General features: G+C 52.6%; 2 protein-coding genes across 4 annotated transcripts; one reads left to right on the top strand and one right to left on the bottom strand.

The window, feature by feature from the left end:
• The first annotated feature begins 10,627 nt into the window (after positions 1-10,627).
• Positions 10,628-15,170, top strand: PRF1 (perforin 1). Of its 3 annotated transcripts, none has more exons than XM_036265417.1 (4): positions 10,628-10,734; positions 11,621-11,779; positions 11,943-12,485; positions 13,556-15,170. In XM_036265417.1, exons 3-4 carry the CDS (start codon positions 11,947-11,949, stop codon positions 14,682-14,684), a joined length of 1,668 nt encoding a protein of 555 aa, XP_036121310.1. In that variant the 5' UTR covers positions 10,628-10,734; positions 11,621-11,779; positions 11,943-11,946; the 3' UTR covers positions 14,685-15,170. The 3 variants fall into 3 exon arrangements, with proteins under 3 accessions (XP_036121310.1, XP_036121308.1, XP_036121309.1); XM_036265415.1 differs by having other exon boundaries at positions 10,676-10,846; XM_036265416.1 differs by having other exon boundaries at positions 10,719-10,734; positions 11,095-11,779.
• Positions 15,171-34,663: 19,493 nt separating this feature from the next.
• PALD1 (phosphatase domain containing paladin 1) lies at positions 34,664-113,251 on the bottom strand. Its single transcript, XM_036265326.1, has 20 exons — positions 113,203-113,251; positions 72,562-72,774; positions 69,912-70,014; positions 68,608-68,787; positions 67,404-67,568; positions 66,475-66,635; positions 66,279-66,354; positions 65,257-65,408; positions 64,876-64,975; positions 64,575-64,679; positions 62,560-62,655; positions 62,019-62,147; positions 61,456-61,572; positions 61,216-61,371; positions 60,704-60,877; positions 59,436-59,576; positions 59,161-59,232; positions 56,587-56,727; positions 37,225-37,380; positions 34,664-35,324 (listed from the first exon to the last, which is right to left on the bottom strand). The coding sequence occupies exons 2-20, from the start codon at positions 72,744-72,746 to the stop codon at positions 35,172-35,174; spliced, it is 2,562 nt and encodes an 853-aa protein (XP_036121219.1). The 5' UTR covers positions 72,747-72,774; positions 113,203-113,251; the 3' UTR covers positions 34,664-35,171.
• Between the last annotated feature and the right edge of the window lie 29,555 nt (positions 113,252-142,806).

Here is a 142,806-nt window from a genome sequence, read left to right as displayed (position 1 = left end):
GGGGCTTCAAGAGGTTAGATACTCAGCCACGGCTGATTGTTAGTTGTGACAGAGCTGCATTTCGGTCTGGCTTCCAAGACTGTAAACTTAGTCATGGTGCTAAAACGGCTCTGGGTCATAATCCCTTCAAGGATAGAACCCTGTCTTGAATGCTTTTGTAACTCTATAATGCGCAATACCTAGCAGCACCCGGCACATAATAGGTGTTCAGTAGAGATTTCAGCTGTGTTACACAATGGGTGAATGTCCAGTGCATTGTAATGGTCACATCCACGGGGCTGTGGGCTTTTAGGAAGAAACTTTTCCAGCTGAAAGGCAGTGTTAGAGTCTCAGACACTGTTCAATTTCTTCCAAAGAGTCATCAGTCAGACTCTTACTCAGAACTTCTTTTTTTTCTTTCCATTCAGGTTTGAGCTCAGTGAGACACGTATGTTTTCACAAGCCCTAATAACCCATCAAAAACCCCCGGACATGACCAAGCATGGCCCTCAGGACATTCATAAAATCCACAACAATTTTTTAAACTCTATAATCTGAGGCCACCACTGTCACAGAGAACTCTCAGACCTCCTGTTCTTTAATAGAAATATCAGAAAGTTGGGAGCTCACTGATAAGTTAGAAATACAGATTTTCCAGATGTTGGGATTTTGCTTGGCTGTGAATTCACTAGATCTGGCCTCGAGCCAGAAAACCTGGGATTGGTCCTGCTCTGCCACTTGTTAGTTGTGTAATATTGGGCAAATACTTCTTGACAGGTCTCATGTTCTTCATTTAAAAAATAATTCTTTTTAAAAAATCTGTTTTTGCCCTGGCCAGTTGTGCTCAGTGGTTAGAGCGTCACTCACGGACCAAAGAGTCCAGGGTTCGATTCTGGTCAAGGGCATGTACCTCAGTTGCAGTTCAGTCCTCGGCCCTGGTCAGGGTCATGTGGGAGGCAACCAGTTGATGTATCTCTCTCACGTCGATGTTTCTCTCTCTCTCCCTGTCCTTCTCCCTCCCACTCTATCTGAAGATAAATGGAAAAGCATCTTGGGTGAGGACTTTTTTTAAATCTGTTTTTGTCACAACGTTGTTAGGCGTAGGTGAAATGATGCACGTGACGGTCTTTGTAAACAGTAAAGTCTGGCTATGATATGAAGCGGGTGAGCCATGGGAGTCGGCTGGGAAGGGGGGCTCCCAGCCGTGACGGGACCACCGAAACGGGTGAGTGAGCCAGGAAGGCAGCCTGGTCAAGTGAAGACGGAGCGGAGAACGAGGAGGAGGTGAGAGACTGCGAAGGTGAAAAGAGAAATGCAGAAAGGACAGGAGCGGAGTGGGGAGCCCAGTGTCCTTCTAGCTCCTATTAAGTACCAGCATTCTTGGAGAATCCCACAGTAAGCTCTTCTTGCAGCAACCCTCATTATCTTAAATGATAATTTAAAAAGAAAAGCAAGAGATTCTACTCATTTCCATGGTATCCACATTAGCAATCTAAATTTTTGTTTTATTACTCAATAGAGATTACTGTGGGGGGTAAACTTCAAATCAAGAGTCTTATAAATGCCTTCTTAATGCTACTTTAGTTGGGTGGATCTCATAAAAAAAATATTATCAGTGTGGATTTGTAACCACCATAAACCCGTTCATCACCATTATCCACCATGGACTTAAATCTCTTTGTTAAAACTGGAAAAAAATTGCCCCTTCATCTGAGAGTGTGTGAATTAATTGGTAGTCACTATACTAATCAGAGTCTTTTGAATCTTATGGAATAAAATAGAAAGAATAGGATAGACTAGTCTGGTAGACAATCAATAAATATTTCATCCAGTATTTATTGAATAAAATGTTTATTGAATAAATATGTGTTGAATGAATAATATTTGTGAGGTCAAATACTATAAAATAATTATCCTTAAAATCTCCCCTGCTGCAAAATATCTGGACAGCCTGCATTCAATATAATAGCATGTATCAGGAAGCATAGAAGAAATTGAAAATAAGTAAGGGAACCCCAAGGATCCAAACACCAAATAACTAAGGAGAAAAGCAGGCAGACCAGCCTTGGAGGCCCTGAGGGCATGTGCCTCTAGAGCCTAGGTTATAATAATCACAGGGGTAAAAGCAATGATGTCTTGGGGTGAGGGGCGGGTGGTGAGGTAGAAGAATTGAAGCTGAGATCATCCCACATAAAACCTAAATAAATTCTCAGAGGGCTAATAATATCAATGAAAGGGTAGACTAGAAAAAGGAACTATTTACTGAGAAAGGGAATCAAGTAAGACACTTGTTTGTCTCAGTCTCAAATCTGACTGGAAAGACAGAGTGTCTTCTAAAACATCATAACCACACGCCGACCTTCCCGACATTTGAGGTTCAAATTTACAGTACTGGTATGGGTCAGAATATGCCAAGCCAAAATATAAACATAAATAGATGGGTGGGTAACACTGGGAGGTGTCTCACAAAAGCAAACGCAGACCTACTTCGGAGGAAGGCTCGCAACCCAGGCTTTGCTGTATTCCCATAGAAAAAGAGCAGCCAAGCATGAGCTCACAATCTGAACTTATAAGCAAAACACACAAGGATACAAGCCACCAAGAGGGAAGATTCAGCTGATGTAACAAGATAAAAAATTAGATGCACCAAAGGTTTCAGATATTGGCTAGATGTAAAATTTTAAATGAGTATGTTTTAATGTTTTTCTAACATTTTTTGAAGAATCAAAAACATAATTATGAAATGTGAAACAGAATGAAACAGAGAGTATATAAGTAAAAAAATAAATCATTATTAAATGTAAAAATTAACTTAACAAAAATCTGTAAGTAAGCCTGAGGGAAAATAGGCCCACTCATGCACTCATGGTAAAAGTGAAAACTGATGCCAACCCTATGGGTGGCACATATATACATATATATGTAATTTATGTATTTATGTATATATGTGTATGTGTGGATGTTTGTATATATGTTATTTATAACAAAAGTGAGCAAGCATAAAGTTCTGATCTAACAAATGAGATATGTACAAGGTTATTCAATTACAACATTGTTTATGGAACAAAAGACTTTAAATAACTCAATGGTCCATCAATAAGAGGCTGGTCAAGTACATTATATTTCACCCATATAATGAAATACTATGCAACCATTTAAAAATAAAAGAATGAGAAAACTTTCTATGTGCTAATATGGAAAGAATTTCGAATTATACTACTTAATAACAAAACCAAAATACAAAGCAAGATGTATAATATGCTTACTTTTTTGTGAGAAAGGGGGAAAATAAGCAAACATTTATACTAGAGTGTGCTTATATTTGTGCAAAATATCTTTGAGAGGACACCAAAGAAACCAAAAAGGAAAAATGTGGCAAACTGTGGAGGTAAGTCCGACGGGACAGATGGGACAGGGGCAGGAGCAAGTTGATTCACTATATACCTTTATATATTGTTTTGATTTTTGTATCTTGGTAAATATTCTGTCTAATTTAAAACCTCAGTGAGTGGATTACATAGCAGACTAGACACAACTAAAGCAAGAATTAGTGAATTACAACAAAGAACTGGAAAAAATAACGGGAGCACAGTACCGAGAGACAAAAAGGAGAAAACATTTCTCATTGGCGTTCCAAAGGGCCAACAGAGAGAGTGAGGGAGACAGAATATATGAAGGGACCAGGGCCAAGCTGTTTTCCAGAATGATGAAAGATGTGAATCCCCAGGTTCAGGAAGAACAAATCCCAAAAAGGATAAATTAAAAGGAACACCTCCAGAGAGATCTGGAGACACCCAGGGGAGTCACAAACCTCAGATGAGAAGCCACTGCTCTGAACAAAGACATCTTAGAGGCACTCGGAAACGCTTACCCTTCAACTCCAATACAAGCCCAAGCTGGCCCGTCCACATCCAAATCTCAAATAAACCTTTCTTTCTCTGACTTTTATAAGTATGCAAATAATTTTTGCTATCTGCATATTGAAATATGTTTTTGCCATAAGTTATGATATAAAGTTATATAAAGTTTTTAAGACAAACCATAGCCAAAAATTCATCGTTGCCGCAGAGTCAGGTCACGGAATCTGGGAATGATCTCTGGGAAAACATACCACTGGCAATTCAGAAGGTAGCTGGTTGCAGTGGGAATGCAGGAAACCATCATGGATTGTACCAACAGCTGCGAGCTCGGAAGGGGGTAGCTTCAAACAGTGCTATCAAGATGAGTAAGTGTTGAGTGCGTGGGAAAATGTTGATTCGATGGAACAGTTGACACTGAAGTACTTTATTGAGGTCCTTCATTTCAGTTGTAGTTGACTCTATCATAGTTTTTAGCAAATAAATAAATAAAAGGTTAGCCCTAGCCAGTTTGGCTCGGCAGTTAGAGTGTCAGCTCACGAACTGATGACTTGCAGGTTCGATTCCGGTCAAGGTCACATACCTTGGTTTCGGTTCATCCCTGGCCCTGGCCTGGGTCATGCGGGAGGCAACCAGTCAATGTATCTCTCTCACATTGATGTTTCTCTCTCTCCCTCCCACTCTATCTGAACAAAAATGGAAAAATGTCCTCGTGTGAGGATTTAAAAATAATAATAAAAAAAAATAAGCCCTGGCCGGTTTGGCTCAGCGGTTAGAGCATCGGCCTGCGGTCCGGAGGGACCCCGGTTCGGTTCCCACTAAGGGCACGTACCTCGGTGGCAGTTTGTCCCCGGCCCTGGTTGGTTGTGCGGGTGGCGACCACTCGATGTGTCCCTTTCACATCGATGTTTCTCTCTCTCTTCCTTTCTCTCCCTCCCGCTCTATCTGAACAAAAAATGGAAAAATGTCCTCGGGTGAGGATGATAAAAAATAAATAAATAAAATAAATAAAAAAAATAAAAGGTTAGCCCGGCCAGTGTGGCTCAGTGGTTGAGCATCGACCCGATCACCAAGAGGTCGCCAGTTCCATTCCTGGTCAGGGCACATGCCCAGGTTGTGGGCCCGATTACCAGTGTGGGGCATGTAGGAGGCGGCCAATCGATGTTCTCTCTCATGGATGTTTCTATCTCTCTCTCCCTTTCCCTTCCTTTCTCTCTAAAATCAATAAAGAGAAAAAATTTTTAAATAAAATAAAAGGTTAAAACAGCAATTCATTTCTAGATTCATCATTTGTAGTAAATTTTCAGAAAATCAAAAATGAAAAGATCTTGACAGTCCCTCCCCTCGAAAGAAGACAAATTCTCTATAAAGGAATGAAAATTAAACAACAATGAGAGCTAGAAACAGTGACCTAAGTTCAGTGTTATTTTAAGAGGTGTCAACCAGCAATAACTCCAGAGCATCTACCAGCTAAAATTATGATTCAAAAACAAGAGTGAAATAATGACATTTCAGGTAAACAGAAACTGAGTGTATGCTGCTACCAGAATACCATTGAAAGTACTTCTAATGAGCATACTTTAAGAAAAAAAGAAAATTATCCCCAAAAGGAACTCAGAGATGCAAGATTCAATGAGCAAAGAAATTGGGAAACACGTAGGTAAATATAAATGAATGTTGACTGCATTAGGTTATAGTAGCAATAACTGATTTAGCAGAGGAAAAGTAAGACAGAACTAAAATACTGCACAAAAAGAACCCTCACCATGAGAAAGGGTGATATTAGTTAATAGCATTCTAAGTATCCCTGGAAAGGAGAACAATAGTAAACAGCTTTAGACCTCGCAGAGAAGGAATGCTAGCATTTTTATGGGTAATCACTAAAGAATCAGAAAGATTTTAAGATCTAAACCATTAGAGAGAGAAAAATGTAATTTTTAAAAGTCCAGTAGAAATAAACTCTACCTGAACAGTAATCACAATAAATGTGAATGGACTTAATGCACAGATATGTAGATAGTTAGATCGGATGACAAAACGAAATCTAGCTGTGTTTGACAGAGGCCCACCTAAAACATTAAAACACGGAGTTTGAAAGTAAGATAGAAGATCTCCAAGGAGTGAAATTCTCAAAAGAAACTTGGTACACTTAAGTATTATTAAGATGGTAAATTTTGCCCGGTTGGTGTGGCTCAGTGGTTGAGCATCAACCCATGCTCCAAGAGATCGCTGGTTCAATTCCTGGTCAGGGCACATACCCAGGTTGTGGGCCTGATTCCCAGTGGGGGGCATCCAGGAGGTTGCTAATCGCTGTTCTCGCTCATTGATGTTTCTATCTCTCTCTCCCTCTCCCTTCTTCTTTCTCTAAAATCAATAAAGAAAAAATAATAATAAAAATAAATTAAAAACCCTGGCCTTTTTGGCTCAGCGGTTGAAGCGTCAGTCTGCGGACCAGTGAGTCCTGGGTTCGGTTCCTGCTAGGGGCACGTACCAAAATAAATAAATAAATAAATAAATAAATAAATAAATAAATAAATAAATAAGATGGTAAATTTTATGTTATGTGTATTTTACCACATTTAAAAATAATAATAATAATAATAAAGAGAAAGTTGGAAAAACTCTATTAATATGAGACAAAATTGCATTATTTAGGATTAAATGGTTACTACATAAAGAGTTCAATTCACCAGGAAATCAAACAGACTCAAAACATAAAGCAAAAGTTGACAGAACTCTAGCTGTAGGGAAAATGTATAGATCTTGAACAATCTATCTTCACAGTGTGAGATTGTAACATGATTCTCTCAATAATTCATATATCAAAAGGCCATAGATTTGAACATAGAACCCTATACCCAAAACTTAGCAAATTATAAATAAAAAATATTTAAGTTATAGAATAAAATTTTTCTTCTCAGGTACAAAGGAACATTTACAAAATGGACAGTTAGTAGACCATAGAGAAAATTTCAACATACATCTAAGAATGGTTGTCATATAGACAACATGTTCTGACTACAATGTAACTATGTTAGAAATCAATAACCAACAGTATTTAAAAATCCATTTTTTTAGAAATGTAAAAGGCATACTTAAAAAAACTCACCAGTCAAAGAAAAATTATAAGGAAATTTAGAAAATATTAAGAAACAGCACTAATAAAAATACTTCATACCAAAACTTTAGAGATTCAGTTTAAAAGATTTATAGAGAAATGTAGAGCCTTAAATACTTACATTTAAAAAGAAGAAGAATAAAGACTGATGCAGAAATTTCACTTCTGGGTATTTATCCAAAGAAAACAAAAACACAAACTTGAAAAGATATATGCACCCCCATGTTAACTGCAAAATTATTTATAATAATCAAGATATGAAAACAACCTAAGTGTCCCTCAATGGATGAATGGATACAGAAAATGTGATATATACATATGTACACATATATAGAAATATATACACAATGGAGTATTACTCAGCCATTTTTTTTAAAAATCTTGCCATTTGTGAAAAGATGAATGACCTTGAGGGCATTATGCTAAGTGAAATAAGTCAGACAAAGTCAAATACTCACTTATATGTGGAATCTTACAAAGAAAACAAACAAGCTCATAGATGTAATAAACAGATTAGGGTAGGGATTGTGGGTGGGTGAAATGGGTGAAGAGGGTCAAATGGTACAAATTTTCAGCTATAAAATAAGTAAGTCATGGGGGTGTAATGTGTCTATAGTTAATAATATCATATTGTATATTGAAAAATTCTAAGAGATCTTAAAAATTCTCATAACAAGAACAAAAATTTTTGTAACTATGTATGGTGATGGATGTTAACTAGGCTTTTTAGGGTGATCATTTCACAATACAAACAAATATCAAATTATTATGTTGTACACAAACTATGTTCTATGTCAATCATACATCAATTTTTTGAAAAAGAAGACTGAAAATTAATGAGCTAAAGATTCAACTCAAGAAGTCACACAAAGAACAATAGAGGAAGCTCAAAGGTATAGGAAAAAGAAGGAAATAAAAAACTAAGAATGAAATTAATAAAATGAGAAATAGAATAACTGCATGGTTCCTGGTGGGTACTAGACTTATCGAGGGATCACTTCGTAAGTCCTTTAAATGTCTGAACTCTATGCTGTACACCTGAAACTAATAAATATTGAATGTCAACTGTAATTGAAAATCATTTTTAATAATTTAAAAAATAAATATGTAAAAAGGAAAAATGATACAACAGAGAGGATCAGTAAAGCCAAGAGCAAATTAATAAAATATGCAAAAATCTTGAGTAAGACTGATCTAGACAAAAGAGAAAGAACACAATTTTAAATATCTGTAATAAAAAAGGGTACATTACTACAACCTCAGGAAGATATTTTTATAAGAGAGAGAGACTGTTGTAAATAACTTCACACCCACACGTGTGAAATTTTAGAAAAACTGGAAGAGTTTCTAGAAAAATGTAACTTGCCAAACACTGATATTAGAAGAAAAACAAAACTTGCGTAGAGCTGTAACCGTTGAAGACATGAACTCAGTAGTTCAAAATCTACTCAGCTACAAAAACTGAGCGCCAACTTTCTAAAAACTGCCACAAAAAGGAAAAAGAGGAAAATCCCTTCCACTCATTTTATGAGACCAAAGGAGAAAACTCGAGCATAACTCTGGGTGAGACAGCTGAAGGGTGAGGAAGAACCCCAAAGCTCCACAGGCCTGTGAAGGAAAGGGGACAATGACCGAAGAATGAAAGGCCACCACCTGTGACTGCATTTGGACCCTAAAATATGCACAGTAATGACGATGTAAACCCGTTTTGTCGGAGGACACGGAAAGGAATAAAGTACTGATATATGCTACAAGGATGAACCTTGAAAATATTGTCAAATGAGCCAGACACCAAAGTTCACATCTTATGCGATTCAATTAACATCAAACGCATGGAGACAGACGGTAGGTAAGTGTTTGGCATAATGAGCAGTGCTTGATCATGGGGGAGGGGTTTCTTCAGCGAGTGAAGAAAATGTTCTAAAATTGATTGTGGTGATGGGTGCACAAGTCTGTGAATATACAAAAAAAACTACCAAATTGTACAATATAATTGTGAATCATATTTCAACGAAGTTGTCAATAATAAACCATATAGATGGTATCTGGCAAATCGAAACTTATGCCTCTAAGGAAAAACTGCTCACAGCACATTCCAAGTGCTAAGTTTCAACGGTGACAGAGGCCCAAACCAGCGGCTGTAAACCTCGAAGTCACCCCTGCTGTCTCCTGGACCTGCCCCCCCACCTTCATCCTGGACACGAGCGGCCTCATGCGCTCAAAATCCACTAAATGCACTTCTCAGCGCTTAGAATCTGAGGATTCTTAGAAATCCCAAACTTTTCCCTCTGATTTCATAGACGAGGAAACTCGCTTAGAAAGGGTTAGCACTCTACTGCCACAGCGAGTCACAGCGAGTTCTCAGCAAGCCGAGGGCAGGACGGGTCTGGCTACGGCACCTCTCTCTGCCTACAGGGCTCCCAGCCCCCCAAGCGGGTCCGCGCACAGTCAGAACTACACCTCTCACAGCCAGACACTGTGAGTCAGACACTGGGCAGGAGCTGGAAGGGCATCAGGAGGCGGCAATTTCCGGGAGAGGGAGGAGGAGATGGGTCAGGTCTGAGAAGGCAGCATAAGCCCCTCTTCCCATAAGAGCGGGGGACGCAAGAGAGGACACGAACTCGAGATGTGAGCCACCTCGTGGTGTCACACGTGGTCTGGGGTCTGTGGTTCTCTGTTCCCATCACCTATGCAACTGGAGGGCAAAGTTGAGAGAACAGTTCCCACTTACGCAGCCCTCCCCACCTAAGATCAGTGTGATTTTGCCCCCCAGAAGTTGCCCTGTGAGTCAATCAACCCATGGAAACTTTACCCACCATGACCTCAGGGAAGACAAAAAATGAAGAAGACCCTGGGCCACTGGTCCCACCCAAACATCTTCCCCAGCGGTGTCCCACAGCTATCTGCCCACCCACCCTGTGGCTGCAACCACAGGCCAAAGCCGATGAGGGGGCTGGGGGCCAGTATCGCAAAGAAAGGGGCAAGAGACCCTGTGGTGGCACACGAGTTTGGGGCTCAGAGCCTGGGCTGGGTGGGATGCAGGTGCGGGCAGGAAGTGGGCAAGAGGGTTTGAAGGATGTTTATCCCCCCGTGCACACTGCTCAGGGAGGCTGGAACAGTCACATGTATTAACACGGTTGCGGGCCAGGCACTGTTCTAAGCACTGCACACGGAGTAACTCCCCAAATCTTCACAACCTCTGGGGTGTACACTACTGTTATTCTCGCTTGTAGTTGAGGAAACTGAGGCACAGAAAGGCTAAAGGAACTTGCCAGGCCACACAGCTAGCACGCCACGGAGCTGGCCCCCACCCGAGCCCACGCTGGGACTTCCCACCCCGCGCGGCCTCCTAGGCATCACACCTGCAAAGCTGTGGGTCAGAGGAGGGAATTCCCCCCCCTGGCCTGCTCACTCACACCCGCGTTGGGCATGGAAGCCCTGCCCCCGTGTCCATGCCATGCTAAGCCTCGCTGTTTGCCCCGAGCCCCCGCACCCCAGGGTGCTTGGCTTGGCAGATGCGCCTCTGGCCTTCGCCGTTTGCTTCCTGAGGGCTGTCAGCCGGGCCGGATGAAGAGGTGAGGACAGGGTGGGTGCTGAGGGAGGAGGGAGGACGAGGGGACGTGTGACCACAGTTGGGGGGCAGGGCAGGAAACAGAAGTGACGAGAACGGTGGCCTGGTGATGAGCTGTGTGGTGAGCCTCGCTGGAGAGCAGACGCCACTGCGGGAGCCTCCCTGGCAGGACGGGGTGTCCGCCAGAGCCCCTCGCCGTGGGACTCCAGGTGCGGAGGAAGCGGGGGCAGGGCCGGGGGTCCCGGGCTGTGGACAGAGGAGCGTGGAGTGGGGCTGCTCCTTCGGAAGAAGAGCCTGACAGAGCAGGAAGTGCTGTGACCTGTAAGACGGGAGACGGGTCCCAGGCTGCGCTCCGCACTGACTCCCTGGGCAGCCTCATGCTGCCCCTGGAGTGAGTTTCCTCACGGGTGAAGTTAAGGTTAGAGTACACAGCTCTGAGACCCTTAGAATGTTGACACTGAAGCTTCTGGAAAAGCTGGAAGCAGGCCTCCTGGGAGATAATAGGATGAGGGCCAAGATGAGACTGAGTTCCTCGGAGGAAGAATATGAATTGTGCTGGCCTCCTACAGGGGACAACCGAGGGGCTCTGAAAGACCCCCGAGTCTCGTACCTCTGGGGACTGCCGCGTTGCCTGGGAGACAGCACCGCGAGCTCGTCTGGTTAGAGGTGGAGAGGAGGTTCCAGACCATACGTAAGCCCAGATGAGACTCCAGGGCCACCTCGAAATGAGGAAGAACCTTCTGACGAATCACTGTCCGGAAGGGGCAAAGGCAGCTCCAAGTCCTGCCAGAACTCCGGCTGAGTGTCAGGAGACCGGGAGGGCAAACGGAGCGGCCTCGCCCCACACGGGACCTCAGGCACACGCCCAGAGTTCAGGCTGACCTTCAGGAGGCTCGGAGGGCGGGCCCCGAGGGAGAATGGAGAGTGAGGCGCAGCCTCCTCCGGTAGGCGCAGTGGGAGGGAGAGCAGGAGGGCGCAGTGGGGGAAGCATGGCCTGTTCCAGGGCCCAAATGGCACTTCTTCAGAATCCTGAAGTCCCCAGGTCCCTTCCCAAATCTGCTACAGCTACTCTCTGTTCCCCTCCTGTGCCCACAGAGCCCCCTCCCCACCAGCAGCCGGCGGGTACAGAACCATCCATGTGGATCCCCAACAGGCCTTAAATAGTGGAAATACTAGCAAGGGACTCCTGGCTGGGTGCCCTTGAACAAATCGCTTCCTCTCTAGGCCCATCTGTACAACGCGGGAGGTGGCCAGGTATGTAAGGGCCGTTCCAGCTCTGACGTTCAGTGACTTAAGAGGTACCTCATTCCCTCCTCGTTCTATGTGCCCTGATCGCCCACAGGTGATGGGAGGGGTCAGCCGTTCTCCTTGCTTGTGCCCCCAGCTTCCCGGAATCCAAACGCCCCTGTCTCCGCAGCTCCATGGCCACCCGCGTGCTCCTCTTGGGCGTCCTGCTCCTGCTGCTGCCCACACCCGCCCCTGCCCCCTGCTTCACCGCTGCGCGGTCCGAGTGCCGGAAGGTTCGGAAGTTCGTGCCTGGCTCGTGGCTGGCCGGGGAGGGTGTGGATGTGACCAATCTCCGGCACTCGGGCTCCTTCCCTGTGGATACACGGCACTTCCTACGGCCCGATGGTACCTGCACCCTCTGCCGAAACACCCTACAAAAGGGAGCCCTGCAGCGCCTTCCCCTGGCACTCACCGACTGGCGTCCCCAGGGCTCGGGCTGCAAGCGCCGTCTGGTCAGGGCCCAGGCCAGCTCCACAGAGGCTGTGGCCAAAAGTGCAGCTTCCAGCATCCACGATAGCTGGCGGGTGGGGCTGGAATTAAATCCCAAACCCAGCACCAGCGCTCAGGTAGCATTTGCTGGCTCGCACTCCAGGGAGGCCAATTTTGCGGCCGAGAAGACCCACCGGGACCAGTACCGCTTCAGCACTGACACCGTGGAGTGCCACTTCTATAGGTGAGCGCTGAGGGTGGGGGCAGGGGAGGCTCAAAAAGTTCTGGGGAACTGTGGGTGGTCTGGGAGCCCTGGGGTGGCTGCTTCCAGCCCAGGTTCCCACACACCAGGTCCTGTGGCCCTGATCTGAGTCCAGGGAGGAAACAGGTGAACAGGAAGCAGGCAAGGCTGTGCGAGAGCCCCACGTAGTGCCTCCAGGCCTACTGAGTGCCCAACCCCCTCTTTCCTGGGCATTGCCAATCTTCTATGGGCAGGAGACCTGGCGGGTCCCTCCCATCCCTGGCCTGCTTCCTCCATGCAGACACTATTCATGCCTACTTTATCAAGCTCTGTGCGGGGAATTGGGGCTACAGTGCCCAGCAAGAGTGGTCACGGCACCAGCCCTCAGGGACGTAGGACCCGCACCTGAGAAATGCATGGTCTCAGTGGGCAACCCCAAGTCACCTACCCTGATTTCTCACACTGGGAGGCCACACCGAGACAGGGGCCAGAGCTGTCAGGAGCTTAGGCATAGGAGGCCCATCCAGGAGACAGACAGACGAAGGCCACAGGACTAGGGTTCAGAGCTAGAGGAATATCATTGGTGCAGTATCATCGCTCTTATAATTAGAAAATAAAAAGGAAAGAAAAACTATTTTGTTTTGTTGTTGTTGTTGTTGTTGTTGTTTTCTTTATTGATTTGAGAGAAAGAGGAAGGGAGAGGGAGAGAGAGAGAGAAACATCGATGAGAAAGAACATCGATTGGCCACCTCCTGCATGGTCCCCACTGGGATTTGGCCCACAACCTGGGCATGTGCCCTGACTGGGATCGAACTGGTGACCTTTGGTACATGGGTTGATGCTCAACTACTGGGCCACACTGGCCAGGCAAGAAAACTATTTTGAAAAGGAAAAGCGAAAATGCCTCGACAAAGTAACTAGGTCACTGAAGAGCTGTAGACAGAGTGGGTTTCCTGGGTTCAGGTCCGATTTCTGCCGCTTACATGTAACCTTGGACGATCTTGAGGGAGTTACAGAATCGGGGACAGGTGGCCCACTGCCGGGCCCTGCTGATGCTTTGTTCTCCCCCACAGTTTCCACCTGGTGCACTCTCCACCACTCCACCCCAACTTCAAGAAGGCCCTTAGGATACTGCCCCCCCACTTCAATGCCTCCACCGAGCCCGACTACAACAGGCTCATCTCCAACTATGGCACCCACTTTATCCGCTCCCTGGAGCTGGGGGGCAGGGCCTCTGCCCTCACCGCCCTGCGCACCTGCGAGCTGGCCCTGGAGGGTCTCACGGCCGACGAGGTGGGGGACTGCCTGGCCGTCGAGGCCGCGGTCAGCATAGGTGGCCAGGCCAGCTCCTCATCAGAATTCAAGGCCTGTGAGGAGAAGAAGAAGCAGCACAAGATGACAAACTCCTTCCACCAATCCTACCAGGAACGCTACTCCACGGTGGTAGGCGGCCACCACACCTCCATACCTGACCTGCTCTTTGGGAACCACGCTGGGCCCGAGCAATTCTCAGCCTGGGTGGCCTCGCTGCTGGACAGCCCTGGCCTGGTGGACTACACCCTGGAGCCCCTGCACTTCCTTTTGAAGAAGCAGGACCCACGGCGGGAGGCCCTGAGGCAGGCCGTGAGCAAGTATGTGTCGCACAAGGCGCGCTGGGAAAACTGCAGCCGGCCCTGCCCCCCGGGGCAGAAGAAGAGTCCCGATAACCCCTGCCAGTGTGTGTGCCACGGCTCAAATGTCATCAACCAGGACTGCTGTCCCCGGCAGAGGGGCCTGGCCCGGCTGGAGGTTATGAACTTTCAGGCAACGGGTCTGTGGGGAGATGTGATAACTGCCACAGACGCCTACTTAAAGGTCTTTTTCGGAGGCCAGGAGCTGAGGACCAGCACGGTGTGGAACAACAACAACCCCCGGTGGAAAACCCAGCTGGACTTCGGGGACGTGGTCCTAGCCACAGGGGGGCCCCTGAGGGTGCAGGTCTGGGACCAAGACAACGGCCGGGACGATGATCTCCTCGGCACCTGTGACCGATCTCCACAGTCGGGCCTTCACCCTGTGGAGTGTCACCTGAGTCACGGCCGCCTGAAATTTTCCTACCACGCCAAATGCTTGCCTCACCTGACCGGGGGGACCTGCCTGGACTACGCCCCCCACGGGCTCCTGGGGGAGCCCCCCGGAAACCGGAGTGGAGCAGTGTGGTGACAGCAGGGCCGCAGGGCCGCGAGGGGCCACGTGCCGGACTGCAGGCGTTCCCACAGAGAGCGCCAGGGCCTGTCTTCGTGTCCCCGTTGGACAGAGGGAGAGCCGGCTTTTTTTCAGTGAGGTGGCTGAAGTTAGAGACCAGCCCTGAGGCTCCCTGTGCAAACGGCCTGGCTCCCGGGTGTTCTCCAGCGGGGAAATGAGCTGTTGCGGGCAGGCCCTGCCGGCGCGGCGCAGGCCATAGCTTAGGTCGGGAGCTGGCAGGAGGCTGCAGGCCGTTCCCGCCAGGCAGCTGTCATTTAAGAGCTTCCCTTGCAGCCCTCTGTGACATGGTGAGTGTGTCATCGTGTTAGAGCTGACCCCTGGGCTCCCAGCTGCTCTGTGCGCTGTCTCCTTTGCCCACTAAACTTGTCCTCTCCGACAGACCAAGGGCCACCTTGACCTGTCTCGTTGTGTATGCAACCTGCCAGAAAACTAATAAATGTGATGAATGACAACTGTGACGGTGGTCGTTGTGACGGAGGAGAGGATGGGGGCCAAACACACCCCAGGAGATCAACTTCTCCTCTAGTAACCCCGCACAACGGGGCAGGCGGCTCACCCCAGCGGCGGGCAGGTCATATAAATTAACCTATTTCCCACTTTCGTAGGAAATGCGGGGACCCAAAATATTTCACTTTCCTCAGAACTGTCGGATTTGGGAAGCAGCAGCGTAAACGTGGGGAGAAGGGGGAATGCACACTCAGTTCCCAGCTGGGAGGCAGTGGGGATGGTAAGGGCTGAAGGCACGTGTCTCATCCAGAGGGCCGTGGCTCCGCACCAGCCCGACATTCCCAGGCAGGAACGTGAGCCCGAACCGTTGACAGTGTGTTCCACCTTACAGAAATAAAGTGATGTGGGAACACATGGTACAAGCCAAAGAGAACATGTATGTGGGCCACAGTCGAACTGGAGCAGTCGGTTTGGAAACCCTGACTTCCACAGAACCGACGGGACAGGCCGGACCAGCTCCCCCTGCCCCAGTTGGAGCGGAGAGGACTGTGCTTCCAAGACGTGGGCTGGAGGTCTCCCCACCTTGGCGCACAGGGAACGCCAGAGCCTGGGGCTCTAACATAAAACGAGACGGTTTTTGTTTCATGTGCTGGGATTCAGGCCTAAGAACAGGCTCACAGGCCGTGCGGGGCCGTGGTCAGAGGGGCTCAGAGTTGCTGGCATAGGCCTCCTGACCCCCTTTGAAACGCTCTATACATTAAGCCCCGTGACGTTTGTGTGAATTCCTAGGTTCAAAGGTCCCAAAATGGACTCATCTATAGTATTCTTTTCAGACTCCTTATCTACGTTGCTCTTCATACTAACAATATGACTCTTACCATTAATAATTATCGCCAGCCAATTCCACCTTACTAAATAACCTATAACATGTAAAAAACTAGATATTACTATATTAATACTATTATAAGTATTTCTGATTATAACATTTTCAGCAACAGAACTAATCTTCTTCTATATCTTATTTGAAGCTACTCTTGTCTGCATACTAATTATTAATTACCCACTGAGGAGGCCAAACAGAACACCTCAATGCAGAAATTTATTTTCCTTTTTATACATTAGTAGGATCATTACCTTTTCTAGTAGCCCTTACCTATATTCAAAATGACATAGGCTCTCTTAACTTCCTACTCATGCAATATTGAATTAAACCATTACCAAATAACTGAGCTAACTCCTTACTAAATAAAAAAAAATGTATAAAAAAAAAAAATGTCCCAAAATGCTATGACACTGACCCTGAATCCTCAAGTGGGGCCGGAGGGGCCGTGGGCTCGAAGGGAGCCTACAACACCGTGCTGACACGTTTCTGTTCACGGCCACGCACACAAACGAGAGCAGAGCGCTCTGGAACCGTCGCGCCGGCTGCTGCGCCAATCGAGAATGAGCACGGGTGGGAGGGAGGGCAGGGGCTCGGGCACAGCTCCGACCAGCAGTGGGAGTCTTGGTCAGGTACTGCATGGTCAGTGACCTCCAGCAAGCTCCTCCACTCCCCGGCCGTGGCTTCCCTAAAAGGGCAATCTTTGTTTTGCCCCCTTCTTGGGGTACCAGGAGCCTTTCTGGAAGATCAGGGCTATGCAAGGGGTCCTGAGAGGTCACCTGGTCAACCCTTCTGGTCCTACCTGGAAGGGAAGCGGGGCCCACAAGGAGAAGGGGTTTACTGTGGCTGCAGACAGCAGTGGCAGGGCCAGGTCTCCCCGGGTCCTGGGCACTACACCCCAAGCAAGGCTTCGGAGAGGACAGAGCAGGACTCAGACACCGGCTCTTGGGGAAACGGTGGGATCTGACCAAAGAGGAGAAGCCCACTCTCATTGAGGGGCTGCTATGGGGCCCTCAGCCCTAACTCAAAACCCAACATTTTTGTTTCCACCCCACATGGACCTGGAGACACTTTGGCACACGTGAGGCCCCTCATTTATTCAGGAAATTGCCCACTTTGCCAGATATCTTCCACTTGCTCTCCAGGTCTTGTCTGCACCCTGCCCCACCCTGCTCCGTGCTGCTCTGGCCCGGGGGGCTGCCCTGTCTGAACTGTCTGTCAGTGGGCAAAAGACTGGGGGGAGGGGAGAGCGCAGAGTTCAGGCATTTACTCCCCAGCGTCCCTCAGTGAAGTGGCCTTGGGTTGGCTGCGTCCCTCTTCCTCTCTGGGGGACCTCTGCATGGCTCTCTCTTTCTTACTGGGTTCCAGCAACCGCCCCTCCCCTCACCCCTCCAGACCTAGGGGTAGCATCCTGAGTTACTGCACTGTCGCTAGCAACAGAATCCAAGTCTGGATGAAATAGGTAGAGAAAGAAAGCAGTGACTGATGGAGGTGGCGTGTGGATGCCGGCCCCCTTCCACCCCAGCCGCAATCACCCTGAGGTCTGAGCTCTTCATCAGCTCCGGTTGCTCACAGCAGTGACTCGTTGGGTGATGCACCTTTTACGGGCCACCTTCCCTTCTCTGGCTCCCTTCCTCTCTCCCCTCCTGCAGCTTCCTGGGACTGCCTCCCACATAACTGCCTGCACGCAGATCCTGATCCCTTTGAAGAGACCCCATGCTTGTGCCTCCCACAGCCTTACACCTCTAGAAACAGGCCCTTTATAAGCTAACTCCCTGAAAGCATTACTATTCGAATACGCCACTGGCTTCTGAATGTTTGTGACCTCCCAAAATTCACATGATGAAACTGTAATCCCCAAGGTGATGGTGTTAGGAGGCGGCCTTTGGGGGGTGATTATCTGGGGTTCCTGCCCTTATAAAATTGGCCCGAGGAGGCCCCTTGTCCTTTCCACCATGTGAGGCCACGGCGAGAAGGCACCGTCTATGAACCGAACCGTGGGCCCTGTGAGTCTGCGGCACCTGGATCTTGGACTGCCAGCCTCCAGGACTGTGGGAAATGGATGTGTTGTTTATAAACCACCCACTCTGTGGTGTTCTGCTCCAGCAGCCCAAACGCACGGAGACAGCTCCCCACTGGGAGCCTGAGGACACTCCAGCTGCGGGTCCTGGTGGGGAACAGAGCCTCCTCCCCCACCCAGAGGCTGAAAACGCCCGGTGTTTGCTTCCCGAGCTCTTGCAAGCAGGAAAGGACATATGACTGGGTCTGCTGGTTGGACGCACTTGTCCCAAGCATGGGGTCTCTTCAAGGGGATCAGGATCTGCGTGCAGGCAGTTATGTGGGAGGCAGTCCCAGGAAGCTGCAGGAGGGGAGAGAGGAAGGGAGCCAGAGAAGGGAAGGTGGCCCGTAAAAGGTGCATCACCCAACGAGTCACTGCTGTGAGCAACCGGAGCTGATGAAGAGCTCAGACCTCAGGGTGATTGCGACTGGGGTGGAAGGGGGCCGGCATCCACACGCCACCTCCATCAGTCACTGCTTTCTTTCTCTACCTATTTCATCCAGACTTGGATTCTGTTGCTAGCGACTATAATGGGTTGATGACACCATTCCATCTTCTCTTTCTCTGCTTCAACACCCCCACCCCCTTTCCACCATCCTCCCACCCACCTTTGTGGGCCCAGGTCCTCAGAACCACCACTCACCTGTCCCCAGCACTTCCCCCTCCTCCCTCTCAAGGACATGAAGCCCAGAAAGGCAGGGACCATTCACAGTTCCATCATTCAACAGACTGGTCACCTGCTGTGAGGCAGCACTGGGCGGCCAGTGAAGAAGCTGTGCACATCATCTGTCCTGTGAAGCCAGATGGGAGACAGATGTGGACATAATGGAAGAGACAGGGAGCAGGGTGACATTCTCTCGTTTTCCTGCGCGCGTGCACACACACACGGTCCAAGGGACCTCTTCTAAGACTTAGTGCTGGTGCTGATGATGGCCCAGTTTGTGGTTTGTTTTTTTTTCATCCTCACCCGAGGACATTTTTTGATATTTCGTTCAAATAGAGTGTGGGGGGGGACATCAACGTGAAAGGGACACATCGAGTGGTTGCCACCCACACGACGCAACCAGGGCCGGGGACAAACTGCAACCGAGGTACGTGCCCTTAGCGGGAACCAGACCCGGGTCTCTCCGGACCGCAGGTCGACGCTGAGCCAAACCGGCCAGGGCCCAGTTTGTGTTTTTAAGCAGCTGCTACAGCACCTTCATCTCCCTTCAAACCTGCTTCCTGGTCTCTGGGACATGACCCCGGCTGCCTGGGGACTGTGCCAGTGTCTTGGATGTGTGCGAACAGGCGGGCCTGCGGGAGGAGCAGCGGTGTGGAGATGAGGGACAGCCTTGGGAGGTGCAGGAGTCCCTATGGCTTGAGCGGCTGTGAGTCCTCTACAGTGTTTGCGTTCCCCACATCTGTCACCAAGGCCAGTCATCTCTGCATCCTGACATTGTCCCCTTCTGCCCACAACCACAGCTTCTCCAGGCCAGGCTACCGACATCCACTGCCTGGATAAGTCTTCCTGTTCCCTCCTCACTGATCTTTAGAGTCCTGTCTGCCCCTCCCTGTCCCTCTACCCCACAGCCACAGTGGTGCCAACACCCCGCCCATGTCTCCTGGGCTCCAGCCTAACCAGCCAGCATCTCTGGCTGAAGGCCCACACAGCCCACTCTGCTGCTCCATTGGAAGACCACAGTGCTGGGGATGTGCCCATGCCCCTCCCAGCCCAGGACGCCTTCAGTGGCCCCTGGAGGTGGTTTATAAATACCCCAGCTCCCTCCCCTTGAGGGGAATAACTCTGAAGGAAGATTTTATGCTGGCTCCCAGAGTTCCCCAGCAGGTTACGCTCCAGTACCCGCAGAGGTGACTTGCTTGGCCACACACGCGCTCCTGGCTGACTCCCTTCCCTGTCTCAATGCCCCACTCCCCTACTGGTATTTTCTGGAACCACCTCCCACATAAACTACCCACCCACAAATCCCTGTCTCAAGGCCTGCCTCTGGGGAAACCAGCTAAGAAGCACATCTTACACATCAGTGCCTTGCCAACCTCTTCATTGGTTCCTTGTGGCTCTTGGGATCAAGTCCAGCCTCCTAATGTGCCACACATGCTGACCCCACTTTCAACTCTGTTCTCCCCTCGCGCGCCCTGCCGAGCGTCTCTGTTCCGCTGTTGGCCGTGCTCCCTCTAGCCCTTCATAATGCTGCCTCCTCTTCCTGGAACTTTCTCCTCTGTCCTAAGTCAGCCTCAGCCTCAGGCTTCAGCTTCCATTGTGGCTTCTTCCAGGAAGCCTTCTCTGATTGCCAGGTCTAGGTCATGGCCCCCACTGCTCTGCTCCCACAGTTCCTATGATTTCCCAAGGGCCAAAGGCCATTTCTACCTTATTCATAGTTTAATTAGTTCAGCACCTGGCATAAGTTTGATGCTTGAAAAATACTGGATGGATGATTAGATGGAAGGAAGGGAGGAAGGAAGGAAGGAAGGGAAGGGAGGAAGGAAGGGAAGGGAGGAAGGGAAGGGAGGAAGGAAGGGAAGGGAGGAAGGAAGGAAGGAAGGAAGGAAGGAAGGAAGGAAGGAAGGAAGGAAGGAAGGAAGGAAGGAAGGAATCAAGGAATCTCCCAGTCTCTGCTCAAACTCTCCCTGAGTCAGAAAACTCATAACCTCTGGAGGCAGCTGTTCTATAGGTGGCAGGACATGAAACACCATGTTCCACTGCCTCCTTATAATGCCCAGCCCCGGTCATGGTTAAGGATTCTGTATATCTACATCTCTGGCCCCATCTCAGACTTGGTTACGCAGAAGAACCTCTAGGCTGGTTCCAGCCCAGGCAGCCACTTCCGATCACTTCTCCTGTGAAGGAGGCAGAGGGGGACACACACCGCCCGGGTAGAGGTGAACGTGGACTGGGCCGGCCCCCTCCTCTCCATTACTGACCACAGAAACAAGAACCTCTCGGGGAGGTGAGGGAAGCCTCTTGACTCTTGCCCGCCCAGACCGCTCACTTCTCAGTGGACTCAGTCACCAACTGAGTCAGGTCCAGCTGAGGCAGCTCTTCCTCTGGGCACAGCTGGTGCTCACTAGGCCTAGGAAGGCTGTGACCCCAGAAGGGCCAGGCCCACCACCTTAACCTGCGCGTGGGCTTCTCCCTCTCCCCTCCCCTGCCACCTGATGAGGTCCTTTCCAGCCCAGACTGCCACAGCCCAGGTGACCACACACCCTGGCAGGGGCAGGCTTTCTGCCTGGCTTTCCGCTGTTCAGGATCAGCGGTAGGTCTGGTGCAGCTGAGAGCAAGGGCACAGGTGAGATTCTCATGGGTGGTTAAGGTCAATGTTGCACAGAAAGGGATCGACCCCTTCACAGACATGACCCTCAACAGGTGCCAGACTGAAACCCAACCCACAAATAAAATGGCCCAGCTACACATTCACCCCAGATTAGCCAGGGAGACCTAGCATGTGAACCTTGATTTTGATCTGAGACTGAGCCCCGACCTCCATCAGTTCTCTTAGAACATTGTAATCACAGACAACTCCCCTGCAGGCCCCAGGGTCCCAGCTGGAGAACAAGGAGCTAGAACAGTGACTTCCGCACTGCTGTCCAGCTTGGGGGCTAGGCCCCGGTTCTGTAAGCACCTGATGCGCGACCCTCAGCAGGCGCGGCTGAATGGACCCAGCAGCCCGATCACCGTGAGTCAGATCAGCAGGCGGACCCTGGAGCACCGCCTCCTGCGGCCCGAAGAAGTCCTGCTCCATTTGCCTTTCTCTTCTCTGCCGGCCGCCAGAACCAGAGCAGCTGTTGTTTTGCAGGGAACCACCAGAATTTGTTTACTGCGGGGCTCTGAGTGCACGTCTGGGCTCACAGTTAATCTCCGCAACAGCTGGTTCCTGGTCTCATCTCGGAAAGGCAGTGACATCAGTTCGCTGGCAGGACACTGACTTCTCCCCTGGAAGACCTGAGTTCCCTGGGATGCTCACCGTGCAATGAGCAGGCCTCCAGGAGACCATGTCTGCCTCCCTTCCTCTTAACTCACAGGAAGCAGCACCTTCGGCCTGGCCTCGCCCAAGATCCTCCACCGTCGGGAGGTGGTCACCAAACATCGTTACCGCCCATGCCTCTCCCTCCCCGCGGTAAGTGGGACTTGGCGTAATTTTACTTTGTAAGGCATTTTTCCAAGCGGGGGGGACTGAGACAGACTCCACTCCCTTTCCTCGCCACTTCGCTTCCATTCTTTTTCTCTAACATCACAAATAAAATACTGAGAAATACCTTTCTTGCGTGGTTAATGTAGTGTTTTAAGGACTGCACGTGTATCGGGGCATTGAATCTTCCCGATGAGCCTGTGAGTGGAGGTGTCATGCCCACTGCAGACACGAGATGTCACGGAAAGCAGGGGTCTTCCCCTCACCTTGGCCGCGAGCCTTCCCCACCAGACCGCAGCCGGACTCGGGACGTCGTCGGGAGTGCACCATGCACACTCCCCGGTCGCCCTCACAAGGTCAACACGATGCCTTAACGTGGCTGCCAAGGGCCCACTGTAGGGGGAGGTGCACTCTCAGGAGGTGCACTCTCCCCATGCCACCCTGCCTCTCCCTTTTAAAAAATGTGATCAAACATACATAGCGTAGTATTCATTATTGTAACCATCTGTGAGTTTACAGTTCATGAAATACATTCACAGTGTTGGGTATCACCCTACCTATACCTGACACTTTTTCATCATCTCCAACAAAAGCTCTGTATCCGTCAAACAATAACTAACCCCCACCACCAGCCTCTGGGAAGCTCTATTCTAGTTTCCATCCTTATAAACTGTGCCTACTACAGGTACCTCGTATATGTGGTCAGACAATACAGGGGTAGGCAAAAGTAGGTGTACAGTTGTAAGTACATGAAATGCAGAGTCTATTCTTGTATTGTTATTAATTATTGTATTGTTTTCCATGAGAGCAGCTGTAAGCCTACTTTTGCCCCACCCGTAGTTGTCTTCTGGGTCTGGCTTCTTTCTCGTAGCATAATGTGCCCAAGTCCTTCCATGTTGCAGCATGTGTCAGGACTTCATTCCTTTCATGGGTGCATAATATTCCATTGTATGGATACATCAGTTTGCTTATCCAGTCATCTGTTGTTGGACCTTTGGGTTGTTTGCACACTTTGGCTATGAACACTGGGGTACAGTAAACGTCTGCGTCCCTGCTGTCACTCCTTTTAGACGTACACCTGGGAGTGGGGGCGCTGGGTCATAGGGTAGTTCTGTTCGACCTTTTGAGAAACCACCGAACTGTTTCCACAGCCTGCTCCTACCTTCTCAGCTCGCCTCTCTGCCTTGACCTGCCTGTGCCTATCTTTCCACCTGTCAGGTCAGGACTTGAACCTGGATCCAATGGTCACCAGCCAGTGGGGATCGAGTGCAGGAAGAAAGCTGAATGGGTGGGCTCCTGTGACCGGGCCTCGGGTCCTCTTGCCTGGTAGACTATCTCATTCTGTCTTATTCATCACTGACTCCATAGGCCTTAGCATAGGCCAGGCCTGGCACAGAGTAAGTGCACAATAAACATTGTTGAATAAATGACTGTTTACATGTATTTTCCCAACTCACACACAGCACTGTGAGCTCATTGAGGGCAGGGCCATGACCTTTTTATCTCAATATTCCCACCAAGTGTGGTCCGAAAGAGAAACCACAAACAAGAGAACATTTGTTGGGCCCAAACTAATGAACATGACTGAGAACTAAGAAGAGACTGGCTGGCCTGGGATGGGGGTGGGAGGACAATGAGCCTGGGCAGGGAGGGGGAGGGGGGAGCAAGCGGGCTGGAGCCCTGGCTGGGCTCCTCCCTCCGCACCCTCTCCTTGCCCAGGGTCACCCCCCACTACCTGTCCCCCATCCAGAAAGGCCGGCTGCACCCCAACTCTTTCCCCCTTTATTCTTGAAACATTTTAAGACTCAGCACAGGCAGCCCATGTGTTTGGAGGAAGGGGCTAGATCGGAGCCAGCCCAGGGGCCCCTGCCCTCGGCACTTGTGCACAAAAGGCACAAACTCATAATAAATGTCAAAGTGAGGGTGGGACCTCGGGGTTTCTGGCTTGTGTTTACCTCCACCTGCCATTCCTCGAGTGCCCACTGCGGGACAGGCCCTGTGTGAAAATGCACTACTTCGGTTCATTTTCCTCAGAGCCCTACTTTACAGATAAGGAAACCGAAGTGGAAAAGGTTTGCTAATTTACCCTAAGTCCCCAGCTGCATAGCGCTGGGAAAACTGAGATTCAAACCAGGGTTCTGCTGCCAGCAGCCCCCGCTCTGTGTCCTGCTCCCGCTCCCAGGCCGCACCCCAATCTGTCTTCCCTTGGCGGCCCCTCAGCTGCAGACCCGGGTGGGGACCAGGCATCAGTCACTCCTCCTCAGCCCGGCACAGGGTTCTCATTAAGGCCCTCCCTTCCCTCTGGCTTCCCACTGCCCCCACTCTGGCCCGTCTGTTCTCCTCAGCATGTGGAAATGACTCCCACAAATTGCAAATAGCTCTCCAATGCTAGAATGAGGGGCACACTTGGTTCCCCGCCCTGGGCGCTCTCTGAGCCACTCCCCAGGGCCCATGTGCACCCTCTGGACGGCGGGGGGGAGGGGAGGATGATGCATTGGGAACCCCCAGGAGCTCAAAGGGAAAGTGGGGAGCAGGAGTTCACGGAGTAGCACCGTGCCAGACACGGCGCTGGCACACTGACCCTCCCGGTCCCTCTGGTTAGGCCTGAGGGCACCTGCCATAGGAGTGAGTGCTTCTAGATCCCCTAGGAGTGAGTGCTTCTAGAGCCCATAGGAGTGAGTGCTTCTAGATCCCATAGGAGTGAGTGCTTGTAGAGCCCATAGGAGTGAGTGCTTCTAGAGCCCATAGGAGTGAGTGCTTCTAGATCCCATAGGAGTGCTTCTAGATCCCATAGGAGTGAGTGCTTCTAGATCCCATAGGAGTGCTTCTAGAGCCCATAGGAGTGAGTGCTTCTAGATCCCATAGGAGTGAGTGCTTCTAGAGCCCATAGGAGTGAGTGCTTCTAGAGCCCATAGGAGTGAGTGCTTCTAGATCCCATAGGATTGCTTCTAGATCCCATAGGAGTGAGTGCTTCTAGAGCCCATAGGAGTGAGTGCTTCTAGATCCCATAGGAGTGAGTGCTTCTAGATCCCATAGGAGTGAGTGCTTCTAGAGCCCATAGGAGTGAGTGCTTCTAGATCCCATAGGAGTGAGTGCTTCTAGATCCCATAGGAGTGAGTGCTTCTAGAGCCCATAGGAGTGAGTGCTTCTAGATTCCATAGGAGTGAGTGCTTCTAGATTCCATAGGAGTGAGTGCTTATAGATCCCATAGGAGCGAGTGCTTCTAGATCCCATAGGAGTGAGTGCTTCTACATCCCATAGGAGTGAGTGCTTCTAGATCCCACAGGAGCGAGTGCTTCTACATCCCATAGGAGTGAGTGCTTCTACATCCCATAGGAGTGAGTGCTTCTACATCCCATAGGAGTGAGTGCTTCTAGATCCGGCCTGTCGCTGCTCACCGCCCATCCCCCACTGGTACAGGAGCCTGATCCAAGGCAGTTTCGGTTGAACAACTGCCAACTTGCGTGCCTGGTTTTTTTCCTGCACATACCCGAAGTTCCCACCAAAAGCAAACCCGCCCAAAGCTCCTTATAAGCAGCAAGGCCCAGCCAGTTTGGGGCTGATGCCACTTTGGACCCAGCCCGCCTGCTGTGCAGATGTCCTGAATAAAATTCTGTTCCTGCATCACTTCGGCCTCGTGCGTTCCTCCCTCGGCGATCTAGCGCCTCGGACACCCTCAGCTGGCCTGTGAGGGCCCCACAGGGGGGCTTTCTCAAGGTCAGCAGACTGGCCCGGAAGGCCCCCCTCCTCAGCAGCCACCCCTCGGTCCCAAGGGCCTCCCTGCCCCGAGGCCCTCTGCCGAGGGACCAGCCAGCTGCTGGAGGCAGCGCAGGGAGGGCCCCCGCACCCCTTAACCAGCAAGCTGGGCAGAGGAGAAATAGGGAAGCTGTGTTTAAACCGGAGCCACAGTCTAAACACAAACATCTGTTTATGTTCAAAACCAAAACAAAAATACGGTCCGCTGAGCCGGTTCACAGGGCAAGTGAGACGGCAGGGAGTTCTGTAACTGTGTTAAGAGCCGACGGCTCTGAGTTCTTTGGAAATCATTTCACCCGCAAATGAGCTGGTCACCATAAGTAATCCCTCGTGATTCTTATCTGTTACTTTCAGCAGGTGCCTCAGGGGCCCCAGGTGGGCCCTACAGTACCTTGCTCCTGGCTATCATCTGTAGTGCATATGAAAACAATACCAGGGCTTTCCTTAAAAAGGTTCAGTGATTTAGACATTCTGGTCATTTCTTCCCTAATTATGTCCCCCAATTATTTGCCAAAACCATTTGTTTATTTATTGTCTTTGTTACATCAACAAAACTGGGCAAAAGAGCCCTAACTGGTACCATCTGGAGTACACAGCTATCCAAGGCCTTCCCAGACCAGATGCGTGTGGTGGCTACGCCCTTACTTGCTAAGTGACCTTGAGCAAGTGTCTTCCCCGAGCCTCCAGTCCGCTAACGGCGACGGCAGGGGTTCAGAGCACACGTGCACCCATGTGCGGGAGAGGGTCTGATGGGGACACGCCGACAAGCAGCCAGGCACAGCAGCACTGGAAAGGAGCCCTGCCCCCGGGTGGCCACCTGTCCTGCCTCGGCTCCCGGAGACAGCTGGGGAGGCCTGCTCGTGCTCAGAGGGTGTCCAGGGCAGGGGAGCATTATAACCTCCATTTTAAGAAGAACCTGAGGCTGGGAGGGTTGAACAATCTGTCAGGCACATATTAGATGCTCAGTAGTATCTATTCATTCAAGAAACACCCCCAGGGATGGTGCTGCGCGCAGCCGCAGGGACGAAGAGCCCCCGCCACAGCCGGCTGCGCTGGCCTTCCGGGCTCACCTCCCCACCAAGGTCCTGTGCAACCGACTTTTCTCCGCAGCAAACCTTCCCCGGCAAATGTCTGTGTGAAGCCACAACCCTGCTGTCCTCAGCCAAGGAGAGTGGCCCAGAGGAGGGTGCCAGCCAGTCCGCGGCAGGAGGACAGGGGCCTGTTGGAATGGACCAGCCTAGCGTAGAAGGGAGCGACAGAGGGACCCAGGCAACCCGAGGGAGTGGGGTCACCTCACATGGCCACCCAGTGCTCTTATAGACCCCATGGCCCACCCTCCACTAGGGCTTCCATTGAACCACCCTTGGCGTTCCAAGCTGGTCCCTTGACCCTGCCACACCTCCGTAGACGGTCCTTTCGTTGAATTTCTTTAGTCTGAGCTGAAGGTGCGTCCATTCATTGTCTGGACTCCAATTGCTACAGTACCTGGCACATAGTGTGAGCTATTCTTATTTTTAAATTAGGATTAAACCTATGGTCTAGTTCCCCCGTCCCAATTTAATGGGCATTAAATGTCATAAAAAGTCTATATTTTTAAAATCCTATGCCCACCCTGGCCCGTTTGGCTCAGCAGTTGGAGCACTGGCCTGTGGACCAGAGAGTCCCAGGTTCGGTTCCCGCTAGGGGCATGTACAAAAAATAAATTAATTAATTAATAAAATAAAATTCTATGCCAATGCTGAAATAAGAAGAGGTCAGAAATTGTGAGGAATCCCTGAAAGATAGAGCCAGGGGGATCAGAGGGGCAGGGAGACGACAGACCACAAGCCACGAAGGTCAATGTCCTGTGAGAAGAGGCACCAGTTCGAGAAGCTTCCAGCTCAGAGAGGCCGAGCCAGGGAGCAGGAGGAAGGCGGGGCCACCACCAGGGCACAGGTCGGGGCATTCGACCAGAGGCAGCTGGGGAGTGTGGCTTGGCCTCTGCACCCCTCAGTAGCCCGGCTGTCAGGGAGGCAGTGGGTCCACCCAGGTAGTGGCAGTGAGTGGGGAACTCAGGGCAGCATCCGGGGCTGATATACACCAGCAGCAAGGGGCACCCTTGTCCAGTCGGGCAGCCACGGCAGACACTGTCGTCAGCATGACTCATCCCTCCCGGCATGAAGTGGTGCAGAAACTCAACGTCACCTTCACCGCTCAGCTCAGTCCCGTCGGCCTTCATGTGTTGCTGTCATTCCCAGATTTGTTTCTCCTCATGGCTGCGTGACAGCTGCAGCCACGTCCAGCCTCTCCCTTTAAGTTCAACAAGAGTGGGTGACAGCTCTGGTCACTCAGGCAAGTGCTCGGGGTAAGCTCTGACCGGGCTTAACCGGCCAGTGCAGTGAAGCCTTTGTCCCTGTTCCTCCCGGTGAGTGCAGGTCAGACATGCGAGGGCAGGTCAGACATGCGAGGGCAGGTCAGACATGCGAGGGCAGGTCAGACATGCGAGGGCAGGTCAGACATGCGAGGGCAGGTCAGACATGCGAGGGCAGGTCAGACATGCGAGGGCAGCTCAGACATGCGAGGGCAGCTCAGACATGTGAGGGCAGGTCAGACATGCGAGGGCAGGTCAGACGTGCGAGGGCAGGTCAGACGTGCGAGGGCAGGTCAGATATGTGAGGGCAGGTCAGACATATGAGGGCAGGTCAGACATGCGAGGGCAGGTCAGACATGCGAGGGCAGGTCAGACATGGCTACTGGAAGGCGAACGGATGCCAGGGGCCGGGACAACCACGTGTCTGCTCTATGACCCACGTGTGCACGGGGATCTCATGCACGATGAAGGCTGTAGTTCAAGGAGTTCAATAAATAATGTGGGGCCAGCTGGATACCCATTTAAAAAAAATTATATTCGCTACCTCATGTCATTCAGAAAAAATGTATTCCAGATGAATTAAAGCACAAAACATAAAAGACAACACTGTACAAGGAGCCAAAGAGAACATCAGAAATAGACATACGACCATAGGGAGACAAGATCTGCTCACACGAGACACAAAATACAAAATGCACAGATTTGACTACACAAAGACTTGTAGCTTCTCGATGACAAAGTACACTCTAAAAAGGTTACAAGGCACATGGGAGAAAGAATTGGTTGTATATCTACCTGTGTCTATAAATGAAGCAAACTGTATTGGAAGTTTATGCCTATTAATTCAAAAGACAACCCAGTAGAAAAATAGGCAAATACATAAGAGAGAAAATCCAAGTGGGCAATAAAAATATGAAGAGATGTTCCATCTCGTTAATAATGGGGAAAGTCATATTGAGATCAAAAGAAAAGACGATTTCTCTTCTTTATCAGATTGGCAAAAATTGAAAAGACTGGCGACCTCAAACGCTGGGGCGGGCATGGGAAATGGGTATTTTCGTGAATTGCTGGTGTTTAATTCAGCCCAGAAGATGGCCTCGTTTGGTTCAAAGAAAGGACGAAGGCTGCTTGGGACAGCGTAGGACTATCACGCAGGGTTTGCTGGTGGGTGTGGTGGGCGGACAGTGGAAAAAGAAAGAATAAGCGAAGAAGTGCAAAATGAAACTTAAAAGGCCCGTGTTCTACATTACCTATCAGTGTGACTCAGAGGAAACAAGCATTTTTTGTGGGTGTTGAGGGGAACCTCTTGAAAGTACAGAGGGCTTGAACAGCATCAAGAACCACAAGACCTTGAGGGAGGGTTTTCACAGCGGACAAGCTTTCATCTCTCCCTTCCCCAGCCCACCGCAGCGAGGACACCTTTCCAGAAACACTGACGTTTGTCTCCCACGTCGTGGAAAACGTCAGAAACGATTCCAGCACCAGAGCGGACTCCAACGTCCACCTCTGAAACGAGCTACGACTTGAAATCAGACACTCGCTGGACCTCAGAATCCCCATCTTTAAATGGATATCATAATATTTACCCTGCAGTACTGTTGGAACGTTGAATGGGAAGATGACTCTAACTATAGCATCTAACAAAGAACTCTAACAAAAAACATAATAAAATAAGCAAAGGTTGCTGGTCTGGCAGCGGGTCAGCCGCAAGGCAAACTGAGGGCACAGAGAGAGAATGGAGAGGACAGGCTCTGAGGGAGCACGTGTGTCTGATGATGTTTTGTAGCTGACAATGAGTCCAGCCGGTGTGCTCAGGGGTTGAGCGTCGACCCGTGCATCAAGAGGTTGCCGGTTCGATTCCCGGTCAGAACACATGCCCAGGTTGTGGGCCTGATCCCCAGTGGGGGGCATGCAGGAGGGAGCCAATTGATGTTCTCTCTCATCGATGTTTCTCTCGCTCTCCCTCTCCCTTCCTCTCTCTCTCAAATCAATAAAGGAAAAATAAATAAAGCTGACAGTGATGCAGCGTATATGAGAAATAACGTGCTCCCACCTTTACAAATCAGTGAAAACAGACAAACACCCCAAAGGAAAAGTCAGCAGAGGACACAATCTGTAAAAGAGAACAATGTACATGGCCACTAAACGTGAAAACAGTTCAGCCTCGTTATTAATTTAAAAGAAATATAAAATTAAATAAGTATGAGATTCCATTTTGAACCACAAAACCGGCCAGAACCTTTTTAGAATGCAGCAGTCTGTGCCGGCAGGAGTCCAGAGCTGCGGGCCCGGTGACCGTGCCTGATGGCGAAATCGGACGTTTCCGGAGGACTCAACAGGTGCATCTCAAAAACCTTCAAGGGCATTGTCTTTATTTAGGAAATACCAGGTTTACACTGCCACACGCAGATTGGGGGGTATTAACCCAGCTCTCTTCCTCACCCCTCCATCCACAGGGAAGGTTGAGCAGCAATTTCTTGCCCTTCTGGTCACAGTCCACAGGATCAGTGGCCCTGCACTTGAGATGGGCGACAGGGCGAGAGGGAGGAGGACAACTTCGTCTGGGTAGACCTGTAGCATGTGACGTTGGAAACCAGGAGGTCATTTCCCCAAGTAGTGACAGAGAAAGTTGACCTTCCCCAGAAGGGACACAGCAGCGGCCCAGAGAGGCTGAAGCAAGAGTGATGGTGTGCTGTCCAGGTCCTCGAGCAGCAGACAAGAGGGGATGAGATGTGCAGGAGGGTTATGTGGGGGGCCTTCCGTGAGGGCACAGGAGGAAGCAGAAGGCAGGAAGGGCCTCAGGTCATGACGCGGCTGATACCGTGGAAGGAAGGGAGAGCCCCACACTGCCCGAGGCCCTCAAGAGCTCCGGGCAGACCACCTGCAGGCCTCACGGGAGGTGCCGGGCGGAGGAGCACAGGGATGGCAGAAGTCACGGACTCTCCCTTCTGGAGCAAGGTCGGAGGGGAGGGGCCTGGAGGGCAGCACGGCCTCGGCACGCGTTAGATCCCAGGGTGCAGTAGCTGGAGGTGTGTCACCTGCTCACGTAGCAGGTTCTCCTGAGCGGGCAGAGTGGTGCACGCGCGTGGATGCCGAGAGGGCGTCCCGGCCAGTTCCCAGTTCTGGTCGTCCCCTGGGCTCCATGAGCTCCATCCACTGACCATTTCTACAATCCCTGTATCTGCTTAAGGTAAAGGGGCTGTTTTCAGTGATATGCAATTCCAGAAGTTCTAACCATTACCTACACAAAGATTTGTGTTTATAAAATTTACCATTAAGCCCTGGATGGTTTGGCTCAGTGCGGGTGGCGACCACTCATGTGTCCCTTTCACGTCGATGTTTCTCTCTCTCTCTCTCCCTCTCCCTCTCCCTCTCCCTCTCCCTCTCCCTCTCCCTCTCTCTCTCTCTCCTCCCCACTGTATCTGAACAAAAAATGGAAAAATGTCCTCGGGTGAGGATAAAAAAAAAAATTACCATTAGAAATAACCCACACGCCCAGCTGGTGAGGCTCAGTGGTTGAGCGTCCACCCATGCACCAAGAGGTCACTGGTTCTATTCCCGGGTAGGGCACATGCCCAGGCTGCGGGCCCAATCCCCAGTAGGGGGCATGCAGGTCAATCAATGTTCTCTCTCATTGATGTTTCTATCTCTTTCTCCCTCTCCCTTCCTCTCTCTCTAAAAATCAATAAAGAAAAAAAGAATTTAAAACAAAACAAAATAAAAAATAACCCACATGGCCCTGGACGGTTTTGCTCAGTAGTTAGAGCGTCGACCTGTGGACCAGAGTCGTGGGTTCAATTCTGGTCAAGGGCATATACCTCGGCTGCGGTTCAGTCCTGGCCCTAATTGGGACAGTGTGAGAGGCAACCAATCGGTGTGTCTCTCTCACATCGGTGTTTCTAGTGCTCTCTGTCTCTCTCTCTCTCCCTCCCTCCCTCCCACTCTATTGAAGATCAACAGAAAATTGTCTTTGGGTAAGGATTTAAAAATCATAATAATAACCCACATGTAAGGTTGCATATCTTTTATTTATTTTTCTTTATTGATTTGAGAGAGAGAGGTAGAGAGATTGAAACATCAATGAGAGAGAACATCGACTGGCTGCCCCCTGTATGCCCCCCACTAGGGATCAGGCCCACAACCTGGCATGTACCCTGACCAGGAATGGAACCAGTGACCTCTTGGTGCATGGGTCGACGCTCAACCACTGAGCCACACCGGCCCGGCAGGTTGCATATCTTGACAGGGTTTGGGTTACACAGGTATACACATTTGTCAAGGTTTGTGTGGCTTTGGACAAGTCATGAGCAGACGGGGGACTGCTGCTGAGCAAGGGCTTGGAGAGACCTTTCCAAGGCGGTTAAAACTGACTACGTGCTTACCATGTGTCAGCGCTGCTCCCAAGTATCAGAGGCTTCAGGTGCCAATGACCAGAGGAGCTACTGAAACGTCACCCAGCACTGCCCCTGGCACTGCTAGATGCCCTCCAAGGCTGGAGCAGGCTGGGGAGCTTGGGGGACACGCCCATGAACACGCTGCCCACTCCTGTGTATCCCCACCCAGACCCCCTCATCCGAGGCAGAGAAGTGAGAACTGCCACACCCACACACACCTGAGTGCACACACCTCTACATTGGCACTCAAAAACCACACAGCGCATTCTAGGAAATAATGTTTCCTGCTGTACTAAGATATAACCCCAGGAGACCTTCCCTGCCAGCCTGGAAAGATGACCAACTCTAGCTCAATGAGGGCTCTGAGTTCCAGTCTCACCACCCCTCAGCTGACCTCGGAACTACATCCTACAGGGCCTTGCTCCCCTGATCCTAGAAGTGTTTGGGTGGAAGCCAGGATCAGTGCTCTCTCTGCCTCGCTCTCCCCACTGCCTCAACAATCTCTCAATCCCAATGTGTTCAAGCCTCCGGGGGCCTGAAGGGGCCAAGCAGAACCTGGCAGGGGGAAAAAATGGAGGTCGAGGTCCACCCTCCTTCATAGCTCCTGAAACTTCGCCTTGTTTAATTTCCCTAGATACAGCAGTCCTTCACACTTTAGTATGAATTAGCCTGTTATGATTCTTTCCTCAAGGAGGGGCTCAGCACGATAGCCCTGGGCATCCTGAGTGAAATGGTAAGGCGCAATTGGAAATGTGAAAGAAGGAGAGGCATGTCTGGGGGAAAAACACCTTTTCTGAGACTGGGGAGCACTAGGGATAGATGCTCTCTTCCCACCCTGCCCACTTACTCTTACTCAGAAGGAGCAGAGACCCCAAATTGTATCAGTTCTATAACACCTGCTTCACACTAAAGACAAATCAGCAGCCAGGTGCAAATCACATTTAGCTGTTTTTAATGCTCAAAAGCTCTGTACAAAAAGAATCACAAATGAATCCTCACAACACCCCTGTGAGGTAGGTAGGCAAGTATTATTCTCCCATTTACACATGGAGATACTGAGGCAGAGCAGTGACGGGACTGGCCAGTGGTCCCAGCACAGCTGAAAGTCAGGGCCAACCATGAGAACACAAAGGCTCCCTCCCAGTTCAGCCCCGATCTCTGACCCCTCACCTAGACCTTGTCTGCAAACAAATTAATATTTTTAATACATGCAAAAATAATAAAAACAAAAACAACAAATCTGGAAAGGTAGTGACAGACATACAGTAGTTCTGCAAAAAGAAATCAGCCAAGGTGGTCAAATGTTTTCCAATACTAGGTAGATATGAACAACTTCAGCCTCTTCTCCCCTTTTCAAATATCTAGACCAGGAACACAACCACCTGTTTTTCCACAGAAGCGCATGTACTCAACCAAGAGAGGCCCCCTGGCCCCAACGAGCCAGGCCGGGCGGACGGCCTCCCCACAGGTCAGCCCTGGGTTTCGGCAGACACCAGGCCCCGGAGAAGAGCTGCAACCCAGCACCGCCTGCCTCTCCTGCCTGAGCAGCTTTCACACTGTTCCCACTGTTCCCTCATTCGCCCAGCACCCCCGTAAGCTCCTGCTGCAGAGGTGGGGGCCCGGGGCCGCCTGGGCTGGTGGGGCAGGGAGGTGTGGGGTGACCCCAGTGCTCCGGCCTCCTCAGCACCTCCCACCTGGGCTCCCAGGAAATGGAGCTGGCTTCTTCCACGGGGCCACATCCGCCACATCCGCCTTCTGGAGACCCCTTCCCCTGAGGGGCTCCCTGATAGTTCCAGCTCCTTCGAAAACTCCACGGCCCTGCCAGCCCCAGGGGAGGGGGGGGGGAAGGGAGGGGGAAGGGAGGAGAGGCAGAGGCCATGTGGAGACTTCGGGAAGTCTCCAGGATGGAGACAAGGCATGAGAAGCAAGGAAACTAGGTAAAGCTGCCTTTGAAGTCACCCAGAGTGCGGTCTGCTCCCCAGGGCCGGGGGGCGCTCAGGCGCTGCAGGGGAGAAGCCACGGAGGAGAGCAGGGAAGGACGGAAAGAGGAGGAAACGGAAAGCGACGCTGGCCGGATGCTTTGTGCCAGGGTGGTCAGACCTGCTCTGACAGGGAGGAGAGGTGGCAGTGGAGGTGACAAGTAGCTTTGATTGGCAACCTGAGGAGCGAGCTCCTTGGAGGGCTGACGCCACCCGTCTGCAAGGCGTCCACACCGGGCCCTCCCCGCGGCTGTTCCCACGCCTGTCATTTACAAGGTATGACTGGGTGCTAACTGTCCTATAAAAAGCTCTTTCAAAAAAGAGGTCCCAACCCAGTCCCAGTCTCTCTGGGAAGCTGGGGAACTATCAGCTCGGGGCCCCTTCGGCGAAGAGCACCTCAGACCCCCCAGCCCCCGTGGGGCCGTGCGGGAGGGGACGCGCAGGGGAAGCCTCCTACAGGAAGTCCCCGGCAGCGAGGGGCTCCAGGCTGTGGCTCTGCTCCTGCCACCGGCTGCGCAGCCTTGAGAAGGGCTGGTCCTCCACACTCTCGAGCTCGGGGAAGCCCAGCCGGTTGAGGATCTCGTAGACTCCGGCCTTCGACGCCACCTGGAGAGGATGGCAGAGGAGATGGGGCGGCCTCCAGGGGGGGAGGGTGTCCTTCGGGTCCCGCTGCCCCCTCCGTGCCTTCCTTCTCTCTGGGCTTCGAAGCACACAACTGAGTCTGGGGCCCAGGGCTGCCTCCTACCAGCTCAGCGAACTGAACAAGTTTGCGTTTTGACCGCTATTGACCACTCCGAGCTTCCACTTCCTCGTACTGGGGGCAACGGCCTCTGCCTGCAGGACCACCGGGGCCACACAAGCAGGGAAGCACTCCGCAGTGGACGGCAGGGCGTCCCCCAGGCCCCGGCGCTGCGCTGGGCGCGGGGAGGGCTGAGGAGGGCAGCGCGAACTCGGAGCCAGCAGGAGCCTCTGGCCGTGGGTTCCGGGCGGGCCTCCCCGCGGGTCGGTTCCCTGGGGCCTCCCTGGACACTACACAGCTCTGGTGCCCAGTGGCCCAGGCCCTGACACTAGACCCAATCCATCCGACAAAGAACCCCCTTCTCACCCCACCATCCTGGGGGTGGGGAAGAGCAGGATCCACTCAGAATAAAGGTCCCCAAGTAACCCTCACCCCCACTGCCATTCATCCCCAGGAGAGAGGGGCCCTGAGGCTAGAACCCCACACTCCTAACTGGACCCCCCAGTTCTCTGCTTCCTTGACTTTCCCCAACATCCGCCACCCAGGTTCAGCTGGGGAGGGGATTAAGCTCCTCCCCAGCCCTTGGCTCCCCTGATTTCCTCTCTCCAAGCAGAAGTGCCCTGTGTCCCCCAACACCTCCATCCTTCCCAGGGGCTCAAGGAGGAAGATGAGCCCAGGCCTGCTCATGAGGGTGAACCCAGCATGGCCTTGGTGTGACCCACACCCCAGCAGGTGTCCTGACTCAACACTCATCCACCCGAGGGCCACGCGCAAGGCTTTTCCTTCAGCACACGGCCCAGCAGCCACTATCCCTGCCACTGCGGTGGCCTCCCCGCCGGTGCCTCACAGCTGCCCCCACACAGCCCCGCGTCAGCCCGTGCCCTTCCGACACCCTCTCCGGCTGGGGTCCCAGCTTCCTGTTTCCCCGCCCGCCCGCCCGTGGGGGCACATGCAGACTCCAGATTAGAGCCGCCAGGCCAGGCGCTAAGGTCAGGGGGGGCCAGCGACCTGGTGGGGGGTGAGTACAGGCCGCTTTGCCGAAGAGGGGGTAACGGGGTGGCAGCTCTGTCTCTAAACCAGCTGAGCCCAAGGAAGAATGAGGAAGAGCTGGGAGGCCAAGCAGAGAGGTGGGACTCGAGGGTGTCCTAGGCCAGACACGGGGGGCTCTGGAGCCCACCAGCTGGCTCTAATGCTGACTGTGAACAAGGAACTTAACCCGTCTATGCTCAGTCTGCTCCTCTGTAAAATGGGAGAGCAACAGCCGCCATGTGAGGCAGACCTGCTTAGCACAGGGTCTGGCGATTGAACTGCGTAGCTCATGGAACCCTCGCCACCTTCTGAGGTGGTGCCAACAGTATCAACATTATGTCCAATGTAATTGAGGGCAGTGGGGCTAACTAACTTGTCCAAGGTCGCAATGGAAGGTGGCAGGGGCTGGGCATGCCACCTCGCCCTTTGCAGAGTAGGTGACATGATGGGAATGAAGAGGCCAGGCAACACTGGCCTTGGGGACACACAGGGCAGGGGCCCAGCCTGGCACACGGCCTGTCTGTTCCCCACATCCTGTCTCCGCCCTCCTCATGCTTGCATGCACTCGCTCCCGCACCCCACTTACTGCCTGCCCAGCGCAGACACTGTGCGGGGGACCCAAGGCCAACCAAGACAAGGCTCAGCCAAACAGAAGAGTGAGAGATGAGGCGGCTTCCCGCTCAACAGGGGCCCGGCCAGGCAGCCCGGCCTCCCGCCTGCCGGGCCTCCCGCCCTCACCTCCCGCATCCAGGTGCTGAAAGGCCTCTGCCAGGAGTCGGCCTTCTCCAGGTGGAGGTAAGCGTTGAAGAGCACCAGGTACACGTAGCGTTCCAGGTACTGCAGGCTCCGCAGCTGCAGCCTCCGGGCCTCCTGCTCCGATTTGGCTGCTTTTACCTGCAGGATGGCGGGAGTCAGCGCAGGCTTCAACATGGACACCCCACACACTCACACCACACACATACACCCCACACGCACCACACACACTCACACCACACACATACACCCCACACGCACCACACACACTCACACCATACACCCCACACGCACCACACACACTCACACCACATACATACACCCCACACACTCACACCACACACATACACCCCACACGCACCACACACACTCACACCACACACATACACCCCACACACTCACACCACACACATACACCCCACACGCACCACACACACTCACACCACATACATACACCCCACACACTCACCCCACACACATACACCCCACACGCACCACACACACATGTACCACATACACTCACACACCACACACACACCCATACACACATATCCCACACACTCATACACACCACACATACATATACCCCACCATATGTACCACACTCTCACACTACACACACATACACCCCACACACCCCCACACACATACCACATACACTCACACACATACACCCCACACATACCACACACACACCACATACACTCACGCATCACACACATACACCCCACACACATACCACATACACTCACACCCCACACACACACATACAACCTACACACACGTACCACATACACCCACACACCACACATACATATACTCCACCATATGTACCACACTCTCACACTACACACACATACACCCCACACACCCCCACACACATACCACATACTCACACACATACACCCCACACATACCACACACACACCACATACACTCACGCATCACACACATACACCCCACACACATACCACATACACTCACACCCCACACACACACATACACCCTACACACACGTACCACATACACCCACACACCACACATACACATACCCCACATGTACCATAACACACTCACTCACACACATCACACATATACACACCACACACCTTTATTCACAGACATACACCCCACATGTACCACAGGCACATGCATCCCACAGCACACACAGCACACTCACACACAGCACATACACTCACGCCATACACACTCACACACCCTACACACCACACAAACCCCAGCACACACACTCACACGCACCCTCTGCCACCCTCAGCACCAGGGAGGCAGGGGCGTCGGAAACCCACTTCCTACTGGGACGGTGTGGACAGGTCATCTGCCTCCCTCCACCCCCAGCTCCTCACTGTGAAATTATAACCACCGTCCCGTTCTGAAGGCGACCAGACGAGGACGGGCTGCCGTGAGAAAGGTCCGTTCAAGCCTCCATCATGACTGAGCTGTGGAGAGGCCCGGGGCAGGCCCCATGGGCTCGACACTGGACACGCAGCTCTAACCACTAGGAAGGACCCTTTCTGCCAACTCCTGTGAGTGGAGACGTCTTCTCCTCCGGCCCCACCCTCCCAGGACTAGAGGGAAGACTCGTGGCTCCTCTCTCCCAAGCCCTTGGGCCTCCCTCGGGGAGGGGTGCATCTGAGGTCTCTGATCAGTGGCCTGGGAAGGGGGCCAGCTCTCAGGGCCATGACCTGTGGACACAACCTGGACCCTCTCCCTCAGCCGGGGCTCCCCGGCCTGCGGCTGCTGGGGTGAGCTCCTCTCTGCCTGGGAAGGGGGAAACCTCGGGGTGAGCTCCTCTCTGCTGGGGAGGGGGAAACCTCGGGGTGAGCCCCTGTCTGCCTGGGGAGGAGGAACCTCGGGGTGAGCTCCTCTCTGCTGGGGAGGGGGAAACCTCGGGGTGAGCCCATCTGCCTGGGGAGGAGGAACCTCGGGGTGAGCTCCTGTCTGTCTGGGGAGGGGGAACCTCGGGGTGAGCTCCTCTCTGCCTGGGGAGGGGGAAACCTCGGGGTGAGCTCCTCTCTGCCAGGGGAGGGGGAAACCTCGGGGTGAGCTCCTGTCTGTCTGGGGAGGGGGAACCTCGGGGTGAGCTCCTCTCTGCCTGGGGAGGGGGAAACCCCAGCACTGTCTCTAACTGACTTCTTGCCTGTTTCTCAAATGGTTCAGGATCAGAGGCGGACCAGTGTGCAGACAGCCTCAGATCCCAGCCGTCACCCGCTCCAAGGCTGGCGACAGAGCACCGCAGGCCACGGGGCGAGGCTCCGCAAGACGAAGACGCGCCGCCGCAGAGGGAAGGGGCAGGGCCAGCGGGCAGTGAAAAGTGGCCCCAGGGAGCGCGGACTCGGCGGGCTGTGAGGGCCAGGCTGGATTTGGAAGGGGACAGCGAGCCCCAGATGGGGTGGCCCAGAGGTAAGGATGGGGCCCAGCAAGGAGCCACCAGAAAGGGGCCGGCCTGGTTGGAACGAGGATGTGAGGGGACAAGAAGGGGAACTGGGCCAGCACCCAGTGATGGAAGCCGACCCTGTAGGCTGGCTTCCCAACCCAGACGTGCAGAAGCCTGGACCCCACCCAGATCAATCTCACGAGTTTCCAAGGGGTGGCCCTGGGCATCAGGACTAGGGAATGCTCCGGGGTGAGCCTCTATAGCCAGGGTTGAGCACCACGGCCCTACCTCTGGGAGCCACTGAACTTTGGGGGTAGGAGTGACCTGTTAACAGAAGACTAATGGGAGATGGATGCTCAGGAGACAGGGGATCCTCTTGAGGTTCTTCTCAATGTCGGGGTCAGGGGCGGCCAGGGGACAAGGCCCAGCTCCCCCGACAGGTCTCTGCCCCATACCTGACTGTGCTCCTCCACCCACCGCACGCGTGCTGCCCGCCCTGAGGGGAACACAGCTCACCCTGCACCCATACCCCCAGGTCTGCTCCAGGAAGAGGGTGTGGCGCGGGGCGGTTCCCTGGGGCTGCTGGAACTCGGAGGGAGGGCACAGCCAGCCCAGGCCTCCTGAACCAGGAGCCAGGAAGGGCATCTCCACCAACTGAGCCACAGCTGGAAGCCTTGCGGGCACACCGCTGGGGCTCAGCACCCTCCCCAGACGTGACGGCCACAGTCCTACAATCCAGCAGCTACAGGGGGCCTGCGGTTCTCCACGCCCCTTCCGCCTCGGGCAACTCAGCCTTCCGTCCTCTGCCATCTTTGCTCCCGGGCCTGCGTGAGTGGACACACCATCCAGGGAGCTCTGGGGCTCTGGGGACGGGCAAGGTGGAAGGGGGACAGGGCCCAGGAGGGGACAGGGCCCACAGCCAGTGCTCGGACTCCCTAGGAGACGCGCTGGGTTCTGGGCCTGGTTTTGCCATTTACACGCTCAGCCCCCACCCTCGTTTCTGGAGATGGGGTTCTCAGGCTCGTGAGGTATGAGGAAGCACCTGGGAACAAGGAGAGCCACGCCAGTCCATCCATCCGGGGAACAGGAGGGGGACTGTGGCGCACAGGCACAGGCCCTGCCCACAGGGGGCTGCAGGTGGTGGTGGCTGGGGTCGGGGAGCAGAAGACAAAGCACCCAGAGGGCCAGATCATGGGATCGAGGTAGGGCAGGTAGCTGGACTGGGGAGGGCATCAAAAAGGAGGTGCTGTTTGAGGTGGGTCAGGAGAAAGGGGGCAGAAAGGTGCCCTGAGAGGGGGAGAAAAGGGGTTAGAGAGAGAGATGTCTCCAGGTAGACGGGGGAGGGACTCATGGCAGCAGCAGGGGAGGGGTGGTGATGGAGGCAACACCCAGAGGCCATGCCAAGCCTTGGCCTCAGACAAAGGGGCCAATGAGCTTCCGGTGGGTTTGAGTTGGGGATGGCCCCATGGCTGCTGCTGGGGAAGGGGGGCAGATCAGGATGCCTGTTGTGTTGATGATCAATCGGTTTTGCTTAGAATTAGGCAGTGAACCTAAGAAGTTTGTTTTTGCCTAAATACAAATGGTGGCCAGCACAGGGCTGTGCTGCTCCGGCTTCAGCCCCCGGCCCCCATGCGGCTTCCTCCTCCGTTCCGAGGCCTGAGCCCACTCAAAGCCTTCTCGTAGGAAGAAGGAGAGGAAATCCAGTGGTCCCACCGGGCAACAGCCATTTTGTTTTGCTTTATTTTATTTATTTTATTGTGTTGTTAATCCTCACCTGAGGATATTTTTCCACTGATTTTTAGACAGAGTGGAAGGGAGGGAGGGGGAGAGAGAGAGAGGGAAACAATGACGTGAGAGAGACACATCAACTAGTTGCCTCCCGCAAGACCCCGACCAGGACTGGGGATAGAACCTGCAACCCAGGCACATGCCCTTGACCAGAGGTTGAACCTACAACTCTTCAATCCATGGGCTGACGCTCTGACTGCTGAGCCAAACCGGCCAGGGCAGCAAAAACCATTTTAAACTGCTTTCCATGAAACAGCTCTGAAGAAGGTCCTGAAGGTCCCTCAGCTCTGGGCTTGGCTCCCAGACCGGCCACAGCAGCCCTGTCCTCCCGGTGCCCCTGTTCCCATGGGGACACAAGCCTGCAGCCCCCAGAGACACCATGGAGGATCCGGTCTGAGCAATATTTGGGGTGGAGAGGTTGAGTGACTCCTTCTGGCAAGGCAGGGTAGAATTATCTCTAAATTCAGACCACTGGGTGAAGGTGACGCCTGACACTCCCCGGAAGGTTCCGTGGGCACAGCCTGCCCAATCGAAGTCTGTGATTTGAGGAATGACCCGTCTTCCTATCAGGGCCCTGGCTTCCTTAAAATCACCCATGTTGGCACTGTCTGAGGAGGTCAGGCCAGCCACCTCCTACCGATAAAAATAGTGAAGCTGTTTTTAAATGGCCTGGCAGGCCAGGGTGTCATTAGCTGTGGTGCAGCGGGCAAGACCTCCTCGTCCCCTGGGACTGAGCCCTGAAATAGAAGGGGGCTGGGAACAGTGGCCAGGGCACTGGCATTTCCGGCCTCTCAAGCCTGCAGTCTGCCCGGCACAGGCGCGGGCCCAACGTGGCCAGCAGCGGCTCTATTGAAGTTTTGTCTTCTGCTGGGCACGGGGGCAAGGCTGGCGAGCGTCGCCAGGTGTGCCCAGGGCCCACTGCATACCCCATGCTAGGGGAGCATGTGACACCCAGACGTGATCATGAGATTCTAACCCACTCTCCCAGTGACTCCATGAAGGATGAGGCTCTGCAAGGTTGAGTAACCACCCAAGTCAGAGTTCTAAGCTGGGACACAAACTCCAAAATCCCAGCTCTCCTATCACCCTGGCCCTTTTCTTCACAGTCAAGTCCAACCACTCCCTGCCTCACTCTTGCCTCTGTTTTTACCCGCCTCTTCTCCTGCCCGGGATGCTCTCCCCTCCGCCCGACGTGGCTGTGTTCAGCTTGACCCTCCAAGCCCAGGACAAGCCCCCACTCTCCTGAAGGAAGCCAGCTGAAAGTTCCAGCCCACGGTCCACCCTCCTCTGCTCTCCAAGGCATGACTGGCCTCAGCAACGGTACATGGGGCCACAATGGTACCCCAGGGGACAATGGTACCTCAGGAGACAACACTAAACCAGGGAACAACGATACCCCAGGGGATAACAGTTCCCCAGGAGACAATGGTAAAACAGGGGACAATGGCACCCCAGAGGACAATGGTAAAACAGGGGATAACAGTTCCCCAGGGGACAATGGTAAAACAGGGGACAATGGCACCCCAGAGGACAATGGTATAACAGGGGACAATGGTAAAACAGGGGATAACAGTTCCCCAGGGGACAATGGTAAAACAGGGGACAATGGTACCCCAGGGGATAACAGTTCCCCAGGGGACAATGGTAAAACAGGGGACAATGACACCCCAGGAGACAATGGTAAAACAGGGAACAACAGTACCCCAGGGGACAATGGTAAAAGAGGGGACAACAGTACCCCAGGGGACAATGGTAAAAGAGGGGACAACAGTACCCCAGGGGACAACACAACGGTAAAACAGGGGACAACGGTATCCCAGGGGATAATGGTAAAACAGGGGACAACGGTACCCCAGGGGACAATGGTAAAACAGGGGACAACGGTACCCCAGGGGACAACGGTAAAACAGGGGACAACGGCACCCCAGGGGACAATGGTAAAACAGGGGACAATGGTAAAACAGGGGACAACAGTTCCCCAGGGGACAATGGTAAAACAGCGGACAACAGCAAACCAGGGCACAATGGTACCCCAGCAGACAATGATACCCCAGGGGACAACAGTACTGTCCGATAGCCTGGGACTGGCGCCAGGCACACTGCTCGACCATTGTCTCGCTTGCTCAGCCTTGCCTCCCACCCTGTTCCGGGAACGGCCTGCCCCGAGCTTGTAGACTAACTCCCATCCCGCTCTTACCGACTCACATTCCAGGGGCTCCATGCATAGCCCCGCAAGGTCAAACCCTAACAGACAACTCTCAGCTGCAACGGGCAGATATAAAAAAGCACCAACCCCAGCATCGGGTGTGGCTTCTAGGTCTTGACCCCCGGAGTCTGTGAACCCGCCCGGAGTGTACCCAATAAAGCCTGATCCCTGTTCATTCGGCTGATTGGCTCTCCAGTCTCTTCTCTGTTTTTCGGCGGCGCCCCCAATTCCTTACAAGTACCCCAGAGGACAATGGTAAAACAGGACAACAGTACACCAGGGGACAACGGTAAAACAGGGGACAACAGTACCCCAGGGGACAACGGTATCCCAGGGGACAACAGTAAACCAGGGCACAACAGCAAACCAAGGGACAATGGTACCCCAGCAGACAATGGTAGCCCAGGGGACAACAGTACCCCAGGGACAATGGTAAAACAGAGGACAACGGTTCCCCAGGGGACAACAGTTCCCCAGGGGACAATGGTAAAATGGGACAACAGTACCCCAGGGAACAACAGTTCCCCAGGGGACAACAGTGAACCAGGGGACAACAGTATCCCAGGGGACAACAGTGAACCAGGGGACAACAGTATCCCAGGGGACAACAGTGAACCAGGGGACAACAGTATCCCAGGGGACAACAGTGAACCAGGGGACAACAGTGAACCAGGGGACAACAGTATCCCAGGGGACAACAGTGAACCAGGGGACAACAGTGAACCAGGAGACAACAGTATCCCAGGGGACAACAGTGCACCAGGGGACAACAGTGAACCAGGGGACAACAGTGAACCAGGGGACAACAGTACCCCAGGGGACAACAGTGAACCAGGGGACAACGGTAAACCCTCCTCCCACGCCCGTGTTGACGAGTTGGTTCAGCACGTGCCCGGGTGATCCATGGCACTGCCTCCTTAGGCCATCTCATCCCGTCTCATGCTTTCACCACCATGAAGAATCCAGATTCTAGACAGGACACTGGGGACTCCCACATGTGTCCCTGGGACTCCCGACTGGGACGTGCAGCTGCCTGCTCAGGACTTTAAACCTGTTCCCAAACATGTCCCAAAAGAACCTGCCATGCTCTCCCAAACCTGCCCACCCACAGGCCTGCCCATCGTAGTGACAGCTCCACCCTTCTCAGTGCTCAGGCCCAACCTGGCACCCCTCCTTGACTTCTGGACTTCTCCATTTCTCAGCCCACACCCAACCAGTCAGGGAGTCTGGTCCCTGGATTTCAAAACACTCCCAGAAGCTGCCCACCTCACACCACCCTGATTCAAGCCGCCTATGTCATCGACAGCACTTGACTGGCCTCCCTGCCACCACCTCGCCCCGCTCCTGCTCCTACAGCCGCACAGGGCTGGTGGCTCTAGAACACCGCCGGCCTCTGTCCACACGCTGCACGCGGAGCAGAAGCTGAGTCCGTGCAGTCCCAGACAAGGCCCCATTTGGCCTGCACTTCCTGCCCCATCACCTCTGACCTCCTTTCCTGCCCTTCCCTCTGCTCCTCAAACATAGCAGACAGCTCCCCCCTCAAGGCCTTCGCACCCGCCGCACTGTCTGCCTGGATTTCAGAGCAGTGACCTCCTTCACCTCCTTTGTGGGCAAATGCCACCTTCTCATCGGGCCCCTTCCTGACCCAGACTCTGTGCAAAACCACAACCCCCCACAGACATAGCAACACCTAACACCCCATAATTTTGACGTGTATACTGTTTTCTGTGTGTCAGCCTCACTGGAGTGCGGGTTCCGGGACTTCCATGTTCTGCTCATGAGGCTGCTCCAGCACCTAGAACAGGGCCTGGCACTTAGCAGGTGCGCGCTAAATGTTTGTCTAATCAATACATGGCTAATGCTGGCATCCTGCGCTTTCGTTGAGCCCTGCGTCAGACTGCCTGCGATCACCCAGCTCAGGGAGACTGCGGCTCAAGAGGTGGACCACCTGCCAGGTCCTAGGGAGAGCTAATGTAGCACCGGCCCCAGGGAAACAGAGCCCAGAGGAGAAACAGGAGCAAGGCCAGGCCCGGCCAGGCCAGGTGGCTCTGTTGGTTGGAGTGGAATCTCATACACCAGAAAGGTTGCAGGTTTGATTCCCAGTCAGGGCACATACCTAGGTTGTGGGTTTGAACCCCGGGCATGTTTGAGAGGCAGCTGATCAATGTTTCTCTCTCCCTTCCTCTCTCTCTCAAATCAATAAACACACCCTCGAGTGAGGATTACAAAGAAGAGAAGCCAGGCTCAGGGCTGGCATCCACGTAAGCCAGACGACACCCCACCGCTGGAGCCTCCCTGCTGCCCTGCCCCCTGCCCACTCAACAGGAGCAGGCCTGGCCTGGTGGCCTCTGCCCTCCAGCTCAGGTGGGGTCCAGGCTGGGAGGGCGGGGTCCAGAGCTCAGGCCCCATCCTCTCCAAATTCGAGGCCACCCCCTCCTTGGCAGACACTGGCCCCCAAGAAATCAGCAACAGCTGCCTCCAGGGCTTTTCCATGAGCCCCAGCCAATGGGCCTGGAGCACAATAAAGCTTCTATGTCTAGTCCCCAAAAGGGAGAAAATAGCCCTCAGCCCACAGAAGGGCAACTAGTTTTCCAAAGACGTTCGGCGCTTTCAAAGAGCGAAGGGGCTAACCCTGAGCAGTGGGCTTCCCTGTGCGCCATTCACTCAACAAATGTGCGTGCACCCCTGGGCCCAGCTCTGGGGTTCAGCACCCACAAGCATGGTCCTGGCCCTCAGGAGCCCACTGTCCCTGTGCATAACCCAGTGAGTCAGCCTGGTGTCCCAGCCCCCACCCACCACACCCTGCGTACCCACTGCCACCTCCCAGCACACCCACACTGGTGCTCACCAGGTCCTTCAGGCAGACAGAGCAGCAGTAGGGACCTCAAGCGACGGACAGAAAAGCAGAAGCCCAGGCAGGCCAGAGTGATTCGCCCAAGGCTGCCCCCGGAGCTGCTGGCAAAGCCGGGGCCAGAACCCGGGTTCCCATCCCCGGCCCAGGGCTCTCAGTTGCTGGAGAGCACCCTCCCTTGGAACACACAAAGAACCAAAAGATACAGGAGGTGGAGGTGAGGTTTCCTGACTAATCATACACTAACTCACTCAAACTTCCACCTGTCCATCCACTCACTAGACAGACATCACAGAGCCGACTCGAGCCAGACGAGGCCTGGGCGTCGGGGTTCAGAGACGCGCCCTTGCCCAGCAGAACAAAGATGAGCAACAGAATGAGGCACCTCCGGTGACAACCACAACCCGACAGTGACAGCAGTGAGCTCAGACGGACTGAGGCAGGGTCTCAGTGGGGGTGTGCCAGAGGGATGCTCAGGTTCAGATTTAAGCCCTTCCCAAACCACTGAAACTTCCCAGCCTAAAGCACACTTGGAAAGCGAGCCCGGGACATCCTGGTGCTCAGTGGCTGCTGGCTGTTCAGTACACAGGGAAAGCACCCCAAAGGGTGGAGATGGCTCCAGCTCAGCCGCATGATGTGGAGGGAGGGAAAGCAAAAGAGGTCTCAGCTACTGAGCATGTGCCCTACACACACACGCACAAGCACACACAAGCACATGTACACGCACACAAGCACACACACACGCACACGTGCGTGCAAGCACAGTCTCCGTTTTGGCAGCCACTGACCGAACCACCAGCTCCATTTTGGGCCGGGCGTGAAAGAGCCTTGGGAAGCAACCCCCCTTTTGTCATGTTTGATGTGACAGCTCCCAGCATTCCTAAGCTGCTCAGACTGCACGCCCGGGCCCTGGAGACACAGTCCCTCCTGAAATGAGGTCTCCAGGGAACAACTCTGGAAAGACAGAGACCTTGCCTGGGGCTCGAAGCCAGACCTGTCTCACTCCATACTTTTCTTAAGGTAACAGCCCTGGTCCTGGGGACACTGCGCGGGATCTCTTTAACCTCTCGGCAACTCTGCACCGACCCAGGGTGATACGTGCAGAGGGGCGGGTGGCTTCCCTGCCCACCCTTCCTGTCCACCACAGAACTGCCCTGGACGCTGGCCACCGTGGCGGAGGGAAAGGAAGGCAGGCTGAGGAGCGGGGGGACAGGTTCCGGTTCTGCCTTTAGCTGGCTACTAAAGCCCATTAGGCCTCAGTCTTCCTCAGCAAAATGGGTCTAAAATCCCACCATCTCACCAACTGCTCCGAGGACCAGAGGAGACAAAGGTAACTTTTAGAAAACTCAAAACGCGCTGCTCCAAGTTATAGCATTACAGTCTGTAACAAAATCTGTCGGAGAAGAAGGGACATTCCACCCCTCCGTGGTCCCTTCACCTCCGCCCCCCGAGAACTCTTTCTGAGGGAGAGACAGGACACAGACTGTGCACACAGAGCCCTGAGAGTCCCGTCAGCAGCCAAAGCTGGGGAGATGCCCCTGCGGGTAATGATTTAACGGGGCTTCCACCGGAGCCCGGACTCGGTGTCACCATCGTGGGCTGGTGTCCGTCCCGGTTCTCCTCAGCCCGGGGCCCCGCCTTCTCACCTCAGTCCCGAACTCACGAGGGGCTTCGTTCCAAGGGTCTTTGCTTTCCTCTTTCCCTTTTAAGTGCCCTGAGCGTTCTGGCCTCTGCACGCACGGGGTGCTCAGGCCTGCCCCCTCTCCTCGACGCTGCAGGCTGCAGGAGGCATCTCTGGGCCGCAGTCCCGAGGCCGGGCAGCCCGAGGGAGGCCGAGGAGAGAGCAGCCACAACAGGAAGGTCTGTCCCTGGAAAACCTGTGTGCGGATTTGGTCCCACACCCCACTACGGAACTCCTTCCCAGGCTGTCCCATGACCCACATTGACATGGTTCTGTCTTCCTGCCCACCCCCAGGCTGGGAAGACAGGCCAAGCGTCACGGCTTCTCTCTCGTTTTAGGCCCCGTGGGGCGGGACGTGGGCGGGGGGGGGGACAGTGCATGAGAAGGGGCCCCACCTGGGAGCCGGGGACTGGCATCTTGCTCTCCCCTCACCCACCAGCGGTGTGTTCCTGGGCAAGCCCGAGCCTCCTTCCTCAGATGCAGAGAGGGAGGGAGCATGACAGCCGCCTTCGGTCAGGCCCAGGCAGAGTGAGGGCTGGCTGGGCTGGGGGTGAAAATGCAGTCAGCCTGGGGTCCGCACCTCTGGAGCTGGGTCTGCGATGGCCAAGGAGGCGCTAGGACACCTCGGGGCTGGGGCCCTGCCCCCAGCACTGGCCCCTAACAACCTCCAGCCTCCCGTCATGACCCCTCTGTCCGCTCCCAGCCCACCCTGCGCCAGTCTCCCAGACCCCCGTCTAGTCTGTCTGTCCCCAGCTGCAGGAGCACGGGGGCTCACCGAATCCGACATCCTCACCCCGGTGTTAGAGGAGCACCTCCCCAACCTCCTCGGGAGGGGGGAAACCAAGGGAAGAGCCAGCACGGGGCCCGCCTCCTGCCCTGACCGTGAGTCAATGCAGAGGGCATGAGACAGTCAGTGTAGCGCCATTTTGCAAATCCCCAGTGAAATCAGGAATCCAGGGGACAGCATTGGCATCCGCCACGTGACAGAGACCACAGGACCTGCTATCCCCGTGGAAGACACTGCACCACCCACGACTATTAGGCCAAAGCAGAGCTTAATCCGATCAAGCCTCTGGCTCTCCCCTCAGGAAGCGCACAGGCTGAGCCGCACCCGGGGTGTAACCAGCGTGGCCTGGAGGCTGGCCGTCAGTAAGACAATGCCGTCATCTCAGCCAGCACCCTTCCAGGGAAGAGCTGTTCTAGATTCAGCGTGACGTCAGGGACGCATCAACCAAATGTGATCTGTGGATCTTTTCTGGATCCCGATCCAAATGCAAAAAGACTTTGGGTCCCGTGAGCACATGTAAACACTGACAAGGTACTGGATGGTGATGATGCAAAACTCTTGTTGTCTGAGGAAATGATGTTACGATGATCTTTTTTAAAAGACCCCCCTCTTTATGTGCTGAAATATTTTTAAAAGAAATATGACATCTGAGACTTGCTTCAAAATAATCCGGTCGGGATGGGGAGACCGGATGGGGGAGATGGGGCAGTGGACGAGGCGTCAGGTGAAATAAGACTGGCTCTGATTGGTAATTCCTGAAACCGAGAGGTGGGCACACAAGGGTTCATGAAATTATTCTCTCTACTTTGAAATTTCCTGTTTGATTTTTTCCAAAATAATTTTTTTTTAATACTCACCCAAGGACATTTTTCTATTTATCTTCAGATAGAGTGGGAGGGAGGGAGAGAGAGGAAGAGGAAGATAGAAACATCAATGTGAGAGAGACACATCGACTGGTTGCCTCCTGCACGACCCCAACCAGGGCCGGGGACAAACTGCAACCGAGGTACATACCCCTGCCCAGAATTAAACCCGAGACTCTTTGGTCCATGGGCCAATGCTCTAACTGCTGAGCCAAACTGGCAGGGCCCAAAATAATTTTTTTTAATCCTCACCTGAGAATATTCTTTCCATAGATTTTTAGAGAGAGTGTTTGGCAGGGGGGAGAAACACTGATGTGAGAGAGACGCATCGATTGGTTTCCTCCTGCACAACCCCAACCGACCAGGGCCAGGGATCAAACCTCAACCCAAGTACATGCCCTTGACCAGGAATCGAACCTGTGACCTTTCAGTGTGCGGGTCAATGCTCTAACCACTGAGCAACACCAACCATGGCTCCAAAATAAAATTTTAAAACAATAAATTCCTTTCAACTCAGTCACTGCTCCTCATTTGAAAGATCAGCCTACAGAAATAATCCACACGGACGAAAGCGCAACATGCTCGATGACAGTCCCCCTGCCGTCCCCCCCAGAGGACAGGAGGCAAGGCAAGGGCCACAGCAGGGGCAGCAGCACACGGCCCTGGGCACTTCCGCTCCACCGTGCGGTGATGCAAAGGCTCTTCAGCGAACGGGGTAAACGCCACGAGCTGGAGCTACGTATTAAGCCGCCTCTCCTCGTCCTATGGGGCACACGCTCCGTCCCAGACACGTCAAGCACAGGACAGGCACCAGGGAGCGTGCTGGCTGAGCGCGAACATCATCCAGGCGACAAGCAAGCGTCCTCTGGGCACACCGTGACCACACCGACAGGAGAAGGTGTGTGCGGGTCCACAAAGGCCAAATGAAAGGTCAACATGAAATCATCGCTGGGCAGGCAGGAGCCAGGGAGCCCGGACAGTGGTCTCTTCAGTAACGAGCCACACACCGTCCCCCTGCCCGCGGGACCTGGCGGTGCAGCGAGATTACGCTGTTCCTTTCCGATCCACAACAAAGAAGTGGTCACCACGCTCCCAAGCCTCTTTGCCATGGGCCCTGAACGGTTTTATGGCTGCAAGAAGCACACCCGCCAAGTTCCAGGAGCTGTTTTCTTAACTGCTTGTTATTGAGGGTAAGCTGACTGCTGGACCTGGCGGGGCCGCACTGCTCGGGGCTCACGGCGCAGGGGGCGGAGGAGCCGCGCTGCGCTTTCAGACCCCGAGGCGTGGACTCCTGGGAGGAAACTTCAGAGGGGCAGAATGTGGACTAGTTCTGGAATGTTCCCAGGCACATGGAGCTCAGGTCCAGTTCTATTCAGTGGTTCCAGGGGTCCAACCAGGCCAATGATGCCGCCTGCACGTGTGGTACCAGGGCCTCGAGCAGACAACTGCAGGCCCCAGGGAGGTCCCCTGGGAACGTCTGGTTGGACACCAGAGGGCAGGGGTAACAACCAACCAGACACCAGGCTGAGACGCAGCTGCCAGCCTCCGCAGGGCTCGTCCCCCAGAGGGAAAGGGCAGAGGAAACAGCTGCCACCTGCAGCCGCAGCAGCCCCACAGCTCACCAGGGCAGCACGGCCTGAGACCGGGGCCACGGGCAAGTGGGGGTGGGGCTCGGGGCTGGGAGAGGGTCTTTGCTGCGGATACCTGCTCGGCCATCCACTCACATGGGGCTGGGACACCACCCTCCCGCTCGTCTGTAAACAGAGGGCCATGTGCTCTCCAAGTCCTTTAGCACTAAAAGCTTTGGACCAGTGGGGGTCCTGAAGCTCAGAGGAACATCTCGAGGCACTGGGCTAGCATGATGCCAGGAGCCCTCCCACGTGTTGAGTGCTTACTGTGTGCCAGCCAAGCCCTGTGCTCCCAGGCCCGGTGTCCTTCCCACACAGCCCTGCAGGGCAGCAGCATCCGCCCAGCCTGGCAGGCAGGGCACAGTGGTCAGAGAGATAAGACAGCCCTGTAGGCACCCAGCTCCCTCCAACCCCCACATTCATATGCCTTCTGCCAATCAGCCTGGAACAATCTAACCTGCTTCCTTCCCGTCCACACAGGGACTGACACTGTGTCAACCGTAATAAAGTCCATTCCAGGGTGCACGCATACACACACACACACACGCCGAGCTGGCCAGATGCCCTTCTAATCTGGAGGCAGCTGGAACCTCCGATCACCCTGACCCGAGGCAGGACATGGGCTCTGGGCCCACCAGGCCACAGGGGCTTTCGGCCTTCCTGATGAAGGCGACAGCAGCCTCGTCATCAAAGGCTGTGATTCCCAGTGCAGGCCCCTGACCAGCTCACAGGCCCACGGGAACTGAGAAGTGTGCATCTCTTCAAAGACTGTCCTCTAGTCTGAGATAACACCCACTGTGCTTTTCTGGTACTAAAATACCTTTTCTTCTATGAAACCCCAAGCATATCAGATGGTAGGTGGGTTTTTTAAATCTTTGCTTCTTTCCGCCTTCCTTCTTTTCTTTAAAATGTACACATTAACAAGGTTACATAGTGGCAACCCTGCAATGGTCCTTTCCTTTTTCAATCCAGTCTGTGAAATCCCAGGGGACTAAGGTCACTCCCGTTCTTTGTTCCCTAACAGCACTGTTAGGGGCCCAGGATTAGACCCCTACGATGAGTGGCGTTATGAGAAGAGATACCAGAGAGCCCACCCTGCCTCCTTCCCCCCTCTGCCCACACGCGCCCCAGGAAAGGCCTGGGGGGGCACAGCAAGGCGGCAGCGGCGTGCAAGCCAGAATGAGGGCCCGCGCTAGGAAATGAATCAGCCAGAGCCCTGACCTCGGACGTGTCAGCCTCCAGAACTGTGGGAAAATGAATTTCTGTTGCTTCAGCCATGCAGCCTCGGTATTTTGTTACGCGGCTCAAGCTAACTGCATGCTTGTGATAGCACCTCTCTCTACACTCCAGCCTCCCCTTCTGTAAAGTGAGAGGGTGACATTCTATGAGAGAATCACCCTAATACCAACCAAACAAAGACGTCATAAGAAAAAAAACTACAGATCAATATCTCCTATGAGTCTGATGCAAAAAATTCACAACAAACCAAATGCAGATATATATAAAGATTACTTGCCATGCACGACCAAGTAGGATTTATCCCAGGAATGCTGTGTAGGTTTAAAACCCAAGTCAATTTACATAATACATTATACCAATAGAAAAAAGGGCAAAAATCATCTAATAATCTTAAGAGGCATAGAAAAGTACTTAAAAAAATTTAACATCTACTCATGAAAAAAAACCACTCAAGCCCTGGCCTGGTGGTTCAGTTGGCTGGAGCTTCACCCCACACATCAAAAGGATGTGGGTTCGATTCTCAGTTGGGGCAAGTACGGGAAACAAGTGACCAATGTTTCTCTCTCCCCCCCTTCCTCTCTTTCTCTAAAAATCAAGAAAACAAACCCTCTGGTGAAGATTTTAAAAAAAGAAAAGAAAACACTCAAACGAGGAATGGAAGGGAATTCCCTCACCCTGACAAAGGGTCTATGAGAAACCCACACTCAATGGGGAAAGACTAAAAGCCTCCTCCTCAAGATCAGGAACAAGCGGAGGTGTCTGCTCGCGCTACTTCTGTTCAACATTGTACTGGAAGATCTCGCCAGAGCAGTTAGAAAAGAAAATTAAATAAAAGGCACCCAGATTAGAAAGGAAGTTGTAAAACTCTATTTGTAGATGACACAATCTTGTATACAAAGAATTCTAAGGAATTAACTAAAACAAACACGTATTAGAACCTATAAACAAGTGTAGCAAGGTCGCAGGATAGATCAATATACAAATACCAACTGTATTTCTATCCCACAGCAACGAACATGCTAAAAAGTGAAATAAGGAAATCAATTCTATGTATAATAGCACAAATACAATAAAGTAGGAATAGATTTAACAAAAGAATACAAGACTTACACTCTGGGAACTATAAAACATCACATAAGAAATTAAAGAAGACCTAAATAAATGGGAAATCATCTCATGTTCATGGATCAGAAAAGTGATTGTTGTTCAGATGACAATACTCCACAAACTGATTTACACGTTCAACGCAATCCCTATCAAAATCTCAGCTGGCTTTCCTGCAGAAATTGACTGACAAAGGTGGTACTTGACCAGGAGCACCAGCACCTAGGAGCCTGCTAGACATCCAGCCCTACAGAATCAAAAGCCCAGGGGTGGGGCCCAGCAGCAGGAAACACCAGGGGACAATGGTCCCCAGGGGGTAACAGTTTAACAAGCCTGCAGGTGATCCTGAAGCCCACTAAAGTAGGGGACGCCTGCTTAGAGGACGTGGTATGTTCTCAACCTTGACTGTCCACTGGACTCACCTAGGGAATTTATTTTTTTAAAAGATCATGCTCTGGCCCCCCCAGCAAACCAACCAAATCAGCCTCTCTGGGGATGGAGTTCAGTAACAGATATATTTTAAAGCTCCCAGATGAATCTATTCACAGCCAGGGTGAGAAGGACTGCATTAGAAGGTGTCTCAGCCCTGGCCAGTTTGGCTCGGAGGTTAGAGCATTAGCCACAGACTAAAGGGTCACGGGTTTGATTCCCAGTCAAGGATATGCACCTGGGTTACAGGTTCGATTCCCGGCCCCAGGAGGAAACCAATCCATATGTCTCTCACGTTGATGTTTCTCTTTCTCCCTCCCTTCCACTCCCCTTCTACTTTATCTAAAAATCAATGGAAATATCCTCCAGTGAGGATTAACAACAACAAAAAAAGTGTCTCAGGCCCCTCTGTTCATCAGCACCTGGAGAGTTTGACCCAAATTCAGCTCACTTGCGCCACCTGGTGGCCACACTGAGAAATAACTCTACATGTCGTTTCTGTACCACCACCATTCTCATTGCAAAGGTCAATCTAGCCTTGGGAATGGGGGGAGTTGATGGTAGGCATGGTGGGAGGGGGCGTGGGGGACCGGCCCTCCACTGGCTCTGCTACCTGCCTCCTCACTAAAACACTCCACAGCCCAAAGGCAGCAGGGGCATCCACCGCCAGATACAGCTCCTACCACACCAGCCTTCCCTCTCTACTGCGACAGTGAGAGCCAGCTTACCCACCCACCCTCACCTCTGACAGCTCCCAACACAAATGTGTGGTAGGCACCAAAACACCTTCACTGCCTCCACACTTACTTGGCACCTTTCAGCCTCCTGGCTTTTGCCCATGCAGTGGGTCCCCCTGCCTGGGTGCCTTCCCCAGCCCCCATCATATGGGGACTGTTTCAGGTCAGCCCTGTGAAACCGCTCCTCTCCCTGCTCCCCCTCTGGGTGCCTCACAAAGGACATCCATGGCTGAGAGCTCAGAGGGGGGGCCTATGAGCTTTGGGGGTGGGGTGGGGGTGGGGTACCTAAAATGCCTAAAAGCACTTAAGAGCTAGCCGGGCTAGAAGGAGGGGGGTGTCAGGAGGGGGACTCTGACAGGGCGGTCAGTGTGGGGTGGGAACTCTGATGCTTTGAAACAGGACTAGGCAACACTTTCAACTGCTTCAGCTTCCAGCCAGAGAGAGAACTAGCAGCTTCCGTTCTCTGCCCTGTATCCTTTGAAAGCCAGAGGAGCCCAGTCTCTTAGCTCCTGGCTGCCACCTGGCGGCAGCATACCAAACTTCCATGAAGACCCAAAAGCAAGTAGAGATACAATGCAGCTGGGGCCTTGGGGAAAACCAGCAAAGTTCATTTTCCGAAACTTCTTAACCACTCTGCCCACCCCACATGTGGCAGCCCTTCCAACTGACCTCGGATCCTGAGCAGAGCCTGACCGCAGATGTCCTGCCTCAGCCAAGCACCCACCCAGTGCCCCAGTCATGGTCTGAGCTATGACCTCGGCAGGGGTTGGCCCGGATCAGCATTTCACCAAGGCGTGCCCGGTGCAGGCAGAGCACGAAGCTGGCCTGGAGCCCCCGCCTCTGCAGGGGCCACCGGCAGAAGCTGTCCTTGGGAACTGCTGGCCAGCAGACGATGACACCAGGTTGGCACCCAAGGGGATGCCCACTCACTTCAGGCAGTCTTCTTGAAGCCCCGTCGCCCCCATGGCTGCCCCTCCCTGCCCCAGTGCCCTCCTCACCCCAGCGGCCAACCACATTTACTGGGCAGAGGACAGAATCAGGCAGTCAGTGCTCCTCACAGACCAGAGGCCACGAAGTCCAATGCCCAGGGCTGCCTGGCAGGTAACATGACTGGGCCAGAAGGGCCATGTGTGACAGAGCACTGGGGACCATGGCCAAGAGGGGGACACAATTTTCCTAAACAGGCTAAAAATCAGAATTTATACCTGTAATCTGGGCTGTTATGGAAATCTCCCTCAGCAGTATCGGCTGTTAACTGCTGTCCTGCCGGCTACCAAACAGCCACTCTCCAGGCCCACAGAGCGGCCCCGTCTGCTCCCAGGCTCCCTTAAAAGAAACTGGAGGGTGCTACCTGGCACCACAGGGAAGCAGGACAGGGTTTCGTTCTGGTCAGCCACATACGTGACGGGTCCCAGAGATACAGCAGCTGTTGAACCCTCGACCAGCACCCTCGCAGGCAACCCACTGGGCGCTGCAGAATCAAGTTGGGACCCGGCGTGTTTCCATCTCAGGGATCACCTCTGCTTCCAGAAGGTGGGGAAGTGACCAAGAGCCCGTGAGGGTCCCAAGGGACCCCTAGCCACCTCGTAGCACAGTGGCCACACCTGGGCTGTGCACCTGGGTTAAGGGAGGGGCTCACCTGGCGGTAGGTGCAGATAATGATTTCCCGCAGGTGGTAGTGCATGGGCGTCATGGTCTCACTGACTGTGTCCAGCGCTGCGTCCACCTCCTTCTTCACGCAGTGCCCTTCAGGCAGCAGCTGCACCACCTTCATCACCACCTGGGGCCAGAGGGAGGGGGCTGAGCAGAGAGAGAGCCGAGGCGGACGGCTGGGGCCTCCCACCCCAGCGACAGGCTCACCCCGCACCAGAGGCCGCGCTGGCCTCAAGGCCTGACCACAGAGCCCGGCCTGTCCTGGGTTCTCAGACGGGCAGCTGGTCATTGTTTCACTCTAACATCACTCTCTTCCTGTCTAAAGGTCAGTTTTTTTAAATCTTTTTTTTAAAGGTGTCCATCAACAGATGAATGGATAAACAAAATATGGTATATGCACACAATGGAATATTTGTCAGCCTTTATGAGGAAGGAAATCCTAATACATGCTCAACATGAATGAACCTTGAAGACATTATCCTGATTGAAATACGCCAGATACAAAATGACAAATACGTATTAGTAAGTCCTATATTATAAGTGATTCTACTTGTATATGTAATCAAATTCATAGAGACAGATAATAGAACAGTGGTTGCCAGGGGCAAGAAGGGAGAATGGGGGGTTACTGTTTAATGGGTACGGTCAGTTTGAGATGAGGAAAAAGTTCTGAATGGTGGTGATAGTTGTGCAACAATGAGAACGGACTTAATGCCACAGAACCGTGCACTTAAAAATGGTTAAATGGGCTCTGGCCGGTTTGGCTCAGCAGTTAGAGCATCGGCCCGCCGATCACACAGTCCCGGGTTTGGGTCCCGCTAAGGGCATGTACCTCAGTTGCAGTTTGTCCCCAGCCCCGGTCGGGATCATGTGGGTGGCAACCCCTTGATGTGTCTCTCTGGTATCGATGCTTCTCTCTCTCTCTCTCTCTCTCTCTCTCTCTCTCTCTCTCTTTCTCTCTCTCTCTCTCTTCCTCCCTCTCTCCCTCCCGCTCTATCTGAAGATAAATGCGAAAATGTCCTCGGGTAAGGATAAAAAAAAAAAAAGGTAAATTTCATGTTATGTGTATTTAACTACAATAAAAAAATAAAAAAATAAAAAGAAGAGAATCCGTGAATCAGCCAGGAAAACAGAGAGAAGAGTTGCAGGGTGAGGGAACAGCGTATGCAAAGGCCTAGAAGCTGACTGAGCTTGGCAGGTTCGAGGACCTGTGTGGAAGCCAGGTGGCGGGACAGCAGGGAGGGGCCCGTGGAAGCCAGGTGGCAGGACAGCAGGGAGGGGCCCGTGGAAGCCAGGTGGCGGGACAGCAGGGAGGGGCACGTGGAAGCCAGGTGTCGGGACAGCAGGGAGGGGCACGTGGAAGCCAGGTAGCGGGACACAGGAGGGGCCTGTGGAAGCCAGTGGTGGACAGCAGGAGGGGCACGTGGAAGCCAGGTGGCGGGACAGCAGGGAGGGGCCGTGGAGCCAGGTGGGGACAGCAGGAGGGCCCGTGGAGCAGGTGGGGGACAGCAGGGAGGGGCACGTGGAAGCCAGGTGTCGGGACAGCAGGGAGGGGCACGTGGAAGCCAGGTAGCGGGACAGCAGGGAGGGGCCTGTGGAAGCCAGGTGGTGGGACAGCAGGGAGGGGCACGTGGAAGCCAGGTGGTGGGACAGCAGGGAGGGGCCTGTGGAAGCCAGGTGGTGGGACAGCAGGGAGGGGCCCGTGGAAGCCAGGTGGTGGGACAGCAGGGAGGGGCCCGTGGAAGCCAGGTGTCGGGACAGCAGGGAGGGGCACGTGGAAGCCAGGTGGCGGGACAGCAGGGAGGGGCCCGTGGAAGCCAGGTGGCAGGACAGCAGGGAGGGGCCCGTGGAAGCCAGGTGGCGGGACAGCAGGGAGGGGCACGTGGAAGCCAGGTGGTGGGACAGCAGGGAGGGGCCCGTGGAAGCCAGGTGGTGGGACAGCAGGGAGGGGCCCGTGGAAGCCAGGTGGCGGGACAGCAGGGAGGGGCATGTGGCCAGGCAGATAAGAGTCAACCACAGTGCTGACACCAGGCAGCCACCTGCTACCTCTGAGCTCCACGTTCCCCACATGTAAGAGGGAGATATTGCCACCGACCTGCAAGGTGTCTGGGAAGGTACAATGTGGCAGGTGCAATGCATGGGTGACTACATCGGAAATGTTAGTGGCTGTCCATCCAGTGCCCTGAACTGAGATGGGGGTGAGGGTGGGCAGGCCAGGGCCCTGCACCAAGGTCACCAAACATCGCTGGGTCCCAGGTGCCTATGAGGGGGTTGTCAATGCTACCTAGATAAGATGGTGGCCAGTGGCCTCCCCCAGGGCACACAGTAGCCCAGCAACAGGGTTAGGCAGAATGAAGGGAGTCCAGGTCCTTCATCCCCAACAGTCATCTGCCAGGGCCCCAGAGCCAACCTGCCCCGTGCCTCGGTTTGCTCGTCTGTGAAATGGGAACAGAGAAGCACTTGTGTGATGAGGTGAAAGAAGGCAAGAGTATTAACAGCTCTGAAAGTCCCTGCAGACCTGCCAGCAAGACTCGCAGGGTACGCTGCAGGGCCCGCTCACCTCGAACTCCCCCTTGGTGAACTTGGCATCAGGCACACTCACGAGTTCCTCCTCGACCACCTCCGGGAAGCCCTGAGGGAGGACAGTTGCTGGAATGGGAGCACCCTGCCCAGGCTGTACCTCTCCCTCGTGCCATGAGCCCCCTGCCAGGGGTCTGCCAACCCGTCTGCCCTCCGCCATCCTCTCCACCCCCACGCCCGCCCGGCATAGCCGGGGTCCCCAGGCCCAAGCCCCCTCTGCCTGGGAGAGCTGTGCTCACACAAGGCCTCACGTACTCGGATGTGCCAGAAGGTGAGCACAGCCAGCACCATGGCCGTCGTGGTCCGGCCCTGGCCACTGAGGCAGCTGAACACGAAGCCGGTGCCCAAGTCCTTGGCGAGGGCAGCCCGCAGGACCTCAAGCAGCCGGTCAAAATCCTGCGTGGGGAGACCAAGGTCTGAGTCCGCGGGTGCTCCTGGCTGCACAGACTCCCAGGGTGGCCCACCTGCCAAAAGGGAGGCTCACCCTGTGCCAGGCTCTGTACTGGGCTCACGGCCTGTATACACACACTCAGTTCACTGCAGTGTACACAAGACCATGGGAATGTAAATAGCCCTATGTACGGCATAATCTGCACCCCAAGACTGAGACCGGGCACTTTAGCAGACACACACACAAACCTGGGGCTCCTGCTGCTCACTGTCCACCAGGCCAAACACGCACATGTGCACGCACACCACTGAGCTGCACCCCCCAGGTCACCCATAGACCCAGCCCAAGTTCCAGCCTAAGGGCAGAATCTGGACCTCAGCAGATCACTGCAGTACACAGCCACCAGGGGGCGACAAACCACAGACAACCAGATCCACCAGCAAAGTGAGACAGGAAATCCAACCCCATCACCACCTGTCACATCGGAGCATGTCATAGGCCCTGCACACACCGCACAGACCCGGCACCCAAAAAGCCAATGTATCAGACACACAGCGACCCTCACACAATACGTGCCAAACACACATCACACACGTCCCTTAAAGACACACTACACAGACATCCACAAAGACACATACATCACAAACCTGCAGATTCCAGAAACACACAAACACCCTCAGTCATGCACAGCATCCCACAACACCCTCCCCCCAAAACCCTATACACACACCACACCACACAGTTCCCCAAAAGACACACTCTCCCCACTTGTTCCCCAGTAAAGATAAAACATACATCAGACCCTATTAAAATACACACTCCACACACATATACACACTCCACAGTGACATCCATACCTACTCCTGTCCCCTAACAGACACATACCACAAACACCATGGACATGCCTTGCGCCCACACACACCCACAACACAGTGCACACACACAGGCACACACACAGGCATGCAAATACCAGGCCTGGAAGGGACGTGAACAAACCACCGGAGCCAGACCTAAAACCCTGTGGGACGAGCATCCAGGCCCTCAGCAGAGCTGTGACCACAGCCAAGGCCCAGGCCAGAGGGGAAGTAGGGAGCCCCCCCCCCCCAGAGGCCCTGCCTGCCCGGCCCCTCACCTCCTCGCGAGGGGCACAGAAGTCTGGCATGGGGATGCGGTGGTAGGTGAGGCCGGGGCAGGCACTTCGGTGCTGGCTGAAGACCTCCTGCATGGTGAGGCACGTCTGGGTCCGGGGGCCCTCTGCGCCTGGGGGAGGCACACTCAGGTGGGCCTTCAGCTGGGTCTCCAGGCTCTAGGGGAGGATGGGACAGAGGGCACACAGGCCACTGAGGCAGCCTCCCGGCCAGACCTAAAAGACTGAAGTCTGCTGTGGCCAGGACCAGCCCTGGCTTCTGGACACACACCTGCCCTGTCCTGAGCCTCAGGGGCCAGCAAGCAGACCCAGAACCAGGCAGGTGGCCATAGCAGGAATCCTGAATCACCCACTCCCTGACACTGTTCCCACACTGTTCCTCTTGGGGCCTCAGTTTCTCCATCTGTACAATAGGAGCATGGGACCTTCTAAAGCCCCTTCCAGGCCAATTCCCCAGGCCTCCAAGGTAGAGGTGTGTCGGAGGCAGAGGGCCTCACCTCCAGTTGGTCAGTGGTCAGGGGGGGCCCAGGCCGCCGCAGGCTGTGGGTGTGCCCATCACATTCCAGCACAGCCTCCTCCCTCAGGTTGACCCAAACGATCTGCCGCAGCTTCCTCTTGGCATCAGTCAGGTAGGCCAGGATACTCCCCAGGGCCTGGAGGAACAGAACAGTCGGCAGAGGGCTCAGCCCCCCCTCCCACCACCCCACAAGTGGGTCCAGTCCTGCTGGGATAGTCACCTTGGCGCTGGGCTGGGCTGTGCCATAGATGGGCATTCGGGACACCCGCCGGAAGTTGGCCACGTCCATCTCCCTGATGGTGCTGAGTGCGTCTGGGGAGATGAGATCATCCGCCCCCTGTGGGGAGAGCAGCAAGCCTGGGACTCACAGCAGCCACGGGAGGTTCCGAACTAGCGCGAGGGGGGCAACAGAAGGGTGGGACCAGCACTTCGCACCCAGAGCTTCATTGCTGCCTGGCAAGGAGGCCAGCGGTGCCCACTCTCCAGATAAGGACACGGAGGCTCAACGAGGAGCTGATGGCAAAGACTCTAGAACTAGATCTCCCGACTCCCTGACCAGACCACTTCGGTGGGAGACTGAGGAGGGGGGACCAGAAGTGGGGCCAAAGCAGCGGCTGCTTCCTGGGCCTGCGGATGACCCCATGGTGCTCACAAGAAGATTCTACCTCCCCACAGGCTGTCACCCCCTTGCCTCTGGTGAGGGCAATGCTGACCTGAACCCCACAGGAATCGAGGGCCAGCCCCCACGCAGTCCCGCTTCCCCGGACAGACAGCCACACTCACCAGGGAGCCCTTGGCGATGAGGTCCCCCGGGGCCACAGGCCCTGCTGAGCTCAGTGTCACAGGCAGGCGGTACAGCTCAGGGTGGGCACACAGCCAGCGACTGAAACTGAGGGCAAAGGCCAGCAGGTACTGCAGCCCGAGGCAGAGAGACGGGAGTTCAGGGGTACAGGGAAACCCTGACCTCTCCCTGCCTGCCCCAGGGTGGGGCAGCCCCAGGAGACACCCATGATGGCCCAGGGCTGGTGGGGAGCAAGGACCAGGCCATCCGAAGCAAGATCTTTCTGGGCCCCAATGCCCTGGATAAGGGTACAGAGATGGGGCCCATGGGAAAGTGGGGCCTCCCTTTGCCTGCTCAGGGACCACCCCCTATCTGGGACTCTCCTTGCGTCTCAACACCTGCCTTCCTCTGGAACCAACACATGTGTCCCGAACTCTGCCCCCCAGGTCCACGGGGGCATTGACCCCACGCCAGTCACTGTGGTGGTGAGGGAGGAGGGGCCCCAGGAGAAGGGGCATGAGTCCACTCGTCCCCTGGCCCCACCTGCTCATGAAGATAGTAGTTAAACAGGACCAGGTAGAAGTATCGCTCCAGGCCCCGCAGCGCCCTCTGCCGGACACTGTGCTGGCTGCTGCTTCCCTGAGAGGAGGGAGGGAGAGAAGGTGGGGAGGTAAAGACGGGCTGCTCTGGCCACACAGCGCCACCGGGAAGAGCAGGAGTTAATTCTCAGAAACCCCAAGTAGACCATCTATCTCCCCTTCATTACACAGTTCTGCCAGGCGGGGAGTTCTCCCAGCATCTAGCCTGCGCCACCTGCAGCAGGTAGGCCGCGGCGCAGGGAGCTAGGGCGGTTGCAGCAGCACCACCGTGTGCGTGCAGGGTCTGCCTCCCCACCGGCTGTCAGCCCAGAAGGTTGCGGCTCCCCGAGGTTCTCCAAAGCCACCCCAGGGCGGCAAGTGCACCCAGTCTCTCCCGAGTCTGTGACCCTCCCTGCGAGGAAACAGGAAGGCCCTTATGACAGTGCTCCGAGGGGCCATAGTCATTACCCTACTTTACAGAGGGAAAACTGAGGTTCAGAGACAGGAGCTGAGTTGCTCAACGTCACAGAGCTGGGTCCCAAACAAAGGTCCTAACCCCAGCCCAGCACCTCTGGGTGGGGGCTGTCAGAGACGCTGTCAGGGAGGGTCCCTCTCTCAGCCGTCAGCTATCAGGGTTCTCCCACAGGGTCAGTAGCACCCTCCAGAGGGCAAGGGAGATGGGTACAGGTCCGAATGAAAGGTCAGACCCTTTGATGAAGTTGAATTCCATCTTTGGGAATCTAGACCAAAGACTGGCAAACTTCTATTTCTATAAAAGGCCAAACAGTAAGTATTCTAGGTTTGCAGCTGCAATCTGTCTCAACTCCGCCAAAGACAGCGCGTGGTGAAGAGGCAAGACCATGCCCCCGTGAGACTTATTCACAAAGCAGGTGGTGGGCTGGGCCTGGCCCGCGGGCCACAGAGCGACCCCCTAATCCAGACTAGGAGGGAATTCTACATGCATGAAAGCTCATTTTCACAAAGCTGCGTGACACAACAGTGTTTACACTGATAGGAACTGGAGGTGACAACTGTCCAACAAGAAGGGGCCTGTTAATAAACCATGCCGGGGACATGCCAGGAACCCCTGCTCTGCATCAGGCCCCCTTCTAAGTGCTCCATGGATCGTAGCTGACGTTCCCTGCCCACAGCTCTGCGGGGTCGTTTTCCAAGTGGGGAACTTGAGGCACAGAGCGGTTAAGCAGCTGCCCACATCCACACCTGTGCAGGGCAGAGCCAGGACCGGAAGCTAGGCCACCACGCTCTCCACCTACGAGGCCAACGATGGCAGACCCAGCAGTGACCTTCAGTGACACGCCAGCAACCGCAGTGAGGGCGGCCAGGTGCGACCAGGGGAGACAAGACAGAGCAGCAGGATGCAACCTCGTGCTGGGGCCACCTGACGAGGCCGCCGCAGACGCGAAGGATGGGGGGAGCCAGCCCAAAGCGCGCAGCAGCTATGCTGGGTCGATGAGCAACTGTTTCCTTCGCTAATTTCTCCATTTTTCCACAGTATAATACTGCTTTTAATGATGTTTTTATAGTGTTAAAGAAGAAAGGGCTCTGCAGGCTTTAAATTCTTTCCATGCACTGTCTGCGAACCCTGTCGGAGTCGGGACGCGCCTGCTGACACAGCCCAGAGCCCACCACGCTTCCAGAGGCAGCGGCTGGACCAAACCCCAGCCTCCCACAGAAACACCAAGGTCTGTGTGAGGGCGAAGCCATGAGCAGGCTGCGAAGTACTGGGCCCAGAGGCCCCAGCACCTGGCCAGCAGCCCCACCTCCATCCTGTTTATGCTGCAGCGAGGGGACCTGGTCAGGAAAGTAAACTTCCCCTCTTCCTCATCCGTCCTTCCTGCACACCCAGCTCCCTGCCTCCCTTCCTCTGAAAACCGCTCTTCTCCTGGGAGAAGCAACCAGTCAATAGCCTGACAAAACGAGGCTGCGGCTCATGCCAAAGCTACAGCTTCCGTGCCTCACCTGGGCTGGGCTCTCCGGCCGCACACGGTCCAGCTTCCTCTGGGTTTCCAAGACTACTTCCTTCAGGTCATGCAACTCAGCACAGGCAGTGATGGCTCTGTCCACCTGGTGCCAGGCCCAGGGCAGGGACGAGGGGACAGCAGCCAGGAGGGCGCAGGGCCAAGGGGAAATGGTGGAGATAGAAGAGAATGATTGGCCAAGAATGACAGCAGGGGTTTCGGGGAGGCAGAGACCCAGCCCGTGAAGGGCGTGGATGCTCCGCACTGCCCCGGCCCCAGCTCCTTGCCCAGACCTTGCTCACCTCCTCCACCATCTTCCTTCCCTGGGGCACCATGTGCAGGAAGCTCTGGATCACCTGGAGCTGCTCCATGGGCAGAGGCTTGGTCTTCGCAGGGCCGGCCCTGACGGAGGGGGCAGGAGCGTCATCAGTGCGCTAGGATGGCCCTGCTGGGGACACTCGCCCGTATATAGGGCCGCCAAGAGGCCCCAGGCTCCAGGCTCCAAGTCTTCCTTTCAAATCGGTTGGGGGAGGCAAGGGGCATTTCCCCCCTAGGGAAATTGGGGCCCAGAAAGGTCACCCTGCAAGTCTACGGCAAACCCCAGATGCCCAATTTCTAGCTCTGGCCTCTGAGTTCCCGACGCGTCCCCGGCATAGTGGGGCACTGGGTCCCACCCCACTCACTCTGGCCTGGAGGTAATCCCACTGTGGTGGAACAGGACGAGAGTACCCAGGACCATGCCCAGGTTGGTCCTGCCCACGCCTGTCTGACAGCTGAAGAGGAGAGCAGGCGGAGGCCCGTGGGCACCTCGGAGCAGCAGCAGGCTGGGGGTCTCCTGGGGAAGGACCGTGGATATCATGTAACAGCATGACCCAGGCACCCCTCAGCTGAGGAGCAAGTAGGGGCAGGGGTCATGACATAGGCCCACCCCCACCCCACAGTCTGCAGCAAGCTGGGGACAGCCAGGCAGCTCAGCCCATTTTGCCAAACCCTGCGACCTGATCTGCTCCACATGCCCCCAGGTCCTGCCTCCTTCCCAGACCCGTGGGGAGACCAAGGCACTGGCTCTGGAAGTGAGAACTACTCAGGGGGACAAGGCCACATCTAACACCCCTATGAGATGCAAATTAAATAAGATGACCCCCTGAAGGGGTTGGGAAAGAAACACCGCCAGCTCAGCAGGTGTGGCTCAGTGGACTGGGAGGTCCCAGTTCGATTCCTGGTCAGGGCACATGCCCAGGTTGTGGGCTGGATCCCCAGTAGGGGGCGTGCAGGAGGCAGCCGATCGATGTCTCTCTCACACCAATGTTTCTCTCTCTCTCTAAAAAAATCAATAAAACCATAATATAAAAAGAAACACCACCAAGACTCAGGGAGTATCAGTAGAAGAGTCTAGGGGGCAGGAATTTTTAGTTCCAGTAAAGAAATGATTACATTTGTACAGGATCACACAACAAGCCTCGTCACAGCCAAAGCCAGTCCCCAGACAGCCAGTGCTGGGCTCTGTCATCGGAAAACGACAAATACACCCACACAGACACACACGCACACAACCCACACACATACCCAACGTGCTCGACACCACACAGCGCAGAAGGAGAACTCTTTCTGAGGAAATCCGGAGGCCGCACCCACCCTGAGCACCTCCACTCTCCGGGCCCTTGCTCCCCTCCAGTGCTCCCAACAGCCCTCCTGCCCCACTCACCCGGATGACACTGACAAAGGCATCAAACTGGGCTTCCAGGGGAGCCCCCTGCTCTGGCAGGGGCAGGCGGTGGTACCTGCCGGGTGAGGGGGAGCAGCCCATCAGGCAGGCCACATACCTGGGCATCCCTCCACCCTGCAGCTGGCGAGGCTGAGGCCCAGCACCCGGGGTCCTGTGCAGGCCTGGCCCTCGGTACCTGTACGTGGGCTGCAAGAACAGGGGCCGCTTATACACCCCCTCGGTCACATGCACGTCGTCCTCGCCCCGGATGGCCACGGCGTGGGGCTCGCCCCGCAGGTCCTCGACGTTGTGGTACACGTGGTACGTGTTCCCGCTCAGCTGGGCAAAGTCATGGATCTAAATGGAGGTGTGGGGGGGCCAGAGGGCCATGATGGATCTTCAGGTCCCTCCTGGCCTTCCTGGCTGGGCTCTGGAGGGACTAGGCCACACAGAGGCCACAGACAGGCTGCTTATCCCCCAGGGGAAACTACATGGCCGGGTGCTATGACCTGGGCGTCCTGAGGGCAGCTACCTATGCACTGGGGTCAGGCAGGAAGCGCTCTGCCCAGCGGGCAGCAGGAGTGAGCTAAGCCACCAGAGTGAAGGGCAGGGCAAGACTCAGTCAGCCGGGAGCTAGAGGCCTGAAAGGGAGATGGGGAGACGGCCAGTGGCCAGTGCAGCCTCGGTCCCTGCCCGAGGAAGTCTCAGGGGGCACAGTGATCCCCTTACTCTGTGGTGTCGTCGGTCTCAGAGACACTGACAAACCTTGAGGGGGAGGGCAGAGGAACCTCAGTAACCACGAGAGAAGGGTCTCACCCCCGGCCTCAGAGCTCGCGGGGGCTGAACTAGTCTTAGACTCCTAGTCTAGTGCTCTTTGCCCTCCCCAGACCTCTAAGGACGGACGCTGAGTGTGGAGAGGAACGGCAGGTGGAGAGGCAGAGGCAGACGGAGCTGGGAACAGGAAGTCCTTCCGCGGGCTGCAGGGAGCTCCTCAGAGCCAGGCGCAGGCAGGCAAGTGGGTGAGCAGGAGCCAGTGAGGGCAAAGCTGAGCTGTGGGCTGGGGTCTCAACTCGGCTGCCCAAGGCCGACCAGGGAGGGGACCCCCACCCACCCCAGTGGCCTCACCTCTTTTCGGATGGCAAGCTCTAAGCTCTCCACCTGGACCCCAGGTCCGAGGCCCTGGAGGTTCTCGTGAAGGCTCTGCTTGTCTCGAGGCGTGTAGGGCACGAAGTCCTCACCAGCACGCAGAAACAGCACGGGCTCCTCTCGCACACAGAACACGATGCACTCCTGCCGGGAGCCCGAGCGGGGAGGAAGTCATCGCCACTGTCGGCACGGACCGGTCCCCTCCCCAAGGGCTCATCGCCCCACATGCCCTGAGACCTGAATCCTACCCAAGAAGCAAGGCTCAGACCAAATGCACCTGCTCCTGCCCCTCCCTCCTCTCAGTCCTTCATCTGAACCTCATAATGTTAATTCCCGCTTTGTGGTAACGTTATCAATGAACACGTATTTTCTCCTTAGTGGATTACAGGGTCCTCACAGGTAGAATCATATCCTGGTCACTTCCATGTCTCCACAGTTCCCAGCACAGAGCACTGGATAAGTCACACACGTGATAACATCCGTTGAAAAACGAATGCCCGCCAAAGTGCAGTCATTCATTCACGGTGTGTCGTGCAGACGGAGCGAGATAGTGGACACCCCGGAGGAGCCCACAGTCCGGCTGGGGAGATGGGATCTGCCCCCAGCTAACACCCATCCCACTCCGGTCCACTCAGATCCTCCGTCAGACGTGGGGAGCCTGCCACGACCCTGAAACACAGCGGGCCCTCGGCGTCTGTCCTGGAGACCAAGCCCCGCCTGGACAGCAGGCAGGAGAGAAGAGCCACTGGAAGCAGGGACTTGGAACCCAGATGTCTGGGTTTGGGTCTGGGGACACCTCTCATGAGCTGTGTCGCTTACCCTCCCTGGATCTGTTTCCTCGTCTATGGATGGGAGAACTGCCCCACCTCAGAGGCCGGACGTGAGGCTCTAGGTGTTCGCTGCGATCGTTGTGACCTGGCCCCTCTTGTCACCCTGTCACCCTCCTCACTTCCTCGAGGCGCCCACGTCCATACAGGACAATGCAATAAACATTTGCTCAAAATTTCCAACCCCGCCGACCACCAAGACCGCGGTGGTGTCGAGGCCTGGCAGGGCCTCGTCCGCTCGCCAGCCGCCCGCCCCCCGTGTGACCAGCGCCCTCCAAAGGCTCTGAAGTTGTCTCTCCCGGGAGCCCCTTTCCCCAGATTCGGAGGGTTAGCCCCGCCTAAACGGTCATGCTTACCTTGTGTCCGTCCTTCTGGAGTTTCTGGAGGACCTGCTTGAACCCCGAGAGGCTGGGCTGCCCCATGCCAAACACGGCGAGCCCGCCCCGCACTGGCCGGAAGTTGGGGGCCCCACAGCTCCGCACGGTGCCCAGCAGGTCCATCTTCTCGGCCACATCCCGCACCAGGAAGTAGCGTCCCTGGCAGTGGAAGAGCCACGGGGGGGTCACTGAGATGACTCAGGGCTCCATCCCAGGCCCCAGGGGATAGGGATCAGGGAGATGGGGTAGGGGACAAGGTCCTCAAATTGTCTGCAGGCTCACAGAGAAAACAGACAAAACACATGACCATCTGTGATCCCCGGAAGGGGGTCCCAGAGTGGGAGCAAAGACAGCTCTCCTGAATGGCAATCTGAGAAGGCGCCATCTGAGCCCCGCCTTGAAGGAGAGCAGGGAGAGGCACCTCAGGGCCGGAAACAGACTGGCACTGGGTGGGCTCACAACTCCCTGGGAGGCGGAGGGTGGGTATGGAGAGGGATCACAGCTGGGCCACAGGAATCACCTAGAGGAAGACTGCACTGGCCCCTTGCTAGGTCTTCTGAGGACGGGCAGGTCCCTCCCCCCCACCTGGAATAACAGAATGCCGTGACTGTGGAGAAAGGAGGAAACGGTACTCGGAGATCAGGGGAGAGCAGGGGAAATAGAAGAGCTCATTCTTGGACAAAAAGGAACCCTGAGGCCATCTTGTCCACCCTTTGACCAGCGCCTACACTGCTGACAGACAAGTGGGACCAGTTCTTCCAGATGCCAGAAATCCCAGCTACTCTTTCCGTACATACAGTTCAGTTGTCAGTATTCACTCACTGACTGTTCACTGAGGACCTACTTTGTGCCCGAGCATTGTTCTGAGGCCTGGGGCTACAGCAGTAAACAAGACAGATAAAGTCATCTGTGTAGACTTTATTTTCTAGGGGATATTTAAGACACAAAACAGCTAAGCCAGAGAAGTTTTGAAACTTCAAAAGAGAGGGGAAGGGAGATCCCCAGCCTAGGGGAAGCAGTCTGGGGCCTAGGGACCCCTGTGCTCATCTATATTCTCCCTGGTGTGGGCATGCTGGGGCCAGGCAGGGGAGGGGTAGGGAGGGTCCCAGGAAACCAGGGGTGAGGAGAAGTGGAACTGGGACTGCGAGAGTGGGATGAGGCACTAAAACAGAGGAGGACAGTGGGGAAAGCAGAAGAGATTAGGGAGAGAACCTGTGAGGAAGGACGACAGGAGGGGTGGGGAGAAGCTGGAAGCAGGAGGAAAGAGCAGGGCCTGACCTCACCTGCACCAGGTAGTGCTCAGGGGTGGCATCCGAGAGCCGGCCCAGCGTGTAATGGGCCTTGAGCAACTCATCATGGATCTGGAACTCCTCCTTGCAGTTGTACCTGCAGGGGGCAGATGGACACCGAATCAGGCAACCTGCACAGCCAACGTCTACTCCATCCTCACCAGAACCCATAGCAGGGCCACCACACCCCACCCAAGTGGTTACCCATTTGTGGTAGAGATAGCCCATTGTACCACAATATCCACTCTCCCCTGTCAGCAATAGAACCCTAGAATGGGGACTGGACTGTCCATATGAAAACTACATTTGCCAGCCTCCCTTGCAGCTAGTGTGGTCATGTGATTGTGTTCTGGCCAATGGGATGTGAGAAGTGACTTCTGAGCCATTCCCTTAAAGGGAGAGTGTGTGCCTTCTACTTTTCTCTCTTCCTCCCTGGCTAACATCCGGAAGTGATGGCAGGAAGCAGATGATGATGGCAGAGCAACAAGAGAAGAGGAATTTGGCTGATCATGAAGCCTGGTGCATCTCCTGGACTTTTGTGTGAGAGAGCTTCTATCTTGAATAAAGCCTCTATTCTGGAGTTACTCTGGTCCTGGATGGTCCCCTCCATCAAACTGTCTCTGGACACAACTTCCAGCCTGATAATCCTACAGCACAGTAAAGTGGATCAGGACACAGGCTTCAAGGACGTGTGGCCTGGGCATGAATCCACCTCCACTGCTTTGTAACTCCGTGACTTTGGAGTTAAACTATCTGTTGCTTCGATTCCAGTGATTCCTAAGCTCTTAGGGCTGCTGTGAGAAATCAAAGCATTAATGAATGTAAGTGCTTAGCCCTGAGGACAGTAAGCGCTTATTAATAAAATCATTATTACTAGAGGTAGTTCTACCTCCACACAGGGCCATTTCAAATAAAACCCAGTTACAAATCCAGGTTTCTGCAGATCAAGACATAAAAAGCTTCTGTGCTGATTCTAACACTGAAGAAGACACAGCCTCCCAAAGCTGGTGATCTTTATAAAAGAGCCTCTAAGAAAGGCAGGGTGGTGGGATGGGCGGCAGGGAGCACCGGAGGAGGACTCAGGAGATGCGGGTTCCTGCTGCAGCGGCCCCATCTCCCCGCAGGGCCCGTGGTGGGCAAATCTCTCTACCTCCTCGAAACTCAGTTCATGTATCTACGTCAGTTTTCACATCTGACCTAAAAGGTATTATTGGATCAGGAGTTGGCAAACCTTTAATATCAAGAACCAGATGGTAAATATTTTGGACTTTGTGGGCCATACAAAGTCTCTGTTGCAATCCCTCGCCTCTGCAGTGGTCGTGTTAAGCATATAACACAGATAACACATAAATGAATGAGAATGGCAATATCCCAATAAAACTTTATTGACAAAAACAGATGCTAGGCTAGATTTAGCCCACAAGATACAATGTGCCGACGCCTGTGTTGGATGACCTCTAAGGTCCCTTCCACCCCAAACAGGGCTGCGCTCAGGGCTGGCTCCCAGAGGCACGCACAATCCCATTACGGCACATCTGTACAGCAGGCCGGCGACTGCTCTGAGCCACAGCACAGAGCTAAATACTTTGAATGTCATCCCCACATATCCTAATAAGGAAATTGAGGCCCAGAGAGGGAATAGGATTTGCCCAAGGTCACAGAGCAAGACCGGACACTTAACTCTAACACTGCCCTCAAGGCCCAAACCTAGTTTTATCGTCTCTAGTAGAGAGACTATATATCAAGTTTCTTTTATATAACATGTCCTTTCCTCCCCTCATCATGAACACAGTAATGTATTATGATTGCGATGATTCTGTCAGGCCCCAAAGCAAGCAGGCCAAATTTATCATTCCCACCTTCGGGTTTCCTTACACAGAAAGTCCATCTGCTAGGTCGCTGCCAGACTTCTATGTGTGGGATATATTTAATTCCCAGCTCATCATGCCCTACTTCCTGTGTCCAGAGACAGGGGAGCACAGTGGGTAGATTCAATGCAAGACAAGGCTTTCCGACTCCCCAGGAGACGGATCGAATGCCCCTTCCTTCTCTCTGGCCTCAGGGCTCCCCAATACCAACTCCTTCATTGTGCCCCGCAGGGCAGACAGAGTTTCAGGGTCCCTTCCTGACCCCCCTCCTCTGGATACCCAGGTCTCTCTCAAAATATGACACCAGAACAAACCCTCAGCCTCCTCCAGGAATGTCCCCGAAGGACCTAATTAGGACAGTCGACCAACAGCTTCCAGCTTTTTCAGCCCGAGGCTCTTCAATGGCCTGGTGTTAACCTCAGTTTCCAACCATAATTACTGGTTGTGGGGGGGAAAAAAATCTTAATTTCATGCATCTAAGTATATAAACTTCCTTTGAAAATGTTCAGCCAAAAATTATTTTCAAAAGAGTACCCCCTCCCCCAGCCAGTCCTCTTCCTCCACATTCCCTAGCACTGTGGTCACAGTAAGTGACATAAGCTAGAGCCCACGACAGAGTCTCTGCCACCTGCTTATTGTGATTCCAGATAAACTGCCCAATCTCTCTGGGCTTCAGGATCTTCTTCCAGACACTAAGTATTCTACGCCACCACCACCCCAGGCAGCTTCTATGGCCCTGTCTTCCAGGTACATGGTCACGTTCCCCCGCTACTCACGTGATCACGACGGGGGCCACCTTGTTGGGGATGATGGACTTGGCCTTGCTGTTGTGCAAGCCCGTGCTCTGGAAGGAGTGCACACTGAGTGAGTGCCGCCCATCCATCGTGCTGCTGCCCTGGAGGCCCTCGAAGGGGGCACTGGCTGAGACCGTCTGCTGGGCGGTGCTGGCCGTTGTGCCCATAGTCAGCCGGCAATCTCAGACCCAAGACCTGAGGGGTGAGAGGGCATGTGGTCAAGGAGGGAGTGGGAAAAGCCAGGACAGGAAGCGACCTAGACTACCCCTCACCTCCACCATATGTACAGATCCAAGTCTGAGGCCCAGAGAGCGCCAGCTCACCCTGTAGCAGGAGATGGGGGCAGGTGTGCTGCCTACCACATGTCACTAAGTGTCTACTATGTGCCCAGCCACTGCTGGCATTCCGGGGGTTGTAGAAATAGAGAGATATAGACGGAGCCCCTGACCCATTCGAGTTTACACTCCTCTGGCAAAAATAAGAAAGGAAGGGGTTAATCTTCCACACCAGGTAGGGACTAAGGGTTCTAGGTTACTGGATCAGGCCACACAGAAGCAGGTCTTCCAGACTGGGAGAAGTAAGTGACCTGAGGAAGAACCAGGGAACATGCTGAGGGAAGTCAGGCTTGGATGTAAAGGATCTGGATGGAAACAGGATGCAGAAGGACATTCTAGTCATGAATGTCACAAAACAAGGCCAGGGAAGTCCAGACGGAGTGAGCTTTCAGAAGATCAAGGGTCCAATGAAAGTATCAGGCCCCTGAAATCAACATCAACATCATCCACATCAACATCATCAACTTCAACATCACCAATATCAACATCACCAACCTGAACATCATCAACATCATCAACATCATCAACCTCAACATCATCAACCTCAACATCGCCAGCATCATCAACCTCAACATCACCAACATCATCAACCTCAACATCATCATCAAATGCTCCCTGGTGGTCTAGTGGTTAGGATTCAGTGCTCTCTCTCTCTCTCTCAACATCATCAACATCAAAATCACCAACCTCATCATCAACCTCAACCTCAGCATCACCAACATCAACGTCACCAACCTCAACATCATTAGCATCATCCTCAACATCATCGTCATCAACCTCAACATCATCAACCTCAATATCACCAACATCATCAACCTCAACATCATCAACATCAATATCACCCTCAATATCATCAACCTCAACCTCGATATCACCAACATCAGCATCATCAACCTCAACATCATCAACCTCAACCTCAGCATCACCAACATCAACATCACCAACCTCAACATCATTAACAGGCAAAACTTCCAACAATGCACATGAGGCATCCTCATGGAGAGCTCCCTCCCAGGGAAGCACTTAAGCATGCAACAAATGGGCAACAAGGGTGGTATTGTTTACATAACAAAACACTGGAAACAACCTCTGGCTCACAACAGGGGATTTGTTGAATAAATTACAGGACATCTCTAAGGTGCAGTGTTAAATGGCCATTAAAAATATCATATATTGGCCCTGGCCAGTTTGGCTCAGCGGTTAGAGTGTCGGCCTGCGGTCCGGAGAGACCCGGGTTCGGTTCCCGCTAAGGGCACGTACTTCGGTTGCAGTTTGTCCCCGGCCCTGGTTGGTTGTGCGGGTGGCAGCCACTCGATGTGTCCCTTCACGTCGATGTTTCTCTCTCCTTTCCTTTCCTCTCTCTCCCTCCCACTCTATCTGTACAAAAAAAAAAAATGGAAAAATATCCTCGGGTGAGGATAAAAAATATATATATATATATATCATATATTGCTCTGGCTGGTTTTGCTCAGCAGTTAGAGCATCGGCCCATGGACCAAAAAGTCTTGGGTTTGATTCCAATCAAGGGCACATATCTCAGTTGCGGTTTGGTCCCTGGCCCTGGTCAGGGTCGTGCAGGAGGCAGCCAATTGATGTGTGTCTCTCGCATTAATGTTTCTCTCTTTCTCTCTCTCCCTCCCTACCACTCTATCTGGACATAAATGAAAAAATATCCTCGGGTGAGGACTTAAATTTTTTTTTTTTTTTTAGTACAGGCCCCTAGCGGGAACTGAACCTGGGACTCTCTGGTCCACAGGCCGACGCTCCAACCACTGAGCCAAACCGGCCAGGGCTCAGGTGAGGATTTATATATATACACACACATATATATAAATATGTATATAAATATAAACACACATATATATATACATACATACACACACCATATTGACTGAAATGAAAAGACATCTCAGAAACAGGAATGAAAAGAACAGGTTGCAAGTTCAAGCTACAATCTTAATTTAGTTCATGAAAGTGTCTCAAGAGAAAAGTCTGGAAGGATATAGACCAAGATGTTAATGTGAGTTATCACCAAGTGATGAGATTATAGGTAATTTTTTATTTTCTCCTCTTTGTTTCTCTGTACTTTCTGATTTTTCTACTCTGACACTGGGTAATAAAGGTAAAGCTTATTTAAAACAAATGAGAGAATGGCTGGGAAAACGGGCTGAGAGACCTGTTAAGAGCTGCAAGAGCCCAGCCAGTGTGGCTCAGTGGTTGAGCATCGACCCAGGCACCAAGAGATCGCCAGTTCAATTCCCGGTCAGGGCACATGCCCAGGTTGTGGGCCTGATCCCCAATGAGGGGCATGCAGGAGGCAGCCAATCGATGTTCTCTCCCATCGATGTTTCTCTATCTCTCTCCTTCTCCCTTCCTCTCTCTCCAGAACCAGTAAAGGAAATAAATAAATAAAGAGCTGCAAGAGAGTGTGGGGAGGATTGATTGCAGGTCCAGACATGGGACACAGAACTTCCTGAGAGCCCAGCAGCTGCTGGCCCCTCATGGCATTACTGGTCCAGGATCAGGAGAAGAAGTGACCTACCTGCCCTGCCCACCTCCAACCTCACCTGCACCCTAACATGGGTCCACCCTACAAAAGCACAGAGACAATACGGTCCTTCAGCTGGGCATGAGCTGCTCAAGTCAGTGGGGACCATCTGCTCCAACCATCCACACACCCCTGCCTGGCCCCAGCCCTCTCATGACCCGCAGCAGTACCTCAGGAAGTGAATGGGGGAGCAAAGGCTCAGCAGTTCAGTCTGAAGGCTGAGCTCACTGTGCCCTCCCTCTCCCAGACCTGAGTCAAAGTCCCTGGTTCCAAGTCGGGTGCTCCCCAAGCTTTCCCCATGGCTGTGTACTCATGCTCCCCTCCCCAGAGCCACCTAGACAGAATGACTAGCCTCATGCTGTCCCTCCCAGAACCTTCCAAACCACCACCTGTTTCTCTCCTCTCTAGTCCGGAAAGGGCTCCCTGCCCAGCCTTGTCAGCCTTGAAAACTCCCAGAAGCTGCATGACAGCTTTGGTAACACACACACCTGGTGTTCATAAGAGCCCGTCGTGACTCTTCCGACCCGGTCCAATTTCTCTCTCTCTCTCTGGTCAAACATGGAGGGAAACAGGCAGCTCAGAGCTAGGGGCTCCACAGTGGACCCCCAGCTAGCCAACAGCAGAGCCCAACTACTCTCCACCGCTCCTGCCACAGCAGGCTCCCAACACAAAGTTCACCAAACTTTTCCAGACCCCTCGCGGCAGTCTGGGCCCAGGGGGCAGGGGTGGGAACAGCCTCCCAAAGGAGGGCATGACAAACAGAGGCAACAGCTGGCTATGGCTGCCAGGCCAAGGCCAGGCCCTGCTCCCATGGGTCTGTGCTGGGCCTGACACCTCCATGCTCCTCCCCCTGGCCTCCTGATGACTCCAGCTCCAGCCACCTCGTCTCTCGCCAGTGCCACAGGCCAGGACAGGCCCCAGCCAGTGCCTATAAAGGCAGCCAGGAGACAACACAGATGTGTACAGCTGTGATCTGCTGGGGTGGGAGGAAAACAGAATCCTTTGAAAGCTGACCTGACTCCAAAATGTCTAGAGCATGGTGAAACCCTGGGATGCCCAGGCTCTGCACTCTCCTCTTCAGTTAGCCTGGCCTTCAGTCAGGGGCCTCCATGCTGCTGGCCACAGGCTGTGGGGCCTTGGGCGACTTCCTTCCACTCTCTGGGCCTTAGTGTCCCCAGCCATAAAATGATAGTGAGGGAATAAGATGGTCTGAAAGCCCTTTCCAGATGAACAGCCCTAATGGTCACAGCATTGCTGTCTGTCCACTACTGGGCTGTGGTCAGCAAGGATGGGGGTGTTTGGGTCCCTAGTGATCAAACCTCTGCTGGGGGGAGAGTGGGGAGGGTGGATTTGAGTGAGACCAGACTAAGGGGTGTCATGAGCCTGGATAGTTGGTAAACAACTATGCCTTTATTTCCTAACTTCTACCTGAAAGCAAGCATTTCCTTCGATCGCAGCGAGGCCGCCCCAGGGCATCTCGGTCGCTCGCAGACATTGACATCACACCTCAGCTGTGCAGGCACCTGGAACGTGGCTTGCACTCATCGCTCCTTTCAAACCACAGTCATTATCGGAGCCAGGTCCCCTGCCCACAGACCGGGGTGACATAACTGGCCAACTTGGGATAATTACACTCAGTGGTCGTGGGCTCCCACCATGGGATCCAGGTTCCCACGGCTGAGTTCCACTCAAGAGCATGGAGAAATCTGACGATCCTGGAGAAAAACCAGCCCTCACCTTCCGAAGCCAGCCATAAAGAAGCTGCCGTCCCATTGGCAAAGAGGCTTTCTCAGCAAAGGGACCATCCAAGCAATCACAACCACCTGGTGCCCATTCTGCTGGGCATGTGTCTGTCGAAGACCGGCCCCAGCTTAATGTCCCCCTCGAAGCTGAGCAACAAGAGCCTTGTCACTGATGTGTCCTCAGAAACAAAGCTCAAACTCAATTTGCCTGCTGGATGATCTTACTGATGCAACAGTAACTAAGGATGTGTTACTACATCACCAGTTTGTGTTTCAGTATGTTGATGGTTCTCTCAATAAAATTCACTTCCTCTGTAATCCCATGTATTTCACTGTGTGCATTGGAGAACATTCTGAGAAGAGGTCCATCGACTTCTACCAGACTGTTAGAGAGGCTCTTGGCAAAAAAAAAAACAACTCCTGCTTTAAGGAAAGAATATCACCCATCAAACACAGGCCCCAGGTACAAGGCAGGGAGCCTTCCATCATATGGACCCCCAACACCCGGTAAGGTTGAGGCCTCATGGGACTGGAAGGTGGCAGCAGTTGATAACGACTCCTCATCAGTTCGCCTTCTTGCCTCTGCACACTGACCCTCGCAGCAGGAGCACGCCCACACGCTCCCCTGTCCCTGGGGTCTGTTCACCCCCCACTCAGGGTCCTTAGGGACCTTATCCACTCAACTCTCTGCCACAACACCCCAGAACGAGCAAGGCAGAGAGACACATGGTTTCCCACTGAGGGAGCAGAGAATTCCAGACTCCATTTCACCCTTGGTGACCAGCTGAGAAGCTACAATGGCATTTAAGCAAGTCCCACCTACATACACACTGTCGTCCTGCCTCCGGAAAGCAGAGCGGTCACTCGAGAGAAAAGAAACCGCCCTGTGGTCCGGCTGGTGTGGCTTAGTGGTTGAGCTTCGACCCACGCACCAAGAGGTCGCCAGTTCGATTCCCGGCCGGGACACATGCCCAGGTTGTGGGCCTGACCCCAGTGCGGGGCGTGCAGGAGGTGGCCAATCGATGTTCTTTCTCATCGATGTTTCTACCTCTCTCTCCCTCTCACTTACTCTCTTTCTAAAATCAATCAATAAAAAGAAATTTTAAAAAAAGAAAAGAAACCGCCGTGTGGAATCCTTGGCAGCTAAGTGACCTTGTTTCCCAAGAAGAATCAAACTCTCATTGAATCCTGACCCAAAAAAGAGGTGCCAACTCTTAAAACTCAAGATCAGTAATTATCGGTAATTTACTTAAGAAAAGTAACTTTAAAATGGGCAAAAGAGGTAAAGGTAACATCTGGATGCCAAACAAGCATATTGAAAGATGTTCAGCATGATTCGTCACCAGGGACATGCACTCGAATGACAAGGTTTAAAAGACGGACAACACCAGGTGTGCGTGAGGGTGTGGGGGAACTGAACTCGCAGACATGGCCATTGAAATGTAAGCTGCTACAGCCTGTGGGATACAGCTTTGTCGTTTCTTACGAATTTAAACATACCCTTATCATATGACCTAGCAATCCCAATCTCAGGTAACTACTGAAGAAAAATAAAAACATGTCCTGAGGAAGGCTTGCACATTGCAGCACTATTTATAATCACCAAATACTTGAATCAACTCACATGTCTATCAGATGGTGGAAAGATGAACAAAATGTGCTCTGTCCACTATCCATGCCCATGTCCATACAATGGAATACTACTCAGCAAGAAAAAGGAATAAACTAATGGTATAAACAATGACATGGATGAACCTCAAGTGGCAGCACACTAAGAGAAACAAGCAGGCCCCAGAGACTTCAAACTGTGTAGTCCATATGACATCCTAGAAAAGACAAAACTATAGATGTGGGTAATCGATGGTTGTCAGGGAAATGGACCGGACGGGGGCTCAAGGACATCTTTTTTTTTTCCTAAGATTTTTTTAGAGAAAGAGGAAGGGAGAGGGAGAGAAAGAGAAACATCTATGTGAGAGAGAAACTAAATCAACTGCCTCTTGCATGCCCCCTACTGGGGATAGAGCCTGAAACCCAAGCCTGTGCCCTGACTGGGAATCGAACTGGCAACCTTTCGGTGCACGGGGCAATGCCCAGTCAACTAAGCCACAAAGACCATGGCTTGAGGGCATCTTCTGAGGGATGAAACTTCTCTATATATTCAATGTGGTTTCACAACTACATACACTCGCCAACACCAACCAAACTGAACATTTAAAGTGGGCAATTTTTATTGTATGAAATTTGCCCCTATAAATTTTAAAAACAGGAGGTGCTCCCCATCCTCTGTCCCACAGCGTGCTCACCTCCAAAGTCACATCTTCATACCCACCTCCACAACTCAACACTGTGAGACCTCATCCAAGGTACCTCGCTGGGCCTCAGTTGACAAGTCTGTGAAATGGGGCCAGTAGCAGCACCTCCCTCACAGGGTCGTTGTGAAGGCTAAGTAACAGCATATTACTTAACGGGGCCTGGTGAGTGAGAGCTCCATGACAGTCAGCTGTCACTGACTTGCTGCCGTGGGACACTGATCAATCACGGCAGAGCTGAGCGGGCAGTGCAGTAACCGCCAACACGCGTGGCTATGGAGCCCCTAAAATGTGCCGGTCCACACCGGGATGTGCTGCAAGTGTAAAATGCACACTGGATTTCCAAGACTTAGCACACAGAAAAGTAAAATATATACTTAACAATGTATTCTGTTAATTAAATATCAAAATGATAACTTAAAATTTTTTTTTCTTTATTGATTTCTAGAGAGAGAGGAAGGGAGAGGGGGAGAGAGATAGAAACACTGATGAGAGAGAACATTGACTGGCACCTCCTGCATGTCCCCCACTGGGGATTGAACCCACAACCTGGGCATGTGCCCTGACTGGGAATCTAACCGGCGACCTCTTAGCGTATGGGATGACGCTCAACCCCTGAGCCACACCGGTCGGGCCAAAATGGTAACATTTTTATATATTAGGTTAAGTTGTATGTTATTAGAATTATGTTCATCTTTTTATCTTTTTTTTCTTTTTTATCCTCACCTGAGGACATTTTTGCACTTATCTTCAGATAGAGAGGGAAGGAGAGAGGGAGGAAGACAGAGAAATATCCATGTGAGAGACACATCGACTGGTTGCCACCCACACAACCCCAACCAGGGCCAGGGACAAACTGCAGTCGAGGTACATGCCCTTAACAGGAACTGAACCCGGGACTCTGGTCCACAGGCTGACGCTCTAACCGCTAGGCCAAACCAGCCAGGGCTTATCTTTATTTTTTAATGTGGCTATTTAAAATGACACCTTGGCTCACATTACATTTCTACTAAAAAGTACTGCTGAGTCTCAAGTCTCCCATGGTCCCCAAGGGCACCCTCTGGTCAGCTTGGGGTCCTCAGAATTGAGCCCACCGCCAGCCGCAGGAAAGAACTTAACCCTGCAAGGCAATGCTGCATCCCTTTCGACAGAGAAGTGGGGACTCGCAGAAGCTGTGAGTGGCTCTCCAACTCCCTCGCACCTAACTGGGGGACACTGTCATTTCGACTCTGAAGCAAGGACCCTGGGGCTGAACACTGGCTGGTTCCCATTTCCCCACATACTAGCGGTGTGACTTTGCCTACGGCTTAACTTCCCTGAGTCTGTTTCCCCGACCACTAACTGGGGACCGGAAGTGCGCCTCCCTACCTGGACGTATCAGAACGAAAGGAGTGTGCTGCTCCCTGCAACCCTTGACTGGGACCGGATCGGAACCTCTGGCCAGAGCCAGGGGCCTCGCCCAGACATCGCCCACAGAAGGAATGGTCTCTGGAGGAGTAGGGGCCGTGCCTGGCGGTCATCCCAGGCAGGCGGCAGGGCAGCTACAACTGTCCCCTCCGCTGTCCAGCGAGCCCCTCGGGAAGGCTTCTCTCTGCTCCTGCCCTTAATCAAGAACCAGGAATGGACAACCTCTGTCCGCCCTGTCCACAACCTACCCATAAAAAACGAATTCGCTGCCCTGGCCAGTTTGGCTCAGCGGTTAGAGCGTCGGCCTGCGGTCCGGAGAGACCCGGGTTCGGTTCCCGCTAAGGGCACGTACTTCGGTTGCAGTTTGTCCCCGGCCCTGGTTGGTCATGCGGGTGGCAGCCACTCGATGTGTCCCTTCACGTCGATGTTTCTCTCTCTCTCTCCCTTCCTCTCTCTCCCTCCCACTCTATCTGTACAAAAAAAAAAAAAAATGGAAAAATATCCTCGGGTGAGGATAAAAATAAATAAATAAAAAAATAAAAAAACACGAATTCGCACCCCTATCGGTCCAACGCTCTGCCCACCGGCCACTGGCCCGACTGGACAGACGGCAATGGCCTCCAGGGGTCTCTCTCCTCTCCCCTGACAATCCAACCTCCATGTCGCAGCCAGAGGATCTTTTAAAACCCTAAATCACACCACTGGCCCTGCTTCACTTTCCTCTTCTGTAAAGTGGGTGTCTCGCCCTCCTTGAGGCTTGCTGTCAGTAGCAGAGGCAGAAAAACCACAAAGACACCAAAATACCCAGCAGGCTGTACAAATGGAATGATCATCATGGGAACAGGCAACAGTAGGCAGAGGGCACTCAGGCAGAGGGCATGTCATTCTTTCCCTGCCAACCCCTCCCCTCTGCACATCCCTCTCTGCCTCACGCCCCGCCCCTTTCCAAGCTGCTCCGCCCACAGCCCTCCTCCTCCTTCCAACACCAAGCCTCTCCTCACGAAGGCTCCACACCCACCAGCCCTCTGTTCACTGGCTGCCCCTGCTCACCTTGGCTCAGATGGCCCTCTCAGGGAGGCCTCTCTGAGGCCCTGGCAGTGTGGTCTGCCCACTCCACCCCCACGGTCCCTCCCCATCTTATGAGCACCTTTTCTTTCTTAACCGACTCATTGGCGGGATTATATTCTGCATAGCATCCATTTCCCCAACTCCCGAAAAGCAGGACGGTGCAGGACTTGTCCACACTGTGACCCCAACACCGGAATAGCGCCTAGGACCCAGTAGGTGCTCGGGAAATATTTAAGAGATAAACAGATGACCAACTGAGGGCATCTATAGCTTGCAGGGGCTCACAGAGGAGCAAGTGAGTGCCCGGCACCAGGAGCGGGTCTCAGCCCCCACAAGGCAGGGTGGGGGAAGCTGCTCCCACCCTACACTCCCCCACCTGGACCACCCTCCTCCCAACCCTCCCACATTACCCACTCTTGGAGATTAAAGCCCACCTCCTCCAGGAAGTCCTACCTGACTACATACACACCCACCCTCACTTCCCAAATCCGAGTCCAATGTGAGTGTCACAAAATGGGACACTCCTTCCGCCGCATGCTGTTCCTGGCCAGGGCCATCCTATGTCCTTCCTGGCGGTCAGCAACCTGGCTCAGAGGAGGAGCTAGACACCAACTTGCTGATGGAACAAACTGGCTCCATCACTGTACCTCCCCCACGGCCTGGTTTCTTATTGATAGGACCAAGGGCGCACTCGACAAGTGGGCACAAAGAGGGGAAGGATTTTTAAACAGAATGGCAGCGATTTTCCACCAGTGTACTGCGAGAATTTTTAAAACATACAATACCTGACCATTTAGTCAGGGGCACTGACCTCTCTTCCCTTAGATTGTCAAATAAAAAATAAAAAAAATTACAACAGCCAACACAACAACAGCCATCCCGTGTGAATGAGTCAAAATTGTACCTTTTTGTCAGACTGGCAAAAAATGTATTTTTCTGGTGTGCCTCAGAATTTTCATAATTAGTGTATGTGCCGTGGGAGGGAGAAGGCTGAACACCACTGCATCATGGCACTTATTCCTGACGGGGAACTGAGTGTGGTATTTTTCTCTCTTGTTTATCCATCACTTCTAAATTTCCTACCTTGAACACAATTACTTTGGGAACTTTTTTAAAAAAGTGTTATTTGTGATAGTTTCAAAGTTGGACAAAGGTCACGGCTCCTCAGCCAGGGCACCCCCACACTATACCTCCAGAGCACCTTGTGCCCCTCATCTCTGCGCCTTGGTCCCCACTGTCCTCTGTGTCCTCCATTCGCACAGCCTCGGGGGTTTTTGTTTGCGTGGTCTTTCGGGCTTTACCACTGACAACAACCCTCCAGGGCTGAGACAGGGTTTCTGATGCCTACTTTACAGAAGAGGGACAGCCAACTGAGGATGTGAATTTCCCCAGGCCACACGGCTCCGTGGAGGCGGAGCCCTGCTTTCAGCTGCAGTCCCTCGCGTCTGGTGTATGGGGTCACCCAGACCTGTCCCTTCACAACCTCTGCACCTCAGCCTCCTTCTCTTAACACTAGGATGAGATTTAAAAAATAGCCCGACTGGTGTGGCTCAGTGGATTGAGGGTTATCCCGTGCACTGAGAGATAGATCATGGGTTCGATTCCCAGTCAGGGCACAGGCCCAGGTTGTGTGATCCCCAGTAGGGGGCGTGCCGGAGGCGGCTGATTGATATTTCTCTCTCATCAGTGTTTCTCTCTCTCTCCACCTCTTCCTTCCTCTCTAAAAAAAAAAAAAAAAAAAAAATCAATAGAAATATATTTTTAAAAAAATAAAAAATAGCCCTGGCCAGTTTGGCTCAGCGGTTAGAGTGTTGGCCTGCAGTCCAGAGAGACCCGGGTTCGGTTCCTGCTAAGGACACGTACCTCGGTTACAGTTTGTCCCTGGCCCTGGTTGGGTAGTGCGGGTGGCAACCACTTAATATGTCCCTTTCACGTCGATGTTTCTCTCTCTCTCTTCCTCCCACTCTATCTGAACAAAATATGGAAAAATGTCCTTGGGTGAGGATTAATTAATTAATTAATTAAGTAAAGCCATCTGGGATCTGAGGTTGCAAGAGACCTTCACCGACTAAATTATATTATTCTGAAATGTTTTATTTTTTTCTAAACAACGAAAAAAAGTCTAAGGATTAAAAACAGAAGTGGAGGAATGTTTGGAAATACTGCCACGTGTTCAGCGGGGTGGGGATGGCTGTCACAATGGGGGATGGGCGGCCTTGAATTCAGGGCCTCAGCCTGCAAACAATGGGGAGACCTTGAAGGTCTGAGTTCTGGCAGGGACATGTCATCATTGTCACACACTGAAATGACACCTCAAAGTGACCTTGGAGCTGGAAGTGGACAAAGGTGGGCAGAGTGACTGGCAGCCAGCTGAGAAGCCACAGGCATTGGGAGCCAACACAAGGCAGTAGCAGAGTGGGGGGCCATAGGGCAGGTGGACCCCTGAGCTGGGCAGAGCTGCAGGAGGAGAGGTCAGCCCTGCCCTTGGTCAGGGGTGAACAAGCCTCCCTCTTAGCTCCCCTGACCGGTGGTGCACAGAGAAGGGGCTCCTGCCTGCTCTAAGGCCAGCAAAGACCTTGTTGCACATGGTCTGGGGGCTCTTGGAGTTTGGGACCCTCAGGAAGGAAAAGGGGCCTTCAAGCACCTAGCTGCCTGCATCCTGGCCAGGGAAGCCCCGCTCTGGAGCTCAGTCCGCCTGACAGAAAGCTCTGTCTCTGGGGCCCTGGGCTGGGGGTGCAGGGGAGGCTAGACTGAGCATCCGGAGGCCAAGTGGGAACATCTGAATACGAACTTACGTTGGATAAACAGATGAACTTCCTTGGGTGTGATATGAGGAGAATGCTCGTAGGAGACCAAGGCAGAAATGTTAGGTGAAGACCTTGCCATCTGTAAACTTCACATGATAGAGAGAGAAAGGGAAACACAATGGAGTCAGTTTAGCAACTGCTGAGGATGGCCATGCGCTCACGGACCCTCTCCTCTTCCGGAGGCATGACATGTTGCAAAATAAAAGCCTTGGGCCAAAAATATTTTTTAAATAAAAAAAAATGTTTTTATCTCAGCTGTTTAATGAGAAGCTAGTTTTCTCCACGTTCCTCCAGCTCTCCCCCTTGAAGGCTTAGAGAACACACCCCACCTGGAGGGAGAAAGTCCGTAATCCAGGGCCCACGGGGGTCACGCGTGCAAGTGGTGTGAGCCTCACCCTTTTGTTCTTTTCCACCCTAATCGCCACCGGTACTTAAAAGTCAAGTGTCCACAGCCCTGGCTGGTTTGGCTCAGCAGTTAGAGCGCAGTCCGCAGACCAGGGAGGCCTGGGGTCAGTTCCCGCTAAGAGCACGTACCTGTACCTCAGTTGTGGTTCATCCGGGCTCTGGTTGGGGTTGTGTAGGTGGCAAACAGTCGATGTGTCTCTCTCACATCGATGTTTCTCTCTTTCTCTTCCTTACTCCCCCCACCCTCCCGCTCTATCTGAAGATAAATGCAAAAATGTCCTCGGGTGAGGATAAAAAAAAAAAAAATCAAGTGTCCACAGTTCCGGGAGATTTCCTGCAGTCCTCCTGGGCCCTCCCAGCCTCTGGAGGGCTGATGGGGGAGGGCACTCCTGGTCTAATCCTTGTCCTGGGGCACCCTGCCCTTTTGTGTCAGAGCACCTGCGGCTCTTCATTTTCCAAGCCTTGGAGTCCCCTGGCCCCTGGCCACTCCCCTGGGAGTGAGCCTGTCTTCCCCTCACACCCCAGCACCCAACATGCTCTGAACCCCTGAGAGGAGGTTGGCCCGCCTCCCTTATTCTGACTGCTGCCCCTGGGCTGACTCCTAACCCCTCAAGAGCCCTTGTGCTCCCCCTTGCTGGCCGGGGCTTGTGGCTTTCTGGTCCCAAGGCAGGACTGACCTCCCACCTGGGCAACCTCCCAGAGCGAGGCTCTGCAGTCCCTGAAGGGCTGGCCCAGCTGCTCGGCCTGGGAACACCCTCAGGCTTAATCAGAATGCCCGCAGCGCCTTCATCCTCACCCCCCATCTGCATTAAATCAGAAGAGGGCAGCTAGCTGAGCCCATGGCTGCCCGGAGCCGGACTATACTCCCCATCTCCCTTGCAGCTACTTGGGGTCTTGTGACCAGCTCTAGCTAATGGAACACACGGGGCGTTGTCGCATGGCAAGTTCCAGAATCCCTCCTGTCCCTTTCCCCCCTCCATCCTGCTGCCTGGAACGCAGCTGTGAAGACTGAAGTCTCGGCCATCTGGAACCACCAGCACGTGAAGCCACACCCTAGCAATGGTGAAGATCAAGTTCCCCAGGACTCCATGGGCCCCAAAGCTCTGGGCATGGGAAGGACAGAGAAATAAACTTCCATCTTGTGTAAGCCACTGTTATTTGGATTTTCTTATTACTCGTAGCCAAATCTAATCCGGACTAGTGCACTCTGTTATTTTTAGGTCTGACCCTCGGTGACCACACGCCACATGTAACATTACAGTACTTGCTTCTTTCCCCCTCCTGCGGAAGATGTCGTGCTTCCCCACCCATGAAAGTCAGGCTGCACGTGGGCTGCCGGCTCCATGCTCGGGCAGGGCAACGCCAGGGTGCTGCGAGCCCAGCCCACGCTGGGGCCATGGGGTCACAAAAAGACAGCGCCCACAGGGGAACACTCCGTCGACTGCTGGACGGGGCGGTGCGGCTGCTTTCCCTGAGTCAGCTGCAGCTTCAGAAAGGTCTAAGCAGCTTCATGTTTGCTTCACGATGTAGGCTAGAGGCTTGGCCTCCACTGTTCCACAAAGGCAGGCAGAGACTACAAAAGTCTCCCCATCTGCCGTCTCGCCCTGCCCCTCTCAGAACCTTTCTGAGCAGAGAAGCTCCCTGGAAAACCAGAAAGTACCATCTGGATGGGAGGGACCCTGCCTGCTGGGTTCTTTCAGGGAGGAGGGGGGCGGGGGGAATGTAAAAATCTCCAGGGGAGGCGCCAGTCAACTCTGGGAAGGGCGCCATTCTGTTCCTGAAAAAGCCCAAAGCTTCTGGCCATCACCAGGTCCCAGGCCGCCTGGGATTGGGGTGGGGGAGGACAGCACACTGTGGGGAGGACCCTGGGGAGAACAGGGATAAAAGTACCTAGACATGCTTACCTGCACAGCTCCAAGAAGTTGGGCAACTGGGCATTTCAAGGTCAGGAGAAACCTAAAGTCTCCTGAGACCCCACCGGGGCCCTGGCCTGCCAACACTCTCCTGGCTGTTTCCACGGACTGTGCCCCAAAGACCAGTGAGAACTTATGCTTGAACCCCACTTCCTACCTCCAACAGTGTCAAGGGACCTGAAGCATCCTTTCAAGGAACTTGGGAAGACATGTGACTCAATGCTGGAGCGTGTTCCCATCCCTCCACCCCTGTGGCCTCCAGTCTAGACTCCCTTACCTGACAGTCAAGACCCCTTTCCTACCCTCATCACCCCTCAGTCTTTTATGAAAGTTCAGCGTGTAAAGGAGCCAGAGGCGGAGCTGCTGTGCTGGCTGCTGGCTCGGAAAGGGGGTTGCAGAGCCTCCGGCCCCCAAACCCACATGGGGCCTCACTTAGAAAGGAACCGCTCCATCCAGAGATGCTGGCCAGAGATGTTCGAGGCCCTTCCTGCCTCTGCCCGCCCTGGTCCTGAACCGGGAAAGCCAGTCCCATCCTCGCCTTCCACCCCATCCAGCACAGCAGTGGGAACGCCCCTCCCGTTGCCAGCCTTCCGCACACAGCCGGCACCCCCACAGCCTGGCCTTGAGACCACCGCCTGGTGTTCGGAAGGATATGCCTCATCTCCCAACTCTGAATCCGATGCTCCTCCAGGGCCCCCAAAGTCTGAACCCACAAAAGTCATAGGTTCCGAATATCCTTTTGTGAAATGAATTTCACATTCACTCTCACATTTCAGCTTCAGAACAACCCTATGAGAAAGGCAAAGGCACAGGCTATTGTGCCATTTAGCAGATGAAAAAACTGAGGCTCAGAGAGTTCACTACATGACATAGCGAGAGAGCCGGGGCCCGGTTTCAACACCTGGGCTCTTTCTCTACTGCACCATCTCCTGTTTCTCCTAAAGCCACCCTCACTTTCCCAAGACACTGGGAAGCTCAAACCGGGGACCTGGCAGAAGGAAGAGAACAAGCTGGACCCCAAGAAGAGTGCCCCTCCCAGAACCACGGCCTCTCATACACCCCTGGCAGCCAGATGCCCAGGGTGGGTAACAATGGAGCTAAAAATAGGGCAAGAGGCTGAGTGACCAGCTGCAGGAAACATCTGCCTCAGCTGCAGAACAAACACGGAGGAAGTCACTGTGCTGCAGGGTTCCCCTACTGTGGGGTGAGGGGAGAACTGGGGGTGAGGTGTCGATAAAACTTTCAGGTCTGTACCCAGGGCAGGGGCTCAGATCAGCCCCGTACCTGCATTGAACATTGTACCCCAACTCTCAACACACACACACACACACACACACACACACTACAAAGTCTAAATCCCCCTTGGGCACCAACATGTATCTTAGAATCAGAGGCACTTTGAGACCCTAGTCTGTTCCTCTCATTTTACAGAAGAGAAAACAGGTCCAGAGTAGGCCAGAGACCTGCCCACAGTCACAGAAACCATGGACAACAGGACCAGGACCAGGACCAGGACCAGGGTCTCCTACCCTTCTCCCCTGCACCACCCTCTTATCTGCTTCACTGAGCATCCTACCAGGCACCAGGGGAGACCCTGAGCAGGAGGAGCTCTCCAGCTCCAGAGAATGAAGCACACCACGCAGACAAGACAGATTTCACAGAAGACTTCAGTTAGACTCAAAGAGGAACCACATGGCAATCCATGACCTTCAGGTCCAGCCTCCCTCTCCGGCCTATTGTTCCCCAACTCCCATCTTTGTGCTTTGAACTCCAGCCAAAATGAACTTCTTACCATCCCTGGAACAGAAAACATCTCAACAGGCCTTTGGAAATAATTAATAACAGTAACAAAATAATAATAAAGCAGAGGTGTATCTTACCAGGCCAGGGGGCTGCGGTGAGGGTGTTCTACAAACTACATTAGGCAGAAATTGGGCCTTTGGAAATCCTTTAAATAGCCCAGAAAGGAGAAGACCGGGCCATCTCCCTGTGGGTCCAACCTCGTCAGTTCTCCAGCGACGGAGCAGATGCCACTTCCGCCGAGCAGCAGATCAAGTTTGAGGGCCACACACCAGCTGAACGCACGTTCATTCCACATTGCCCTGCCCCACTCCCTCCGCCCAGCTACTCCATCCCCTGTGCCAGGAAGATTTCCTAACCTCCCCCCAGCCACATCCCACCGTAGATGTGGCCCCGAGACCCTCCACGCTGGGGCTGAGGCTGACCTTCAATGGCATCCTGGTACTTGGCACAAGGGAATCACTTGAATGAACAAAACTGGAAAGATTTTTAAAGAAAAAAGAAGATCGACTCTATGGGTGTCCATGTTCTGAGCACAAATGAGACGACACAGATGGGGTTGCAGCCCAGGCCCGGAGCACAACAGGCACTCCATAAATACAGCGGTTTTGATTGCCTTACACAAGTGGGGGAGGAAGGATGCTGACCTCTGGGTCCCCCACAGCAGAAGTTAATGAGGAAGAGACATGGAGGCCCGTTTTGGACCGGGAAGGGAGGAGGGTGAGTCTGAGGGGTCCCCTGACTGGGAAGCCGACCCCTCCCATTCAGGAGAGTTGCCTGGCTGAGAACCCTGTGTCTCTCCTGTGAATCACTCTCCCTATCTCCCAGGTGGGCAAGAAAATGGGGCACCTATAAAGTCTCCTGGACTCTTCACTTACTCCGGAGGACTAAACACATCCACCTTGAGTAGGACCTAAAATCACAAATGACGAATTTTTAACCCCTAATGGCTTACCTCTCCACTCCCCATGGTGTCTCTCTCGGGTTGGGGGAGAGGACAATAATGGCAGCAGGCACACTGTCCCGGACCTGGGGAGCGGCCCAGGCACAGCACTAAGTCCATTTACCCATCATCTAAGCCACAGTTCCAACAGCATGCTCTGCCGAGTCCCAGGGTCCCCACCACCTTCCAGGGGTTCTGCAGGGTCCAAACTAGTCTCAGGATGGTAGTAAAACCTCCTGCCTTTCTCACCATGAGAACATTTGATGGAGCAAAAAGCATGAGAGTGTGCCAGAGGCTCAGCAGGAAGCGTGGCACAACCCTGAACCAGGCATCCCTCCCAGCAACAAAACATGCCAGCACCACTTAAGAATGTCTTTGATGAAAGGACAAACTGCTTACAAAAGTGAGTGTTTTCACCTGGCTCAGTGGTTGAACATCGACCAAGAGGTCGCCGGTTTGATTCCCGGTCAGGGCACACGCCCAGGTTGTGAGCCCGATCCCCAGTGGGGGACATGCAAGAGGCAACCAATCAGTGTTCTCTCTCATCGATGTTTCTATCTCTTTCTTCCTCTCCCTTCCTCTCTCTCTAAAATAAATAAAGAAAAAAAATCTTTTTAAAAAGGAGTAGTTTCACCAAATCTCAGCCCTCGACTACAGGTTTTTTTAATATTCTGCGTGATGACACGGGACGCGCACTTGGGCTGCTTGCTGGAGTCCGACAGGCGTCTCAAAAGGAGCACTTGGGAGCCCGTCTGAGCTGAGGCTGAGCAAGCTCTCTGTCCAGGGAACACCACTCTGCTTGAAACGCCGCCAACGACAAAAGGTGCTTATTCAGAACTGGGGATCTGGCAGACACTTTCTCAGAAATGAACAAGGTGAGCCTGCCTCTTCACGGAAAACAACTGACAGCATTTGTTGCCAAAGATAAAGTTTGAGCTTTCAAGGGAAAAAGCAGAATTTTGGTAAGTTTGCATCAGCCACTGTGAGTTGGATGACGGCCCAGCACAGAGATTTGGCGATAAGGGTGAAGTTAACATATGGGGGGGGGGGGGGGGGGTAGGTTTACAGCCATGAGCACACAAAACACAGAGTTTATTCTTGTATTGTTATTTAGTAATTACTGTATTTTCTATAAGAACAATTTAGACCTACTTTTGCCCCACCCTGTATGTAACTTTTGGATTTGATGAAATGTGTCCACTGTATATCTCAGTGAGGCAATATTTCCCCAGTTACCAAACCACACATGCGTCAAAGATCCATTCATAGTGCAAGACAGTCCAGTGGATTTCAATGTAACAAAATATGCAAAGTTTATTAACATGATTTCAACTAAACTTTAAGAAATTATCCCCTGCGCCCTGGTCATTTTGGCTCAGCGGTTGGAGTATTGGGCTATGGACCAGAGTCCCGGGTTCGGTTCCCGCTAAGGGCACGTGCCTCGGTTGCAGTTCGTCCCCAGCCCCTGTTGGGGTTGTGTGAGTGGCAACCAATCGATGTGTCTCTCTCACATCAATGTTTCTCTCTCTCTCTTCCTCCCTTTCTCCCTCCAGCTCTATCTGAAGATAAATGCAAAAATTTCCTCGGGTGAAGATAAAAATAAAAAGAAATTATCACTAAATGTTTATGTAGTATCAAAGGAAAATATCTATAAGCTAATAAAATACTTCTCCCTTTTTCAACCACTTATCTGTGTAAAGCTGGATTTTCTTTATATACTTTAATCAAAACAACATATCACAACAGATTGAAAGCAGGAACAGATGTGAAAATCTGTCTTCTATTAAACAAGATATTAAAGAGATTTGCAAAACTGAAAAACAATGCACTCTTCCCACTGTATTTTGTGCTTTGGAAAACAGTTATTTGTCTGAAAAAAATATATTTTATTTAGCCCTGGCCAGTTTTGCTCAGCGGTTAGAGCATCGGCCTGCGGTCCAGAGAGCCCCGGGTTCAGTTCCCGCTAAGGGCACGTACCTCGGTTGCAGTTTGTCCCCAGCTCTGGTTGGGTCGTGTGGGTGGCAACCACTTGATGTGTCCCTTTTGCATCGATGTTTCTCTCTCTCTTTCCCTCCCACTCTATCTGAACAAAAAATAGAAAAATGTCCTTGGGTAAGGATTTAAAAAATATATATTTTATGGGAACATATAATGAGTTTGCTATAGTCATTTTTAAATTTTTTTTCTTTATTGATTTTAGAGAGAGACAGAAACACTGATAAGAGAAAACATCAATTGGCCACCTCCTGCATGTCCCCCACTGAGGATCAAGCCCACAACCTGGGCATGTGCCCTGACCAGGAATTGAACCAGTGACCTCTTGGTGCATGGGTCAACACTCAACCACTGAGCCACACCAGCCAGGCACTACAGCCATTTTTAAAAAGAATGTATAAATATATGTTTTTAAATATACTCAGTTTTAATTTCTAATATGGTAAATATCAATTTATGTTTATAACCCACATAAACAAAAGCTCTTTGGGATCTCCAATATATAAGAGTGTGAAGGGCCCTGGCTGGTTTGGTTCCGCGGTTGGAGCTTCAGCCTGCGGACCAGAGAGTCCTGGGTTCAGTTCCTGCTAGGCCCTAGTGGCTAGGGGCATGTACCAAAAAAAAAAAAAAAAGAGTGTGAAGGAATGAGTCCTGAGACTAAAAGTTTGCACATAGCTGTGATTTAACCCCCAAGTAACCCTTTGGTCTTGTGTATCAGCATTATTCCCATTTTGCAGGTACAGACACTGAGGCACAGAGCCTGGGTCATCTGCCCAAGGGTACACAGGTGGCTGGGAGCTTCTGAGGACATGCTCAGAACCTACAAGCTGTCCATCACATTATGTTCCCAAAGGAAGTGCAGAAAGATGAATGATAACATGCTACAAAGGGAACCACGCAAGTGAAAGAAGAGAATGTAAGTCAACATTGGCATAATTTTGGAGTAGAAAAGAAATTTCTATGCAAAAGACTAAAGACATACAGCTAAACATCAATAGAGCAGACTACACAAAGTGGTCAGCTTTTAAACAACACAGGAAAACCACAAGGCAATTGGCAAACTGGGTAAAAATATTCAATATATTTTTATTATTTATCATATTCAATATAGTCTTTTGTTCAAACAAATGAGAAAACAAGTACATCTTGAGGATAAAATGAACCAAAAAAAAAAAGAACAATAGAGAAGAAATACAAATGGTCAATATGAGAAAAAAAAGGTTCCCCCTAATTTGTCATTTAAACACTGAAAATGATGAGATGCCGAGTATTGCCTGGTGTGATGTCACTGGTACAGCAGGACAAAAACGCCATGCTGATGTGGGGCCAGGCTTGGCTCCCTCCCAAGCACCTGTTGCAGTATAAATGGGCACAGCTCCCTGGAGACCAATCTGGCAATGATTTTAAAATACCTTAAAAGCATACAACCCTTTGACCCAGAAATTCCTCTATCAATTGATTTCAAAGAAAATAAAGATATGGCCAAAAAGGTGTTTGGTACAGCTTTGTTTATATTAGTCAAAGCCTGGAAACATCTTTCATATCAACAGTGGTCGAAGTCAAATGTACCATGGATGTCACCACGTGGTCAGTAAACGCCTGGAATGTCAGATGACCATCACTGGAAGAATGTGGAGTGATAGAAGTCAACATAAGCAAATACTGTGATTCCACTGATAAAACTGAAAAATAGGCCAAATTAGACTATGATGTTAAAAGTCAGACAAGAAGTCACATCTGGAGCAGGAAGAAGGAGACGGGGGCTGGGTACGGGGTCGGGGTTCTGGAAGAACTCTGTCCTTGACCTGGGTGCGGCTGCACGGGCTGTGCTCACGCTACAGTCATCAGGCTGTAGACTTGTGGGGTGTATCCTTTTCTGTGCATGCTCAACTTTAATTTTAAAAGTTTCAAAAGAAAGAAGTAGCACTGTATTTACTGACATAGAAAAATAGGTACTGTATATAATTTTTTTTAAAAGACACCAAACAGCCCTGGCTGGTTTGGCTCAGCAGCTAGAAAGACGGCGTACAGACCAAAGGGTTCGATTCCCAGTCAAGGGCATGTACCTGGGTTGCAGGTTCGATCCCCAGCCCTGGTTGGGGTGATGTGGGAGGCAACTGATAGATCTCTCTCTCTCTGTCTCTCTCCCCTCCCTCCCTCCCTTCCACTCTATCTAAAAATTAATAGAAACTGGCCGGTGTTGCTCAGTGGTTGAGTGTCGACCCATGCACCAAGAGGTCACGGGTTCAATTCACAGTCAGGGCACATGCCCAGGTTGTGGGCCCAATCCCAGTGGGGGGCTTGCAGAAGGCCAATCGATGTTCTCTCTCATCAGTGTTTCTCTCTCTCTCCCTCTCCCTTCCTCTCTCTCTAAAAATCAATAAAGAAAAACAAAAATTTTAATCAATGGAAAAATATCCTCAGATAAGGATTAACCAAAAAAAAAAAGACACCAAACAGCATTTCAGAGTGTAGTCCCCTTACGAAGGAGTGAGGGCTGCTGTGTGCACACAGAGAAAATGTCTGGAGGACTAAATCCCGGAGCATTGATGATGAACTGGTTATTGCTGGGAAGCAGGATCACAGATGATTTTTCTAATCCTCCTGCACATCTTTATTTTCTCTGATTTTCCTAAACTGAACCTATACTAGTTATAGAAAAAAGACCTACACAGTAGGATCTCTGCTGCCTGTAAGGTTCTGTTTCAACCTTACAGCTCCAAAGTGCCCCTGACCCCTCAGGAAAGGGTCAGAAGACCCAGGATGTTCCCGATGGAAATCTAACACCTTCCTATGAAGGAACTCGGGTATTGGAGTAGGAAAGACCTGGGCAGATCCCAGGTTCCTGAGCCTCTCTTGAGTCCCGGCCTCCCCACAGAGGACTGGGGTTAAATGAGGTCGTGGATGTCCCAACCTGACAGTGCTCATGGGAGTTATGACACACAGGCTCCCCCAAGTTCCACAGAAAAAATGGAGGCCCAGAGAGGCTGAGCAATGTCCTCAAACTACCAGCCTGTGACTCCAGGGGACACCCAGAGAGTCCCCACAACTGGAGTGTGGTCGCAAGGTCTGCCTCCTGGTCCTGACCTCAGGAAGGGCCGCGTCTTCCCTGGGCCTCAGTGCCCCCAGAGTAGAGTAGGCTAAGCATTGAACTTGACCTCTGGTAGCCTCCCTCAAACCCCACACCCATCAGTCCCATGAATCCCCGCTGTGGAAGGCTGTGGCAGGAAAGGTGGATGGCTGATCCAGACAGGAAGTGACCTCATAGGATGAATGACAGGCCAACATTCCATCAGAAGCCCCACCTGCTGGTGACCTTCGGGGTCATGGGAGCCAGGAGTGAGTAGGTACACAGAGGCCAAGGAGGAAACAGGACTTACTGAGGAAGGCCAGGCACATGGCAGACCCCCAGGCCAGGAAGTGACTTCATTTCACACTCTGTCCTCCTTGCTTCCGTCTCTGGCATGGAAGGAATTAACCCTGAGGCGGCCATGCTTTACCAGGCCCTGCCAACTCCACACAGGCCGGGGCAAGAGAATCCATGCTCTCTCCCCCCCTCCTACCATGCGCAGCCCACCAATGAGGAAACTGAAGCTCAGAGAGGCTGACAACGGGCAGGGGCCCCAGGACCTTGTCCCCTACACTAACTGCACGGAGGAGGGAGCTGTTAGCTCGGGAAAGGCGCCCTGGAAGAGCAGGCCAAGTAGCTGGGCCTTTAAGGATAGGCAACATCAGCCCTGGCCAGTTTGGCTCAGCGGTTAGAGCGTCAGTTAGAGTCAGCCCTCAGACTGAAAGGTTGTGGGTTCGATTCCCGGTCAAGGGCACGTACCTGGGTTGCAAGTTCAATCCCCGGCCCGGGTTGGGGTCATGCAGGAGGCAACTAACTGATGTGTCTTTCACATCGATGTTTCTCTCTCTCTCCCTCCCTCCCTTGCTTCCACTCTATCTAAAAAGAATCAATGGAAAAATATCCTTGGGCGAGAAGTAACAACAAAAAAAGGATGAGCAATATCTGATGGACGAGAAAGGCATTCGGGCAAAGAAACATAGAGCCAAGATTCAAACTCGGGCCTATCTAGCCCCAAAGCCCAGGCTTATCCCAGCCCACCAGGCAAAACAAAACCTAACACCTAAGACCGCAGACCCAGCGGCGGCTCCCGGCCTCCGTGGTTGCTGGCGGGGGAGGCTCCGCCACCGCAAACCGCCAGTGGCAGAGGGCAGGGCAGGAAGAAAACACCAGGGCACAGGAGGGGAAGGAAAATATTTTTATGTTTTTCCCTCTTCCTGTTTATCTGTCCTCTGGATCCCTGCACTCCGGGTAGCTGCTGGTTCGGGGAGAGTCTGCCAAGAGTGACATCCTGCCATTGACCATCCTGGAGCAGGCAGCCCTACCAGCCGGGGGCACTGAGGCCCATGTTCCCCCAGGCCCCTGCCTGGCCCAGGGAGGCTACTTCACAAAGGAGCTTTCAACAGAAGCTGGGGCCCGAGAAGGAGGACCCGAGCCAGGGGGGCAGGGTGCTGCCATCATCTCCTCAGTGCTGGGTGGCTGCCGAGAGGTGACAAGAGGGAGGTGACGAGAAGGATTCGAGGAAATGACTCTAAGCCTGGCCAGGACACCAGGCCGGGGGTGGGAACGCAGAGCATGGCTGTGCCGTGAGGCAGACGTGGCATCCAGTCCTGGCTGACCGATGACTAGCTATGTGACCTCAGTCAAATTACTGAAGTTCTCTGAGCCCAGTTCCCTTACCTGTAAAATGAGGATCGCACTGGAACTTATTCATAGGATGCGGTGGGGATTACATGAGACAGCGTCTGGGAAGGGCTGGCACATGGTAAATGTAAATAAACATTATTCAGTCCAACGCCCACCATCAAGCTGACCCCCTCACTCAATCCTGAAGACTGAGGTGCCTTTAAAATGTGCTGGAAAGAACAATTATAGCCTCAAAAAGGAATGACATCCTATACCTGCCACAACATAGATGAACCTTGAGGACATCATGCTAAGTGTTTGAATAAGCCAGGCACGAAAGGACAGATAAGTGTGATTCCACTTCTAGGAGTAACTAGAGAAGGCAACTTCAGAGACTCGGAGTAGAAAGGGGGTTGCTGGGGGCCGGGTGTGGGAGGGGAGTTAGTGTTTAATAGGTACAGAGTTTCAGTTTCAGAAGACTAAAAAGTTTGCGGGGGGGGGGGGGCGACAGTTGCACAGCAATGGGAACATATTTAATGCCACTGAACTGTACAATTTAAAAAGGCCACAGAACTTATATGCATGTATGCATAACCAATGAACATAGACAACAAAGCTGGGAATGGGGCGGGGGTGATGGGGAGGAGGGTGTTAATGAGGGAAAAAGGAGAAACATCTGTAACAAAAACAAATTAATAAAAAAAATGGTTGAAAGGGTAAATTTTATGGTATGTGTATTTAGCTCAATAAAACATAAAGGAAAGGTTGATTTTTTTCATATGCCCATATTTGTTTCTGTCAGGTCGAAAGGTGAGTCAGGCATGGGAAGAGCTACAGGCACTACCTCCCAGGGAGCTGGTACCATCAGAGAACCCAGAGGTGGGAGCCCAGGAAGGAGACGCAGGCTGCCTCCGGGGCCTGGGAGGGCTGCTGGAGAGATGCCCCTGAGCCAGGCGTGCACCAGCCCCGATGGAGCTGCTCTCCAGGCTCCTTCCAGCAGCAGGCAGGTCTGAGGCAGAAGCTCGGCTCCGACACACACCAGGAGCACAGTGAGTGTGAGGTGTGCAGGGGCCCGCTCACATTTCACACACCCACGCACACTATTCCAAGATGCTGGTTCAGCCCCCACAAGCCAATCCTGGCCCTGCCTGGCCAGCTAAGGAACCAACATCCAACAAACAACAATGCTTCCTCATCTCTCCCAGCACCTGCAACCAAGGAAGGCAAACTGTGCCCTGCCCACCTGCTCCAGGGCCAGGGATGAGGAAGGAGGTGGGCGACCAAGAAGTACTCAGAGGACACGCTCAGTGCAAGAAGTCTTAGAAAAGTGCCATCCAGCCCTGGCCAGTTTGGCTCAGCGGTTAGAGCGTCGGCCTGCGGTACAGAGAGACCCGGGTTCGGTTCCCGCTAAGGGCACATACTTCGGTTGCAGTTTGTCCCCGGCCCTGGTTGGTCGTGCGGGTGGCAGCCACTCGATGTGTCCCTTCACGTCGATGTTTCTCACTCTCTCTCTCTTCCTCTCTCTCCCTCCCACTCTATCTGTACAAAAAATGGAAAAATGTCCTCGGGTGAGGATAAAAAAAAAAAAAAAAAAAAGAAAAGTGCCATCCAGAGGCCCCCTGACTCCAGCCTGGCCACCCTCCCTACAGTCCGGGGTGAGAAGCAGCAGGCCAAAGCTTAGGGTGGGAAAAACTGGAGGGTGGAGGGCCTGGAGGATGGCACAGATTCCACGATGAGTCACAGTGTGAACCTGGGCAAGTCACATTCCTTTCCGAAACCTCTGAAGCTTCCTTAGTTTCCTTCTTGGTAAAATGAGCATTCTGTCCCATCACCCAACAAGCACCCCTGTGTATACAGCCTAAAGAAGTAAGTGTGTGAGTTCACCAAAGGACAGAAAAGACTGTTCAGTGGCTTTTTCATAATCATCAAAACTGAAAACAAGGCAAAAACCCATCTACAGGGGGAAAACACACACGCATCGTACTCCCATGCGATGGAATACCACACAGCAACGAAAAGGGACAAACTGCTGATACCTACAGTATCACAGCTGAATCTTACAGAGTTTATGTTGAGAAAAAGAAGCCATGTTAAAAACAGCTCATACTGTGTGGTTCTATTTACATAAAGTTCAATAATAAGCAAGACTAACCTTTGCAAAGTTACTGAGTAGCATAGCCTTTTGAGAGTGTGGGAGGGTCCGGTAACTTACTGGGAAGGGATCCCAGGAAACACTCCAGGCTACTGGAAACCTCCTATATTTTTATCAGGGTAGAGGTCACACAGGTAATTCATCTATAACAATTCATTAAATGATATTTTGATTTACTGTCTGTAAATTATATCTCAATTTACAAAACAAAACTATAGTAGATATTGCCAAATTGCTTTTCCAAAACATAACTCATACTCTGCCTTCCTCGGAGGAATGCAGTGAGGTGATACTGACAGGCTGTGTGCAGAAAAGCCACAGAAAGGGTCCTGTACATGGGCTGGGAGTCAGAAGAATCAGGGTTCAAATCCTGATGTTGCCTCTGACTGGATACATTTTTTTTTCAATTTTTTTTTGTGTTGTTGACCAGATTTTTTTTATTACAAAAGTAATTTGTACTATTGACACAAGTCAAAGATGAATAAAGAAAGTTTATGCCTTTCCCATCCCCCTCCAAGCCCACCTCTTAAGCTTTCTTTTACAAGCTTTATTCTCTGTAACAGAACAACACAAACACCCCACCCAGTTGATACATACAACTCCAACCCTATCTGTTTAATGGTGGCATGCCATTTCATTATATCGCTACTCATTCAACAAATAGCTACTAAGTATCCATCATGCCAACCAGAAAGGCACAGTCCTAGCCCTTCATGGATCAGATGTTAAATCCAACAAGGGAGAGAAAGGGTGGGAGGTCAACAAGAAATACAACAGAGACACATTTTATACATTGTGATGGGGGCTATAAGGAGCTGAGATCCTGAGATAAAAAATGAGGAAGGTAGCCTAGGCCAGTATAGCTCAGTTGGGTGGGCGTCGTCTCATGCACCGAAAGGTTGCTGGTTTAAGGTTGCCTGGTTCGATTCCTGGTCAGGGCACATGCCCAGGTTGTGTGCTTGATCCCTGGTCCAGGTATGTTCAAGAGGCAGCTGATGGATGTTTCTCTCTCTCTCTCTCTCTCTCTCTCCCTCCCTCCCTCCCTCCCTCCCCACTTTTCTCTCTAAAATCAATAAAAATGTGTGTGTGTGTGTGTGTGTGTGTGTGTGTGTGTGTTTTAACGAGGAAGGTAGTTGAAAAGGACATTTTTTAGATATGATAGTCACAGAAGGCCTCTGCTGCTATCGAAGAACAGGAAGGTTTTGGCCACAAGAAAAGCAAGAGGGAACAACACATGCAAATGCCCTGAGGTGGAGAAGGATGCGGAACTGAAAGGAGACAGTGTGGTCTCCATTGCGCAGCCTCAAAATCCTTGTGCACACAGCCTTACATCCTGACAGTTTTACTTCTTTAGGCTGGGCCACCAAACTTTGGACTGCTTAAATAAAAAGCCATGTAAAAACTATAGTAGATATTGCCAAATTGCTTTTCCAAAAGGTGGTAGCATTTCACACAGAAACCAGAACTGCTTAAGAGGGGCCAGTTTCCCCACAGCCTCATGGGTTCAAGGAGTTATCGCTCTTTTCCATCTTGCCCATATGAAATCTCTCCACGTCCTTGTCGGTAGAGTGGGGTAAATGACAGCTCCTCCTCCTCAGGATGCTGTGAGGTTTAAACAAGTAATAAATCCATCTAACCTGCTGAGCCCTGCGCCTAGCACAGAGTGAACGCTCAATAAATGGGCGCAGGCTGTTACCGTCATTTCTGTACCCGTGCCAGGAGATACCTGCCAATTCCATATCATTTCCAGGCTAACAAGAGGAACTCCCCAAGGGGAGCCTTGAAGGGTCAAACTCACAGGTGTAGCATGGCTGTCCCTGGAATAGGGGTAACAGGGAGAAGGAGGTAGAAACTAGGGCTCAGCATAAGAGCGCTTGACTGGGAGTCAAGAGATTAGATTCAAGTCAACCTTTCTGAGACTCGGTTTCCTCATCTATAAAATGGGCTAATTCATTTCCTCTTCAGGCAGCCATTCTACAAACATTCCTGGGGTGCCTACTATGTGTGCGGACTTATTCTAGGAGCTTACACACAGAACAAAAATCCCTGCCTCGTACGTGCCAGCTGGAGAAACAGAAATAAACTATATAAATCAGTCAAGTACATCAGGAGGTGGTACATGATGAGAAAGACGAGGGTTGTGGAGATGAAGCATGAAATGTTAGATGGGGTCCCCAGGGAGGCTTCATATGAGTAAGGACCTGGAGGAAGGGTCACGGCGAGCTACCTGGCCGTGGGGGAAAAGCTTCCAGGCTGAGGGAAGGGCCTGTCCGAAGGCCCTGAGGTGGGTTGTTCCCGGTGCGTCAAAGGAGCCATGAGCTGGCCAGTTTGGGTGGAGCAAGGAAAGTGAGAGGGTTGGTATTAGATGGGGGTGTCCAGGAGCCCAAGGGATGGCTGTGAGTATATAGGGAGCCACTGGGGGCCTAGGGCACAGAAGTGCCTGGATGACTTACATTCTGACAAGGTCACCCCAGGCTGCGCAGAGTCTGTTCGGAACGGGGAGGGCGCCGCCAGACCTGCCGGAGCCTAGTGCACTAGGGCAAGAGATGCGGAGGCCTGGCCCAGCACTGCGAGAGGGGGAGAAGGGCTCGCCCTGGACCCATCTGCTCTCAGGTGAAGCCCACAGGAACCATGGACAACTTAGGCGAGATGCGGAGGCCTGGCCCAGCACTGCGAGAGGGGGAGAAGGGCTCGCCCTGGACCCATCTGCTCTCAGGTGAAGCCCACAGGAACCATGGACAACTTAGGCGCTGGGCCTGAGCAACTGGAGGGATGGGGCTGCACCAACTGAGATGGGACAGACTGGGAGGAGGTGTGCAGTGAGGACTGGACAGACAGACAGCCACGGCCAATCTCAGAAGGAAGCAACAGGCCCTAGAGACCTACAACAAACGAGGAACTGCTCCTGAGGCCCGGGGGGGGGGGGGGGTCATCAGGGAAGACAGTAGAGATGCAGAAAGGGGAAAGTGGATAGAGGGAAGTCAGTCTGGCACATCTGACCCCTACAAGCCTTGCTGTGCACAGAGCCCATGTCACCATCAAGGCTGCTGCCCAGAGGCCTGCATCACAGGTGGGGAAGCTGAGTTCCACCGTGACTTCTCCTGCAGAAGCCCGGAAGGGCCCGCATGAGCTAGGGAGTGGACAGGGACATCAGCCAGCCAGCCCACGTGGTTCCTACAGCTCCCACCTGCCCCCCAAACAAGGACCATGAACTGGGGTCCAGTGTCCCCAACACCCAGGAAGTCTGCAAGACCCCAAGAGGTGATGCAGGGCTCTGGGATGTCCACAGCCAAGAACATGACTCAATCCATACTCCACGGATGTCTGTTTTGGTATCCATGAGTTCTTTTTTTATTAACTGAGATTTAATTCACATACTATAAAATTCACCCTTTCAAAGTATACAATTCATTGTTATTTAGTATATTCACAATGCTGGACAACCATCACCTCGATCTATTTCCAGAATATCAAACCCAAAAAGTTAAACATAAAATTACCATATGATCCAGCAATTCCTCTTCTAACTATATGCCCAAGAGAATTAAAACAGGCATCCAAACAAATACGTGTGCACCCATGTTCACAGCAGCACCATTCACAATAGGCAAAGGTAGAAACAATCCAAAAATGTCCATCAACTGATAAATGGATAAACAAAACTTGGTGTGCACATACAGATTATTATTCAGAATTCAGCACAAAAAGGAATGAAGCACAGTTACATGCTGCAATGCAGATGAACTTTGATAACATTTTCCAAGTGAAAGAAGCCAGACACAAAAAGTCACATATTGTGCAATTGCGTTAACCTGAAATATCCAGAACAGATAAATCCAGAGACCAGAATACAGATGAGCGGCTACCAGGAGCTGGACAGAGGGGTGGGGGTAGGGAGATCTAGAGTGACTACTTAATAGATACAGAGCTTCCTTCTGAGGTCATGAAAATGTTTTGGATGTTCAACGTCACTGATCAAGGAAATACATATCAAAACTACAAAGTGATAGTACCTCATGCCTGTCATGGCTATTATTTAAAAAATAATAATATAATAACAAGTGTTGGCAAGAATGTAAAATGGTGCAGCCACTATGGAAAATAGTATGACGTTTCTTGAAAAATTTTAAATAGAACTACCACATGATCTGGCAATCCCACTTCTGGGTATTTATCCCACTTTGAAATCAAGATCTCAAACAGACATTATTCACCCATGTTAGGGTTAGGGTTAGGGTAGAGTTATGGTTATGGTTAGGGCTCACTGCAGCACTGTTCATAATGGCCAAGAGATGGCGGCAACCCTAATGGGTGTGTGTGTGTGTGTGTGTGTGTACACATGCAAAAGTATTTCTGTCCACCCCATGTGTGTATAACATTTTCTTTACACACACACACACACACACACACACACACACACACAGTGGAATATTATCCAGTCTTGAGAAAGAAGGAGATTCTGTAATATGCTACAACATGGATGAACCACGAAGACATTCCACTAAGTGAAATAAGCTGGTCACAGAAAGACAAATACTGCAAGATTCCATTTACATGAGAAAGCTAAAGTAGTCAAATTCATATAGATTCAAAGAACAGAGTGGTGGTTGCCAGGGGCTGGGAGGGAGAGGAGGGCAGTTGCTAATCAACAGGCATAAGTTCCAGTTAAACAAGACGAGTAAGTTCTAGAGATGTGCTGAACGATCCTGTCCCTGTGGGCAACAGTCATGTATTGTACACTTTAAAAATGTGTTACAGCCCTGGCCGGTTTGGCTCAGCAGTTGGAGCATCGGCCTGCGGTCCAGAGAGACTCGGGCTCAGTTCCCGCAAAGGGAACCCCGTTTGTCCCTGGCCCTGGTTGGGTCGTGTGAGTGGCAGTCACTCGGCGTGTCCCTTTCACGGCGATGTTTCTCTCTCTCTCTCTCTCTCCCCCCCCCGCCCCCACTCTGTCTGAACAAAGAATGGAAAGATGTCCTCGGGTGAGGATAAAAAAAAAGTGTTACAAAGGTAGTTCTCAGGTTAAGGATTCTTACCACAACAACAACAAAAAAAGTGTTTTAATGTTTTGGAATTAGATAGGGGTGATGGTTGGTTGCCCAAAATTGTGAATGTACTAATTACCACTGAATTGCAAACCTTAAAATAGTTCAGTTTTATGTTATGAATTTTACCTCGATTTTAACAGAAGAGTAATGTGAGCAAACCCTGGGTCGCCGGCATAAGGCACTGCCACACAACTTGGGGCTTACGTCCTGTGTTTACCACCCTGTTCCTTCGTCGTGAAGGCCAAATGACATCATCGCACACGGCACAAACAAAGGTTATGGTTCCAAGAGAACGGGGGCGGGGTACAGAACTGAGCCACCCTGTGGCCCGTGCAGCCTGGATGCACCCAATTCAAAGGCCCAGCCTCTTAGCAGTCGGGACCATGTTCACGTTGGGACCATCTGTGTGAACGGAGCAAAGCCCATCTCTGCTTGTGCCAAATTCCTGATTCCCACAAGGAGTGGGTTTAAGATCTGCTATGCACAGTTCAATAACACACTATTCCCACTCATCTGAATCAAACAAGCCAGCTTTCCAGGTACCAAGCGATGCACTGTTAAAACGGACATCTGGGGGTTACTCACTGGCAGCTTGGGCTCCAATGTGAAGAATCAGAATTTCCCAACCCATCCAACCAGCCCACTATTATTAACGTCACTCTGTATAGCAGACTCAAGGGACAAGGACAGGGAAACAGAAGAGTCCCCAGAACACAGTTCCCTACTGCCAACCCAGCACTGGCACTGTAGTTGCTATTTACATCCTTCCAATAAGTTAACATTATTCATTTGAAATGGATTACCTTTCCAGTTTTATTAGCATTTCATGCTTATTTTATAGTCATGTAAAAACTATGTAAATCTAAGGCACTTTATCTAGTTTGATATTTGTACACATTTAAGTTATAGCCCAATAAGAAAACTTAAATAAGGCTCTTTTTTCTTTAAAAGGGAGTCCACAAAAATAAATACATATATAAATGAAACCACACTGTGTGATTCCATTTATGTGAAATGTCCAGAAGCAAATCTAAGGAGACAGAAAGTGGATCAGTGGGCTGGGCGTGGAGAGTGACAACAGGGTGCAGGGCATCTTTCTGGGTTGGTGACAATGCTGTGGAATTAGTGTGGTGACAGATGCCGGCTCTGAATATACTAAAATCTACTAAATTGTATGCTTTACATGGGTGAATTGTATGGCATCGGAATGATAGCTCTATAAAGCTATTTGTAAAGGGGGGAGGGTCGCCCTGGCTGGTTCACTGTTTTGAGCATCAGCCTACAGCCCAAAGAGTCATGGATTTGATTCCAGCCAAGGGCACATACACCTTGGTTGTGGTTCATCCCCGGCCCTGGTCAGGGTCATGTGGGAGGCAACCAGTCGACTCTCACATCAATGTTTCTCTCTCTCTCTCTCTCTCTCTCTCTCTCTCTCTCTCTCTCTCTTTCTCTCTTACTTTCTCTCTGTCTTTCTCCCTCCCTCCCATTCTATCTGAAGATAAATGGAAAATTTTTAAAAAGGGGGGGGGTCAACATACTCTCCAGGTTTAAGCAGCACTAAGCTGAAAAAATCACAGTAAACAAGCCCACCTATTAATGGCTTCTCTCCCAGCCCACCCATCTCCCCCGCAAACACACACATCATCTTCAAGGGCTCAGAGAAGGAGGCTGAGATGAAACCCTAAGTCACCAGACAAGCCTAGGTGAGCTGGGGGCTGCCCTGGGACACCACACAGGATTCCTGTCTCCTGGAACTCACTTCATACAACGGCAGTAAGACATGACTTTGAGTTATTAAACTAGGAAAAACTTAAGATGGTGAAAACCACCAATGTCAGTAAGTATGCAGGAACTGTGAGTCATGTTTACATGACGGCAGTGTCGAGAAAAGGTGCAATACGGATTCAGTCCCCATGACCCAAGGGGCTGGGGGAAGGGAACAGCCAACAGTGTGCAAATCCGAGCACAGGCAGCCTCTTCCTCAGGAGGCTGGAGACACCCCCAACCTCCATCCATACACACCAGGCAAAGCTGCCACTCAAGACAGGGGCTGATAGGTGGGACCCCAAGCAGTTTCCTAGAAGAGTCGGTCCCGGCAAGGGGCAGCCCCACTGCAGCAAGAAGGGAGGCCTCAAGGGTCTGTCCTTTGTCGACTCAACAAATCTCCTTGAGCCTATTCCTCCCAGGGACACTTTGCAGAGACAGGAAGAGGAAGCCCCTGCTGCGGGCTGCTGGTGGGAGGCAGTGGTGGAATGCACATCCACCCAGACACCGACTTGTCTGCTCCCACGCCAGAATGATCCCTTTTATTCCCATGCCTCCCTCCTCCAGAAACCTGCTCTGAACTGACCACCCCCAGGAAGCCTTCATTGTGTCTCTTGGAAGCCTCGCTGAGCCCCAGCTCAGAGCCAAGGGGAGATGGACACCCCCATCTCCCAGTCCTCAGCTCAGGGGGGTGGGTCCCCGGAAATATGCTCAGAACTCCGGCAGCAGTGCTGAGGACTGAGGGCTAAGTAGAAAAGTGGGTCCTAGAGCCATGGACCAAGTGTGACCCCTTTTACATCCCCAAATCGAGAACTACACAAAGTCACATAGAGGCACAGAAAAAAGACGAAGGGATGTTCAGCAAGTGCTGACAGCATTAACCTCTGGCCAAGAGAGAAAGGAAGAAGGGAGAGAGGGTACTTGCTACATTTTAATCTCTATGAAGCTACTACTTGAATCTTTCATGAAGATAATTGCTTTACATAATTTTTTACTTGAAAACATTCTCAAAGGCAGGGTGGGCGCCCATCAACTGGAAACTTGGTGCGCAAGCTCCCTGCACCCACAGGAACACTACACAGCAGTAAACACGGAACGCAGAACCGAGCGTGGCACCACGGACACAGCCCGGGAAAGCCTGTGGAGTGAAGAAGCCAGGCAACAAGACTACCTATTACATGAGTCCATTTATGTGAAAATCTAGAAAAAAACAAAACCAGCCCTGGCCGGTTTGGCTCAGCAGTTAGAGCATCGGCCTGCAGTCTGGAGAGACCCGGGTTCGGTTCCCGCTAAGGGCACGTACTTCGGTTGCAGTTTGTCCCCCCGGCCCTGGTTGGTCGTGCGGGTGGCAGCCACTCGATGTGTCCCTTCACGTCGATGTTTCTCTCACTCTCTCTCTCTTCCTCTCTCTCCCTCCCACTCTATCTGTACAAAAAATGGAAAAATATCCTCGGGTGAGGATAAAAAAAAAAAAAAAAAAAAAAAAACCACAGTGACAAAACGGAGCTAAGGGGGCCTGCGACCAGGGGTGGGAGTGGTGACTGTCTGCAACGAACCATGAGGCATTTCTGGGTGATAGAAGTGTCCTCAGACTTGACTGAGGTGGTGGCTACACATCTGTAACTCTCACCAACACTCACCCAGCTGTATACTGAGAATGGATAAATGTCATGGTCTATATACCTCAATATAATCTTACTTTAAATAGGGTAGAGGAAGAAATGGGGAGTAACTGCTTAATGGGTAGGGGTTCTCCTTTGGGGTATGGAAAATGGTTTTTGTTTTTGTATTTTTTATCCTCACCCGAGGGCATTTTTCCATTTGTTGTTCAGGTAGAGTGGGAGGGAGAGAGAGGAAGAGACAGAGAGAGAAAAACATCAACGTGAAAGGGACACATCGAGTGGTCGCCACCCGCACGACCAACCAGGGCCGGGGACAAACTGCAACCGAGGTACATGCCCTTAGCGGGAACCAAACCCAATCTCTTGAGACCGCAGGCTGACGCTCTAACCGCTGAGCCAAACCGGCCAGGGTGGAAAATGTTTTAGAAATTGATAGAGGCAATGGTCATGTAGTATTATACACGTACTCAATGCCACTGAACTGTACACTTGAAAATGGTTAATGTTATGTCATGTGAATGTCACCTTAATTAAAAACAGTTTTAAAGGTAGACAAGGAAAAGATTACTACACTCATTTTGCAGATGAAGCAAATGGGCTCAAAGGAAGCAGTCCACTGCCAGCCCAGGGCTGGCCTGCCTGTGCCTCAGCCTGGTTTAGGCTCAGCAGAGACCTGCCCTGCACCTCCCACAGGGGCTCTGCGACTCGGGCCCATCTCCAAGGAGGCCCTTCTCTTGAGTATTTGGAAACCAGAGCTTTCCAACAGGTCTTGGAGTAAGCTGCAGGAGACCCCCCAAGTTCATGAGCTCCACCAATAGACAAGGTGGCATGGGGGGCAGGGAGACACCCACTAAGAAAGTGGTCAAACTAAGGCTAAAGCACCAGGGGGCAAGTATGCGTGTGCGGAGGGTCCCCATCAGGTCCAGGCTGGAAGAGGTCTTCTAGGCCCTGCCAACAGGGCTATGGGGCTCTAATGAAGGGCTGCTCCTGGAGAGTTCAGAGGTCAGCACCAACCTCAGGGACCCCAGGAGGAAGGACTCAGTAACTACAGGGCAGCAATTAAAGGGGACACACAGATCCACCAGCCACTTTGTGACCAGCAGGAGAGGGGTTAATTCTCATGGGGTCTACAATACCAGGAAAAGGAAAGGGGGAGGAGAAATTCCCTCTGTGCTTTCTAAACAGAATCTTCAAAACACCCAAGTATTCCTGTCCTCCGCTCTGGGGGGGCAGGAAAGAGGCCACACACCTGCAGATAGGCAGGCCCTGGGGCTTAGTAGGCTGCAGAGGCTGGCAAAGTCCAGGGTCATCTGAGGGCACCCACCTCTCTCCCCCTGCACACTGACCCAACCTCATGGGCTTTTCATAGGCAAGGGTGGGAAGCCCAGCAGGGGGCCCACAGCCCTCCCAACACCACACCCTCCCTCCGCCAGGCATTTCTAAAAGCCCTAGGTCCCTGGGAACCTGCAGGGTCATCAATGACACATCCAATTTCCAGATGCTCCCCACTGCCCGCCATGTGCATGTAGGTAACTCCAGATGCCCCACGTCTCTCTCATAGAGCACCCCAGTCCAAACAGGGGTACTCCCTTATAGCTATATCAGTTATAGGAAATAATATAAAAACTAGTTCTGAACTCCAGAAATCCACTATTGGACATTCACTCCTCAGGAAAGGCTAAGGAGTATTCAAAGACTTCAGTTCACTGAAAGGAAGGGGAGGAGGATTTATTAACCCGTGGGTATCTTGACTAAGAGCAAAAATAGGCATGTTGATCTTGGGGCAAGAGCAGTCTGAAGCCCCAGCTCAAAAATGAGGGGCCCCAGGGGGGCTGACGGCATTCATAAGAGGGCAGGGAGGTCTCTAGAGAATGGGGGAACAGAAAATTAGATTCCAAAAAGGAAAGTGAGAGGCATTCTGGTGGGCCTCCAGCCTATGTCCTAGCAGGGAAACCAGGGCTGCCTCGAAGCCCAGAATGGGAGGGACAGAAGGCGCCTACACGCAGGGTCTTCCCTAACAGGCCAGGAGTGCTGAGAATGGAGCCCCTCCCCAGATCCATGAACCTGCTCATGTCCCCTCTGCACACCAAGCTGTGGCACACCTTTGCATGGGCTGCTCTTTCTGCTTGGGAAGCCTTCCGTCACCATGCAAACTTGGCCATCCTTCAAAGCCCACCTGAAGCATCACCCTGCCCCTGGGCAAGCCATTCCCTCCCTCCAGCTCCACCCACAGCAAGCACAGACCCTGCGAAGGTATCAGCCGGGTACGGTGTAATGTACATATGTGCCTCTCTCACCTGGCAGGGGCCGAGTCTCACTTACCTCTGGTCTCTCGCACCTCATACTGAACCCCAGGCCAGAAACCAGAATCAAGAGGCATCCTGGTGCCTTCCCACCAAGAGGCACTGTGCGAGCACCCTCTCCCTCACAGGGCTCCCCTCGGCTGAGAACGGTGATAACAGAAGGACCTAAAGTTGACTGAGCATTTACTACGAACCACAAGCTACCACAAGCGCTCTCCACGCCTCCCATCCTATAAGAGAGTTGCTATCATTAATCCAGTTACACAAGGGAATCAAGCACAGAGAGGATACGTGGGTTGCCCAGGGGCACACAGCTAGTGTGGGAGACAGCCAAACTTTGGACACTAGTGGTGTGGTTCCATATCCACTGGGGAGGCAGGAAGGCGATCGGGGGCAGTTGTCAGGACAAGCTGAGTGGAAGAGAAATCTTCTCTCCCCTCAGGTCCCGGCCAAAGACGAAGGAAGAGCAGCAGTGCCTCCCCCCAGGGTGAGCCTGCTGCTCCCAGGCCCACCCCCATTCTGAGTGCCAGTTACAGGAAACATAAAAGGCCCATCTGCAAACTCCTTGGCCCTGGACCAGGGAGGTACACGGCTGCCCACTGGGAGGCAGAGCCATGATTTGGGACTATTCTTAGCAAACCACTGGCTCCCCTCCCAGAGGCCCAGAAGGCGGCATGCCCATGCTTCCATAGGCCCTGCCTGCCACTTCCTGACCCTGCGTGGAGGTCCCACAGAGCTAAGGAGTGGCTGGTGGGCAGGGGTGAGGACAAAGCCCTCCAGCTTTTAAACAAGAGGTGCCTGCGTGCCCAGCCTTCCCAGAGCCAGGCACCTGGCTGCTGGAGCAGCTCTGGGCGTCCCGGCCACAGGCTCGCGATCAAAGCTCCACTGGCTGAGTGCTCACTCACTGCCAGACCCTGGACCACGTGCTTTCCATGGATGTCTGCCACAACCCTCACAACACCCCCAAGGGCTAGGGGTTTCTGGCCCCATTTTTTAAATGAGGAGTTTCATTTTAAGTGAGTTATTTAAGATATTAAATAACTTGCCCAGGGTCATACAGCAAGTGAATGTCAAGCTGTATCTAGACTCTGGGCTGGCTCGCAGTCTCCGGGGTGGGCAGAAGAGAGGTGACTACAGCCAGAAGGTAGGAGGTCCCCTGCCCTGCCCTAGCCCAGGGTTTGGGAGGCGCAGTCCACACCAGAGAACAACGATTCCATCAAAGACCCCCACAGCATGGCTACACTCTCTCCCCACCAGGGATGGTTCCTTCCATGCCAGATACCCTCAGGCTTGGGCTCAGAAGGAGAGTCCCCAGCCAAAATCTTCCTGTACCTAGGACACAGCTTCACTTCAGGAAACTTCTGGAGATTCAGAAAGATGAGATTCAAAGGTTCAGGGAGCCCCTGATCATGCTTCAAGCATGCCCCTGCCCTGTTACTAGGGAGTGAGGAGATCAAATGCTTCTCAGAGCAAAACAGAGAATCCTGAGCCCTTTGGGGTCTTCAAACCCCAGAGTCGGGGTCTAGAAATGAAGCCACACCACAATGCAGCTGCACTATCACCCCAAACAGGACCATTTCCGAGCACTGCTGTCACATGGGGTCTTAGGGACCACCGAGCGGTACCCACCTCAGATGACATCTCAGTACCCACCCCTGTGCATGGCCTGGCCTCTACTGTCAGGTGACTCAGCAGGGGAGCCCCAGCCAACTCCATGTCTGCCCAGGTACTAAGCCACTTCCATGTGGCTCCACCCGTGTCTTGTGCCCATGAACATCAGCTCACATCCACATCAGTAGCACAAATGTCTGCCCCCCATGTGGGGAGGTTCAAATCCCCGTGAAGGTGAAGATCTGTATACATAGTGTCTGTGGCCCATGGGTAGTGATGTTTCCGTTCACACTGTCTGCCTCTATACACGTCTTGCCCACCTCCATTATCTTCCTGTCTGTCTTCATCATGTCTCTACCCAGTGTTTGTCTCTGCCCACGCACTACAAACCTGAGTAGGCATACATCCCTGCTCATACAACAGCCCCCCCCCACCCCGTGCCCGGGTGAGCCTGTGTGTGCCACCTGTTTGGAGGTAGGTAGCCATGCTCACCCAAGCACTCACAGTGCTGACCAAGGGCTGCGGGATGAGCTCAGCTACGGATACAAGCACACTGCCACCTCCACAAAGTGTTCCAGAAAAGCAGGAACCTGCCAGGGATGTTGGAGGAGGGGCAGAGCCCCAGACACAACAGAACCTCAGACGTGAGGTCAGTGCTGCCCCAGGTACCTCCCCTCTCAAGCCAGCCCTGCCCAACCCACCCACCTCCAGCAACCCAACTCCAACACCAGCGGCCAGGGAGCGGGAGAGTGCCCGTCTGAACTCACAGGAAACTGGCTCAGGGCCTCCTCCAGCCTCCCAACCTCATCCCCAGCCCCCAGCAATAGAGGCGCTTCAGATAGGAAGTGAGGACTTCCTCCCTGCTGGCCTCTGAACCTCCAATAAGGCTGGATCTGGACCCCAAACCTCAGAGGTCCCAAGGAAGCTGGGAGAGTCCGGTGCTCAGCCTGACCCCAGAAATCAAATGAGTTTCTTCAGAATCTACCAGCAGGAAAAGAACACCTGGGAGTGGGGCACATATATGAAGGATAATCTCCTGAGCCCTCCTGCTGCTCCCAGTCCCTGGGGGTGGTGAGAAGTCCTCATAACTAGCAGAGTAATTAGGAAGGCTAGGTATGGAGCCGGAACATTCTAAGTGTATTTGCATGATTGCATGAGAACTGAATCCCAGTTCCCATCTCCCCCCAAAGCAGCCTATGTCAGTCATTTAGCAATTAATCACGTGCGGCCGCTAGGTATTTCTACTATTATTACTAGTCCAAGACCGGTATGGCATCCCCATATCAGCAAACTGGTTTATGTCTTGTCTTCCCCGATGGGGCTGAGCCACCGAAGGACAGAACCCTCCGACTCCTCCCACCACTGCCATCCTCCAGGCAGAGCCAGTGCCTGGCATTTAAAAGGCGCTTGGTCACTGGGTCTACTTGCTCTACATAAAAGCCAAGGAGTTAGTTGGGCCTCCGGTTGGGAAAGTAAAGAATCCCAGAAGCTTGCTGAAAGCAGGAAGCTTCCTTCCATCTCTAACTCCTCATGAGATAAAAACACATCCCGGCCATTTAAATGGGGTGCAGCAGGTCTCCCAAACACCATACTCCGCTTTCTGACAGGTCACTGCCTCTTCAGGAGAAACCTCAAAGATGAAAAGGAGGCTCTCCTGGGAGACCCAGGCCTACAGAGGGAAAGAGCCAGAGTGGCCCGGAATCAAAGCTTGTGCCCACTGGTACCTCAGGACTCTTCCCCTTCCATCGGCCTCAAGGCCCCCTAAATATGAGCTGGGGGGAAACCACGTATGGATCATGAGGCAGCTTCCCTCCCTGCAACTGCGCAGGAAGCATGGCTCAGGGGCCACCCGCGGCCCTAGCCATGAAGAGTGAAGGTTTTGCCAGCCTACCCGAGAGCGAAGAAAACCTCGAGAGAGGGGGTAGCCCAGAGTGCGATCAACAAAACGACCCGATATCTGCTCACTGTGCAGTACGTGATGTCCCGCTCCTCTCCCAGGCACCAATCCCGTGCGAGTTTGGGTGGGGTCCCAGAGCCTCTCCAGGGAGCCCCGAGAGGCGTGAGCTCCAGGGGATGAAGAGTGAGTGGTCGGAGCAGCCTGAGGGTCGCGGGGATAGGGAGAAGACCCCCAGATCTACCCTACCCTCGCCAGCATCGGTACCTGCCAGCTTGCGGTCGGCGCGCTGCGCCGGGACTGCGGGCGCTGAGTCAGGCAGCGGCGGGGCGAGTCCGGCGCGGGCTCCGGCTCGCTCCTCCCAACTTCCCCAGCCCATCCGTGGGCAGAGGTGGCTCCAGGGGCGGGCAGGCCGGGCGCGATGAGGCAAGATAACCAGAGCAGGAGCGCAGTTACCAGCGCTGGGAGCTGCGCGACCCAACCCCAGCGCGCCGCTGTGGTCCCAGCGCCTCGCGCCCCCAACGCAGAGGGGCGGGCCCGGCTGGACCGCCAATCACTGCTCCCGCCACCGCCCGACCCGCCTGAGCCCCGGCCCCAGCCGACGAGGGGGCGGGGGGCTCGGATTTAAAGACACACTCACCCAAGCCGCGTCGGGATAGGCGTCCAGAGCCGCGGCTCCAGGGCCGGGAAGGAACGGCTGGCCCCACCTTCCCCGGCCCGCTTCCTCCTTCCGCCCTCCCACCCAGCATGGGGAGGGAAAGTTTGGGGCGGGGGAGACTGCCTGGGAAGCCAGTTTCTCTCCCCTTGTCATTAATTCGGTTCATTCTGGAAGATACCCAAACCCTACAAGTCAGCCTCCCGGGCTGGAGGAGGAAGCAAATGCTGCCGGCACCACACCCCCTCCCAGACACCAGCTCCCCGGGAGATCGCGAGCCCGGGCTTCCCTCGTGCCTCTCTGCCCTTTAAAGCCAGGTGGGCCTTCCTGCGCTGTGCAACCCAGTCTCGGGGTTGCCTTTTCTGGGCCTCAGGCACTCCAAGTGTCAACGGGCGAGCCCTTCAAGAACAGTCTGTCCGCTCGATAGTGGGTTTCTCCCAAGCCCTGGACACCCAGGGAAACGCGTCCCTCAGCCCCCGGAGGCGAAAAAGGTAGATCAGGCAAGAAAGTTGAAAGGGAAGGGGGTCCCTCTGTCCCTACCCCTTGGCTCCCGTCTGTGACATGCACAGGCCCCGCCACCCAGGGGAGCTTGCCCCCCACCACCTGCCTCCTGCTCCGGCGCGGGGTTGTCACTGCGCTGCAGCCCAGCCAGGCCCACCCGACGCCCAGCAGCCCACGCTCGCCCATAGCTCGCACGCTCTCGTGGGCTTCCACGTGCGTTCACTCTCTACCGCTGCTTCCTCTCAGGCAGACCGGCTTTGTTGTGGTTGGTGAGTCACTTCCTCTTTCCGCTCCACATTCGGAAGATCCTTATTCCTCACCTGTCACTACCTACCTTGCCCCCAATCAGGGCTAGATCGGGAGTGAATGCAGCCCAGGCCCCTGGAATGAAGGCAGCTCAGGCCTCACCTAGGTCCAAAGTCAGGCGGGAAAGCATTGGACAGGAGAGGGGTACTCAGGCCCTGCAGCACACGTGAGCCCTGAGAATACATAGACAAGACAAACAGCTGTCATTTGTAGTGCTTACCGGGTCTCCAGCACCTAGGTCTCAAGTGCTTTACGTGGACAATTTTATGAGACAAGTACTTTTATTATCCCTATTTTAGTGGATGAGGAAAGGGAGGCCCAGGAAGACTCGTCCTCAGCTCCAGACTTCCTCCTGCCCTGCCTAAGGTGTGCCAGGAGGGGAAGAGCAGAGAAAGTCCAGGAGTGGTCTTGGAAAGCGGATCTGACCTTCAGAGTCAGCCTTTAAGCTAGGCTCAAATTGGCTCATGGTTTACTAGCTGTGTGGTCTCGGAAAAGTGATATAAGCTCTTTGATCTCTAGGTTCCCCATTCAAAAGATGGCCTGTCCTCCCTCCTTCAAAGAGATGTTGAGGAGCCAGGAAGCTGGTGCATGTGATGCCCTGGCATAGTGTGTGTGGACACCATTCCCTTCCTTCCTCCTCTCACCACAACCCCGTAACCCACCCCTCCTGCTGTCAGATTCCCCAGCTGATGACCCGCCATCACGAAGATGCTGTGTTCCAGGATACTTCCCCCTGCAGCCAGCACTTAGGCAGAGGTGCACATATACACCAGCATGTGCATGCACACATACATATATGCACATGCACACACACACACACACCTCCCCCTCCCTCACTGTCCAACAGATGCTTGAGTACATGGCTCTCTGTCTCTCTAGACTGAGCTCCTGGATGACAAAATTCCATTTCTGGTCCCCAGCACAGTGCCCAGCACATTATTATTTATTCATTTGTATCCACCATGCAACAGCAGGTGTTCTTGTTGAATCCAGCAGAAAAGCCCAGGGCAGATATGTCCCCAGGAGAGCCAACAGTCACAGCCCTTCTGGCTCCAACAGACAACCTTGGGGCTCAGCTGGTAGGCCCCAGTAGTAGACGGCTGGGCCACGGTGGAACCTGTAAAGCAAAGCAATCTACCCTGTACCTGTGTGAAGAACCCTATAGAGAAGCTAGACCCCAGCAGAAGTTCAGGGAACCAAACTCTTCATCAGTGTGTGTTCCCATGATACATCAAACTCCCTCCCTTTCTCCTTTCCCTACACCTTGTTTTTAGTAAAACTCTTCTTTTCAATCTGAAAAGAGGAGGAGGAGAAAAAGTAGAGGACTAGGGTCTTAGAGGTATCTCAGAGACAAGCCACAGACTGCATCCAGACCAGTGTCCAGCCTCATCAGCCCACTCCCAGACCCTGAGGTTCTGCAAGTTCTGCTCAGAGCTGCAAGCCCTGTGTCCCTGGCTACCTGCTGGCCATGGGGCTGGAGGGTGCCCCAACAACAAGAAAGCCTTCAGGACCAGATTTGCCCCACCCTGGGAGGTGGGGGTGGAGGCTGAATACTGAGGGAGAGAAGAAAGAAGGGACATGAACAGCCCTAGGCATATCCAAGAAAAGACACTCTCCCCAGCCCTGGGCCAAGGGAAGAATAAGCTGGGCCAACTCTATTTGCCCAAACTGTCACAGAAGCTCCCTGAGGCCTGGAAGTTCAGAATAGAAGCCCAAAAGTCCCTGAGAAAGAAGTGATGGTCCCAGAACAGAACGGCCACCCACTCAGCCAGCACCTTACCAGCTCAACCACCACCCCACATCCCACATACACAAGCACCCATGATACCATCTTATTGTCTAAAGAATGCCAAGACCCATATACAAAGGTGTGCTTGTGTGTGCACACATATGTGCTTGTGTCGCTCATGTGTGAACTCACATTTGCAAAGATGTGAATAGGGGAGAGCATGTTTGTGCACATCTAATAGGTGTGAATGTGGATGTACAAATGTGTGTATATGTGAGTATGTACAGCACGCACAAACCAACCTACTAAAGTCTAAACAGGCTGCTGCTGCACAGAATAGCAAGTAACCACATTACTCAGGCTTCCAGAAGAACTGCCTGTGGCCATCCACAGCCCCCTTCGCCCAAGCAAGCAAGGTGCTGGTGCTCTTGAGAGACAACTCCCAGGTTTAGTCCCTGCGCAGAAAAATAAGCGGTGGGAACCCACAGTTCCCTCGTGGCAATGCTCAAACCCAGAGTTTTTTCCTGACAGGCACAAATGACTCGTTGGAAGGCAGAGGAGCTGGGTTCAAACCAGCGAAGATGAGACTTGACAAAAGATGAGAAACAGGCCCTACTGCTCTGTTCTGCTCTTTTTCCCCACCAAGCCTGCCCCAGCTGGGAACACTGGGTCCAAGGAATGGACAGTGTCAGGGCAGGGAGCCAACTGACCTTGCTGCCCATGTCCATGTTACTGCCAGGAACTGGGCCAGAGCAGGCCCTCCAGGGTGGGTGTCTTGGAGCCTGCAGTCTTCCCCTGAGGCTGATGACCTCTGAGCCTCAGGTATGCATGCCTGCTGCCCAAGTCCCAACACAGACTTCTTTCCATCTGCCTTGGCTGCCTTGGGGTCCTGCTGTGGCTGTCTGCCCTTCCAGGCCCACTGCCCAGTCTCCGGGATCCAGCACCCCTCATTTATTCAGGCCCCTTCTGTGTGAAGTCCAGGCCTTAAAGACACAGGCTTGAGCAGGGCAGATCTGCCCTGGATCTAGCCACAGCAACTTGACCACTATGTGACCCCCTACCCTAAAAGTCATTGTGTTTCTCCAAGTCTCATTTTTCTCATTTGTACAATTATGTGAAGAGCAGTTCCTGCTTCCTGGGAATGTCTGGAGGATCAAAGGGGTGCCTGGCACTCAGCCAGAGCTCACTGACACAGCAGCTCTTGAGGGGTTCTTTGAGACTGAGTTCAGGTTCTGCCTCCTCCAGGCAGTCTTCCTGGCTCACAGGATCTCTGTCTGTTTTTGTGGGGGGTTTTTAATATATTTTTATTGATTTTGGAGAGAGAGAGAGAAAAACATCAATGTAAGAGAAACATCGATCAATTGCCTACCATATGCACCCCAAGTGAAGATCAAACCCACCACCTGGGTGTGTGTCCTGATCAGGAATCGAACCAGTGACCTTTCGGTGCACAGGACAACACTTAACCAACTGAGCCACATCAGCCAGGGCTCTGTCTGCTCTTGGGCTCCTTCCCTATCACCTCTGTGCAGAAGTCTTGGACCTGAGCACCCCTGTCTGGCACAGACTATATGTTCAGTAATTGACATTATAATTAAAAGCAGGATTATTCATTTTATTGGGAGGATGACATCTCTCACCTCCCAAATTCACACACTAGGTTCAAATATTTTTGACCAACAGTCAAAGTAAACATACCTTTTACATTGTACCACCAGCTCCACAGAGAAATGAATACGTGCATGTGTTACACACACACACACACACACACACACACACACACATGCATCCTGATACTTTCTAACCTGTCCTATCCTATTTCTTTTTGTTTTTGCTGATTGCGTTGCACAAAACTGATTTCACCTATGACCTGCAATTTGAAAATGTTACACAGAATGATGAGGTCCCCGAGGGCGGAGGGTGCGTCCCTCCCCTCCCAGCACCACTCTGTCCAGTCCCTGACTCAAGAGTGCTCAGGAGATGTGGGAGGAAGAAAGGTGATTCTGTCTCCAGAACATCCCTCAAGTACTACAGGGGAAATGCTCCATCAGAAGAAGAGAAAAAAAGAAGAAGAAATCCTGACTCATTCAACAAATAGTTTATTCATTCATTCAGTCAGTCAACAAACATTAACAGAGCCCCTTCTATATTTCAAGCCCTGTTCTTGGCCCTGAGCAGTAAACGAGGCAGATGAGGTCCTGCTTTCATGGGGCTGACACTTAGTAGGGGCTGAGGGATATAATAAACAAGTAAAATAGATCATTTCCGAGTGATGCATGCTATGGAGAAGATAATACAACAGAAGGGTATAGAATAGTGCACTGGTGGGGCTACTTTAGAAATGAGGGAGGTCTCTGAGCTCAGCTAACTCATCTGTAAAAGGGCAACAATGACATTTACCAAAGCAAGTGGTTGTGGGGCTTACAGGGGGCGATGAATTCAAGGTGCAGCAGCACCACCCTGTATTGTCGTTGTTATTAGGTAAATAACTATGAGTGAAGACAGGCCGTGATAAGTCCCACAAAGCATAAAATTGCTTTGGGGCTCAGAGGAGGGTGAAGGGACAATGCTGACGAAAGCACACATCCAGGACCCACGCGTGTGTTGGCTTGTCCCTGTGCATAGTTCTCCTGGCTTGTCCCTCCCAGTTCTGTCCCAGTCCCCTACTCCCACTGCACCCCACAATCTGCCCAGCCCCATTTCAGCTGTCCTCTCTTTAAAAGCTAGGGCACTGCGCTGGCCAGTTTGGCTCAGCGGTTAGAGTGTCGGCTCGTGGACCAGAGAGGTTCAGCTCCTGCTAAGGGCACGTATCTCAGATGCAGTTTGGCACGAATCTCAGTTGCAGTTTGTCCCCAGCCCCAGTTGGGGTTGTGTGGATGACAACCAGTCGATGCGTCTCTCTCACATCAATGTTTCTCTCCCTCTTCCTCCCTCTCTCCCTCCCCACTCTATCTGAAGATGAATGCAAAAATGTCCTCGAGTGAGGATAAAAAAAAAAAAGGCTAGGGCACTGAAGAGTTAGCCTCCTAGTGGGGTGTCCCACACCACCCAGGGACAGGTGCCCCCACACCCAGCAGCCTTCACCACCCCAGCCCATGCCTCAGTGGACAACTCCCCGGGAACATGGGTGCTGAATTCCAGCCAGACAGCAAGAGGCTGGAGCTCTGAAACCCAGCCCTGGGGAAATGCTGAAAGGTCTGTTTCTGTCCAGCTGGAGCCAAGAAGCCTCAAGGGCAGGACACTGTCTTCCGGTCCCTGCAGGGCTGTCAGGGAGACAGTGAGCACCCCTGTTTCAGGGAGAGCTGCTTAAGCATCCAAGCTCCAGGGGATGTTCTTTAAGCACCTACTATGTGCCTGACCCTGGGCTCAGGATACAGAGATGAGCATGACCCCACCCTGCCCTAGGTGCTCAGAGACCCGTGGGAGAGGCAGACAAGTCAACTGCTTCAGAGCAATGTGTTTCCTGTGAGGGGGTGGGGGAGGCATTCAGCGCGACCTTCCAGGTCAGCTCAGGGTGAAAGTGGATGTCCTGTGGGGGCCCTGCCAACTTTAGCAATCTACAGTGATTTATTCCAGGTTTGGCATCAAACCTGAGCTTTAATTCTGTTCTGCACTTATAAACTGTGTGACCTCAGGCAGGTCTCTGAGCCTCCATTTCCACATCAATAAAATGGGGCTAGTCATAACTACCTTGACGGGGTTTTGAGGTTAAATGAACTAATAAATTTAAAACCCTTAACAAATAGCTGTTGGACAGGAAGCTCAATACGTAATAGTAGTTGGGTCATCATCAGAAGATCCCTCTGAAGCTTCGTCCCTCTGCCTTCCCCTCCGCTCCCCTCCCACCAGCCAGCTCTTGTACATGCCTCCTTGGAACAGGCAGAGAATCCCCTCCCCCACCGCTATCAGAGAGGAGCTCCAAGTGGCCCTCTGCTGGGGCTCACTGCAGAATCCCAGGCCCTGGACGCTGCGAATAATGAGGCGTGGGGAGGGGGAGTTGAGGGGCTCTGCCAAACCCTGCAGCAGGGACACCATCCATCCCTGAATAAACAGCCTGTCACCCCTTTCCCTCCCACCCCCTCTCCCTTAAATAACCTAGATCTGTTGCCCAGTTGTCTCCAAGCAACACCACTCAGGCTCCCAAGGATGTCTCACTCTGACAGAGCCATTTATGAAGATGCTGCAGGGGGGTGGGGGGTGGGCAGGGGTCAAGGGAGCTACAGAGGCCTGCCACAGCCGCTCCCCAGGGACTTCATGTGGCAAGCTCCTGGTCCCCAGTGAGGGAGCTCCCGGGCTGACGCTGCACTGGGCCAGTGGGCAGGAGGGAGGGCCTGATTATCAGAAACATTATCAGAGGCCGAGGCCCCCCAGACTTACAGAGAAGGTCCCAGGCGCCATGAAGCTTGGAAAACACAAAAGCCAGACAGGTGCCTTGGAAAGACCACTGGCCCAGGCTCAGCCTTCTGAGTTCTAGTCTGGGTGTCAACACTCACTGGCTGTTATCCCAGCCAAGTCACCCACCCTCTCTGAACCTCCAAGAACCTTGGTGCTAGAAGACAGCTTCCATGATGGGTGGAAAGGGACACCCGGGCACTCTTTGACGGTAAGTATCCATCCAAACCACAAATGCAGACTATCGGCCTCAGCAATTCCATTTCTAGAATTAAGCCTAGGCTCAAGCTTGCACAGGCACAGTTGACAACTGCGTGAGAGCATTTCGTTTTCAAGGGGGAAAGATTAGTTAGATATATTTGGTCTTCTCCAGTTCCTGGCTCAGGGCTCCCAAACCCCTAGGAATTTCCTAAGTGGTGAAAGCAACAATGGTGTCTCTTGTTATGTTAATAGAGTGACTTCTGAGTGGGGGCGGTTGCTGATGGGAGCCAACCAAGTGTTAGAGAACTGGAACTTTCGGTCCCACCCCCTCATTTCCTGAGGGGGAGGGGCTGGAGGTTGACTCAATAGCCAAGGATTGACTAAATTAATCAATAAAAAAACAAAAAAGAGCACCTGTTTTTCAGAGTGTCTGTGCTGGGGAACCAGAAATCTCCCCCAGGCCGGGCCCCAGGCTCCACGAAGACAGCAGCTCCCTCCTTCTGGCCCCCGCCCTGTGAACCTCTTCACCTGGCTGCCGATTCCTAGATAAATCGGTAACTAGAGTAAACGGGTTTCCCGACCCCTGCGAGCGCTTCTAGCAAACTCACGGCGCCTGAGGGGGCCGGGTGGCCATGGGAACCCCCGATTTGTAGCTGGTCAGCCAGAAGCACAGGTAGCAACCTGGGCTTGCGACTGTCATCTGAAGTGGAGGCCAGTCTTGAGAGACTGAGCTCTGAACCTGTGGGACCTGATTCCTCTCTGGGAGGTGGCAGTAGCGTCCAAATGGAGTTGAAATCTCGGACACCCTCCTGGTCTCGAGAGTTGCCTATTGATGTGAGGACATCTCCACATACCTGCTGGAATTGGGGCTGGAAGTTCATTGTCTTTTCTCTTTTCTTTTTTTAATCCTCACCCGAGGACACTTTTGCATTCATCCTCAGCTAGAGTGGGAGGAAAAGAGAGAGAAACATCGAAGTGAGAGAGACACATCGACTGGCTGCCACCCACACGACCCCAACCGGAGCGGGGACAAACTGCAACCAAGGTACGTGCCCTTAGCGGGAACCAAACCTGGGACTCTGGTCAGCGGGCCAGTGCTCTAACCACTGAGAAAACCGGACAGGGCTTTTTCTTTTTTTATCAAGTACAGTTTACTTTCAATATTATTTTATGTTGGTTTCAAATGTACAGCATAGTGGTTAGACAGTCATAGACTTTACAAATCCCGCCCCACCGCCAATATTTCCAGTACCCACCTGGCACCATACATAGTTATTACAATATTACAGACTATATTCCCCATGCTGTACATTACACCCCCATGACTATTTCGTGTCTGCCAATTTGTACTTCTAAATCCCTTCACCTCGTTTATCAAGCCCCCACCCCCTCTGGCAACCACCAGCCTGCTCCCTGAGTCTATGGGTCTGTTTCAATTTTGTTTGTTCATTTATTTTGTTCTTATATGGTTTCACATATAAGTGAAACCATATGGTATTTGTCTTTCTCTGACTTATTTCACTTAGCATAATGCTCTCCAGGTCCATCCATGCTGTCACAATTGGTAAGATTTCATTCTTTTTAAATATTCTTTTAAATATTCCATATATTATCCACTATATATATTTTATTCACTAGACTATTGATGGTCAGTCGGGCTGTTTCCATATCTTGGCTATTTAAATAATACTGCAACGGACATAGGGATGCATATATTCTTTCAAATTAGTGTTTTGGGTTTCCTCGGATAAATATCCAGAAGTGGAATCACTGGGTTATAAGGTAGTTTCATTTTTAATTTTTTGAGGAACTCCATACTGTTTTCCACGGTGGCTGCACCAGTCTGCATTCCCACCAACAGCGCATGAGGGTGGAAACCCATTTTCAATTGGAAGAAACTGAAAAATCTGTCAATAGAGCCCTGATTGGCCAGACAAGCTGTGGAACACCCAGAAGGCAGAAAGACCTTGCGGCTCTTTTCAAATAGGAGGCAGATGTATGCAAGCTGATGGAAAATGATCAGTAGAGCTGGACAGGGATGAGGGCTGTCAGGGCAGCAGCAGCCCGGGGAATAGGTAAGTCATGAAGTCCCGTCCGGTTACACCCAACAATTGAGGGGCGCACAGAGAAACGTGGAGGCAGCATGCAAACACAGTGTCCTGGGATAAAAGTCATCAGTAGGGCTAAATTAGCCATACAATAGCACTGACGTAAAGCAACAACGCTATAGACAGAAAAATACCATCATTTAAAAAAATGAGGCTATGTATGTTATATAAAAGTATTTATCAAACACACTACCATGGTGTCTGTGAGAAAAAGAAATGAGATGAAGAGAAAGTAAAACAAAAAGAAAAACACCAGAGGAAGGCCTCACATGTATTGATGATGAGGATGATGTGCTATGGATTAAGGAAAATCATTTACTTAACTCTGCAGCTGAGGAAAGGAGAGAGGGAGGGAAGGAGCCAGGAGAGGAGATGCAGGACAGAGTCTCCAATATGCCAGCACTGTAGGAGCTGTAGGCAGAGTGTATCTACATATTTCACACACATACTACATTGAACGTCTCCGAAGGACAGGTAGGAAACCAGAAAGTGTAGTTGTCTCCAGGGAGCTGGGCGGCTGGGGCTCAGGCAGAGGGAAACTTCACTGTATACCTTCTTGTGCATTTGAATTTTGTTTCATGTGGATGTGTCATCTATTTTGTAATAATTTACAAAATGTAACTCACAGGCTTGTGTACACAGAGCCAGGCTCTAGAAGGCCATGGAAGACGCCGGGAAGAGGGTGGAGGAGGGGAGCCAGCTTCCTTCCCACTCACAGTTTGATGTATCTACCATTGTCTTTTGGTTTTCCTTGCTGGAATATTTTATTTTATTGTTAATCTTCACCTGAGGATATTTTTTTCTATTTATCTTCAGATAGAGTGGGAGAGAGAGAGAAATATCAATGTGAAAGAGACATATCATTTGGTTGCCTCTCACACGACCCTGACCAGGGCCAGGGACCAAACCTCAACCGAGGTACGTGCCCTTGACCGGAATCAAACCAGCGACTCTCTGGTCTGCGGGCCGACACTCCAACCACTGAGCCAAACCAGCCAGGGCTTGCTGGAGAATTTCAAAGCAACTCCCAGACGTCATAGCACTTCACCCCTACCTACATCAGAATATGATGGACATAATAAATTCGGTTTAAAGAAACAGAGTCTGGACTTCCGGTCAAGATGGCGGCGTAGGTAAACGCGGTATCGTGTCCTCCCACAACCACATCAAAGTTACAACTAAACTACAGAACAACCATCATTCAAAACCGCCTGAAATCAAGCTGAATGGAAGTCCTACAACTACGGAATTAAAGCAGCAGCCACATCCAGACTGGTAGGAGGGCGAAGGAGAATGGGCTGGTCCCACACCCACATGTGGCGGATAAAAATCAGGAGGACACCTCCGCTGAGAAGGTCCTTCCTGAGGACTGAGGGGTCCCCGTCCCACACCAGGTGCCCGGCTCAGGGTTCCAGTGCCAGGAATAGAATCCCCATCACTTCTGGCTGGAAAAACCAGCAGGAACTGAGGCTCAGGGAGGCTGACGCGGCTGGCACCCCAGGCAGCTCCTTAAAGGGCCCGCGCACGGTCTTATCGGACTCTCTCCCTCTAAGCTTGGAGGGGAGGCAGTTCGAGGGGCGCCAGAGACATACAGGGAAGAACTGAGCTGTTTGGCACTGGAGCGAGGGCTGGAGAGGGGGCTTTCTCCGGGACAGACGTGCTGTCAGAGGCCTTTGTTCCTTTGGTGAGCCCTTCCCTGGGGCGGCAGACAGAAGCCATATCTGGGACTCCAGCAACCTGGCTCACACTGGTAGCCCCGCCCTGCTGACTCCCTGAGGCCCCACCCCACCCCACCCAACTTTCAGGCCCACCCAAGCTGTTGCCACTTGCTTAACCATAGGATTGGCCTGTCTTGGATCCCGCTTCAGGTTTTTCCTAAATTCTTTCAAACGAGCAGCATCTGGTCTCAGCTAGCCCCATACCGCTCGTTAAGTAATACACAGAAACAAACACAGGGAGGCAGCCAAAATGAGGAGACAAAGAAACAGGTCCCAAATGAAAGAACAGAACAAAACCCCAAGAAAAGAACTAAGCGAAATGGAGATAAGCAACCTAACAGATACTGAGTTCAAAATACCGCTTATAAGGATGCTCAATGAACTTAGTGAGAACCTCAGTGAACTTAGTGAGGGCCTCAAGAGCATAAAAAAGGACCAGTCAGAAATCATGGATACACAGTTAGAATTGAAGGAGGCATTAACTGAAATAAAGAATAATTTACACAGCTTCAATAATAGAGTACGTAAATCCAAGGAGCAAACCATCGATTTGGAATATAAAGAAGCAAAAAACGCCCAATCAGAACAGCAAAAAGAAAAAAGAATCCCCCAAAATGAGGATAGTGTAAGGAGCCTCTGGGACAACTTCAAGCGTGCCAACATTCGCATCTTGGGGGTGCCAGAAGGAAAAGAGCGAGAACAAGAAATTGAAAACCTGTTTGAAACTATAACGGCAGAAAAATTTCCTAACTTGGTAAAGGAAACAGACATACAAGTCCAGGAAGCACAGAGAGTCCCAAACAAGATTAACCCCAAGAGGCCCACACCAAGACACATCATCATCAAAATGCAGAAGGTTCAAGACAAAGAGAGAATCTTAAAAGCAGCAAGAGAAAGGCAGCTAGTTACCTACAAGGGAGTTCCCATAAGGCTGTCAGCTGATTTCTCAAAAGAAACTTTGCAGGCCAGAAGGGAGTGGCCAGAAATATTCAGAGTGATGAAAAGCAAGAACCTACAACCAAGATGACTCTATCCTGCAAAGCTGTCATTTAGAATCGATGGCCATATAAAGACTTTCCCAGACAAGAAAAAGTTAAAGGAGTTCATCACCACCAAACCGTTATTATATGAAATGATGAAGGGTCTTTTTGAAGAAAAAGATAAAATATATGAACAAACAAAATGGCAATGAATACATATCTATCAAGAATTGAATCTACAAACAAAATGAACAGGTAGAACAGAAACATTCTCATAGATACAGAGAACATTTTATTGGTTGCCAGTTGGGAGGGGGGTTGGGGGAATGGGTGAAAAAGGTGAAGAGATTAAGAAGTACAAATTCATTGCTAGACTGACAAACCTCAAAGGGAAAGGGGTTGGGGGGGAGGGGAATAAACCAAAGAACTTATATGCATAACCAATGGACACAGACAATACTGTGGGAAAAGGCGGGAGGGGGGAGGAGGGGGTAAATGGGGGGAAAATGTGGAACATCTGTAATACATTTTACATTCAACAATAAAGATTTAAAAAATAAATAAATAAACAAGCAAGCAGAGTCTGAGAGGCCAGTCAGCATACCCTGCCAGGCCTGGAGGGAGTCCCTATGTGAAATCCCCAAGGGGTGGTAGTCCCTGTCTCTGCTTGACTGTTCCCAGAGATGAGGAACTCACTACAGACCTATCTCCTTTGTCCTAATGGCCTAGGGCTAGGCTCCCACCCCTGGACACCACCTCACTCTCTCTTTGCTGTCTTGGAGGCACCCAGCAGAGGCAGCTCAGAGCCACAGGGAGAGCCCAGCTCTAAAACAAACCCAGCATCATGCTGGTACACCATGCACAGTCAGGGGGGCCACTGAAGCTCTGCTGGCTTGGAAGGCCCCTCGAGGGACCCCACCTCCAGGCCATGCAGCAGGCGGTCACTGGCTGGGCAGTCAGCAATCAGGCGTGGACCTGGGGCTGGGGCTGGGGCTGGGACTGGGCAGTTGCTCCCCGGCCTGCCCGTGTGTTCACTGGAATCGCCAGCAGGAAGGGTCCAGAGCAGCCTCTCAGGCTCCACTCCAGCCCTCTTGGGCCAGAAGCTCCAGGGCTGGACCTGGGAAAGCCCCTCAGTGGTTCTAAGGCAGTCAAGTGTCTGGTGTTTGGGAATCGTTGGGCCAAGTGACTCAGGTCCTCTTCTGGCTACAGGCCAACTCCACTCAGCCACCTGCCCTTGTAGGAGGTTCTGGCCTGCCCTCACCCACCAGCATGGGGTGCCATGTTCCAACCTGCAGATGGTAGGGAAGCAGGTGATACCAACTCCTCTTAAGAGCGTGCTAGCCAGGTATCAGAGGAGCACACACAGCCCGAATCCAGTATGCTTCCTGCGGCTAGAGGCACTGGGTTCAGAGATGGCATCTTGCCCCGCCCCTTCACGGTCTTCCTCCTCCAGGGAAGGAGACTTGACTCTGGGCGTTTACTGGGCCACAGTTCACCTGCATTAATTCACTAAAGCCTCGGCCCCACCCACGAGGCAGGAGTCCGCCTGTCCTTCTTTAGCAGAAGGGAAAACTGAAGCTCCAGGAGATGAACTAACGGGCCCCAGGGCACACAGCCTGCAGGGGGCAGAGCTGAGGGTCACACCAGGCAGCCTGACATCAAAGCCCAGCTTTCTCTACCCTCAATACTTGGCTGTGCCCCCTCCAGCGGAAGGAGACATCTGACGCCCCCTCTGGCTTACCCCCAAACGGTGGGCGGTAAGGCTGTGCTCAGAATAACTAAGCGCCCCCACAGCGCCTGTGCCGCCTGTGCCGCTTCACACCACGGGTGGGCCGTGGGCTGTGGGCTGTGGGGTCTGGAAAGCGGACACCAACGCAAAGTTAGCAGGGCAAGAGGTTTATTGGCAGGAGAGCCTGGGCAGGGCCCAGTGGGGAACCTCCACCCATGTTATAGCTCTGACTCCTGGAAAAGGATAGGGGAGCCCTGGCCAGTTTGGCTCCGCCGTTAGAGAACGGGCCTGCGAACAGAGTCCTGGGTTCGGTTCCGCTAAGGGCACGTACCTCGGTGGCAGTTAGTCCCCAGCCCTAGTTGGGGTCGTGTGGGTGGCAACCAGTCCATGTGTCTCTCACGTCGGTGTTTCTCTCTCTTCCTTCCTCTCTCCCTCAGGCTCTATCTGAAAATAAATGCAAAAATGTCCTCAGGTGAAGATAAAAAAGGAAAAGGATGGGGGAAGAACAGGGGGCTGGGAGGAAAGGCCCTAGACTAGACCCGGTGTGTCCTCGAGAGGGTCTTAGGCAGGCTGAGGGGAGACGGAGCAGAGACTGCCCCTTAGAGGAGTCGCGCATTTGGCAAAGGTGCCTGGCTCTAGGCCCCCACCGGGCTCAGCCATAGGCCTGGCGCAGCCCAGAGAGGTGATGGCCTCTGTGAGCGCAGGTGTGGCGGCTGGAGATAATCAACTGCATCCTGTAGCAAGTTCTCTGGCTGTCCCTTGGCATGGCCCCTTGGCTTACCTGTCCCCCCGTCACCAAGCAGTGAGCTCCTGGACACCAGGGCAGGGCGCACTGTTCATCTCTGTGCTCCAGCCCAGGGCATCTACTAGGAGCTTAATAAATGCTTGTGTCATTGGCCAGGCCAACCCTCTAACCACTGCAGGGCAGTGGCCTCCACTCTAAGCGGTGGTTTGGGGCAGAGGAACAAGGAAATAAGTCAAGTCCTAAGTGCCTACTATATGCCAAGGTCTGTAAAGGGCTTTTCGGCTTCCAGGGGTTTCTCGAAAGGATCATGTTGGCTATTCTCGGCAGCCGAGGAGACAGCTCTCCCACCTCCCAGAGCACTGAGGCGCGAGTGCGGGGGCCCTCGTCCCAGCACGCGCCCTGACACCAACCTGCGCTACTCTGTCCACCAAGAGTGTCCACAGGAAGCCCAGGCAGGGGCTCCTTTGGGGGCAGAGGCAGGGGAGGGGCTCCACACTTGGCCCTGGAGAAAGGAAGCTTCCTTAAAAACCTTGCCTGGTGCCGCTCACCCCACCTTATTCCTAGCAAGACAGTCCAGCAACCTCTCTAACTGAGCGGGGAGCCCAGGGGCCAGGCTAGGTAAGGGCCATGAACTGACAGGTTGGGTGGACAGGCCAGCTTTCCCGAGCCCCAAACCCGAGTCTAGTTCCTGCCTTACTACGTCTACGCTGGGCAAGTCAACAAACAAACCTCTCTGGGCCTTGGGCCTCAGTCTCGTCACCTGTAAAATGGACATGTAATTTCTCTCTTGTACATCAACACGAAGTACTCTTCCTGGACCCCATCTGGGGGTAGGTAGAAAAAGTGCCCATTTAGTGGCAGGTGACAAACTTCAGACACCTCTGGGGCACTGTCAGAATGAGTCCCATGTCCTCCTTCCATGGACATCAGGGCTGAAGGGCTCTTGGTGGGGATTTTCCCAATGCCCCAACCTACCCAAGGATACTGTCACAGTGCTCCCATCCTTCCTGGGTGTTTTCTAAGTGCTGGGTACTATGTGAGGCTTCGTAGCCACGAACTCGTTCCTCCCTTTTGAAAAGCACATTTCATTACCATCCTCATTTTCTGAATGAAGAAACTGAGACACAGATAGGCTGTAAAATTTGCTCAACACCCCCCAGCCCTCTCTGACTTCAGAGCCCTGGTGTTCAGCCACTGAACTGCTGCCTGACTTCAATCCTCCCAGGGACAGGGAGCTCACTCCCTCCGGAGACTTCGCTGCAGAGCTGTGCTGGGTGTTGGGATGTCCTTACTCCCCCAACATGAACCCGACAACCACTTCCGACAACCACTTCCCAGTCACTCCCCTCAGTCCCCAGCTGACCCTTCCCCCACCCACGGGACCACCAGGGCACTCGTATGTATGTACCTCTTCCTTTCAAATATTTGAGAAATGCCATCTCATAGCCCACCCCTAGACTTCTCCAACTCAGTATCCCTAGGGGTTTCAAAGGCCTGTGGGAACCTCCAGGACCAAAAGAGGCTTTAACTGTTATTTGCAACCAGACACTCCAGGGGGCTCTTTCCCAAGGGGGTCAAGAAGAGAATGAAAACCTCCTTTCTCTCACCACTCAGCACCCCTCCCACCCCCCAGGAAGCTGGTCCCTTGGCTCTGGTTTCACACCTAGATGACATCTGACCTTTACAAAGCTGTAGATAAGCCTCCTGGCCCCCCACTCACCTCCCAGCCTGTCACCGCCCCACTTCACATATCTAAGGGGCTGCATCAGCTGCTGGCAGGAGGCAGCAAAGCGGTGAAATCGCCCTCTGTTTGGTGGGGAGACAGGGAGAAGCCTGGGGTGGAGGTGGGGGGCAGCAGCATGGCAGGGAGGAAACAAACCGCCCTGTGCAGGGGGTCAGGGGGGCCCCCCGAAAGGCCTTGGAGGTGAACACACTCAGTCTGCTGCTCAAGGGCCCTGGTTTCTCCTGTAAATCCGGTCTTTTGTCACCGGTTTGTTCCACATTCTGTCGCTTCCCCCAGGTCACCCAGGGAGGGCTGCCTCCCACTGCCCTCCCCAGACCACTGTTCACAAAGCCTGGCAGCTGGTGTCTCATGGGGGCGGGGCTTCACTGGGCAAGACCAGCAGTCCTGGAGATGGGCGGGCTGAGGGTTGCACAGCAACCGAATGTATTTAATGCTACCGGCCCTATGCTTAAAAGTGGTTAAAATGATCAGTTTTACATTATGTATATTTTACCACAATTAAAAAAATAATAATAAGACGAGCTACCTTGTCCCTGCAGCCTTCTCTGGCAGCAGCCCTGAGAGGTACCTATCAGGCCAGTGGAGGCCAGGAGACCCCCGCCCCGCCGTGCCAACCCCGACTGAGAAGGTCAGAGCTAGAAAGTAGCAGAGGCACAGGGAGGCAGCGTCTGGCCCAAGGGCACATAGCCGGTCAACCACGAAGCTGGGGCTCCAGGCCCGGTGAGCCCACCCAACCCTGAACTGCCCTCGGAAGAGAAACAGGCCAGTGGAGGCTGGCAGGGGATCAAACAGCTGCTTCTCCCTGCTGCATCCCACAGTGCCTGGGACCCCTCGGGGCCTCATTCCCCATAGGTTCTGTGCTTTGCAGCCCTGGCTAAGGACCCTTCACCCATCCCTGGGGCAGCATGTCAGGAGGGGTCAGGCTTCAGAATCAGACAGGCCTATCCAATCCTGACTCCACCTCTGTAAATATGTTTCCTAGCCTAGTCCCCTCATCTGTAACATGGCCATAATAATACCTAATTTGTGGGGTTCCTTTGAGGATTACGGCAAATGACATAATACCCAAGGAGGGCTGAAATACTCCAAAAATATTCTTTCTCTGCTCTTCTCTCTGCCAAGCACAGTGTCCGCCCTCAGTTACTGACAGCCTGGATAACCGGGAATGAGCCCCCTCCCTTCCCTGGGCCTGTTTCCCACCAGCATATATAACATAGAAGCGCATAAACTGTATACTTCATGAGAGTATATAAGTGGTGGACAAGGATGTTCTTAGCCATATGATTCAGAACAGCCAAACACTTGGAGACAACTCAAATGTCCATCAAGAGAAGAAGGGACAAAGAAATCGTGGTATAGCCCCATGATGAAACACATCTCAGCGATTAAAATGAGTGAACTAGTGGTACAGGCAATGTCATGGATAAATCTCACAGACTGATGAGTGAAAAAAGCCAGATATAAATCAGAACTTAGAATAATATTCCATCACTTGGATGAAGTCCTAGGACAGGCCAAATTAGCCTGTGATGATCAAGGTCAGAGGAGTTGTCACCCCTGGGGGCAGGAACCTTCTGGGGTACTGGGATGTTCTATATCTTGATCTGGGTAGGGCACTCGGACGTAGACATCTGTGAAAATCCATCAAGTTGTGACTGTAAGATTAGTGCACGTGACTGCATGCATCATCACGCCTCCCCCTCTACATTCCAGCCTAACTTCTTTCAGTTCTTCAAACTGGCCAGCTGTGGCCCCTGCTCAGGATCCTTGCACCTGCTGGTCCTTCTTCCTAGAATGCTCTTCCTCCACATCTTCCTTCCTTTGAGGTCTTTGCCCAAGTGTCACCTCTTCAGAGAGGCTTTCCTGGCTGCCCCCATCTGAAGCAGCCACTCACTCTCGCTATTACGTCACCCTGTTATAATTCTTAGCACAGTTATCTGATGTTTGTTTGTTTGTTTATTGTCTTTCTCTCCCTACTAGGATGTCAGCTCCATGAGAGCAGGAGCAAGTCTACCTAGGTTGAAATCTTGCCTCCACCTAGAGCCATGGCTGACACACAGTAGGTACCAAATAAATATTCATGATGAACAGGCCACCCCTAGAACGGATCAAATTATGTCTTATAACTTTACTCTCTTACAGGTGGTGAGAAGGAACTCATTTTTTATTTATTAATTCACCCCATGCCCTGGCCGGTTTGGCTCAGCGGTTAAAGTGTCGGCCTGCGGTCCGGAGAGACCCGGGTTCGGTTCCCGCTAAGGGCACGTACTTCGGTTGCAGTTTGTCCCCGGCCCTGGTTGGTCGTGCGGGTGGCAGCCACTCGGTGTGTCCCTTTCACATCGATGTTTCTCTCTCTCTCTCTCTCTCTCTCTCTCTCTCTCTCTCTCTCTCTCTCTCTCTCCCCCTCTCTCTCCCTCCTGCTCTATCTGAACAAAGAATGAAAAAGTGTCCTCGGCTGAGGATAAAAAAAAAAAAAAAAAAATTCACCCCATAAACATGCAAAAAAGGCCTACTATGTGCTGTGCACAACCTTGAGGGGTCCATCATGGGGCAGAGAAGAAAGGCTCATGCCAGATTTTTCTAGTAGAGAGTGGGGAATGGGCAAAAGGGGCATGTGCCCAGGGCTAGTGTAATGCCCAGAAGTGAGTGCTAGCTCAGCCTCCCAGTTCCCAGGGCAGGGAGACGGCATTGGGCTCTGGATGTGGCCACGACTGGCCAAGCCAGCTGAATGTTGGCAGCAGAAGGCCCTGGGCCTTGGCAGGAAGCCACCCCCTTCTAAAAAGCCAGAGAGCTCAGCCGAGACCAGCCCCTGTTCCTGCCTGCAGGCCTAGCCACCTGCTGCCATAGAAACCTGTCCTGCCGAGCCAGTGGCACTCAGTGCAGAAACACAGCACCAGGAAGGTGACAGGGCGTCTGCCAGACTCTCCTGTCCTGGTGAGAGAGGCCTGCCTGAGCCTCAGCGGATAGCTGTGTGTTGTCCCTGCAATTTTCTCTGTGTGCATGTGCACACCAGGCTCAAGCCAGTGCAATAATGGGCAGTGTCTCCCACATCTGGGGTTGAGGGTTCCAGAGAAGGGTAAAGAACTGGTCAATAAGAAAAGTTGGCCCTGGCCGGTTTGGCTCAACAGTTAGAGCGTCGGCCTGCAGTCCAGAGAGACCTGGGTTGGGTTCCTGCTAAGGGCATGTACCTCAGTTGCAGTTTGTCCCCGGCCCTGGTTGGGTCACGCGTGCAGGAGGCAGCCACTGAATGTGTCCCTTTCACATCGATGTTTCTCTCTCTCCCTCTCCCTTCCACTCTATCTGAAGAAAAAATGGAAAAATGTCCTCGGGTGAGGAGAAAAAAAACAAAAGCTGTCATTCACTGGCCATTTACTGCACACCAGGTACCATTCTAAATACCTTTCATGTATTTCCTCATTCCAGTCTCATAACAACCCTATGAGGCAGGCACTGCTCTCTCTGACACGGGAGGGAAATGAGGCACAGTTGGTTAAGTAACTTGCCCAAAGTCTCACAACTAGTAAGCAATAGAGTCAGAATTAGAACCCGGGCAGTTGGGCTCCAAAGCCTTAATGTTAACCACCAGAAGGGCAGCTCTCCCCAGAACGGAGTCATTTAATTTTCTCGTTAGTTATTTCGTTTTCTGAGTTCTCAACAGGAACCAAGGCAAAATAAATGCGTTAGATCTGGTCTCTGGTTTCAAGTTGCCACCGGCCCCTGCAGGCGATGCTGGTAAAAATAACCACGATGCGGAGCCACAAGTTTCAACAAACCAAGAGACGTGTGGAGGGCTCTGCGGGACAGGAAGATAAAGAGGGCAGCCTGGCTTCGCACCTGCCCTTTGGATCTCCAACTGGGGCCCTGGGATCGGGATGGGAGCTGTCCTGCTATCCGAGGACTGATGAAGTTCTGCCCTGGGGGGCCACCTGCTGGACAGATGTGGGAGGACAGCCTGTTCCTCACGGGAGGTATTTCCACCGTGCCCATTCTGTGCTAAGGGCAAGGATGCGGAACAACAGACAGTAAACCTGACAGCCCTCACAGCACTTACAGTCTGATGGAGACGGCAGACATGAACCAATAGCCCACAAGTACAGATGTAACCACAGCTGATAAGTTCTCCGAAGGAAAAGTACAAGGTGTTCTGAGGGTGTGTGAAAGCTGGTTGTCTAGACAGGGTGATGGAGGAAGGCCTCTCCAAGGAGGTCATATTTAAGTGAAGAATTGAAGGCTGAGCAGGGCTTTGCCAGGCAGGGTGGGAGAAAGGGCATTCCAGGCCGAGGGGACGGCAAGGACAAAGGCCATGAGGTGGGAATAAGCTCACCAAATGTCGGACCGGAAAGAAGACTGCTGTGCCTGGAGAGCAGACACCCAGGCCGGGGCTTCCGGAGCTCGTCCTCAACCCTGAAGGCACAGGAGGCTCCGAAGGGTTTTACTGGGGGAGTGGAGCCGGCCCACCTAGGGCAGCAGCTCCTGTGGGAGTGGAGGGGTGAGGGGAGCAGGGGGAGGCAGGGAGACCAGCAGGGAGACCATTGTAGTGGTCCAGGTGAGAGACGATGCTGGCTGGGAACAGAGGGACTGGAAAGGGGCAGCTGAGTTCCAGAGAATGAGTCTGGAAGCAGAATCCAGAGGGTGAGTATTGGGTTGGATGTTGGCGTTTAAAGGGGAAGAAGAAATCAGGATGTCAGCGTGAGTAACCGGGTAGAGGGAGGGGCTTCAGTGAAGTGGGAGTACTGGGCAAGGAAGACATGAAGAGTTTAGTCTGGGGGTGGGGAAGCTCAGGATGCCCATGAGGGAGCACAGTGGAGATGCACAGGGGCAGTTGCTTAGGGGCCCCAGGCTCAGAGGAATGGTCTGGGGTAGAGAAAGGCAGGACAATGGATGAGACCCTCCAGGAGAAGCATCTAGTGGGAGGGGAGGAGAGCCCTCAGAGCTGGGTGAGAGACTAGGGAAGGGGGAGCCACCAGGCAGGAGGGAGGGAAGCTTGGTGGCTCAAAAGCTGAGGGGTAGGAGAGCGTTTTAACTGTGTCAAAGGCTACTGTGAGGTCAGTTAGGGCTAGAACCAATTTGGCAACGTGGAGTGTCCGTGTCCCACAACTCAAGCTGGGGCAGGTCCACGTTGGGTTGGGATGCAGAGTGACTGGGTGTCAGGGAGTGTGGGAGGCAGTGCTGTGGGCCACTTGGCTGTGAGGAGATGCTACAGCTAAAAGGGCGGGGGGATATCAGGACACAGTGGTGTGCCCTTATAGGGATAACGGGGGTGGGGGTGGGAGTTGAAAACATAGGCAGGGCTGTAGGCCCAGCAGCTTTCCAGAGCCTTTCTTCTGTTCCTTCCACTTTCACCCTGGTTTCTGCAGTCACCCCTGTAATAACCCCCCTACTCCGATGAGAGAAATGGAACCCCAGAGAGGAGCAGAGGTCACACAGAGCGCTGCCCAAGCTGTCGTCGCGTTCCACAGCAGGAAAAGGGCAGGGGGTGTGTGCCAGGCTGTCTGGTCTCAGGAAGCCAAGAATCCTGCTGAGGTCATGTGGGCCCCTTGACCCGGTCTGGATGCCCTTCCCTCCCGCGGAGCCCACACAGCCAGCACCTGCCTTCCCCTGCCTCCACCCACCTAGGAAGAGTGGCAGACAGCAGGCAGACCATGTCCTCAGAAGAGATCGCTTATTATGGGGCCTGAGCCTCAGACCACTGGGGGCAGGGCTTTTAAAGGAAAGAATACAAAAATATAAATACAAATTAGGGCCAGAACCTTGTAAGTGTCTGAGATTTATGCTTCCTTAGCCTCAAGGTAACTCCAGCTGTGGCTGCCATGACCTCTAGCAACTCTCAGAACCCACCTGCAGAGCTGCCAGCATTGTGTGCGGTGACTGTGCAGTATGACCAGTCTGTCTCCGGTGCGCTCCGGCACACTGGCGGCGCTGCTGTGGACTGGGCTCCCCTGGGGCGTGGCGGAGGGAAAAGAACCTTTGCTCTCCCTGGGCCTAGGGGCTCTGGGTACACAAAGGCCGCAGTGGTGTGTGTGTCCCACCTCAGAGCTACCCTGGCACCAAGTGGAGGCTCTGGGGATGGCCCTGAACTATAACTTCATCCTCCAGCCCCCACAGTTCACACCGTCCGCAGGCGCCACCCCTCCCCACCAACAGCAGGAGAATTAGGCTATCGGACCGAGCTCAGAGTGGGGACCGGATAGGTACGAAGGGGACATATTCAGCTGACCGCAGAGCCCTGACCACCCGACCCAGCCGAGGGCTCACCCCTTGCTGCGCCGGGGTTCGCGTCCAGGACGCAGTGGCGGGACTGCAGGGCCAGGGAGCTGCCCGCCGGCGGCGCCAAGTGCTGTGCGCGGCAGACACGTCGGGCACCACCCACAGTGCGCTCTGGCTGGGGCCTGGGGGGGGGGGGGCAACCCCGCCGCGCTGCGGATCCGGGACCACGTCCGAGACACTCACCGCTTCTCCCGGCCCCGTCCTCTGGCCCTCAGTCCGCTCTGCTCGCGGGCGGAGTCGCCTGGGTCGCGGTCCCCGCGCTTTCCCACGGGGGCGGGCGCCTGGGCCCCGCCAAGGCCCTGCAGAACAGCCCGGCGAACTCACGTCCCAGCAGACGTCGTCTTGCCATTCTGCAAGCCTCCCCCAGCGGGCTGTGCCGGCGCAGTGCCAGGAGTGGCGGGCGGCACTGGGCACCGCCCCCTACACATCCAGTGAAGATCCTTCTCCACAGATGAGAAAGCAAAGCCAGAGGCCAGCTCGCACGCTGACGGGCACGACTTTAACTCCAGACCAGTGCTCTTTCCTTTGCCTCAGCCACCTGCTGGTGACGACAACTAACCTTCCTGAGGAAAGCAAGCTCTGTGATCAGAGAAGTACCCTTTCAACACCATTTGTTGCACCTGTTGTACCAGGGCTCTGCGCGCCGGGTCCAGAGCAGTCTTCCACCCCCTGGAAGCTCGTAGTCTAAAAGAAGGTGGATGATGGGGGCATGATGCAAGGGCCGAGAGAGGGGCTGAGTGGGCTACTTGGGCTGGAGAAATCCAGGCTGGCTTCCTGTCCCACCCCACCCCTAAACCACAAGCTTAACTGGTACTAACTTAAACCAACACCCTCCCTGTCCTGCCCTGGGAGTTCCCTGGCTGAACTTCCCAACAGAGCTCTCCCTCTAAATCTGTTACCAGTCCCTCCAGCCCTGCTAAGGCAGCTCAGGACCTAAGGCAGGTACAGGCAGAAAAAGGCTCATGTGATCTTAGATCTTACCAGTGAGACAGGAATAGAGTTCTCAGGGGTGCAGTCCACAGGGAGGACACAAAAGGGGAGCTGAGGGAGGGGGTGGGAGTGGGAAGGGCAAAGGGCAGGAGCCAGCAGTAGGCAGGGAAGAGGGTTGGGCTGGGGTCTCCCCTGGAAGGGAAGTTAATGTGGCCAAGACTGGAGCTCATAGCCTCCTTCAGACCTCATAACCCTGGTCCTCTGGCTCTAGAACAGCAGAGGGGGTGTCAGAGGGGTGTCATCTGTGGCCAGGGGTGCTGGTGATTAAGGCAAGGGTTGATGGAAGGATGATTGATGTATGGGGGATGGATGTGAGAGCCTCAGGATGGGGGTGGGGCTTGTGATTTTATAACATTTTTTAAAAATATTTTTTCTTGCCCAGCCAGTGTGGCTCAGTGGTTGAGCATCAACCCATGCACCAAAAGGTTGCCAGTTCAATTTCCGGTCAGAGTTGCCCTGACCCAGTAACAACTGGCTTTCAATATGCTTTTCCATCTATGAAATGGACACACATTTGGCACAGCCCCCACCTCACCCCCAATTCCCATGTGTCTAGAAGTTCCCTTAGTAGCCATAGGATAATAGGTTCTGAGGGTAGGTGTTGGGTAGGAATGTATTCAAGCTGCTTCCATTGAATTATCTGCTCCCTGAAGACTCTTCCTGCCCCACTGGGTCTCAGTTAATCATATTAGCTCTCCAGGGCTTCTTGAATACTCAGGTATTCAGGTATATGCATCTCCTGGCCAGCTGCCTTTGAAGTCTGGGGCCCTTTGATGTGTGGGGGGTCCTGCCAACCCTATGGCTAACAGGACACAGGGCTTGAGGATTTGGGAGATATAAGCCCCACCCACCTACCCTGCCTGAGTTACCTCAAGTGCAGGCTTTAGAGTCAGACTGCCTGAGCCCAAATCTCAGTGCTGCTAACTGAGGGCATGGCCCTGAGCACGTCATCCAGCCTCTCTGAGTGTCAGACATCTCATCAATAGAAGCCAACAGAAGCACTGACCTCGTGGGCTTGTGGAAAGCCAGAGAGGGGGGAAGAGACAGAGAGAAAAGACTCCCTGGAGGAGCAGGGACTTTTGGGTCCCACTCCAGGCCCACTGAATCCTATAAGTCTTCAGTGTCCCAAAGGTATTAGTGCACTTTTAACGTTAAGCAGAAGTATATTCTATTAAGTTTACTTCTATTTCACAAGGATAAATGCTAGAAACTTACAAAGAACATCAAAGTTTAATTATCTAAATTTCTTTAATGCTTATTTAGTTTAATGAACTTTGAATAATTTTTATATTTTGATAAGTTTATTATACTTACATTTGTTTTTACAACTTGAGTAAGTTGTTGGCACACAACTGCCCTGGGCTCAGCTGTGTCATTAAAACTCCTGCTCAACTTCAGCACCGGTGACTCTCCGTGGAAACGGGGAGGTGGGAGACGGGACTGGGGTGGCTGGCTGGGCTGTGGGAATCTCTGAGAAACTGCTGGGGTGGGAGGAGAGGGCATCCTCCTGGTGGTCTCTTTGTTTGTTTCCCAGGCCAGGCTGAGCCTTCACCTCCTGACCCTGTGGGAAGTGCTAGTCCGGCCTGGGCTCTAACTAGGAGGGGCCCGAGGAAGGCAGTCTGGAGAGAGCATGAGATTCAGTCAGACAGGGCCCTACCAGCTGTGCCATCTCGGGCCAGTCACTCTCTCCAAGCTGAAACCAGCCCTGCTCAGGTCGCATGGCTCCTGCATCAGTCAGGAGAGAGGATGGAGGTAAGAGGGCGCCATAAACAGAGTCCACAGAAGGCTCAACAACATGTATCATTGAAGTCATTCTCTTGCTGAAGTCACAGCTGAGTACTGAGTACTTATTAAGTGACTACTGTGAACCCGTGTGCTCAGAATTTGAAACCACAGGAAGCTGGTGACCTGCAGGGTTTAGGCTGTTTTGGTGGCCACTGGATCAAGAAGCATTTCTCCTGTCCTCCTTACCTCTGTGCTCCTCCACCCCCCTCCTGGTCCAGGGACTAGGTTAAATGTATTCATTCAACAAATATGTACTGAATACATGTGTCAAATCTGTGCTAAGCACTGGGGTTCCGTGTTGAACTGGACAGACAGGGAATCTGGCTTAGAGCCCAGTGCTGGGGGAGGGGAACAGACAAAGAATAAACAAACAATACCAAACAAAACTAGTGTCGGACCTTGGAAGTGCTGTGGAAGAAATGAGCAGGGTCCGTGTCGGTGGGTGAGTGGGGAAGGGTGTCTCGTGTAGGGAGGTAACAGACGATGATGTTGGGACATGGTGGTTTCCAGTCAGGGTTCCAAAGCCACAATGACTTCACCTCTTGCTAGGTGTTCCATCTTGGGCTAGCTGATTAACCCCTTCTGAGCCTCAGTTTCGGTTTCTCCACCTATAAAACAGGACTAAATATCCAATCTGCTTCATAGGATTGGTAGGAGGGGTACATTTGACAATGCAAGCACATTATGATAAGCACTTACTAAATAATAGCCTGGCTGGTGTGCTCAGTGGTTTGAGCACTGTCCCATGGACTGAGAGGTCCCAGCTCAATTCCTGGTCAGGGCACAAGCCCAGGTTTCAGGCTTGATCCCTAGTGTGGGGAGTTCAGGGGGCAGCCAATCGATGCTTCTCTCTTACATCGATGTCTCTGTCTCTCTCTCCTTCTCCCTTCCTCTCTATCTAAAAATAAATCAATAAAAAATATATTTTAAAAAATATTTGCAGCCCTGGCCAGTTTGGCTCAGCAGTTGGAGCGTCAACCTGCGGACTAGAGAGTCCTGAGTTCAGTTCCCGCTAGGGGCATGTACAAAAAAAAAAAAATATATATATATATATATATATGTATTTGCAGAATTGAAATGGCACCTTGCCTTGACTCTCTATAATCCAGCTCTTGTACTTATCCTGTCAGAGACTCACTAGGGAAGGAGTTCATTCAATGAATGATTACACTAATGGCCCAACGCTACATGCACGACATGCTTTACACGCTTAGGACTTACAGCACGCCCATCAAGTAGGTACTGTTCTCTGTTTCCATTTTACAGTGGGGGAAACAGAGGCTTCAAGATGCTAAGAGCCTGATCTAATATGCCCAGGTAGTAATAGAGGAGGCTCCAGATTCTGCCCCCTGGTGGCCTGACCTCAGAGCCCCAGCACTCACATATACCACACATTGCTGCTTACCTCCAGAGAGGGTCCAGATGGCCTGATGGGAAGCCTTTGAGAACTTTGAGGGACTTTGCCCCCCACCCTCCAGCCAGCTGGAATGGCCCTCAACAGTTATCTCCCACATCAGGGAATCTGTCGGTCAGCCTGTCTGGGGCAGGGGAGTGAGAAGGTGTCATTCCCTTCCTGGAAAGAGAGCACTTCTGGTCCTTTGTAGGAAACACATCCTGGATGAACAACTGCCTTTAAAAAATTAGAATGATGACTGTTGGCCTCTGTCCTGAGGAGGTGACAGGGACAGATTTTGCGAGGGTGCCAGAGCTGGAGAAAGTTCAGAGATGGATGGGCTTTGACAGCCACTCTTGCCGGTCAGAGAGCAATTCCAGGTCTCCACAGGGCTCTGGGCCAATACACATCAGAAATGAGCTCTGTCTGCAGCCCGGACCCTGGGAAAAGCAAGACTGTTATTTGAGAGGTTTTTTAAAGTCTTAGTACAAGGTACATGTTCACCCCGCCATCTGTGGGGAAGCTTTAAGGCTAAAAGCACAGGTTTGGGTAACAAGCCATCCCACCCTTCTCATACTGGCTGTTTCCTGTTGTAAATGTGTGTCCTTGAGCAAGTTACCTTGTTCCCTTCGAACCTCTGCTTTCTCATCCCCGAAGTGGGGACAATGATAAAGTCAATGTAACGATTAGCAGAGTGTCTATTGCATTAGCTGCTCAAGAAATAATGACTCTGATGGGTCAAAGAAAAATTGCTGATTGTCAGATTGTCCAGCTTTTTCTTGTAAGGCTAAGAGTGATCATTTATACTCTTTACATGTCAGAGTTGAAAATGGAAGTCCAATGTGTGTTTAGGGATTCTCTATATATTCTAATGTTTGCTTTATTTATTTTGTATATTAAATTTTTTCTGTCAAAAATATTAACTATTGTTATTAGCACTTATTTTAACTGAAACGTTTATTGAACACCTACTGTGTGCCACTTAGTACTAAGGGACATGGGATGAATAAAGGCGTATCTTTATTTTCAAAAGTCTTCTGGTCCAATATGGGAAGTAGATATATTATCTTTTCTGTCCCTTCCCCAGTCCTGGGGATAAAATGCTCTGTGCTGAATGTCCCCTTTTAAACAGGAACCGCCTGGCTTCTAGGACACGTGCACATTTGGGAGATCTGGGTTTTGGGGGGGCTGAGTCCTATACCTCTGTCTTGCTACCAGCACCTCCTCTGTGTTGTGATTCTTGGTTCCCATGTCCTTGTCAGGACATGTTAGTCCCACAGCACTAACCACAATCCATCATTGTTTTTTATTTATATATTTGTAACCTAGGTTAGGGTGCCTTCTGCCTCTGAGGAGGGGTCTGATGCAGAGGGCTAGGGCTGACGACACCCATCCAGCAAGCCCCCAGGCTGGGGAAGCTGGGTGACAACCATACTAATATCCAAATGCATAAGGCTTTACAAATACACCAGGTTTTGGAGCTTGCAAAGCATTTTAGGATTTGTTTCATTTAATCTGCATGGAAGGAGGTATCTTTAGTCATGTTTTACACATGAGGAAACTGAATAGGGATAGGTGGGTTCCAAAACATAACTAGAACCCCAGCCCACCCAGGTTCTCAAAGCTGTCTGATAAGAATTACGGGGGTACTTGTTAAACATGTAGAAAAAGCCCTCTCTTCAAATTCTAATTCTGAACGTCTGGACTGGGACTCAGGAATCAATAATTTAACAAACACGCCTGGTGATACTTATCTTTGGGCAAGTCCGGACACAGAACCATTTACTGATGTATTTACTTAGCCAAGATTTATTGGGTCCCAGCTATGATCCATACTGTGGGGAGAACACGATGAACATGACCGTCCCCAGCCTTGAGGAACTAGCAGTTGGTTGGCTGAGCAGACTGCCCAGGTCCCATGGTCTGTGCAAGTCTGCCATCCAGGTCTCTCCTGGGCAAGGTCCCTTCCTGCTGGGTGGGACTGGCTTCCAGCCCAGCGCGAGTTGGAGCCTGCTGGGCCTCCTTCCACTGTCTAACACCTGCCCCGGGCTGAGTCGGTGGTTCCTGGGAGCTGGAGGCATCCTGTGAAAGAAACCAAGGTGTGCAGGGCACACAGTGTTTCAGTGAATGCTAACCAACTGCTAATGTGCTTGTTGGCTAGGAAAAAGGGGAGGGTGAGCGGGGGACACGCCAGTGTGGAGGGAAGCAGTTCAGGCCTGACAAGGGGCAGGGATTTACATTTCTTTAAAGGTAATTCCAAGGTGGACCTGATTTAGCACCTGGAAAGGAGGCAAGGCTGGGATCCCTCTTGAGCTGATGTGGAAAGCAGGACCAGAGAGCCAGAAGTGAGAGGTCCTGAGCTAAAACCCAGGTCTCCCGGGGGAATGGCCAGGGCAGACAGGAACTGCAGGCATGAATATCATGGGTAACACCTTTTTCCTGAAATCACTGGGGTGATGTGTGCCTGTGAAGGGAAAAGCCTCATGCCACCCAGGCACGCCACTTGTGGGGGCCAGGACCACCTGTCAGCTATGCTCTGGTTCCAGCTTCAGCTGATCATCTTTTTCTGATGGAGAAGTCCGGTCTTCATCCTGGTCACTCCTGGCCTCTGTCTTTCCCAGGAGAGCA

This window comes from Molossus molossus, unplaced genomic scaffold (genome assembly GCF_014108415.1).
Source record: "Molossus molossus isolate mMolMol1 unplaced genomic scaffold, mMolMol1.p scaffold_m16_p_17, whole genome shotgun sequence".
In the NCBI taxonomy this organism is placed as follows: Eukaryota; Metazoa; Chordata; class Mammalia; order Chiroptera; family Molossidae; genus Molossus; species Molossus molossus.
The sequence above is the reverse complement of the archived record's forward strand: the minus strand, read 5'-3'. Positions and strand labels throughout refer to the sequence as shown.

Bases quoted from the DNA above. Each gene is read 5' to 3' on its own strand.
- PRF1 (XM_036265417.1), top strand. From the start codon at position 11,947: ATGGCCACCCGCGTGCTCCTCTTGGGCGTCCTGCTCCTGCTGCTGCCC. The intron at 12,486-13,555 runs GTGAGCGCTGAG...TCTCCCCCACAG, and splicing joins GTGGAGTGCCACTTCTATAG to TTTCCACCTGGTGCACTCTC.
- PALD1 (XM_036265326.1), bottom strand. From the start codon at position 72,746: ATGGGCACAACGGCCAGCACCGCCCAGCAGACGGTCTCAGCCAGTGCC. The intron at 64,976-65,256 runs GTGAGTGGGGTG...CCCCTCCGTCAG, and splicing joins GGGATTACCTCCAGGCCAGA to GGCCGGCCCTGCGAAGACCA. The intron at 59,233-59,435 runs GTACGTGAGGCC...GTCCTCCCTCAG, and splicing joins TCACCTTCTGGCACATCCGA to GGCTTCCCGGAGGTGGTCGA.